Source organism: Hirundo rustica, chromosome 8 (assembly GCF_015227805.2).
Source record: "Hirundo rustica isolate bHirRus1 chromosome 8, bHirRus1.pri.v3, whole genome shotgun sequence".
NCBI lineage: Eukaryota > Metazoa > Chordata > Aves > Passeriformes > Hirundinidae > Hirundo > Hirundo rustica.
Genome location: NC_053457.1, coordinates 25,922,529 through 26,048,438, shown reverse-complemented (window position 1 = coordinate 26,048,438; position 125,910 = coordinate 25,922,529). Strand labels below are relative to the sequence as shown.

At 42.4% G+C, this 125,910-nt stretch overlaps 1 protein-coding gene across 7 annotated transcripts; it reads right to left on the bottom strand.

Moving 5' to 3' along the window:
- Positions 1-16,060: 16,060 nt before the first annotated feature.
- ADD3 (adducin 3) lies at positions 16,061-108,209 on the bottom strand. Of its 7 annotated transcripts, XM_058421441.1 has the most exons (17): positions 108,098-108,190; positions 74,927-74,971; positions 54,751-54,802; positions 40,284-40,507; positions 29,391-29,529; positions 27,836-27,987; positions 27,638-27,718; positions 26,450-26,599; positions 25,463-25,606; positions 25,276-25,374; positions 24,026-24,208; positions 23,539-23,796; positions 22,343-22,462; positions 20,974-21,063; positions 20,161-20,281; positions 19,158-19,253; positions 16,061-18,451 (listed from the first exon to the last, which is right to left on the bottom strand). In XM_058421441.1, the coding sequence occupies exons 4-17, from the start codon at positions 40,476-40,478 to the stop codon at positions 18,153-18,155; spliced, it is 2,127 nt and encodes a 708-aa protein (XP_058277424.1). In that variant the 5' UTR covers positions 40,479-40,507; positions 54,751-54,802; positions 74,927-74,971; positions 108,098-108,190; the 3' UTR covers positions 16,061-18,152. The 7 variants fall into 7 exon arrangements, with proteins under 7 accessions (XP_058277424.1, XP_039926509.1, XP_039926515.1 ...); XM_040070575.2 differs by lacking the exon at positions 54,751-54,802 and having other exon boundaries at positions 108,098-108,209; XM_040070581.2 differs by lacking the exon at positions 19,158-19,253 and having other exon boundaries at positions 108,098-108,171.
- Positions 108,210-125,910: the final 17,701 nt, after the last annotated feature.

Genomic DNA, 125,910 nt, shown 5'->3' with positions numbered 1-125,910 from the left:
CTTTGTACAAATTGGTGCTGATTCAGCCATCAATAGCAGGTACTGCTTTTCCCAGTGTGACATCCCAGGTTTGAAGCCAGAATAATCATAATTTGGATCCCTTTCCCTTCTAGCTTAGTTCCAGGACGATTTCTCTTTAAAGGCAGTTCCACAGGGAAAAGTATTCCTGAGGGAATGGTCCAAGGGCAGGCATTCCAAGGGAACTGGCTCAAGAGGAATGGAGGGTTTAGGGCACATGGGCTGTGAGGTACAAAAAAAAGGGTGGGCAGTGGAAAGCACACAGAATCAGAGAGACAACACAGAAGGAGTGATAAGGGAAGAAGTTTAGCAGTATTGCCAGCTCTGCACATCCAACAGCCATGGTCCAGCACCCTCATCCCCTGCAGCCTTCTAAATACAGCCAGTTAAGGGCATGCTCTCTTTATTTCCCTTCTCTTGCACTTTGTTCAACCTTTGAGCTCATCCTGGAGTCTCACTGCCGATTTTCTCTCTGCAAGGCGAAGGGGAAGCTGCTTCTTGGACTAAAGTGGAAGGTCTGAGTGCAGCCCCGTGGGCCCAGGGGAATGGGAGCTGGGGTGAGATGGGGCGAGCCCCTGGCTCAGCCCCACTACCCACACACGCCCCTGGCACGGCCCCTGCCTCCAGGCACGTGGCCAAGGCAGCGCTCACAACGTGGGCGATCCCTGGACCTTTTATCAGCAGCCTGTGGCTGCAGGCTGCCCTCAGTGCAGCGTGGCACAGCGAGGGGAGCGTGGCTCAGCTGTGCACAGCTTGGGTGCCCACGGTGGTGTTTCCAAATTCACACCTGTAGGAGTGGGGAAAATATCCACCCCATCATCTGGGGATCGTGTTAGATGGGAGGTAGGACTGCTGGAGTGCTTTATTTTGCAGTGCTGCGTAACATAATGTGTGGGTTAAGGTGCAAAGCTGTCAGGTGGTGTGAGGTGCCATGAGAAACCCCTGGGGCAGAGAGTGAGCATCCCTTCCCCTCTGCCAGGGGAATCATCTCATGTGAGTGTGTGGTGCCCATGCTGGGCTGAATAGAGGAAAACAGAGTTACTGCTCTGGGCACAAATGGTAAGTCCCCTCTGGTGGGTGTATTTCCACCTTGTTCTGGTGGTATCACACACAGCAGCTGTTGCCCCTCATCGCAGGTGTTATCCATTCAGTTTGTTCCAGTGGCAGCACCAGTGTAAATCACCCTCTGGACAGACTTGGCAGGGTTCAGAGAGATTTTAAAGGGTGGGGGCCCAGACAACCCTGGATATTGGCCTGCAAAAGCTCCTGGAAGCACCTGCTCTCTCTCCTCTCAGGCTAATCCAAACGTAATCCTTTTATAAAAATTCACCTGCCTTTCAAAGTCTGCTGCAGTCCTTTTGGCAGGACTAACTCATTTTCCAAGTGATAGTTGTGCTGCCTGTCTGCCATGGCCAGGCATTCCTTGCTGCAGAAGGGTGATATAAAGATATTGAAAAATTGTTTGGAGGCTGCCACGTATCTTTTTTTTCTTTCTTTTAAATGGACACAGTTGTGGTGGTGATGGGGTAGAGCTGGCCTGGAGCAGCTGTATCCTGGAGGGGGAGAAGATCTCTCATGGAACCTGGGTAACTCCTAAAACCTTGATTTTGCTGTTGGACCCAGGAAATTTTAGTGTTTCTGGCATCACTCCTTAAGGTCAGCCAAGTGCCCCAGCCCAATGGCGAGTGCAGGCATTGCCCCTCTCCTTGCCCTGCATGATTTAATTGGGGTGCAGAAATCTGCCTGCCCAGAGAGGTGCACAGAGGTCAGTGAAATCTGGTATTTCTTCTTTCACTAGTCAATAATTAATACGTGTAGCTCTCCCCTGGAGCCCTGGCTCCAGGCTGTCCTGGCAGGCCCCTGGCTGCCACCTGCTATCGCTGCCTGTTGTCCCTTGTCCCAAGGCGTGACAAGGGACCCTGATTTAAGCAGGGCCACACATCCTCCCGTGGGGCTCGTAGATGTTTGCAGCCAAGGGCTCAATATCCTCAGGGATGCTGTCAGAGCCTGACTCTCTTGGGCAGCCCCAGAGTGGGGGGATGCATCCGGCCCTCTCATGAAGCCATCATTACAATGGCCTTTCACTTCCCCGATTGCTCCCTAAATTAAAGAGATCAGAGGTGCCCCAGGAGAAAGGCCCTTGCCAGGGTTTCCAGAGCCTGCTGCAGCAGCTGTCATGCTCAGGTGGGTGCTCAGGCTCTTGAGCAATCCCCATCCTTTGCTGGGGCTCAGGAAGCTCTGTGGTTTCACCGGGTGTCTCCACCTGCCCACGCTGCCACATCACCTCTCTGTCCTTGATGCTCTCTTTTGGTGTGTGCTGGAAATAACTAAGCCACAAACTGCGGTGATGGTCCCTGTCGCCTGCCCTGCCCAACCATACTGGTTCTCTCAGATCCATTTACGATGCTGTTATTTACAGTTTCATCCTTCTAGTACCTCTAAAGCTTCTACTTAATTTCCTTTGAAATCCCTCCTTACAATCCTGTAAGGATTGATCCTCCTTGAAACCCTGTGTGGTGCCCCCTGATCTCCTGATCTCAGTGTTCATCAGGCAAACCTGAGCTAGGATCTCTGCTTTTACAATAAGCCTTTTTTTTTGTTTTAACTTCCAGCCTTCTAATTACCCTCCCCGCCTTTGTAATCGTAGGTTTTCTGTCTCAGAGGCTGGGAGATGGCACGAGCTCTTCTCGGCTCCTACTGCACTTGGCCTTTCACAGTAGTTGCCATGCAGTTCTGATATAAAAATAATGAAGAATTTTTCTTGCCCACCCTTAAGGGAAAGCACACATATGGTCTGAAATTGCCTTGTGCCGGCAGAAAAATGCACATCTCTTGGTGGGTGGATTAAATGCTGAATATTCCTGGTGGGTCTGGGTGGCTCTGTAAGGAGTGGATGGGATCTGCTAAGGCAGGTGGGAGGATGGATGTGGCAAAAGGTCCAAGAGTGTCTCCCCTGGGGAAAAGAGCCAAGTGGAGGATCTAGTTCTCTGTTCAACTGACAGCTTTACATCACTCCTAGGAATACACCCATTGATCCTTGACTCTGGGCTGGCACATCCAGAGATGGCCATTTGACATTGCTTCAGGCAGGAGGATCTCAGTGTACAATTTTGCATGCTTCGGCTTGGAGTTTTTATGTTAGGCTCAGTAATGTGACATCCAACACATCGACATCCAACACATTTCTGGGATTTGTGCTTTCTGGGCTAGGGCTGAGGAGCCATTAGGACAAGCCCAGAGGGATGCACCATGGGAAGAGCAGAGAAAGAGGATCCCACACCTCCCAATGGAGGCACGAGCCTCCTCTCACTTTTGAATGCCTTGTGTCCCTCCTCTCAGCCGGCCTTTTAACTGATGCCACAGCACAGAACCTCCTGCTCCCCCTGTGTCTTGATGCATTAGCTCAGGACAGCTTTCCTGAGGTGGTGACTGCAGTGAAACGAGGCATCTCCGGGGTTGTGCACAACCTGTGCCTGCTCAGGTGCCTCAGTTTTCCCTTTCACCCCCTCAGGCCTGGTGTCTTGGCAAACTGGCTGCAGAAGAGAAAGCCAAGAGGAAAAGAAGGGCAGAGGTTTACAGGGGGAGGTGTCCTGGGAGGTTTCCAGCCACAACTCCCCCCTCCCCCATGGAGCATGCAGAAATGATGCCCAGGGTTTTGGAGGGCCAGGGGCTCAGTTTTGGCCTCCCCAGACTGTCTCTTCTGCAATACCTCATTTCTGCTTTGTCAAAGCCTTCACAGCTCGGACTTATCAGACAGTTTCTACAAAGGGGAGACCCTCAAATTTGCACAGTAAAATTAGTTTCCTTGCATTTCATGGCTAACTTGGGCTTTGTGGTACCTGGGTCTGGTGCTAAGGTGGGGAAATCGATCAGGGCACAGCTGACGCTTGACTCCAGCAACAGCAGCAACTAAATAATAGTGACAAATTATATTATTCCCTTCAAAGGAAGAAAAGAATGCTGGTTGTTCCAAATAAAAGGCTGGATGAAGGTTTAACTTTAAAATTTTGTTAGACTTTATAAAATTGTCATGGGCTAAAGAGGTCACGCTCAGACCTGCAGTTACTGCTCACCTGCAGGGAGAAGAAAGGGTCAGTGCCCAGGGAAACTGCAGGAACCTGATGGGCAAAGGCTGCTGGGGTTGGTTTGGAGGCTGGGGGGCACAAGGATGCTGCTCTTGGCCGTGATGCCACACCACAGTGGGCAGGGGAAGGCAGCCCCTGAGTGTGAAGCCTCAGTGATGGACACCAGCTGAGCAAGGGAGAGCATGGCTTGGAGGAGACAATGCTTCCCAGGAGGAGCTCTGCCTTGGGAGGAACCTTGGGAGCATCCAGTGCCACGAGCCAGCAGCTCTGCTGCTTCAGTGTGGGAGCAATGCATCAAGAGACAACTCGTGACTCTCGCAGTGTAATTGCTGTTGCCTAATGATTTCCTTCATTTCTTACAAGCATCTCCCTCCAGTACAGCTCACTGTGCCCCTGGGGCCACTGGCAGGCAGGGTTTGACCCCAGAAGCTGATGCAGGAGGGTTTTCTGGTGTATCTCAAGGACGGAAAAAGTGCACCAGTGTTTGGATGCAGTTTTTTCTCATTTTTACTTGCTTGACATCCTAATATTCAAATACAAATAGACCAGCCTTGCTGCTACTCCAAGCACCTGGTGCCATAAGGGGAGGGCAAAACCAGAGGGGATAGGCTGGGTCATTTAGTCCAACTATTCTGAGCAGCCACGTCATATAATCCCCTTCACAAATTTCCCAGTCTCCCAGCAGCCCCCACCAGTTAATACCCATTTGTTCATGTGCCAACATTATCTGCGGTTTAAAAGCCATTTTCTCCCCCCAGTATTTCCCTACAGCTTTCTCCTCATCTTCCTTTGCCTCCTCTCATGATAACTAAGGAGAAGGATTGTGCATTCTCCCAGGCTGATCCTGCCTGGCACCCCCTGTCTTCACCCTGGCCGTGGCTGATCATTGCAGCAGCACCAGGGGCAAATCTCAGCATCCCAGCCCTGGTTTGGTGCCCACAACAATCCCACATGGATGGCTTCCAATGGACTGAGATCCCTGCATCCTGTGGCAATCATGTCACAGCAAAACCCACTGCTGCTGGTCCTGACCCTTCTTTTGTGCAGGTCCCAGCTCTGCTGAGTGGGGGTGACACCCCCAGCCCTTCTGCTCCCCTCAGCCACTGCCCTGCTCACTTTGCAATTCACTGTTCAATCCTTGCCTGCTCTGATCCCACTGATGACTCTCACAGAGCTGTCAGATACCTGTCTGAAGAAGAGATTTGATCTGTTGCACTGCCTGGCCTAGAAAACTCTCTGGTTGTAAAGACAATTATCAGTGTGACCCACTCATTGCACTTTTGACCCTGTGGCCTTCCTTGTGACTGTTGTTTCCCCCAGGACCCGGATTCCGTAGGATACCCCAAAGAGCAAATAACTTCCAGAGTCAAACCACATAAAATGCCCCAAACCAATGTGCAGGGCAGGACAGAGTGACTGTGGGTTCCTGATAGGGCCAGCCTGGCAGAATACCCTTGCTGAAATCAGCAGCTGATTGTGGGTGATGGTTTTGGCAGGAACATGATTGTTCTGTGTTACTGATGTGCTGCCCTGTCATGGATATTCTCCTTCCTGGGAACCCCCTGTGAACCCTTTGTTTAGGGCTCACAAAACTCTCTATGAACCTGGGACTGTTGGCTCCCACCCAGCTGATGGCAGTGAGCAGCACAAATCATCTGCTCTGCCTTTCAGATGGCTGAACTTGGTGGCAGATATCTTGGTCCACACAGCCAACTTAAATCCTTGGCTCTGATGAGACCCCAACTGAAACTATGCTTCCCTCTAGCTAACCCCCCTGGCTCTCACTAGCTCAGTTATTCAGGGGTTTTAGGGAAATATATTTCAGAGAGACAGAATAAAGATTTCAAAAGAGTGGCTCTCACCCCCAGCTTCCGTCCAAGCTTTATTCTCGATGTGATGATCCAGGAGGCCGAGGAGAGAGAGAGCGAACAGGAGGAGATGGGGTTTTATCTAGTTTTGGGCCAAGGAAAGATGTTGGCCCTGAGCCAATGGGGTCGGGGTATGTATGATAGGGAAAAAGGGTTGAACTACATAGCACAGGCTTCAGGGGGACTCTGAGGGGAAAAACCATTCCTCAGAGAAACACAACACCCGACGATGATCTTCGGATCACCTGCTCCAGGTGCCAGAGCACCTCCCCACAAACCTCACTTCAGTGACTCTTAAAGATGCTGTTTGCAAAGTTTGCCCTCTAAATCTACCCAGAAATTCTCTCAGCACCTGCAGGAAGTTGATTCCAGAGATCCTGGTTCAAACCTACCCCTGTTTGTTGGTATAACACTGAGAAAACACCCCAGGCCGCAGCAAAACGGCTCCCTCCCCTAGAGTGCTCACAGCACCTGGGGAGAAAAAATGATTCATTGGGGTGTCCAGGATTAGCAACAGGATTCATGGTCTACAAAACATTTGGGTGATTCAGCACTGGAAGCTGAGGGATAGAGATGTGAATGTGCTGTTGATCATGGCAGGTGAAGCAGGGTGGGGACAGAAAGTCTCACCTGGGGACAGCACAGGAGGCTGCTGATGGGGTGGCACTGACACAAGCTCGGTGCCAGGAGCTCGGGCACAAGGGCGCTGAAGAAGGAGCCACAGAAGAACAGGGCTGATTTGATGGGAAGCTGAGCTGGAGCGCTAAATCCTAGAGGGATGTACAGGATGTGCCTGCGAGAACAGCCCGCAGGGCTGCAAAGCAGCTGGAGGAACGCCCTGCAGGGCAAAAGCAAAGTCCTGTGACCGCCGGTGACCTGACCCAGCGCCGCACAGGATGGGCACCGCCAGCCACTTGGGCTGGGGACAAACCAGTGAAAACGCGCTGGATCCGGGCGTAATCCCTGCCCGCGTCCTGCCGAGCCCTGCCCCGCTCAGGCTGCACCCAGCGCGGCAGCCGGACCCGGCGGAGGGTGCAGCAAGGGCATCGCCAGCGAGGATGTGTTTTGCAGCCGCCCGTCCCAGCCGCCATGCAGATTGCAGCTGTTTCTCCCAGTCACGCCGGCCGCAATTCTCGTTGGGTCGGTGTTTAATTGCCTCTCCCTAACGACGCGCTGGGCAGGGTGTAATTTGCAGGCGCTGGTCAAACAATACAGATAAACCCGGTTTGCACACAAAGGCAGCGGAGCGGCGAAACTCCGCCGTCTGATCGCGCTCCCCTTTGGAGCCGCTGGCTCCAGACATGGGCGGGATACGGACAGACAGACGTCTCGGCCTTCGGGAGGAGGAAGGGAAACGTCCGAGAGCTGGAGCCACCCTCTCTCGCTGTGGTGAGCCGGGGTGAAACCGTGAGCACCCACAGCGTCAGCAGGGCTGGGCCGCCGTGTGCCGGCACAGGGGCTGCCCACGTGCTGTCACAGCTCAGCACATCCCTTTTCCTGGCTTTTCTTCTTCTTCTTCTTCCTGAATTTTGGGTATCGAGATGTTTTATCCCCTCTCTGCTATTTTTTAACCTTAGTGGTTAAGATACGGGAGATGGCAATTTCACTCCCCTTGGGAATGACCCAGCTGGGTATTAAAAACCCAACAGGTTTTTTTAAATTCGTAGGCAGAAAGGCTGTCCTGACACCTATGCTAGACCTCAGTGTTTCTCAGGAGATTTGGGTTCAGCAGAAGTAGTCAAAAAGGAACAGAAAGGGAAAGATTCATTCAAACGCACGTCTCACCCCGCAGCACCACGATGTTCAGAGCATCCCTGCCCTCCCCAGCTCTGCTTGTACCCCAGGCTCCAGTCAGTGGACAGAGATTGCAGGTGCTGTGACTATTAGAAGGAGAGAGTTAAAAATTAGCTGCCCTTGCAATGCAAGTGCTGAAGAAGCAAAACACACCCTTCCTTGTGCTAGCCCAGGGCACCGACCTGCATTTATGACTACATCTAATACAGCCATGTATTACATGAGCAATCCCCGATATTGATACAGAGAGAAGAGCAGTTATATAGATCATGGGTGGATTTTAGTGTTCCTTTAATATTTACCCAAAAGATGCTGGTAAAGCAGAATCACCGCTGAAGGGCTGCAAATTGGCAGCAAGGAGTGAGCTTTAAAATGCCTAGAAATTATGTATCACCATTTAAATGAATTGGGGAATCACCTTGTTTCAAACGCTCCAGTATTTTTAGGACAGTGGAGGTGTGGTCCTGTCTGGGCAGCAGTGAATCCTGTGGATCACCCACCTCATGCTTGGATTTGGAGGAGCCTGACTGCTCTGCTTCACCCTGAGGAGGGAAGCCTCGTTTGGGACAGCACCAGGCTCCCACATCCCTTCCCCGCACTTCTCAGCATCGTCCTGCCATTGCTAACATGCTGCACGTGCAATAAACCCAGCTGCCTTGTCACCAAGTTGCACATTAACGCCCACACCTACAACACGGGGTAATTTATGGGCAGCTGTGAGATAACCCTGTCCCAGCACTCGGCATCCCGGCACCTGGCACCCGCCGTGCGCCCCGGCACAGGCACTGCCACCGGCGCCGCTCGGACACGGGCCGGGAGGAAGCAAAACAGCAACACAAAAAAAGGAGCTGTTTGTTTGAAGGCCTCTGGAACAGGAGGAAATCGAGGGCGCGTCAAAATGGAAAAGCACAAAGACAGCAGGGAAATGGGGTTTATTTATAAACTTTGAGAGGATGGCTGCGAACAATAGGGTGGGTGGTTTTTATCCCACCAGGAGATGCAAGAGGAGGCTGTGTCTGTCAGCCCCTGGCACAGCAGGATGGGCTGGCTGGAGAGCCCTGGCCAAGTGCTCAGCCTGGGGGTCAGGGGGTCTCCAGAATGTGGCTCCACTGCCCGTGCAGAGCTGTATTCTTGGCAGGCAGGCATGGGATGTTTCCTGGCTTCCTCCAAAGCTCCACCACACCAAAGTCTCTATGTGGGCAATGGCAAAGGGCTGCACAGCACCCGCAGTACGTGTTTCTTCCTGGGTTGGTTGGGAGCACCCATCAGTGGGTAGGTTTGGGGTTGATCCTGTGCAGCAGCGGTCCTGAGCATGTTTTGGAGCAGGTGATGCAACAGCGAAGCTCACTGCTGCTCATGGGCTCTCTGGGAGCTGCTGGTAACTTACTGCACACCCTCACTTCTAATGACTCTGTCTGGTCTGCTGGGACAGCAGAGGTGAGCCATGGCCGGGGGCAGATCACACCCTGGTGGTGTTTCCCAGGTGTTGGGCTGGAGGCAGGGATGGGCAGAGGTTTGGCAGTGCTGTTGGAGCAGCTCCTGTTCACCACCCAAGGGGCCTTTCACCTCTCTTCCTGGGTGATGTTTCAGAGGAGCTCAGTTACACTCCCATCCTCCCTTGCCATGTTAAATGCTCTCTCTGACAGCCACAGCTGGATGAGCTGCAGTGGCACAGGGCATTAATGAGACTGGCAAGGTAACTCACAGAGACAGGAAATGGACACTGCACCAACAGGGGAGTAACGGGATGAAGGGAGCCATCAGTAACTTGACATTATCCCTGCTGCCCCAGTGCAGCACAGGGTGTCCAGCAGCCACTGGCTGGCAGAGGGGAGCGTCCTTCCCACCACCGGAGCTGGACCATGGAAACAGCCATCCCAGCCCCTGGCCACAGTGTTTCGGTTAACACAGGAGCTAAGAGGTGCTGTCATTCCTTCAGGGCTGGAGGAATTGCATTGTCTAAATCCCAAAATCCTAAAATCAATTCGTAACTGCATCTATCAAATTAAAGGCAGCTGCCAAAAATGGCACTTGCACATGTGCACTTGTGTTTCTCAAAGAGCCCGTCTGGCCTCGTGCAGCAAAAGCTATTTAATGAATTAATATGCTGGGCACAGCCTGACACTGGGGAATGCTTCCTGCTTGCCAGACCTTCTCTTCTTATGGGAGTATGCCCCTTTTAATCAGAATTTTCCAAATAGTAAAACATTTATGGGCTACAGAGTCTTAGGCATTAGGGCAGGCAGAGCTGCCTTTGTGGTTTGTCTGACAGGGGAAAAGCTTGTTGCTGACCCAGGGACCTGAAGAATTTGTCCTTTTAGAGCCTGCCTAAAACCAGGTTGGTTCTGGCTTCTTCTGCCTGCCTGTGCCCCAGAGCAGCTCAGAAAGGAGGGCAGTGTGCCCAGCACTGCTCCTGCAGCAGCCTAACTTGGGCTGTGGAGCCTGTACCAGGCAAAGGGCGACAGTGGTGGGAGGTGGGCTGAGCAGCTGCTGCTCTCACCCTCCTCTGGCCATGCCACTGCAGCTGGGGGTGCACACACAGGCTGGAGAATGGATCAGGGTGGATGGTGCAGGGTGGACAAGTCTCTGCCATCCCCATTATTCCACAAGGATAATTTGCAGCTTCGCTTTCAAGGCCCTGTTTGGGCACAGAGAGCTCTCAGTGAGGAGCATCCTCACCCAGGTAGGAGAAGTGCTTGGAGCTGCCTCTCACAGAATCTCCTCATTTCATTAGGAACAAATCAAAGCACTAAAGAGCTACAAAACACAATTTCTTGTTAAAACACCGTGGCATTTTGTGACCTTGCTGGTGCAAAGAGCCACTGAATGCACTGACCCATGGAGATGACGCTCCATGAACCCGTGCCTGCCATGGGCTCAGCACCCTCGGCACTGCACAGGGATCCTGCATTGCTTTTGTGCCCTCTGTGGGATGTCCAGGGCTCTGGAGAGACAGGTGCTGTGTGCTGTGTGGAGCAGGAGGCACTTGTACAGGTGCTGATGGAGCCCAGCACCGTGTTCCCACTCACCCAGACACCACTTTGGTTTTCTCATCATACTGATTTCTCCAAGGAAATGTGCCTTTTCTGAGTGCCCAGTAAATCACTGGCATTGACAGCCTTGATAAGATCTAAATGAGAGCAGGACTAATTGGGGGCAGCAGCCCTCCTCTGCTTTGGGGGCGGCACTGGCTATGCACTGGGAGCAAAGGCTGAATCCTGATCTTACAGGTTGATGAAATGTGTGTGGCTCCATAAAACCCAGCTGAAAAGGCACTGGCTGCACACAGTGAGTGTCAGTGAGCTGTGCCATGCAGAAGTGGGGTTCAGGGAGGCTGGAAGTGCTGTTGGGAAGCCCCCAGGAGAGCCTTTGACCGGCTCACACAAATCCTCCAATCTGAAAATAACCTCTCAGAGGAGATAATTTTCCCAGAGAGGTTTCCCCAGCCAAATTGCTCCCTGCAGCACTGTCACCGTGCTCACACCAGCACTCATGAGGGTTAAACTGGAGGGAGAGACTGAAAGTGAAAGCAAAGTGTACTTTGCTTTCGAACTTAAAATGCCCTATGTAAGAAAATCATCAGGTACAGAACAGCCTGAGTTGGAAGGGACCCACAAGGATCATCGAGCCAAATTCCCTTGCCACCCCTCATCTGCGCAAAGCTCATTTTCAGTGAAGGGACAGGACACTGTGATTTCTTGAAATATCCATCAAAGGCCCAGTAGCCCCAGTGAGCAGCGTGTGCCCCAGACATCCTGGTGCTGGCAGCATGGAACAGGTAACACTGACACAGCACCTTCACCCTCACCCTGAGAGGGCGTTTGGGGCATCTCCAGTACCATAAAGCAACTGGAAAAGCAGAAGTCAAGCCAAGGGGAGTAAGACATCCCAAAATATCTATTTATAAGAAAACTCCAATGCCCAAATATTCTCCCATCAAACAGACAGTGGCAGAGCAAATTCTGTCCAATGCACATCTTCCAGGTCATTTGTGAAGTTGGCTCCATTAAATAAATCCAGGAAGAACCAGCTGCTCCAGCTGAAGGTGAATGATCACATGTAGGTGACATGTCAGCCAGGAGATCAGGACTTAAATGGATGTGGTTACTTATTAGTTGTAAACACTGTTGAATAAATCTAAATAAACTCTGCTTATTTATACAGCATATTCCTAACGTTGGTTGGATGCTGCCAACTTGAAAATAAAACTGAAGTCAAGCAGGGTAAATGTTTTAATGCCTCTGTAGATATAATTAGCATGTGTAATATGTATATACAAATATACATAATATATGTAATTATAGGTATTGGCGTTTGAGAGAGCTGTCTAGCCAGATGGAAAGAGTATTGAAAACACTGTACCTCTGCCTGCTAGAAAGGGGAGGATGCTTATACTCACTGGGATAAGAAATTGGTGCCTCCTGCTTGGGAAAGGGAGTTATTGTCCCATGTTCCCATTCTGCTGAGTGGATTTAAAGCCAACTTCTGTCTTGTCCATCCACTTAAAGAAGGATTGGGGCTGAAAGTGTTCAACATCCGAGGGCAAAGCACTGTGTATAAACTGCAGCAGCTGCAGCGTGTTCAGGGTTTTCTGTAGGTCCTTTTTGGCACCCAGCAAAGGTACAGCTCAGGAGATGAGGTGGCTTTGGTCCTCTGGAGCAGCTCTGAGGGCCCAGCTCAGCACCTGTCTGGGTACACGTCTGCACCACATGGCCATCGGTGCAGGGACATGAAGTGTCCCCAAGCTTCAGTGCCATCGTGCCAAACACCAGCTTATGAGACAAGCTCAGGCAGGTCCCCACACTGCCATTAACACTCAGAGACCCCCAACTTGGCATGTTTATTCGGGGTCAGTTAGTTGCTCTCAACACCCTGGACACAGAAATTCAGCCATCTGCAGCAGCCTTTCCTTTTCCATCCCCATGGGGGCCTGAGAAATTCAGTCCCTGTCCTCAAACACAGCTGGTCAAAACACGGATGTTGGGGCTACACTTTCCCCACAGTTCGGGGGTTATTTGGCATCACTCACTGCATCAAGCTGAGGGCTAACCAACTTGCTCTTCTGCAGCTCTCCCTGGCATGGCAAAGTGCTCAGCCCTTCGAGAAAAGCCAGGCCATTAAGTTGAGCACCTCACTTTAGTCGATGTTTGAACTTTCTGTACCTTTGGGAGGAGAGGGGTGAGTGCTGTGCCTGGGAGGTCAGAGAGCAGCCAGCAGCTGACATGCCAAAGGTCAAATCCAGCACCAGCTGGCAATGTCAGCCAGGGCTGGGAGCGGTCAGGACCATGCCCAGGACCACGTCACCACCCCAGAGAATTTCAGTTGTGCCTTACAGAGTTCAACTACTCACCATCCTGGTAAATTTGTTTTTACAAATAACACTTGCAAACTGAAAATTTGCAAAAGCTCCAGCAGTGTCCAGAGACACACAGCTGTATCGAGCTACCATGGCAAATGTGAAAGGAAATGCACCTGGAATTCATGACATGGAAACAGGTGAGACAGAAAGGTGTGGGAACCTTTGGCACCAGTGGTCTTCCACTGGGGTCTCCTGTGATTTCTGCCCCACCATCCAGAGTCTCAAGAAGTCTCTGGCCTGTGTTGATAGAGGGAAAATATTGAACAGATATTCTGCTCAATGGAGTGAGTTAAAAAGTGCAAAAAAACTTCAACATTCTTAGCTTGTTGCAAGAGGATGGAGGGGAGGGGAAGAGTCCTTCTTCCCTGACAAAGCCTGCTCCATTGCTGGATTTTGAAATGAACCAATATAGAAAATGAGTCCGGCAGCCAGATGTCTGCTTTCATCTCCCTGCACTGGAACTGGAATAAAGCCCACAAAATCTCCACCAAAAATACCTCCTTTGAAAGCGCTTTGTTCGCGGTTTGCGACCGCGGGGAACAAAGGCAGCGAACGCGAGGGCCTGATGCCACCTAAAGGCCGCTTGCATTTTCACCTCCCAGGGGCTCTGTTCGACTTGGGAACTCTCAACCCCAATTTCAGAGTGTGGACTCTTGTTCGCCCTCCAGTTCCCATCGTCAGGCTTTGCTTTGTTGGCGTTTCAGTCGATCAAACTCAGCTGAAGCTGTCCGTGCTGGCTGCTGCTCCACGTGAAAACCGCTTGGCTGTGTTTGCGTGTACTGCTGGTACATGTAAAATGTACAGCTATCGTACCCCAACACTTCCAAAGGACAAGGCTGAAACAAAAATAAGGTTTTTTTCATACTGTATTCTGTCAATCTTTTCTCTTAGAAACCTAAATTTTGAAACTGAGATTAGAAACTGTGGCGAAGAGCTGAGTGATGTTTACATTGAGGGCTCTCCACCATTCCAAGAGCCCGTGCAAGTTTGGCCAAGCCGCAGGTCTGTGACAGCAGCTCCTGCAGGCTGTGTGACAGCCAACGCAAGTGCCCCGCATCGCAGAATGCCTGCCCGGTGCTCCCAGAGCGCTGCCGTGCCCAGGGCAATGCCCACGGCCAGGCTGGCCGCGCTCCCGCTGCCCACACGGCTCCTAACCAGTGCCTTCCAGAGCCCCGCTCCTCTCTCAGCAGCCGGGGCCTTTGGAAGAGCAAACACCGACCCACACAGCAAGCCCACGGGTGAGGGGATGAGTTTCCCTGCCAGTGTGCAGGAAGGGAGAGAGAGAGACAGCAGCGCTCACGTCAGAAGTTTCCATCAGACCCACGTGCACAGCATGGGACACCGTGGCCCTTTCTCACTGTCCTTGGTTACTTGGCAGCACACCCTGTTTGAGAAGTTTCCACAGGCTGGAATAGTGAAAACCCAACAGTTTTGCAAACTGGATACGTAGAAAATCCTCAGCTACTTGCCCCAGAGACGACAGCAATTTATACACACAACGGTGTGTAATGGACTCAACTGGCAAGGCAGGAACATACGAGTCAAAATGGCCTATTAGAGCCCTAGCCATCACATTATTCTGTCTCCTTGTAGAATCTAAAGTCTGACACACCTCATTCTGCAGATTCTGCAAAATCTGGTTTGCTATGTAACACTTACCTCCAGAACAGCTGGAAGTCTGTACAAAACAACAGGCAATTACCTGGATGTACAGCTTTATAAATCCTTTTCCTTTTTAATGTTCTTGGGTGGTAGCTTGCATGGAATTACTCACAAACACTGCTTCTCTGTATTGCTCTCTCTTGGGTTAAGCACCCTAATGACAATAATTATTTCCTATCACGTTAATGATCCATTTTGAAGCTCATCTTTCCAAGGACTCCGACTTCCTTCCCAAAACGAAAGTTTATTACGCCTGTTACAAACATCTACTTTATTTCCATGCTTTGGCTTGCAGAATCTCAGCTCCTTCGACTATCACTGTGAAAGAATAAGACTTAAGTGAAAATGAAGGGTCTGATGTGGTTTGTAGACTCTTGGGAATAAAAAGAACCTAAAGAAGAAAATTATATATGCCCTTGGCCTTACCGTGGACACTCCTCCGTGTTGATACAGTGTCTACTTTCACATTAGTGCAGCCCCAAGCAGACTGTAGATGCTTCTGGAGACAAATGATAGTCAGAAAAACACTAAAATCTTGCCCAGGATTTATTTAAAATACTAAACCAAAAATATCCTACCGCATGGGGACTGAGTTCATCAGACTGTCACCAGATTTAGAGGGCTGAATTTTGACTTTCTTGTAAACAGAAACAAAAGGCTGATTTGTGGAAGGACAAGGAAAATAAACATTGGTGCAGTCCTTAAAGACATTTCACAGAGTTGATACAGCTACAAAAACAAAACACTGCAACTTCTGCAGCCTCAGAGGCTCCGACATATACCATACGTTGGCAGGGTGTGACATGGGTATCTTCAAATAACATTGCATTAAGCTTTTTCTGTAAGAAAATCTTCGTTTTATTAATATTAATTTAAAAAATAGGTAATTTCTGCAAGCTATTTCCTTGCTCTGTACTTATTAGCACTAAAAGCACCCCAGTCCCTCATGCTGTCAGCTGTGAGGCCATGGTGCTGCAGAGCAGGAGGCAGCCCAGGGTGGGCAAGCACAGACGCCCCTGGGCTCAGAACAACTGCCTGGCAGTGCCCTGCCTTTCACCACGGGCCTGTCCTCTTTCCTCTCCAGCCCCTGTGACAGAGACAAAAACTGTTCAACAGCAAGATCACGTCATCTTCTTGCAGAGCTCTCAGGATAAGCAGAACAAGAAGTCCTCTCCAGAATAAATTCTCGAGAAGCAACGTGCATAATACGAAAGCATCTTCTCTACAAGCAAGAGATGGAAGTGCATAAACAAAAGGCCGCTATACGAAATCCATCTATTTAAAATACTGTTTATTTGTGATTTAACATTAATTAGCATTACATCTATGAGCAATTTCAGATAACATTTATATATTTTCCACAGGACACAAGAGTTGGCTGGCTCATTCTTTATGCCAAAGCAAGTAAATAGAGGCATTAGCAAAAGGTGCAAATAGTTCACGGTTGCAGTTTAAAAAATATTTATGCACATTGCATTCATTTAGATATATTTTTAAAAAAGTTATGAAAAGCGTAGTTCACAGGTTACTGTTTCTACATATGTTGTAATACAACACAAATAATGTAGAACATAAAAAACAAAGTAAGCAACTGAAAGTTTCCACTATGATTAAAAACACTGATTCCAGTATTTAGTGACAGCTAGAAAATTGTTTCCAGGATCCATTCCAACATTGCATTATCACACTTACACGGTCAAAGCTAACCAGCCCCCGAACATGCTATAATCAACATTTTTGCATGCCAAACCACTCTCCAGCCATATTTAACAATTACATACGGTATAATATTTCAACCGGTAATTTGGGAATCACATGGATCTTAAAAGATGTACTTCCTATTGTGATGACTGATTTACAGACATTTGACACAGCGAAGAAACCCCTATGTTAATTTCTATGTTTAGTTTGTATTTACAATACAGTAAAAGTACTAAAATGACAATACAAGTAAAAATGAGTAAGTGGCAGTACCCCCCTTACCCATGGCACTAGGCTCTGATTTGCTCTGGGTTCATCCAAAGGACAACACAGATTCACGAGACCCTTTTACGATTTGAATGAAACTGCAGAAAAAACCCAAAGTGTTGCACTCTGCATGAATCCATACAAATTATTAAAAACCTCTAATATGGAAATGTCACTCTGCTGATTTAATAAAAATATTCCGCAATCCATATCATATATTTAAAAAAAATAATCACCAAACTTTTACTTTCTTTGTCTCCTCCTATTTCCCTACTATTTCACTTTCCCTTTTAACATTTTTGTTTCCTTCATTTGGTTATGTTATGAGATTATTTTTCTTCATTCATTAGCAATACCATGAAAGAGAAAAAGAACAACCCACAAATAAATTTTAAACATGAATCCAGTTCAATTTTATATGCTTTTATCCTTTGATTTTGAAGTCCCTGGATTCCTGAATTATATTTAAGTATACTCTAAACCAAGCATTCTTAAATACACTCTAACTATTAAATGCTTGGTTCACATGCTTATAATACCTTTATACTGAATGGTATACAAACATTTGAACATATAAAATCTTCTTTTTGTTTTGCCAGTTAAACTAAATTATCAATGTTAAGTGTATAAAATCCCCCTTCTTGAAAAATAAGGGTTTCCCCCGCCCCAACTGATAGAATAAAAAACAAGTTTTCAAAAATTATATTTCACTAAAATGAAATATTTGGCAAAAAAGTTATTGAATAATGGAATTCTTTAGACATTTTGTATAATTCCAAATAAACTTTCTCTTACACAGTTTTTTCCCTAGTATTATGTGCCAGTGTATAATATTTCTATATGAGCTAATCTTAAAAAAGATGTAAAGGTGTGCTGTTAATACGTACCCAATCAAATAGGGGTACAGAAACACAAAATATATGGTCAAAAACCACAATACAAAAATGTATGATCTGGTTTCCAAATGAGACAGCAGTTTTAAAAAGTTGTATGATCACTCAACAGCAACTTTAATAAAGACTTTACTGTACTGAAAATTTTCAGGTCTGCAAAATACTCCAGGCAGAATTTGCTGCTGCATACTGTGATGGTGTTTGACCTCGCTATGACGGTAATTGAGCACCTGCCAGTGTAGTTCTACACGAAACTAATCAACGTTTCCAACCCTCATAGCAATTTCGGACACAGCTAAGTGAGAGATGAATTAATTTACAATTAACATGAAAGGTTTTTTTTTCGTTTGTTTGTCTCTTCGTTTGGTTTCTTTAAAGCAAAACCTCTTCCAGTTTCTACTTGTTTAGGTTAAAAGTCCAGTTACCGCACACCCCTACCACTACGCTGTTAATGGTCAACTGAAACGTTTAAAATGTGCAACGTCCCCTCACAACAGAACTGCACTTACACTTCCACCTTCTCCTTCTTTTTACTCTTTTTCAGGAAGGATGGGGTGCGGAATTTCTTCTTTTTCTTTGAAGGGGATTTGGAAGGCGACCCTTCAGGGGACAGGGCCTCTTCTATCTTTTCAGAGCCCTTAATGGTAATCTCTACGCTCTCCACAGTACTCATAGTTAACTGACTGACCCCCCTGGTGAGATCTTCCTCCACGTCGTGTGCATCTTCCTTCCCGTTCACCACCACAACTGGCATCTCCACAGATATTAGGTTGGCATTCTGGGTGTAGAAATCCTCATGATTTTCTGAAAGAGCAAAGGATGCTGCAATTATTTATGTACACTTTCATGCAAAAACCCCCAGTACTGAGACAAAGCCTGCGAGTCTGGACTGTGATCCAAGGAATGGAGCCCGAAGTGCTTGGATGTGGTTTTTTCCCCTTTATCCACAGTCTTAGTTGCTGTAAGCAGACAACACAGTCAAAATGTCATTAAGGGAAAATGGGCTGAAAAATCTAACCTTATCTCTGCCAGGTGCATGCACAGCTCAAGCGGTACAGAGTATGTACACATATAGTCTACACAGCACACACAGCCTCAAGCACAGTCAGAATTACATTTTACTGCAAGAGACTGATTTATGAAAACACAGCCATTCCATACAGAAGGCATTGGAGAACTTGCCTTTTAAAATGCCTACTTAAGACTTCTGGAAAAGTTTTAGGCAAAAGAACTCCTCTTAACATTTTCAGTAAAATGAAGTATAATATCTATTTTCTCCACCTGGTTAATATCTAAGTTTCAGCATGCTCTGAGTTGTTTTCTGTTTGTGAGAATGATGGATTGGAAAAAACTGGGAAAAATAGTTTTCTGGACAGAGTACCACCCAAACTTCACAAAAGAGAGCTCCTTTTGACTCAGTTGACTTCATGCAAGTGTAAAAGTGCAGCAGAAGAGTCGAGGACTTGGGTTATTGGAGCCCTTGGCATCGTACAGAAATTGCATGGAATACCTTCTAATCTTTCTGGGACATTTTGCGGGGATTGAGTTTGTGACTGAATTTGTGACACAGATGAACCGTCATCTGAGAATAATTCCTGTTCAGCATCTGCAGGACAAGATGTGAGTTAGTAGCCAAGCAAAAGTGAAAATCAAGCAAGAGTGTCAGTGCTGGTGTTACAAGATTTACAGATCTGCTACAGCTTTGTGTTGCTCATGCTGACAACAGCACAAAGTTACAACGCACAGTTGAAAATCTAAAGAATTACAGATTTGCTTTATCTGCTAAAAACTGGTATATATTAGTTCTTTATTAGAAAGCATTAAAGAAGGTGGCAGAGTTGCATTCCAAGTAGCATGCCCCATGGTTTTATCTCGTCACAGTCTGCTGGTACAGTAAGCTATTACACTATGTCCTGAGTGTGAGATATAGCAAAGTTGTTTTATTACATGGTATTAGTGAAGAAGAACACATACTAAGTGCTACAGTTAAAAAAATTAAAATCAACCCTGAATTAGTAATTCCCTATGGAGTAGGAGTATTGGAAGAAGATGTGAAATTGAAAGTAGATGAGACATACACACTGAGAGAACAGAAGTAAAATTAGAGAAGCCAAGGCCAAACCTCTCAGTAAACTTTTGCTCAGTTGGACACAGACTTGAACTACTTGATCTAACTTTAGGATCAGCTCTGAGGAGGAGTCGGATTAAGATGACCTTTGTGGACTCTTCCACCTTAAGTCATTCTACGATTCTGACACAAAAATTCATTATGGTTAATTGTGTTTTTGTCAACCCCATTTTTCTGCAAACCTTTCATTGCTTTAATTTCAGCACTAACTGAAGTAAAAGAACAAACCACATTTAACTAAAGAATTCTACCACCTCAAGGAATTACTAGTTCTAAGCTAGTTGCCAGCAGTATATGCTAATAACACGTACACAACTTTTACAGTTGATATTTCCAAGCTTATTATTAAAACGTAAACCCCAGCATTTCAAACCACACTGCTGACCTTCCAACCCCAGCTGCTTGCGCTCAATGGTTTTCTTGTACTCTTCCAGCTCCTTCTCGGTGAGGTGGCTGAACGGGTTGGGTGGTGCCGGCGGCGCGTGCTCATCATCAAACTGCACTGGCTGGGAAAGGGAAAGCCACAACATTTAACAGTTAAAAAATAAGAAGCAACAAGCAAAACGTGCAGGTCATCTTTTTTCTTTTGGCCAAAGTTTGGTGACAATATTTTGGCAGGGAAAACAGAATGAAAACACAGATGTACTAACTGTTGGATAGCTGGAAACTCTTAGAAGTACAGAGTTCTGTTCACCCCAGTATGTTGGATAACCTTATTAGGGATATCCATAGTGTTTGGAAGTATATTCTTTTCAAGAAAAGATTAATATGGGCAGCTAAGAAACTGGAAATCCTCTCTCCAATAAGAAGCCTGTTTCTAATGAAAGCTGTCTCCCACATGGTCACATCCCACCTTTTAAACTCAGCTATTTCTGGGACTCAGTTTTTATCTTAAGCATCACTTCCACAGACTAATGAAGGCTATTTTTGGCCCCATGCATTCCAAAGTTCTTCCTGTCTCACTTAAATGACCTTAGACAAGGATCCTACTTCATTAATGTTAATGGCAGCAAACTTAACATGGACGTCTCAACTGGAAACTAACTTTTTAACATGAATAAGATGTATCACACTCTAAGACTGGCATTAAAAGAATCAGTTGTAACATTTAGAATGAAAATGGCCCAAGCTGACTTCTGAAAGACAGGCAGCCAACTAACCTGAACCGTTGTAAATTAATTAATTATGTTGTACTCACTGAACTTGGCTTTTTATCCACGACAATCCCTGCGAGCAGCTGAGACTGAGGTCCCGCTGTCTTTAGGTCGTATCGGTTTTGCTCCCTTATCTATAGAGAGAAAATAAACCAGGTTAGAAACAGATATTTCTCTTTAACAAATCCTATGCCCATCAGCTTTGCAAAGCCACTAATGCAGGCAGCAGTGAATGGTTGGAGAATCAAGCTGTGTGCTGCTGCACCTTAAAATTAAGAACTCTTCTTCCACCTCTGAATACACAGCATATGTTTTTCGGCTCTTTCAGTACTCACAAATATCTACCCCAGCCCCTGCACTTCATATAAGCCAACATTTAGAAATAAGCTCCCAGGAACAGCCCCTGAACCTCTGCTCTCCTCCTCATACAGGACACATGTTCAGCTATTGGAGGAAACTCTGTTTACCACAAAGGTTGGTAAAGCTTTTCCTTCTGTGCACCGTTTATCGTTTTCCCTAAACTAACAGCCCTAGCTTCTAATTGTCAGAATGAAAGAGATTGACAGATCAGATATAAATACTAATACAGATCATATTAAAAAAAAAAAATCCTACAGCAGAGAATTAGGAATAAACTCGCTAGGAGCCAGTGACATGCATGAATTTAACAATCGTTGCCTGGGACATGTATTATTAATCTCTGGATGATTAGAGAGTGACTTTCCAGTTCTGAGGAAGGGAGTTACTCCTTCTAACTCCATTTCAGTCCCCAAGGACACTGATAGAGTGCTTTCCAAGAAAGAAAAAAAAATGCAATCAAATGAAAAGTGTCCTGAATATCTGTTAATATAGTTTTGTGGAGGGTGGAATATTTGGTCAGTCTGATTAATCGGTGTCTGTCATGCTGGAAGGGAAAAGCAGAGAGATATTTCTGTTTACAGAGGTCCAACAATAATCTCTCATTTTCTTTCTTTTACTGCCATCAGAAATTCCAGCTTAACAAGCACTAGGCAAATTAGAACAGAACAAGATTAGAGTCTGAGATTGAATCATGCTGCAGATGACGCACAGCAATTCTGTTGGTGTTGACACCTAATTATCTACTAAATAAAATTCTAAATAACAGGGACTACCATTCCAAATCTATAATTCCCAGAGTTAACATTCATCCTTCATCAGACTATTGCCCTCAAAATTTAAATATGTAAGTACTGCATAGGTATCTACAGATTTTATGTATATCACACATTTAAATACATGGTTTTGGTGCCAAAAATAACATATTGTGTAAGAACCTTCTTAATAAAATCAAAACATTTGAAAATGTTATTTAACCTCTCTGCTGAATCATTACTTGAACACATAATTTTATTTGGAAATGTTACAATTTTCAGTTCATTACACTTCTTTTACCTTATTTCTCTTTTCCAACACTTCACTTGGGTTTGTGTTTAGAGGAACAAATTGGTTTGGGTCTTCAATTTTGATTGGTGTTCCTCCACTAGTCTTGGAGGAGTCATCAGCTTTCATCCACTTAAAGAGGGGGGAAAGAAAAAGATAGAAGCTAAAATACCCAGTAAGATGGAAAAGTACAATTCTCTGTGTTGTCTTACTGTTAAAGAGAGATATAAAAAAAGGACTTTCTGACTTTCTTCTCAATTCCACATGACACCTAAGAAATAATCCCATCTCCTTTACAGGTTTGCGTGTTTGCCCAAGAGGATTTAATTTGCCTTGGACACGAGTCCTTTTTGTAAATACTGACATGCATTCCTGAAAAATGCAGCGCTAGCTGTGTACTAACGATGCTGATTACTGATACTAATGATTTAGAAAGGATCACACTTCCTAGTAATTGGCACATAGATCCAGAGCCCTTCTTCATGCAACCGACTTCCACCTCTGCTGAGGACACATTGACTACGGTTTTTTCCCCTTCTCAAGGAGGGTTCTGAGGGTGTATTTCCCAAACTCAAGTTTAGAAACCTGCCAGGCTGCCAGCAGGAGGAGCTGATGCTTTTACAGTTGTATTGGGAATAGCTGAAGAGCAATAACACGCTCTGTAGTCCCACGAGGGACTACAGCCCTGAAGGCTGGAAACTAAGTGTAAGCATCTTGCTGAGCTGCAGGAGGGGGAAAATCTTTATCATCATTAAAAGCCTGTAGCACGAACAGACCTTTCGAAAGCTGTTTTCAGTAGGCTCACAAATAGAAAGGGGGCAGCAAGAGATGAATTAGAGCTCGTGTCTCCCTCATGTAAAAAAAGCACAACCCACGGGTGACTTAAAACCTTACTATATTTGTGCTATATAATAGCACAAGAAGAAGTGGTAGAAAAACTGTTTTCTACTTCAGGAATAGGAAGAGATGGTTAGAACTGCCAAATCATTGTTAAATTTTACCATGAAGTGTTACTCTTACAGTCAGCCCCTCTCTCCTCAAAGAGAGCAGACCCTTAGTACCAATATCATTAAGGCTCTGAAAAGCCTACTTCAATTTGCTCAATAAACTTATTTGCTAATCCTATTCAAGATTTCCTCATATCAACTGAGCATAACTTACTTTTGAGTAGGGCAAAACCAAAGGGACTGTCCAACATATCAACCTACCGTGATCTTAGTCCTGGGACTGGTTTCCCCGTTCCAGGACTCCTCAGGCACATTAACTTTCAAGTATGTGTTTGGAGAGTTAAGCCATCTTGTCTTCTCTCTCTGTTGCCTCTGTGCAAGGAATTTCAGGGGGGAAAGTGGGACTGTATCATCTTCAAAGGAAAAGGCAGTCACAGTGGCTGGGATCTCAACATCACTCTTATGTCTGGGTTTTTCCCTGACTAATGGTTGCCTATAGGCATAGCCAGTTCTGTATCCCTGCAGAGGAGGAAAATAAGAAAAGAAAATAATTTTTTTTACTATTAAGTCTCTATACATTTGTAAGATGGTGGGACAAAATTGAAGCTCAAAGCAATATAAATTCTTATCAAGACAGAATACTGCTGTCAGAAACAGTATGACTAAAAAATTATCTGCTTTACAAAAGCTAATCCTACACTTAAAACCTTACAGGACTACATAGATACCACCAGCAATGTGCTCTCACCAGGTTGTCCAGCATCCTCATGAGTGCTTCAAATTCTTGCTCCCCAACTTTCCATTTTTGTTGTGAAGCCATATTAACTCCACCTCCTCCCATTGCTGCCACGGCGTGTGTGGAAGGCTTGAACTTCTGCAGATCCAGTAGTAGGAGATTGTCTATTCCACCTGCTCCAGCTAATGCATGGACCTGGAGACATCAAGTAGGTATTTCACTTGTGAGAAAGGGAATTTTTGCATTCAGTACAAAAAAAATTGTATTCTCTGCTTTTCTGAATTTGCAGCAGGAGGTTGCTTAAATACATGCTGTGGTTACTTCTCAGGCCAGTTTTCTACTGTCCAAAAAAATGTATTAAAATATATTGCAAGTGACTGCTACAGAAAGCATAATACCATCTGCTAATAATGGCACTTCAAAAGGAGAAATTTCAAACTGTTGTTTTCAGAGTACCTTAAAAACATCTTTCTGCATCACAAGATTAAAGACCTTTCATTTTTCTAGCTGTTTCAAAATGAAAGAGTGTCTGAACTCAAAATGAATGGTAGGGCAAGGAAGGGAAGGAGTGGGAGCCCACCATTTGAACATCCAAATGCCTCTTTGGGAGGACAGGATCACTGGGGAACAAGAACAAAGTGATGAAGTTTCTGGGGATGAGCTTAAAACTTATGAAAGGTGAGAACACTTTCAGTGGTCTCTCTTCACAGGTTATAGGTAACATCTGGGTACCTCACCAGGTAGCTAAAGTTAGACAGAATGGAAACAATTGAATTTGTGATTTAAGTTATTTTTAAATATGCCACCAATTACCATTGCTCTAAAGATCTTATTTCAATTTGGTTTCACAAATCTGTGATCACAGAGAGAAGCTTCTTTTCTTGTCACAACATTCAGCTTCACTAGAGGAGCTGGCTCTCCAGAGATCTTAAGTCACACTCCCCATGCAGTGAGTACCGGCAAATCTATTCTCTGACAGATTCCCTGCATGAGGCTCACTCTGCACAGCATGGAACAAAACCTTCTGTACCCTTTGGAGTGTAACACCACTGAGACTGTGTCAGTGTTCCTAGAATGAGTATTTGTGCCATTCCCTCAGTGATTCCCTGATTATTCCAGTCTCTCTTTGACCAGGTACACAGGATTATTGGATTCCACAACTCCAAAACTGTGTAATGTAAGAGTTTCTTCCCATCTGGGGTATAATGTGTAACTCTGCAGCACAAGTGCTTGAAATTAAACACAGGTAAATTCTCTCTCACCTGCGTTTCACAGGCCAGTTGCACATTGAAAATATAGTGGAATGCTTCTTCCAGTGTCTCTCCTAGTGCTACCACACCATGGTTTCTCAAGACTAAGACCTAGTAAATGAAGACACTAATGTTAAATGGTAGAAACTGGAGCAGAACATGAAATTTGTTTATGAAGAGCATAAATGAGGCCGAATACCTTGCAACTGGGTCCCAGAACTTTTTGAAGTTGAATTCTCTCTTCCTGTTCATCAAGAGATCCCTGGTAATTGTAATAAGCAACATCTCCAAGAATCAGAGCCTCTTGTGATATGGGAAGGATGCCACACTTCATAGAAGAAACCTGTTTCACGAAAATGAAATGCTGATAGCTAGGGAAAAATGAAACTCTTAAAAGTCACATCTCAACCACCCGAGCCTTAGCAGGGTGTACTTTGTCAGAAGACAGACAAACTCCATAGGGAGAGCTCAGAAACAACCCCCTCCACCAATCTAATCTGCAACAGGGTGACAGAGGTGCTGCTACCCAGCCTAGGGATATATTTATTGAGGAAATTTTTGTGAATTTTATTCATGTTTAATTCTCAGCTTACTTAATGGTTTATCCTTCTTTCCCACGTTTATGATTTCAAAAAGCTAGTATAAAAGAAATTATTCCTTTTTATTTTGTCTATAGGCAAGGAATGTGTATATATGTATATATATATATGCATTTCTAGATAAAATAATAAGAATTTAGTTATTTCAAGCCAATTCTTTCAGGCCTCCTTCCATTTTTATCATTATTATACAGACCATTTGAAGTCTATGCTAACTATAACATTTAAATACTGAGGTAAATCCAAACTAAATGTAACTACTAATCAAACCACTTAAAAATGGAGCTGCATAATGCAAATGAAGATGATTTATACAGCACATTATATTATCTAGGATGCTACAAATGAAGCCTGTGTAAACTATTTGCTTCACAACCTCCTCAACCCGAGTATAATAATCTCTGAGCATCAGTTTATTCTGATTCCATTCCACTGTGGTGGCCCACCACTCTCTCTATTTGACAACCTCACGCTTTTATTTATCAGTGCAGATTCGACTTCGAAACAAAAAACAAAACTGATGTGAGGAGAAACAAATCCATAAGGTGAAGCTGTTTCCTTTCGGTCTGTGCCAAAGGAAGACTTACAGCAGCCGTGGCCGGGGTGTGTATGTGTATGACACATCTGACGTCGGGGCGGGTGGAGTAGATGGCCACGTGTGGACTGAAGCCCACGCTGTCGATACTGAGAGCTGTGCTGCCCTGGTCCACCACATCTCCGAGGATGTTCACTTTGACCTGAAAAGGGCAAACAGGCAAACGATATCCAGAGAGTTTGTGACAACTTCAGTTATCTAGAAATACCCTTCCTATTTCGTACCAAATTTCCACACGCACATTCAAGGCTCAGAGCAGAAAAAAAGTAGGAGAGCAGCCATGAATCTGTGTCAATAAATCACCCTGCTGTACCAGCCCCTGACAGCTGTTGGAAGTTCAGCCATGGAAGAAGTAGGGTAACACCCTGATACAACATATATTCTACCTCAGTCTAGCTGATCTTTCCTTGCTTCTGACTTCCAAAAATGCATTTGATAAACATTTCCTATATTTTAAATACAAAGATAATTCAGAGCCTGAGAAATTTCCAGTAAGAATATTCATTGCATAAGGAATTTTCAGATTCATGGGAACATTAAAATAGTAATTCCTGGATCGACAAAAAACTACAGCAGGGTCATATGTCATGGCATTTTGGTTCTGTGTTTGCTATGTAATAGTATCAATCTCATTTTGGTAACCCTTTCACCTTGAGGCAGTTTCTCCACAGATATGCACTGACATGAAGAGCATATGGCAGGTTCTACACCAAAAGATGTGTGATTTAGCAGCTATCACTGCCTAAATATCAGCCTGTAACCTCACCCAGCTCACTTGCTGGGCCTGGGGAAGATTATTTGACTTTATCTCCTCACTTCTAAAGGTAAGAGGTGATTCTGATAACACTACTCCAACAGTCATTTCACATGCATTGCCACTCTCAGGTTATAGAAGGTTACTGCTACACTGAGGCTACTGGTGAGCTTCATCAGACAGGAAAACAAAACTTTGCTGCTCCACATTGAAGCTGGAGACAAAGAAACAGAAAGTAAAGCTAAACCCAAGAAGAAACACTGGCAACAAAGGATGCTCCTATCTAAGCAGTTAATCAGCTTTTCATCTGGTGGGTAAATATTAAAAAAAACCCCAAACGACAGCATAATTACAGAAAGCAGCCACAAAAGTATTTTAGGAAACAGGATGAGCCTTGTTGGTTATTACAGCAGGTGAATCACATACCAAATTAGAAGCTGAAGCTTCAGAGAAGGACAGCCCTCTTGGAATGATTAGAATGTGGTCATGTTCTTTGCTTACTCTTACCTGCAAAGGAGACAGGAAATGGATTACTGCTCTAATTTACATTAATCAGGGGAAAAAAATAATTTGAATGAATAGGTGAGATTCTAAATAAGTTTTTTTTTTCTCTAAAATACTTACTGAGATGTAGGTATTTGGCAAATGTGCCCACCCAAACAAGTCAGCCAATCTATATAAACTGGCTAACTTGCAACGAGTAAGTTTTTCTCCCTTAACAAACGAGGATGTATCTACCCCAGGTAGGTCATTGATGGGTGTAATCATTCCATGGCCTGAAAAACAGACAAAAATAGATGATGACCAGTTGGACAATTAAATATATATTTCCAGCTATGCTGTGATCTTCTAAATGCAGTGTATTTAAATGGTTAGCAAAGCAGTGCCAGCATTTATGAGACTGAATAAAGGTTTTCCTGAGCTGTCTCCTGAATCAATATCCCACATAGAACTGGAACTGTGCTTTAAGACATTTGTCACTAATGAAGTATTTTTACGTTACTTTGAGGATTTTTTGTTACAGAAGACAGTCCTTGTGGACCTCTGACACCAGCAAAAGTAATTTGAAGAGATATCCTAGTCTTAGCACTTCATTTCAGTCCTAATGAAGAAATTAGGATTAGTGCAAGAGTTCTCAAACCCTTAGACAGAAGGTATCTCCTTTAAACAGAGAAATCACAAAGATCAATTTTTGTCTTTGACTTGTGACTACACAAACATACCCTTATCCCTTTCATAAAAGCATGGCAGCCTTTTGACAACCCACAACCTTTATTTAGAGGGAAAGTTAAGCCCAAAAGAGGTAGAAGTTATTCTGGCTTTCAACAAAAGGAGTGTGCACTTTGAGATCTGTCCCCATTGTCTCTGGCAAACGCAGCAGAGACAACAGTGGGACGCAGAGTCCCAGAAACCAACCAGAGATGGGAACACGGGGTCATTTGGGCTCTCTGCTCTCTTCCACTCGTTTTGTTAAATAAACCCTGAAGTACCACTTTGGGACCAAACCTCCAAAGATGATGAATGCTGACAGCTGCCACTGTACTTCAGGTTTGTAAGCTCCCATACGATGTCCACCCACAGAACTTAAATAGACTCGAATGTCTCAGTGCTTCATGACTTGGAAAGAAGGACTTGGGTGTTAACTGCAAAATCCCAGTGACATCTTTACAAGCAGAGTGCAGACTAGAAGCTGTTCTTAACTGTGGAAGCTGTTTATCTGATAATTCCGTTTGCCAGGGTGTTCTCCCCACCTCAGAGTCGTTTGGGGTTTTTTTTGTAACAATTTATATGCAAGAGTAGAAAAATAAAAAAACGAAATGGTAATGTATTTCACATCTCAGTTTTATTCATATTAAACTCCTAGTAGTAAAAGGGCACAACACTTTGTTCCCTACGTCAGTTCAACTTTTAACAAATTATAAAATTTGTTAACAAATTATAAAATAACTGAGCCTGAGGATTCCAACCATTTTAGATACCATTTTACAAGTCAAAGAACTTGAGAGAAAGAAGCCTAAGAAGGCAAGTTAAGGCCACCATCTGCACTACTTCACAGCTGAAGCAAGCTCTGACAGAATTTTTATTCAAGGAAAGAGGAGATCCCAGCGTTCCTAAGTCCTGGTAATAATTAAAAAAAAAGGAAATAAAAAAGAGAACAGTTTACGTGTAATTCACTTACTGAGTGAAGACGAGGAAAAACCTGTGAAAGTGCTCGCTGTAATGTATTCAGCAATCTGCTGTAACGCAAGCAGTCCAGTGGGGTTATTGCCCTTCTTCATCTGTTCCTGAATAAGGCATTCCAGATCTTCTCTAAAAGCCTGTAGAAACATTTGAGAATCATCAAGGAAACCTGGCCTTGATAATCTTATTTCTATTATAGGTGGGGCTGGTAGTTTTGCCTCTTATTAATGTTACATGAAATTTCCCCATAGACTTTGTTTTTATCTGTTTTAACTTTGCCAGACTTAATCATCCAACCTAAACTTTGTACACTAGGTACTGGCAATTTGGGGGGCAGAAAGAAGGAGTTTGGTCACAGAAGATTTACTATTTCCCAGTACAAAACAAGATAAAATGTTTTTGGGTTTTTTTTTTAATGATTAAACCCATTTTTATCAGTAATTACAGTGTTGTCCATATTTTGGAAGAGATACTTGAAATTTGATCAGGATTTCAGGATTTTTTGCTTTCTGTACTGGATATTTTTTTAATAATGTAATCGCTCTGTAAACCCATTCAAACACGATAAAGTTATAAACAACTGGAAAACTGGAGCTCATCCATGCTCAAGTAATATCACAGACAGGCAAAAACTAGAAGGAATGCTATCTCCTCTCTATTTCTTTCCTTCCCCAAAGGGAAAAACCCTTCCTTCTTTTCCGCAATAAAGTGACTGCAAGCCCAAGAGATAAACTCTTGTAGAATATATCACAAAAGATTTTCATAGTATCAAATTTAATATACTATGCACTGTGGCCAAACCTGTTCCTTTGAGATGACAAACAGATTATTCCCTATCTACAACACACCCATGTCCTAGGACCACTGCAGCCCCGACATTCCTAGACTATGTAAATTCTGTTCCTTCAAACTTACGGGTTGCATCTTCCAGCCCTCTCATTACTTCTTGGCAGCAGCTTTTCCCCAAACTCACAGTACCCAAAGCTGCACACAACATGAGCTGAGGTGGATTGTGAACACTCCTCCTGGTCCCTTCCAAAGAGACATTTGGTGTCTTTACCGTGCAGCTGGCTCCTATTATAACTCCAGGCTATTCCCTCTAAGTAATTGCTCCTTTCAGTTTGCCTTCCTTGGCAGAGTACTTGCTCTCAATTAAAGAAAGAAAACAGTTCTCTATGACAAATGTAATTTCTTCACTGAATTTTAATTCAGCCCTTCAAAACACCCACTCTGTTGGGCAAAATCCACCAATCCCTTGGGTCTGTTCACCAACAGGTTTTGATTAGTAAAGAGAGAGAGCTACTGAACCTCACAAAGACATCACCAAGACTCTACTTGATACAGCCTCCTCAGCTAGACAGTTGAGCCTCCATGACTACTAATTACCAACTTTTCAGACATCCACGCTCTCCTTAGAATACTTTTGTCAGGATCACTCCCTACCTGAGACCTGCCAGATTTCCATATGTAAAGCCTCTAAAAACTCCCACTGACTGACTCTGAATGGGTCTGTTGCACAGATCTCTCAGTGTAAGCCAGAATATTCCCCCAAACAGCTGAACAACCTCTCACCAGCCTGAAGATGCACAGGAAAATCAGATTTTTCCCTCTTGTGGCTGCTGTTGGTAAGGTCTGTGCAGCAGGAGAAAGGAGCAGATGAGGAAAAGGAAAGAAAAAACACAGAATCGAGAGAGGAAAGGAACCTAACTGGGGAAAAGAAGTGGAGGACAGGGAGCAGTGGCCATAAAATGAAACATACTAAGTTCCAGCTCAGCATGAGGAAGAACTTTAGATCAAGGGTAGCAGAGCACTGGACCAGGCTGCCCAGTTCTCTGCATTATATTAAATTATTCCTTCAATTCAACAAGAATTATAGAAAATATCTGCAAAACCATTAATAGTAAAGTCTTATTAGTTATATTCAGATTTCTGGAGGTTTTTTTTAAACCTGTACAGGTAATGTTACTTCTATAGCAGAAAAAAAGGTAATATAATGTATTTGGGGAAATTTTTGACAGAGACATTATTCAGTTAATTTTAATTCTTTTGAGCTTAATTTTGCACCTTAATGCTAACAGTAGTATGTTACACATTTGCTGAGACTACTAGAAATGAAGATTTAGTGTTCTATCAACAGCTTTGTTAAACCAAACAAGCAGCTTTCCTTAAAAATAGTTTTAGAGATAAGAGAAGACAGGTAAGAGCAAGGAAAGTGGCAAATGTGGAGGTTTGGGATGAGGTGTAAAGCAGGTGAGAATATGGATGAAGTGCATAAAATCAAGTATGCAATTTCTCCACATGCCACTGCATAATCATGTTTTCTAGCAGCCTGTCACATGGATATCTATGAATATTTAAATACACTTAATTCACTGCTACAGATCTTTGAAACTTGGAACTGTATATCCTTAGGTGACCATCCCACATATGCTAACACAACCTTCTTCCATTTCTGGTAATCCCAGTGGGCTCCTATGAAGGGCACCACCTTTTTGTGGCCAACAATTTACCTTTAATAGGAGCCATTAAATGAATTATATTTATTAGATATTTATTTCACTGCACAAGACTGATTCCTGTAAAACCACTAGCTTGCAGGGCTCTGATTCTGGGATCTGACCAGAGCAGCAGGAACCTGCTTCTGAAAAACCTAACTAGAGCCTGGAGACCAAGTGGTTTGGTCTTGCTTTAATTCACGAGATTGTAATATATTTATATATGTGTGGCATTACACTGCCCACAGTGATGAAGCAAAAGTCATACGAGTAAGTAATACTGGAGAGAGACGCTTTCAAAGAGATGACAAACATGCTGCTCTGGCACAAGTCAGATATTTTTCAAGTGGAAAGGTCACTGGTAATTTCAGATGTAGTATTTGATGAGAAAATGCTGACAAAGGAGAAACTGTACTGTCAGATGAATGGAAAATTATGTTATTCAGCTGTATGTTCAGCATTGCTCAATCAAGAGAAAGTTTCAGCCCTGGGATTTAGTAGGCTTGCTGGGCACATGTGTATTGCTTTGTTTGTTTGTTTGAAACCACAACAACTTCAGACATGAGACACTAAGAGCAGTGACTTTTTACAGTGGGGTCCAAGTCCCAAAGTGAGCAGCACAGCACTCCAGGGCTGCCCATGATCCTGCCAACACAGCTGCGCTCAGACACCTGCCTGTGCCTGCACACAGCAAGGATGTAGCCTGGATAACCCAGCCCTCCACAGCTGGGAATCATTTCCTGTTTGCACAAGCATCCTTCTGCCTTCAGGGACCTCACCTGCCCAGCCAAGCATCTGAGTCCCCCTTTGCTTGTGCTGAAACAGCACTTCAAGCTTCAGAGTGAAGGTTTGCACAGGAAGTATCCCATGGTATGAAAACTGGGCCCATGGCAGCTACTGAAAAGGAGGTACAGTGACATTTCACACAAAATGCACAACTGGGAGGGATGCTGAGTAGAGCTTTTGTTTTACACACCCAGGTGAGTAGCCTGACCTTGGTAGAATGCAGGCTGCTGCTCTGCTTCCACCTCATCCACCTTCCCAATGCCACTCCACCACCTTGCTCTGAGACATGAATTTCCCCACAGTTCACCAGCAAAAATGAACAGGGCAGCTCAGCCTGCTCCTAAAACTGTTTCCAGAATTCTGCTCTCTCCAGAACTGCACTCAGCTTTTTTACACCACCTTAGACAGCCTTACAACGTACTGCACAGCCTGCAGAACGGACACAGCTTTTCTTGATGGAGTCATTAGTAGAATGATTAGGTCAAGGTCTTTCTAATATCATAAAATTACTTCTCCAGAACTATTTGCAATCATCTTCCAAATACGCATCATAGACTCAGGCAGTTTAGATGGAAAAATCTTTCAACTTAAATCTGCAACAGCTCTCTGAAACTCAAGAGTGAAGTTCACAAGCTCAGTTCTGACTCATTTACTCCCATTTTCTTTCAGAAGTACAGTCTAAGTGTGAGCTGACAGTGTAAATTTGGGCTTTTAAGAATCAAAGCAACACTTGCGTGTACCAGTTAACAACTAGTATTTTTCAGTCAACATGTGCAGGAAGAACTAGAATAATAATTTTACTAGAATAACCTATTTTACATAGATACACATATATAGTGCAGAATAATGATGTTTCTAAAAAACTTGGTATTAATCTCCATCTTGCTAGGCAGCTCCCTAAAAATGTAAAGTACAGAGGCTTATAAGCATTTTGACTATCTATGTTGTTTCTTTTTTGTTGACCACTGATTTCCACATGTATCCAACTCAAAAGAAGTAGAAATAAAATAACAAGCAAATAATATTGGTATACAAATCATCTACAAATACCACTGCAAACCTTTAAGAGGGGAAAGCATGTGCTCACATTAGGACTAATTACAGTAATAACCAGTAGCTAAAAAAGATATGTGAAGCCACTACCTTTCACAGCAGCACCACTGTTAGACTAAAAGCTGCCAAATAATACAAGAAACCCATTCAACCATTTTCACTTTTGCCCATTTTGATCACAGTTTCTAATATCTTAAATCCATTTTTAAAAAAGGACACAATTCAATTATCTAACTTATCTAAACATGCCCACACAGAGTCCTTAAGCCAGATCTCCACCACTGAAGAAAAGTTTCCAAACTTAACTGGTATTTTGTCCCCGAGAGTGAAGAGACGTTAATTTTGGTTCCTGTGCTGTAAACACAGCAGCCTGTGAGAGGAAGACCTTCACCGAAGCGGCCGACCCAGCTCCTAACAGGCTCTTTCAAGACTGAAGTTTAGATACAAACAGTCGGTGCCCTAAGTGGAAAAGGGTGGAGCTGGCCACAAAAAAACCGCCAGTGACTGGAGGCTGGCGGGGAGAAGATAAGAGTCACAAAAAGTGTTTGTCAATGATGCCGTGAAAGAGAACAAGGGGGATGGGGCTTCTGCGTGAAGACAAAAAGAAGCAGCCTTGGTAATGAGAAGGGGGAATTAGCTAAAGTTTACAATAATCTCTTCACTTGCACTAAAGGTTCACCCTTGGTGAACCAGCCCAGGGTACTTGGGCTGGATTTAGTGACCGGGCTGTCCCCGCACAAAGCTCCGCCTGTGCCAGTTCTTCTGGCTCCTCTAACCTGGTGCACGCTGGTTTTCCTCCAGGAGCTGCAGCAGTGCTCACTCCTGTGATAAGCAGCCTAGAGATGCCCCATGATTACAGCCAAACCTGGAGCACTGAACTCCTTTGCCAAGCCCATCTCCAGCACGCCCAGCTCCCAGAGTCAGCCACTCACACAACTGCTGCTCTGCACGGGGGTCTGGATCCCTCCCTCGTGTTCTCTTGTGGAGTAAAGCCATGCCACGCATCCAGCGAAATGGAATGTAAATGAAATGTAATGAATGCAAACAGACTGTACAATGAAATGTAAAATGCTAGAAGAAATCAAATTTCAGCTCGTCAGGGGTCTCACGCATTTCGGAGCATAATTAACTGGGTTTTTCAGTAAGTGCAGGACTTGGAAGGGGGGAGCACACAGGGTGAGGATGCACTAGGAGGAATGGCAGAGCTCTTGCAGGGTGTTCTGGGTGCTCACGTTCCTGCAGCCAAGGAGAAAAGTCACGTCCCGGCTTCCCGAGGTTTTCCAGGTATTTTTCAACATGTATCTGTTGGCATTCATGTCTAATGAAAAAACCCCATAGTTCAAACTAAGTGGAAAGAAGCAATACGGAAACAGAGGGGAGTAAAGGGTAACCCAGTTTTATAGAAAGAAAGCAGGGAAATTCTCATGATGTGCACTTGTGGAGCAGGACGTTGGTGAGAATTTGCAGGGCACCATCGCAGCTATAGAAATGATAGCTAGGCAGTGGGACTCCTTGGTCCAGTGGATGGCCTTCATTCGAGACAGCGTTACCCTGATCACAAATTCCCTCTCACTTAAAACGTTGTCACAGTGCACAAGGGATCTTAAAGGGAGATTCTGTAGTATGATGTGTCAAGTTGAGCTCTTGCCTCTGGGTGAACAAAATGCTGCACAGGTAGTATGATGAAAGCATGCAATTAAATAAGCTGTCGCAGTGGGAGGAGAGTCATGACTTCCCAGCAGGATATTGGGAAGATGTCAGAGAAGACAAAAGCCAGAGCAGGGAGCTGCAAGGAGAGAGGACTGCCCAGCAGGTCCTCAGGTGATGTAAAAGGTTGTGAGTCCTTTGTGGCCAAGGGGTGAGGCCTCTGAAGGATGTGAGAGGTTTTGAACTTCTGAAAAAAGAGCAGTAAAAGCCAGAACATATTGAGGAACTGAAAGGACTTTGATATTTTTAAGAAAATAAACTGCCCCGAAAGGGAGTGGTATTGCAAAAATATTGGATGTTCACTCAATACAAAACAAAGTAAGCTAAACAACTGCAAAAGCTGGGGAAAAAATAAATTAAATCCTCCTTCATCTCTGTCCTGATGGTTTGAAAATAACATATCCAGGAAAAAAAAATCAAGTGTGGGTGGGATTGCTTGTTTTTAAGGAGAAAAATCTGCCTGCATGCTGCATGCTAAGGCAGACCTCTGAATAGAAGAGTTGCTAAGCTGTATGGTTATCTCCCCACTTTTTTTTGGGCAAGACCAGCTAGTGTGGGAGGCAGGGCTGTGTGTGTATGTGCAAGGCAGGAAGGGAGGCACAGCAGAGAAGCACATTTTTAACCTCAGCATAACCCCTCAACATTTTGCAGTCAGGATAGTTTGACCTGAGCCTTCCTGCAATGGCAGAGTCAAGCCAGAGTGGCCCTGCAGAGACATGATGGGTTAGTAGACACTCTCGAGATCCAACATGAAATTAAAGTAAATCCTGATGGGATCCTGCCAACACAGAGCTCAACTTAAGGAAAAAAAAAACCAAAACAAGCTCTAAATAGCTGTGTTTTATATGTAAAAATAGCCAGTGCACATCCAATGGGTCTCAAGAAGCCACACAAAACTTCACTGGTAAATTAAAAACATAAACTGCACATTTAAATTTCAATAACCAGGCATTTTTATGTATACACAAAACAGCTGTTCAACTCACCGCTTCAGACACAACTTCTTCTTACATCAGTAAAAATAATGAAGTATATCACATATATAGGCACATCTTTTGTACTGGAATGCATCCTCTCTCATTTCTACCCTCACCTGTAGCTTTCCTTCCAACTCACCAACATAAAGGGATGGAAGGCACCCCTCAATGCAGTCTAAGCTCTTATCCTAACTTCCTGCTAGTTTACACTCACTGTGCTGTTAGCTGAAGCCTTTTCTGCTGTAACTGCTTCCCATGGTCTCACTGCCCTGGAAGCAGTGTGGCACTGCTGCCTGCCTGCAGAAAGATCCAACACCTCCCCTGCTCCCTGATGGCTGTGGGGATCTTCTCCCAGTCTGTATGCTCATTCAGCTCCTCAGTGCTGAACTGCCTGTTCAGTTTTCATAAATGCTATAACTGCACAACCACTACTGTCTTTTTTTTAAAGTGTTTTAAGAGTTTCTGGTTGCTATGGTGACAGCATCAGAGAAATGCTAGAAGGAAATAAAGGCCAGAAGGACTTGTATGCCATAAGTGAAACAGGGAGTTTGATGGTACAGCAAATATATTTTTGCTCTGTGAAAAACACAGTTACTCTGTATAACAAGCAACATATGACTGTTTAGCATACAGACTGTTTAGCATACAGACAAAACTGTTTTTAATTGCAGAGTTAAGTTGGAAAATATTAAAAAAAAAAACAAAAACAAAACAACCAACCCATCTTTTCAGATTCTGGAGATATTATAGGGCAAGTATCTTGGGCCCAACAAGCAGTAAAACTAGTCTACTGCATTAATGTAGTACCTTTCTTTAAAAATAACAACATGCTACCTGAATCCTCTGAAGACATTACTAATATAAAGCGAAATGGCTTTATGCTAAGATTGGCAGCAGTGCTTCTGTGTGTTATCAGGCTGCTCAGGCCCAGCTGATTTTAATTTCTTTCCACCTTTCTACCAGACACAGAACAGCAAACATGTTCAGTTTATCAGATTCTCCAGGTTATCAGATGCTCAGGGGCTACATGCAGTATTAGGCAAACACATCTGAGAACTCACTGATAATGTCAGGACATTCTCCACGGGCAATGGTCAGAAAACAACTATGATTTGTTTAAGGTTTATTATGAACAGACTCCAAGACATTAGCAAACATCAGAGGTAATGGAAATAGCTTTTCAGTAGCTTTTAAATTATTTAATTTAGGAAGGGGAAATTGCACATCAGAGAGGAGTAGTCAGATTGCACACTAGTATGGGCACCAAAGAGCACATCAGAGAGTTCCAGCAGCTTGATGTTTGAAGATGTCTGGTCAGGCCTTACAATAACATGCACTGAGTAAAATATACTGTGGCTCCTGAAAGAAATTCTCTAATTTATTTTCTGGCTACAGGATTTAGATTTTCCTACTTGGAAGTAAGATAATAAAACCAGATTAAACTAGTACCTAAGCTTCCTACTATGGGACAGTGATTAACCCTTTAGTTTTGCACCTCTGCTCACAGAAAGTGCAAGTTTGAAGCTCATCTCAAGTCCATGCTCGGGTACTCTTAAGACAGTTACTATCCTTGCTAGATACATTTTACATTTACTAATACTTGCCAGAAGAGGAATCATCACCTATTTCTTTGATCTGAATGCATTTATCAAGGCTTGGTGAAGATATGCATTTATATATCTAAGACTGGGTGAAGATTTACCAGCAAAGCAAGCTCTTCTTTAAACTGTGTCCTGCAATTCCCCTTCTAAACACCTTCAAACTATATTCTCTCTGTCAAGTGGAATGATCAAGAAAAGCAACTAAGTTCTATGAAAATTCTTAACACAACGTAATTCTTCAGTTGAAGGATACCATGGATAATGCTCATCAATTCAGTCCCAAACCTGTGTTACACAGGCTGGTAACAGCAGCAATACTTTCTGGCCATTGTGTGATGAATTTTAAATTCAGGAGAACAAGGTAAATGTTTTCAGTCCTGAGTCCCAGGAACAGTACGGCACACAGCAGCCGGAGCCTGGAAAAACTACTGCACTTTCCACCAAATAAATGATGAAGTTTGCTTGATGCACATTTGGTCATGGACACTATATAAAAAAGCTTGAATTTCTTCACATGAGAAATCACAGCAGAGTTCCTCTAAATTTTCTGTTTCAGGAAAAGAGAGGATAAAAGAAATACTTGAGGGGAAGTAGTCAGACAACTCCTTTTCGTGCCTGATCCCACATTCAGCTCCCATGTTCCCATTTCTCTCTAAGCCAAGCAGGCAGCAGGCCCCTGGCTTATTTGGACAACTGTTCCCTTGCACAACAAAAACTTGCAACTTATTGGCAGCTCTGAACAATCACTTTCCAAAAAGTGCTGGGGTCAGCTTCTCTTGCAGCAGGACACTGACAGCAGCCCAGCAGCTATCTGTCTCACAACCTTCTGTTAAAACAGCGGTTTAACTCAGGGTTTCATACCCCTCTTCACACCCCTTCCTAAAATCTGCATGCTGACACTGCATCTACTAAAAAAACCACCACAGAGGCTGCAGCAGAGGGACGTTAATTACATCTGGCAGACTTGGCAAAAGATGCCCCAAAATGTTAATGAAATAGTTACACTCATCAGATTCAATGCTGTCGTCAAAAGGACCAAAAACCCCTCACATACAAAAACAAATGATCTCTCCAACTTATTTTTATCTGTTAGGCTAAAGATTTAATCTTTCTGTGAGTCCTGGCTACTCATAATGTGAGCATTTTAACAGGAATGAGTAGATTCTGATCATATTTTACAACTGGGTATAAAACTTAAAATTATCATGATTAAAACATTATGCATTACCTCCTTAGAGTATTTTCCTTATAAAAGAGCCTGGCTGCAAACCCAAGCTTGCATAAATTGACTTGAAAAATAATAAATTCCTTAGTCAACAGGTTCACATTATACTCAAAGCAACACACAGATCCAAGAGACACTCCACGACAACACTTTAGCAAACAATCCTGTTATTCATGGATGACTATAATAGGGTGATTGCAAACAGCTGTTTGCAATCCCTTTACATATGGAAAAGCTTCAAAAAAAAATTACAGAAGCACCCCAATTTACAGAGGAACTGAAGACAGAAGGATCTGTAAAGCTGCTTAGCCCCTTCCCAGTCCCATTATCCTCAATGCTTGCACTACACACGGATACCCCTAAAGGATCACTCCACAGGCCTTACTCACTCCCTATGGATTCAAAATACTCAAGGCAACAGTATTACTTTCCAATGTATTCATCAGGTTAAACTCAAAGAATACAGGTGTTAAAATAAAAATTAAAACCAGTGTCAGCGTGGTTCAATAGATTTAATAGTTTTATACGTAGTCTATGCAAGTACTGACTTACACAACCAGCAGATGAGCGTTAATATGGCCAGGTAGGGGTATGATCACCCTCAAGGACATAAAAAGAACATAAGTTTAGCTTTTAAATAAACTTAACCCAATTATAAATGTTAATTAAAACATTCCTGATGCAAATGATAGGTTAATATTCAAACCCAGAAAGCAGAACACCACGTAATGCCCTAATTTGTTCCTATTTGACTGGTGACTCCTTCGCTCTCCTCCCTGCCCCTAAGTTTTAATTAGGAACCCTGCAGCCAGCCACATCTTTCTGCAATACTGTAATGAACCATAAGAATATAAAAGTATCAGGAGAAAAAAACCAACACAATAAAGGCTGCTTGTCCACAGACAAAACACTACACCAACAAAACGCTGGATAATCTGCTTAGTGACTTTTCTTAGAAGACGGTCCAGAGATAGTCTATCTAGCTGTGACACAGATTTCTTTTTTTATAACACCCTTTCCTTTTTATCCCCCATTAATGGCACTCACAGGGCTCTGCAGTATCTGGGTGACCCTCTTCCTCTGCTCCATCATGTTGAAGTCCTGCCTCAGGTCAGGGGACATGTTTCTCTCCCGGATATACTCCGGGTCATTCTCATTGATGCGATCGAAGTACCGCTCTTTGTGAGGCATCGTGGCCGCGGGAGGAGTCGTGATCACCACCTGGCTGGCATCAGCACTCATGCTTCAACACTGCCGAGGGAGGGCTTCCCCTGAAACAGATGGGAAACAGGGAACAGCTGTAGTTCAAAGCAGGGCAGGGCATGCAACTTCCAAGTCTGGACACAACTAATGGCGCTTTGCATCTCTACAGACCGTCTAAAACGAAAGGAGAACAAGGGAGTAACTATCACAACCAGAAAATTTAGGAAAACTTCTAGAAAAATGTTTAAAAACCACAAGTAAGTTTTCTGATAGTGCATAAACATCTCTATTAGAGGTAAAATAAAAACTAAAATGCATACAATTAAGAGTGGCACTTGAAATGACCATTGTACATTTTATGACAAACTTTCCTCTATCATTTTACACTACACTTACCATCTCCCAAGGTTTTTATACAGCTCTCCTTCTTGAGCTGTTCAAGCAAACACCCAGAAGACAAGGCCTGTTTAATATCTGCTCCTCTGTGAAAAAATTCCTCAATTACAGCATTTTCAAAGTATCTCATAACCACAGCTTAAAGTCAAGGCTTCAGGACACTCAAAGACCACTAGGGAATTTCCACAGAGCTCCAGCTGGTGCCTGCTCTTTCATGAAGCACTTGGAGACACTGAAGGAACTGCAGAGAAGGTTGTATGTTGGTTTATACAGCATTGAGGCCACGTCTGTGGCAAACAGCTGAGCTTTAGCTTTTCTCCTTCTGTGTGCAATTGTATGCAAAGATTCTCACTTAAGATCATTACATTAGGAAAAGGAAAAAACCCAAAACAACAGAAGTACTTTCATGTCTTGGTAGCAAGCTTAAAAAATTCATTAAAAAACCTGATAAGCTTTTGTAAACACAAACAGAACTGGATCAAAAGGAGAGAAGCAGACACCTGAATTTTCATACAAAGAATCAGGCTCAAAAGCATAGTCAGGAGCACCATTCCTCAAAAAACAACTGAAGAGGGACACTTTCTCAGGTTTGAGGAACAAAGAGAAGCAGGATTTGAAGGACGAGATAAGTGTATTATGAAAATACATTTTAACATGCAAATGTCTACAGTCAACAATACATTTAATATAAAAATATTTGCATGCAAAAATATTTGGTATGTAAATTCACATCTTCAGAGGAAAAAAGCCCAAGTCAAGCAGTGTTCAAGAGCGTGGTTTGACATTCTGCTATCAGTGGATCAGAGTGTCCTTGCTCTGTGGCACAGTTCACCCATCCCTCATTTGTGTCACTGCAATTACTCTTTGGGGTTTTCTGTGAACAGTGAGCCAATGTGGAGCATCTGAACTGTTTCCACTGCAATCTCACGTATTTCCCAGGTGAAACACTGGGAACCCCTGTCAAAACCAGCTTCAGAGCCCAAGCCCTCCCTTCCACCTGCAGAAAAGTCCTTTCAGTCCTTGTAACACCCTCTGCTGCTCAGCCACACCACAACCCAGGCTGGCAGGAGGGTGCAAATTGGTTTTCAGCCAGTTTCCTACACTGACTCTCAAACGGCTTTGCTGAGAGCACAAGGATGAAATCCTGGGGTATTGCAGCCCCGTAACCACGTATGAAACTCCAGACAGAAAGCACTGGCAGAGATAGGAAAGCATTAGCAGCTAAGAGCCAAGAAAACCACATCTATGACTTTCTTGTATATTACAGATTACGATGAAACTTGGGATTGAGATGAAATGCAACAGTTACTACAGGTTTAATTGGTTTTGTTCTTTCTGCCATTTTCTTTTTCCAGAGAGAGAGAGAAAGAAAACATCATCTGGGATGCAACATTATCCAGCTGCACACACAGAGCTCCCAGGAGGTACCTGGCATGCTGGATGAACATACCATATTCTGGGATGTATAATTCACATCCTGGAGACAAGCTCCATGAACTCTGATGGCTTCATTCCAGAGCCTGTGGAAACACATTGGTGTGTTTTGCATTTGCTGCTCGGGTGCAGTAGGAGTTCATTCAGCATTTGCTGACTGACAGCTGGAAAGTCTGGGATGTATGATCAGTTTGGGGATGCTGGGGAGAAAATTAGAGCCTTGCTTTAAGGAAGTGAGAGTTGGGGAAAAGTCTGGTGGAAGTATAAAAGGAGTTTATGTTTTTCTGAAGAATTAACTCTTGGGATGGTGTCTGGGGATCTGACCACTGCTCAGCTTAGAAAAAATACCCTTATAAATGTAACCATGTATTACGTCTCTGCTCCTCTGCACTGTGTGTAACTTCCCTTCCCCACTGCCCAAAACAGCGAGGTTTAAGAAGAAAAAAAGCATCAGGAGAAAACATAAGATTATGAGATCACTGGCTAAATGCCACAAGGTATGAAGAGCTTGAGACAGACATGTCAGCCTTCACTACTCTCCATCTGTGTTGGGGTACGAATCTCCATCTGAGCCAGAACAGACACCTTCCACCACCTGCAGGTAACTAAAAGCAGTCTAGAAATGCAGATAGCAAGAACCTTGCTTGAACTGGTGACCAGCTGTGACTCCTGCTCTTTTTCTCCTACCCAGGAGTTGTCTTATTCGACCATTTTTTCCCCTAAAATGCCCCTGAATCCTGTTAACCCCAAACAGGAGACTTGCTCAGCTGCTGATCGACTCAGTTGGCTGGATCAACTACATGCATGTCTGAACTTCAAAACACATTTATTGTTGTTATTATTATAGGTTTATAAGACATAATTAGTTCAAGTCCATTACTTTACAATTCATTCTTGCAGTGACAGAAAAGCCCATTCATCTGTAAAAATGGCACAACTGTGACTGGTAATACCCAAAATCCACGAAAGAGACTTTTCTAATTGCCTTGGACTTTAGTTTTTCCTCTTTCCTTTCAGCCTGATTTGTTACCTCTAGCCATTAAGACTACAACATCGAAGTCCTTGTAGTACAAAATCCCTCCATTACTGAACATAATATGAGTGTTGGGTCCAGTTCTTCTTATTAGGTCTGGTTCAATGCCCACTCTGTTGAGCCCAGGCTGACTCTCATATAACCCCTACTGTTTCCTGGAAAATTTTCAAACAAATCAACCATTCTTTTATTATTTGTTTGCATCTTCTACTGATTTTTTTTTTTTTTTTTTTTTAAGAAAGAAAAAGAATCAATACCTCCTTCTCAGCATAGAACCAGCAATAAGACAAAAGTATTTACAGAAAATCCAGATCTCAACATCTATGAATTGTGATAGAGGATCTTCTTCCCCCATCTTTTTGTTTCTGGGTGTGGGTGATACTTGTGCCTAGAGAAGAAATCAGCTTTGCTGCAAGGCTACTTTTGGCTTCCACCCCCTCCAATGCTGTTTATGAATTAAAGAAAGTGAGGTACCACCTTCATGAACAGTACTAGCTAACATTTCTTATGAATGCTCCGTGAGGTTGCAGAGACACAGGTAGAAATGAGAGACTCTTTAGCAACAAGGCACTATATCTAAACTGGTCAGAATGGACAAACATACACAAAGAAACCAAATATAAACTCAGATCTGATTATATCCTGGTGAGAACCATCCCTCTTGGTCTGCTGAGGCACACATTTTAGGCACATGCTGACATGCTTAAGAGATTCAAAGTTAAAGAGCAGTTTTCCCACACTTGCTACAGCTGCTCCAAAGTGGGGCCAAACTAAGAACAGAAAGTCAAAATGGATAAATTTTTGTTACACAGAATCCTCATCTCCGCTGAAAATACTTTTAAGGACCCGTAAAACAAAAAGGCTCACACACTGTTGCTACAACGTAACTTGTCAAACTAACGCCACTTCCCCCTCCTGGTTCATGCTGAACTGAATTCTGATACAAAAGAAAACAGGTCGTGTCCTCCCCTGCTTTGATGCCTTATATAGCTCATGGGTTTGGCTTCCGTATCCTGTTCTGTATTTTATACCTGTAACTGGGCTACAGAGAGAAAGTAGAACACACCCCCTCTGTCAGGAAACTGTATCTCTCTGCTTAGGAGTAAGTTTTATTAATGAAGGGATAAATTTTTTTCCACATTTTAGGTTGCAACATTACATCCTGAGCATTCCCATCTGACACTTTGCAAAGTCTAAGTAACCTGCCGTGCTGCTTTTGTTGCAAGAACTATTTTCAATGTCAAATCACAAAAACAGCTCAAAAATAATGAGGTCAGAGAAACAAGAAGTCCTAAAGTAAAAAAAAAAAAAAAAGTACAGGAGACCAAATGCAAAGAAAATTTATACTGAGAAAGAACCCCCCAGAAAGCACTGACTTGACATATTTATATCTTTCATAATGTACTGAATGTATATAAAAATAAATACCACCAGACAAAGTAACAGAAAAGGGAACAAATTATTAGATCACCTAGCAACAGAACATTAACCTACCTTTTATGCTGATCGTTTCTGGCTGGTTTCAGCCATCTCCATTTTCTCTATGCAGTGCAATCCATCTTACTGAGAGTTCCCAGCACTGCGACCCAGCAGTGTGTGCACAGCATCATTAACTGCTGTGACCGATTTGGGGGCTGAGCACTCGAGCCGGGCTACCCCTCATCGGAGCGGTTCCCCTCTCAGGAGCACGTTGGGCTGTTCTGCTCCTGAGGTTTCTCGCCTGCTTGTTTTTAAGGAACAGTCTGCTCTTTCTCCCCCCACCCCCCCCCTCCAATATCTCGTCTGCCAGGAGACTTGTTGGAAGCAAACTGGGCGTCTCTTGATCTCAGTTCCAGCCTCCCTACGAAACAGGTTCCAGTCTGAATCAAAGACTTGGCTTTAACAAACACTGTCAGCTACGCACGTCAGCTGGCAGCAAGGCACACACTTCAGCAATATGGGGGAATGGTGGAGAGGGATGGGAAATATGCAGGAGAACGTGGACTGAGAAGAGGGTCACCGGTGCTATTTTCTGGCACTAGAAAGTCGACTGTTCATCCTCCCTCCTATACATTCTAGTAATGACATAGAAATGAGTAATTGCAACTCTTTTAAGGAAAAAAAAAAAAAAAAAAAAAGGAATTTGCATAAGGACCTCAAAATTAAATTAATTCTGAAATTCACCGGATGAGGACATCAAATACCATATATATATCCGAGTTGACAGATTCTATTTATTTATTTATTTATTTAATTTGTGTTACAATGGATTTGGGATTTTCTTACTTTACACATTGTTCAGGTGAGCAAGATGTGTGTTCAGATGTGAGCATTTTTTAAAGTCAATTTCTGGAGCTGAAAATAACAAGATAGGTAGCATTTGTTCAAAATTTTTGAACTGACTTTACTAATATGCAGGAAGTCTTTACACTAGCACTCAAGCCAAACTACACCCCTAAATTGACACAAAATAATTTGCATTTAAAAAATAAAGTAGTCATACCTCCTCCCAACCTGCCCAGCCATTCAATCTTTCTCCCTTTATCACATCTTCAAATTCATACCAACAAACGCTTGCAAGGGTTTTTAAGTTTGTTTTAATGGATTAATTTTCAGCCGTATCAGTTACCCTGCCAGTTAACTGCATATCTGCACAAATGTTTGTTCTGAAATAAAGATAATGATGATGCAGGAATGTCTAATACCATTTCTTCCAGTAGCCATGCAGCCATAAACAATTTGTCATACTACAGCCCAAACTGGTTACTAATCAAATAGTCTAATCTAGCACTACATATTGAAGTCCCTCTGCTTTTAAACAGAGCAAGCTAATAAAATTATCATCTCTTTTCATACACCACATTTAAAGAGACTATACAGCAGCAAGATTTTTTTTTTCCTAAAAAATAAGCACTTGAGTGCATTCGAACGTTGGTTTCGTGTTGTTGTGTTAAATCTAAGGCATGATTCTTTCCCAATTATACCGCGCAATGTTAAAGTCAACGCAAACAGTCAAGCTGTGCAACTCACACTTTACTCAGTGCAAACTGGAACTGAGCCAGACTCACTTTATTGTCAGGAAGTGAGAACTAAGTGGGTCGCTGACAACCACACAGAACATGAGGATTTGAGGCCTGTAGCTTTACCTTTAACTGCAGGGGTGATGTTTTTTCTCTGTTAAGGAAGGTTCCTTATAATGCACTCAGCCTGTAGCAGGTGCAGTCTGCACCTCCACATTTGCAAGCTGGCCTGCCAACATTTTTCAGCACAAGTGGGGAAAAAACTTCTGGAGCCTCGAATGCTGGTTTGATGTATCCAATATGCTCTACCACATGGCCACAAATGCTATTTGCATGCATTGAGTCTCATAAATGAACTTGCATGCTTAACCCTGTAGACCCAAACTATAATCATTCATATTTTGCTATTCCTTCACTGCTGCATGAGTTTTTAATGTTAAAAAAGGGAGGGAGCCCTTGATAAGCAAGTTATCTAAGTTATCCTTTTTTGAGAGTCAGTATGATAAAAGACAAAACCAGTCTCAAAATCACAATCCTGAGAGTTCAGATCCAAAGTTCACCCTGTCCGCTGTGGAACCTCTTGTGCCATGGAAAAGCAGTACATAACTGGGATGTTGCCATCACTGCATTGTGTGACACCTGAGCAGCCAGCAGTGTAATGGTTTCCTTGCTCCACTCCATGAAATGTTTTTCTTGTTTTCCACAAAAACAGTTAAGATTGTGCAGACAATATGAACATTTTGAGATTATGATGTTCTGTACACAAAACATGCAAGTCAGAACAAACCCGGTCACACAAGCAAACTGGTTATAGAAAAGTAGCAGAGGAGGAATTCAGAATTTGTCGGTGAAACAATTCACACAGGTGACCATAAAAAGCACTTTTTTATTTTTAAAGACTCACCTCTGCTTATCTACATAATCACTTGTACTTAAGTACAAGTATTAAGTACAAGTACAAATATTTCAGGAGTCAGCGGACAACAGAGAGCTAAATTAAAAGATTATGTTCTGGTAGCACTTATCCGTATTAAGCTGTGAAAGTAGGCACGCACATAACCCACACACAGAGACAATGGCTGAACAATGTCCCTGTGCCACTTGAAAAACCCGGATTCTTCCACAGTATAAACTGAGAATTTCTCTGTGAATAAACAAAAATTTAACTGGAAAAGCTCATTGCAGTCACAGCCTTCCATATTTCACAACACTCTCCCTCTCCTGCAAGATCTCCAGATTCCTCTGGTGACTCTTTCCTTGGGCTGCCCCTGACCTGCACAAATGCAGGGGAAAACAATTCCACTTTACATGCAGATCTACAAAAGGTTATGGAGTAGAAGAAACAAGTCTGTTATGTAAATACATTTTTAAATCCATTGATTCACTACAACCTGGATAGGGCCATTTGGAGTAACGAGTTACTCCCAGCAACCTGCAGGAGCTCTCCTGGGTCACTGGTACAAAGTGTGTCAGTGGAGAGCAGGGAAACTTCTTATCAGCCTCCGGGCACATGAAAAGGGTTTGTGATTTATGGCAGTTTGATTATCCTGAGAAATGTCATGGCCAAAGCAGCTGCCTCCTGGGTTTTGCTGGAGGGTCAGAGGCTGTGACGGTGGGCAATCCAGATGATGGACACAAGGCAACTGCTGGATTTTACAAATATTTACACGAACAACTGATCTTGTGTACAGCAGCACGCAGCCAAACCTTGTAATAGCCCAAACCCCTGGAGTTCCTCTCTCTTCACATCAAATCACGACCTTTAGCAACAGCCACAGCTCGGTGTAGACCCCATTTAAGACCACCACTATGCACTGATCGTACAGAATTGCAGCTCAACACCCTCCATAACTCATAACTGAGCGCTGGGAAACCTGGCCAACAGCTAATCTCAGTAGGACAATTGTAACTGGAAACTTGAGGAAAAGATGAAACTGTGCCAGGTCTTCGATCATACAGTCTTCAGGACAAATTGTATCTTTATTAATATTATGCACCACACCCTGCACAACTCTCCCCAGTTCATCTTGGGATCTCTGAATCACTCTGCCGTAAATTTTATATGAAGAGCAATAACATAAGTCTCATTAATACACCAATATCAGCTTGACCATGTCAAAATTCCTTTTTTGAGAGCCTAGCCAATTTAACATTTTACTGAGTTAGATATCATTCTCACATTAAAAAGAAAACAAGAGCATTTCAAAAAGATGATTTATGATAGCTACAGTTAAAAACTCCAAATATTTAGATAAAACAACACAACTATGTGTATTGATTTCACATGTGAAGGAGAGGCTTAGTGGGAATGTTATGGTTGTCTTAAGGTTTTAACTATCATTTACAAATAGTAATTTCAGGGATTGATGAAAGTGTGAGACAAATGATGCCTGTCAAGCCCAAGCCTGACTGTGCAGCAGACATATTGCCACTGACTGGCCATGAGCAAGGGAGAAAACCTTAGGCATTGTGGGAAAAGAGCTGTCCCCTTGCTCTAGGAAATGCTTTAAAAAGGCAAGCTCAAATTGAGGTGTAGAGGGAACGCTCTGTTAATAGGACTAACAGCTTATATCAGCCATGAGATGGCATAAGGGACAAAAATCTGTAAATCACTATTCACAGATTATGCTGAGAGTGTCTTTTCTCACCCCATTCAAAAATCCAAGACTTTCTTTTTTCTCCATTACCAAAATTCTTTTTGCCTTAGTATATGGGACGTTTTTTCCCCCTCCTTGGTCCATTCACAAACAAATGTTTGTGACTGTCAAAACATAACAAGGGAAAAGTTAACAAACACACAAAATTTGATAGAGGTTAGTTGCACCCCTAATACTCAAAAAACTATCATCTTTAGAGGACTTAGTTTACACATACCTTATGCTACAATTTTTCATGTTTCCCTGGCTGCCTTGAGGCAATCCTGCCTCTCCCAGTGCACGTGTGTCAGTCCCCCACCTCTGAAAATACCATTCCGTAATTGTGCTAAGCACATCTCTCCATGAATCTTGAGTCTACAATGGTTACACAAAAGCATCAGGGTTAAAAATAATCTGGGGAGGAGAGCAGGGGAAAGTGTGGAGTAGAGCAGGGCCACAAGGGCCTGGCTAACCTACTCAAAAGTTCAAAAGGCAATTACTTTATTAGCTGCGTTCACAGCACGTTGCTTTAATCATCTTTCCCAGGGAAATCCCTAGGATTTACAGTAGTGAGAAACACTTTTTCTGTGTATAGTCACATGGTAAATGTTGTCTTCAGCTTGCGTGAAAATAATTAACGCCCCCCAACAAACTACCCAACTAGCATATGCAAAAAGTTTCATTTGCATTCGAAGTTTAACCTGTATAAATATGCATATCAATCTCAATTGACTTGGACTGAATTTGACCTCCTTCTTGTCTCTGCCACCTTTTGCTCATGGTATTATAAAAGCAAATTGAATTTAGAGAGCCAAAGGTCTTCCATACCTTCAGGAATGGAAAACTATTCCACTGACTTTCAAGTAAGCCCAGCTGATGGCAGAGGGTCACTTTGGACTTAACCACAGCACTGAACAGAGAAGCAGATGTGCCCAGAGCAGCAGCCAGCACATCTCTGGACAAGCACTGAAGATTTACTAACAAAAGCTTTGGTAAGACGCGCAGTGAGGGGTAGAGTGAGTCAGCATCAAGCCCGGTAGTAAGAGCAGTATTTTAAAAGTCAAAAGCAGAATATATAAGTATTTCATAATTAGGTTACTATTATTTTCCAGTGCAAGCAAGCAATTATCTACTGTTATCCCATAATTCTCCTCCTCCATCATTACTTGTAAGCTCTGGAAACTTGGATAAAACAAAATACACTCCACAACAAACTACTCTGCTATTACGGAGCATGGATGTGTGCTGGCATTCTACACAAAATCATGAGGACTTGCTCACATCTGTGACTGTTCCTAGAATGGAAAAGCAGCTGATGTTGAACACTTGTCCTAGAGATTTAAACCATCCTCTCTTTTGATCTCAGGTGCATGAAGCATGAATATTTCATGTCTAAAGAGGAGATGGTCCAATGTACTGGGAACAGAACTTCCCAGCAGCCAAGGCAGTACAAGCAACCATCCACCCCAGACTGCTTCAGAAGACACTCACTTTGTACTTCAGCATTGTCATGCAAGTGAAGAAAAACTTCCTGATTTCTCCTCTAACCAGGGACTTGAAGGAGCTGCAGCACCAGTAACTCAGAATTCCAGCTGCAAAACCTCTCAGTTATAACTTTGAAGGCACGTGCAGCCTTTGATCAGTCACATGCACCACTAAAGACTCTCCCTCAAATCCTTCCGCAAACAATTCTTCCAATTTTGACTTCTACTGTTTTTTTTTTTCCTTTGCAATTTCAAGAATATTCTGAAGCCGATAAATATATTAGATGGATCTGTCTCCTAGATAAAACTAAATGCTTAAGAGTAATTTTATTTGAATTTCCAAAGCTCATTAGTAAATCTGGCCTGAAAATGCTATTTGTTTGTTTGCAATTAAACCCGTGCATGTTTATACTGAATGGAAGTATCTGATGTTACCCATGGGCTGAATGTCAGAGCCTGAAATGTAAAGGAAAATTCTTCTCTAACTCTTAACATTAAGAATTAAAAGCAACAAATTTAAAAGTCTGTTAACAATTTTAAGAAAAATTACATTATGTTCTGAGCTTTGGTGATGATGTTCTTTCCTGAATATTTGAATAACTGATGGAAATCATCCTAGGTAAATAGGATTTCACCTTATACCATAAGAAAATTATTGATGATACAGAAAAATGTCTGAGGCTATGGAGATTACATCTGCTTGATGAATTAATGTAAGTAATGTGGTTTTGTTTTTGTTCCCCCCCCCCTTTTGTGTTGGGTGCTTTGTGAGGTTTTTTATAAACATCTGTATAAACCTAACACCGTTCAAAAAATTAAAGATCTTCATGCAAGAACAGGCCCAAAAAATACCACAAACCTTGATTAATAAAGTGCTGAATAATAGCTGATTAGATGCTTGCCAAGGGCTCCTTCATGACAGCTCTCACAGACGTGCTGGAATGCTGTGGAAGACAACACTGACCCAGGGCAGCCAGAGCTCTGCCTTAACCACAGTGGGGATGAGGAGGAACAACATCTTTTTTTGGAACTCATTTCTTAATCCAAAGAGGAAAAGAGGAATCTGCAGGACAAATCTGGTCTCAGGAGTTCGATCTCAAAGGTTTCTGGAAGAGTAGGAGTAGGTGCTGCTTTTAGAGTTGGGCAATACTTAGATTTAATTTTTTCCTGCAAGATGCGTTGCTCTAACTTGCTAATTTATTGCATCATTTTGGGCAGGGAGATAGCTGGATTTCTATTTTTATTTTAATTACTGACTGATGCTTCCAGTGTGCATTGAAACAAGCATATAAGATACCATTTGTGGGTTGCTGTGGGTTTATAATTCCGTTCTTTTTAATTCTCTGGCAAATTGCTAAGGAATTTTGATTTTGGCCTCCCTCATTAGTACATGCTCTCTCTCTGTGATAAATTATCAAAACTAATCGAAGTTCGTACTGCAAAGCAGTCAGTATGATGTGACGAAAGCATGCAAAGTTTTGTGTTATATGAACAGACTTTCTTGAGACTTCTGGCTTCAAACTCAGAAAAGTGGGATTCATAATGAGAAACACTCCTACCTGGCACACAACCCCCATCCCTCAGAAAGTGCAATTATTCAATTATGCTAGATGAAACTTGAAGAAAGGTTTTCATTACATCTATCCTGTGTTCATTTTCATGCCATATTCAACATGTTGTTTGTGCCTGTGTGATATTGGACTGGAAGACCAGTAGTTTCTAGAAGACTAAAATAGATGGTTTATTTTTTTTTAAGTTATTTTTAACTGTCACATTTACAAGGCACTGAATATGAAGCCTTTAATAATTATACATCTGATATATAAATAGCAAAACATGAGAAATAAGTAAACAAAGTTATCCCTTCCTGGCTGCTCCTGGCATGTTGCACAGATGGTCATGGGCATGCCTGGCTGTCCAAAAGTAAATCAGCAGCCATCCTGAGCTAACAGCACATTCCACCTTTTCATTCTGTTAGAAACTATCATCCACAACAATAAGTTCCCCAAATTGGCTGTTTCATACTTGTAGCCACAAAGAGTAATTACCAAGTGCTGCCTTGTGTAATTATGACAGCACTTTCACAAGTTCAGAAACACAATGCTTTTATGTTACTTGCTCATTTAAGATCGTAATACTGTATACACCTAAAAGGCTTTTGCCCTTTTTGCAGCAAAGTATGTTTTAGTCTTTAAAACTGAGAATTTAAATTGTCTCTTGATTCTGCAAACTTGTGATTGAGTTCAATAATTAATTGACACAACCTTTTTTTAGTCAGTGCCCTATAATCAGATGGACTGAGCAACTTGTACTTCAAGTACTGAGGATGCTGCTCAGCATCAAAATCCTACATCTTTAACCAGATATCAATTTCTGCAAAGCAAATTATGCTTTTACCTTTGTACCAAGTTTGGCTTCAAGTAACCAATAGGTTCAGAAGTTAAGTGGCAGGAATGAATACATGCACAGCATAATCAGGTAAAATCTCATTTTCATAGAGCAGCAGGTGAACAAGCAGTACCTGGACCTCTCTCTGACCTGCAGCATAAGCCCAGACACAGACTCGGTAATTTAAAATAATCTCCCATGATAATTAAGCTGAAGCTGTGAACAAGCATAATTTTGCAAAAAAATGGGAACTTGAGGAGCTTGGGAACTTGGATATCAGAGGGGAAACTTGGATAATCCTATAGAAGAGCCAATATTTTTCTTTCCAAATAAGTAGCATTTGTGCCCATGGTGGGAGTACTTCCTGAAACACGAACAAAGCAATAGGTATTTTTGGAAATTTAAATTTGTAGGATAAATTTAAAAACAGCATGAACTCTCAAAGCATACTAAAGGCTGGCCAGTGTTAAAACCAGTATCTATAAAAAGCATAAGCTCATTGTTCTGAGAGGAGACCAGCATTCAAAATTCTCCAAGTGCCAGTAAGCAATGACCTGAGTCAGATCTACCTGAGCAATAAAAGCGCTCAACAAAAATGAGAAATGTGCTAGTAAGGTTTTTTTTTTTTGTGCCCTCTTCTTCCATTTCCAATTGCACCATTACTGCTAACAGAAAGATAAGTCAATTCAAATAATGACACTCAAGTGATCCCATGTAAAAAACAAACAAACCAAAACAAAACAAACCCACCACATTTCCATTGCTATTCTTGCATCTCATTTGACCTCCTCAGTACCACCACAAAAATGACAACGGGGGGAAAAGAGGAGGAAAAATGAAAGACCAAGCCAAAAATCGAAACAAACTGCTGCACAGGCTCAGAGTATCAGTTAAGAAATATAGCTGCTCTGAAACATTTAAAGAGAATACAAAAGGGCCTCTACAATAGTATAACCTTTGCCTCTGTCTGCCAGCATCACAGTTTACACGGTTTCCATGGAAACCCTCTGCAAACATATGAATGTGCTTGTTGCATTAGATGTTGAACAGAAAATCCTTTGTGGCAACTCTGGAGGGCCATGGCCAGTGCCAACCTCCCAGTGGAATAATGCCCTTCACTATGCCTTGCCCAGAAGGCTCATGACACACTCACTCACATGGCACAGCTGCTGCCACTGCTTGTTTTTCCCCAACTGATTAAAAAAAAAAAAAAAAAGAAATGTGTGCACATCATAACTATTAAATATTTCATCCTTCATGGAGAGCCCGTTTCGCCTTCACCAATTGACAGCAAAGTCTTTGGTTCTGGACTCTCAGATGCAACGCAGGAACTCTTCAGTGAGGACTGACTGGGAGGCTTCCAGCCAGCTTCTACTCAGGGCATTGGGAATACATTTGCATATTGAGTAGATAACTACCCAGGAAAGAGATGCCACAATTCTTCATTATTATGTGCTTTGAGAAAAACACACTAAAAAATACACATAAAATCTCAGCAATAGGTACACCAGTCCGGAAGGCAAAAGTAGTTTTATCACCTTGTTGTTTCTCATCATAGAAAGACCAATGGAACTACAAATAACTCACTGGATGAGCTCCTCTTTCAGCCCTGCAGGCAGGAAAATTCTACTCAAGACTGTGAAGTGTCATCAGGAGGGGAGGTTTCTTTTTTTTTTTTTTTTTTCCTCTTGTTTTTAAGGGTATGTGTGTAAGTGAAAGCTGAGGAACTAAAAAAATTGGTTTCTGCTTTATGAAAGAGGAGTATTGTTACCGGCAAACACCTAAATGTTGCATCCCTTCTGGATTTTCTCAAAATTCATGTCCACTCTGTAGCTCTACACATTTTTACCATTGAAAATACATATATTCTCTACATATTTTATCACTGAAATATGAGTGCTTCTAATAAAAGTGTACCTTTAAGACCAGGACCATACATACCTGGAACATACCTTGTTTGTAGGCTAAAACATTGCCATACATCCTCATTCCTCTGAAAAAACAGATTTTTGGTATAGCAAATTAGACATTATAAAAGCTTCTTCTCCCAGAGGGTGGCTGGGCACTGGAACAGCTCCCCAGGGCAGCGATTACAGCACCAAGCCTGACAGAGTTCAAGAGTGCTTGGACAACGCTCTTGGGCACACGGTGTGATTCTGGGGGATGTTTCTTTACAGGGCTAAGAACTGGACTTGATTTTTGTGTGTCCCTTCCAACTCAGTCTATTCTGTGATTCTGGGACTCTAATTTCTGAGATACCAATGGCATAATCTACCTAATTTCTCACAGATGTGCACAGCTTCAGGGAGATGACCCTCAGGGAGAATAACACCCCCAAAGGCTACAATTAAGATCCAAGTCCTTGGACCCTGCATGGGATGCGAAAGCCTGCCTGGGCCATTCCAGGTACAATCGGGGAGGTCAGCACCTTTCTGCTTGTGACAGGACACTTCATCTGCCACTCAGCCATTTCCAGCCACTTTCACTGTCAGCGACAAAAATCAGCAACATAGCAGTTTCGTCTTAAAAGCTGAAGAATGAAGGAAAACAGATTTTTGTACCAGAAAGACAAAACAGACCGAACGTTTTTAACTTTGCCAGCTCTCTGTTTTTGTGTTTACTTCTTCCCCTTTCCCAGAGTCTGCCCTGAGGGGAAGCCCTCCCTGCTCCCTCATGGCCACCCTCACCTCACACCCACCACCAGCCCAGGCCCCCAGGCAGCAGCCGCCAAATTAACTCTGGGGGCAGCCAATCTCTCCTTTTAGCCTCGCCTGCACTGCACAGTAACGCGGGGGTCACTCAAAGCCCGTGTTGTTCCAATGCTCTAATAACCCATTGTTCCCCTGCGGTTGCCTCAGCGAGATAAAACGAAAGGCCGCGTTTTCCGAGGGTAAGCGAATTCCCACTGCCAGCCAAGGGCTCGGCCTCACGCCGGGGCCAGCCCATCCTGCGGCTCGGCGGGGACACGGTGGGTTTGTTTGTGTGAGCGGGGGTTCGCAGGAACATCTGCTCGGTGAAGGGACGGTGTGGGTGTCACCATCACCTCTCCCCGCGGGGCTGTGCAAAGCCGTGTTCGCTCCCTCCGCACTCCGCCGTCGCTGTAAAGATGCTGCACTGACAGTCCCACAGCTAAAATCCGGCTCCCACCTGCTGGATGATTATAATCAGCTTCCTGCCTGAGGCTGGAGAAGGATTGAAAATCTAATGGTTGTTACTGTAAGTTTCCCAGGAGAGGAGAACCCCAGCCTGGGCTCAGGGCACAGAACATCCCCAGCACAACATCCACCAGACTCCAGGCAACAGCGTGTAAACACTGCCAATGGGACAGGCACGACAGGCAGAAATTAACCCAACAATACAGGAAATTGTAAGATTGAAAAGTCACTCGTTTTATATTTTCACCACATCCTCTTGTCCAGTAATGAAGTTCACTGAACATCATTAACATTCCGCTAATGAGACATCCAACTGCCCAGAACGGCAATAACGAACGTGAGCTCTGTTTCCACCAAATCTACCAGAAAGATTTTTAAGGGTCTGCTTTCCCACTGACACAAACACATGACTCCCATTAGCCTTAATAAAGGAACAGTGCATTCAGGAGGAGACAAACTTCCCAAGGTTGCATAACCGAACCGTAGCATGCTCAAGACACAGAATAGACTGCTAAGAGAAGTTAGCAGTCCTAAAACTACAGGGACGGGCCAAATTATTCCATTACTTTCCCATTAACTTTTGCCATAGTTCAGACTTCCTTGCTTTAGGCCAGTGAAAGTACTCTGAGCTTTTTCTACAACAGAAAAATGCAAAAGTAAATTTCTTAATGGAAAAGCAAATCAGACAGTGGGTTGTTCAGATTCTATTTTTAAGCTGAAAAAAATAAAACTTCAGATATGCACTTTCTTTATCTTAATGCATTGTCCTTACATACTATTCTTGACTCCACGGTATATAAATTCTTACTTTTCTAACAATGTAAATTTGTTGACAGGATGACAGGTTAAAGTTTATCTTTCAGGCTGCTTCCCTTGCCCCAGTCACAAAAATCTAGTTATGTCAATTTATGTCCCTTTCAGTGCTCAGTGAGGCGAGGAAATGGAGTAGAGTGCCAGAATGTGGAAACAATGCAAAAAAACTAATGCCAGAACTCAGTATCTGCCTCCTAGGCTAAGCTCTGCTCGCCCTCACAAACCTTTGGGATTAATACAGCGTATCTCAAAACTGTATTTAAGAAAAACCTCCACTGCAGATGCTGAAAGCATGATTAATCTACTGAAAGTTAGAAGCTTTTTTGTTCTTCTCCCCAGTTTATATATTTTAAAATACTGGTGTACTTAGCTTTTTTTTAATTTTTCTTTCTTTGACCAGGATGCTCGTATGCTTTTGGATACTAGAAAATTGAATTTAATAGACAATTTAAAATTAGTTGGTTGTGCCTTTACCATGAGAATCTCTCTGCTGTAATTGAAGAAATTCAATACAATTGCAGTATACATTAATGAAGGCTGTCTTATGCACTCTGCTATAGCTTTCAATGAGAATAGATTTCTCTATTATCTATCACACTACAATGACTAATATGGGAGAATATCTAGTCTGCTACTACTCACACACATGATAAAAACCCATCAGCGCACACACTCACGGAAGTTGAACTACTTTGATACAGTAAATAGAGAGGAGGAACTACAGTGCAACAATTGCTGTAACTGCCTGACCAGTAATGAGCTGGTTTAGAGCCATGTGTTAAAATATATAAAAACTACCTACCTATTAAAAAAAACCAAAAAACAACTATTAAAAAAACCTCAAAAACAACTCAAAACCAAGCTCAACCACAAACCAAAATATAATTCATTAATTTTATTTCACGGACTTAAAACCTCACAGGTACATGGACCCATGGTACTGCAGCACAGCAGAATCAGCCCTGTGCCCCATGTGGCTGTGCTCACTTTAGCTACTAACAAACACTCAAAACTCTGAGCCCAATCCTACTGGCATTCTGTCTGGCATTCTCCTTGGCTTAAGCAGAAGCTCCTTGGCTTAAATCAGATCTCACTTGCTAAAAAAAACCAAAAAACCACCCCCCCCCAACCAACCAACCAACCAACCACCCCAAAAAACTCAAACAAACACAAAAACCCAAAACCAACAAAAAAACAAACCCAACAAACCCCAACCCATCCCATAATATGCAGAATGACCGAGGCTAACAGACTGATTTATGGAAACGTGATACTGACTATAGTGGGAAACTCATTCAAACACAGAAACTGTAACTCACCAGTCATGTCACAACAACGAAGATAAAAATCATGCCTGTCTCAAATGGAAGACACTAAAATTACAAGCCAACTAGCTGCAGCATCCATCCCCAACCGTTCTGTGAAACACACAACTGCAATAGCACAAAGCATCTTTATGACAGGAATAAAAGGCTCTTTAAATGCTCCTTTTATTTTTTATTGAATGAACCCACTCTTACACAAAGTTCACTCAACGATGTCTCGAGCTTTAGTACTGCCAAATCCTGTATTTCATTAGTCTAATATGGCTTGTCAGTCACATACAGAACAATCTGAAGTATTTATTAACTGCATACATTTTCTTCATGTAGCAGGTCAGGTGGTTGTTTAAGACACTGAACTTATTACTATATTGATAAATGTACTTGTCAGGAAGACAAGAATTTTTTCACTGTTACACCACAGCTGACCAAACACTCCCCTGCTCCGAGTCACTAGCAAAACCCAAAGGGAGTTAAAAACCAAAGCCACAGACTCCTCCCAGCCACATTGTTAGTTTCAGCATTTTCTGTAGTTGACACTTCTCACAGATCAGTAATCTTTACTAACATCATTCCTCCCTCCAAGGAAGCACACTGCACCACACCTCCCAATTGTTTTAGAAGTACATATATATACAAAGACCGCAGTTGAAAAAGATACCATCAGACGTGGCGAGTCCAGAGAAATCTCGTCCTAAATATTTTTCAAGTTTATTCATGAGAAAAGGGTGGAGAAAGAAACCACAGCTAAAAGATTCACAAACATGAACTCATTTACGGGTTTGCAAAGCAAATCATGCCACCAACCTGTCCTGTAACCCACAGAAAAACACAGTGCAGACAGTCTGGATCAAGATACTCACTGCTGGATGAAATTAAATTGCCCAGCTCGTATATGAGTTCCTTAAAACTGGTTGGAGTTTTTTGCCACTCTTAATCTTGCAGTCAGACAGGCACTAGATTAAAGTGAAGGCAGAGCGGAGAACAACCGGTTTCTAAACTTTAACAACTTCTTGCACACCAGGGCAATTAAGAACACTGTTCTCATATACTGTTTATTGCCTTGAAAGGATCACCAGTTGGTTACTGGCCATAAAAACTGCAGCTCTATAACTCCTTAAATATTTACCAACAAGATACACCAGAGTGCAAACCCCAGAATTCTATTCCTGATACCCAGACCTTTCTGTTCAAACACAAACTGACAAAAAGACCTTCTGGCAAAACCATTCCAGAATGCTTTTACTCTTTGGTTTTGAAGTAGAGATCTGCCTTTTCCCCCCTCCCTATAACACCACCCACTCTTCCAAACAAGCAAGTAATCCAGTGTTGCACAGGAATTTTAATTGTTCCCGTAACTTCTCCTACCTGCCAAAGAAGTACTTAGTGTGACAGATATGGAACAGGGTGCATATGATACATGTGTATTTATAATAAGATATGAACATATATATGCATATGTATAACATACAACTTAGGTAAGAGTTAACTTTTGTATAGCTATAAAAACTAGAAGCCTTTCAAGGAAGCAACCTTCGTTCTTTGAAGTAACAGCCACGATTTGAGTTACTGACTCTCTGGCTCAGATTTACAATCAAGTTACTACAGCTCAACTTCCTGCATACCATGTGAGCCAGACTTGGGCTGTGTCCCCTTGCACACTGTTAGCTACGACAGACACAAGGTCACAGCGGAAATCCCTTGCATGGAAGGCTGAAAAACGAGGCTATAAGGATGCACTCCTTTGTATTTGCCAGAAGTATAATCCCACAGCTCTCTGAAGCACTCTCTGCAAGAGTTTGGCTGATGTGGTGCTGAGACTGAAAGTCTGGCTCCTTTTAAGAGTTGTGCATTTTTTATTTATTTATTTATTAAGATCTTGGTCTGTCAACCCTTCCTCACTCTGCACAGTATTTACCACAAATAATGGTCCTGGTTTCAGTGGGACCTTTGAAATACTCATCTTACGGTACAAGGAGTTACACAACTCAAGCTGCTGGGGACCTTTTCAGCATATTTGTACAACTTCATTTATTTAGTTATTAAGACCAGGTCTTAAAACAACAAAACCTTTTTCAAGCATTTGTTTAAACAATCCATTCTAGGTATGAGACTATTTACGGTATGCAAATACTGTGTATTAGTAAAATACCTACGAGAGTTGTAATTATTTTGGTAAAAGAGCTTAGAGATCTTCCCCTGAGTAAATGCATGGCAGCATAAGCCTACTAGTAGGGGAGGTGTAACAATTCCATAAAACAAAAGCACATTTAGAAGTTTCATAAACAAGGGGAAAAATATCTGTTGTACTTCCATATTGGAAACTCACAAAATGCTAATCTTCAACAATAGGTACCATACATTTTTCCACTGATTTTACAACTAAGCCCAGCATGCTGCAGCTTCTGACAGCATTACGGTTTAGAATCTACTTTTGACAGCATTTTTTTTTATTTGTGATGGGTGGTTTGTTTTTGGATTGTTATGGGCTGGGTGAAGCCTCGAGGCAGACATGCAGCACTGTTGATAACATATGTATTTTCCAACCCCGTGATAAATTTCCCATAACTGCTGGCCTGGAACATGACTTTCAGCAACTTGACTGTTTCACATTTGGCTAAAGCAGCATCAGTCCATTTTATAAATTAGCTCCAAGAGTATACATGGAAGACAACCATTTTCATAACAGATTGCTTTCAACGCTCAACTTCAGACTCCAGAAAACAATGATTATTGCTTTCAGAAATCCAAATCTCCTCAAACAGATTTTTTTCTCAAGCTGGAGATCCAAATTAATTTTGCAAGGTGCACCTGGAATTTGAATATTGACATCAACAGTGCTGGCTGTTACAGCTCAGGAGAGGTTTTATTTTATATGCAAATCCTAATCTACACATATATTTCAGTACTCTTACATTACTCCCACTGAGAAGGTCTGCGCTGTTTTCAAAGCCTTAAAACCTTGCCTTTCACAGCTGCAAAGGAAATGACAAGAGAAGAAAAACACAGCCCAGTGCATATCAGCAATTAATTCCATCCACAGCTGCCCAGCTGTTTGTGCACGGAGGAACTGGGCCGTTTCCCCTCCGAGCTTCGGCCACTGAAAGCCGATAGGGCACTTTCAGAGATGTGGGCTGCTGGTAATGCGGCAGGAATGCACGTGAGATCACACAGAGCTGAAGGGGAAGAAATGAAATCCAGACTGAGTATCTGTGTTATGAGGATAAAGTTATCTGGGGGAGAGGGAGGCCGAGGAGGTCAGGGAGCTGCCGCTGAAGCCAGGCTCAACATGCAGGACACAACCATCACTGGCAGAGACAAGGTGGGATGAGCTCAGAAATTGTGTCAGCTCTGCCAAGATGCTTTTATGTTGGCTGATGTCAGGTAGGGAGATCTGGGGGGATTTGACAAAAGCTGTTACTTTCACTTGGGATCATGCTTTCCCAGCAAAGTTGCTAGAGAGACTTGGCTCCATCCATTCTACAGTAAGATATATTGGTGCGAAATTACTAATTATTGGTAAGTAATTTCACCTATGCTTGCAGCCCTGAAGCCCCAGAACTTAAAGCAGAATCGAGTCCTTTAGAGTCTTTCCTATGAATAAAATCCCAGGAAATTCCAGGAAAGGCACAGAGTACATAAAAGGGGGATGCTATTGGTACCATCAACAAACCTCACCCTGTTGAGCTCTGGAAATTTCATCCCACTCAAACTCACCAGTTTACATGAACTGCTCATTTTTTCCTCTAATACATTTAAAAACTCAAAACAACGTGTCTTTTTTTCCTCCATTAATCCAAGCCAGTCCCCATTTAAAAATTCCAAATTGATTCCCTCTTGCTGGGAAAAGCCACACACAGCAAAACACTTCCAATACATATTATTGCCATTTTTTTCTTCAGCTCCAACACCACCAGTAAAAAATAGCTCCTTTGATTTTTAGTGGCAGCAAGTCACCTCTTCATTGGATGGAGCACTCAATCCTCTCAAAACTGCACAGGTACTCAAAAGAATCACGCTAATAAGAAAGTATTTTCACCTGACCATTTTCAATGCCAGTACCTATGGTAAGGAATAACCATCAGAGGGCTATTCTCTTTACAAAAAAGCAATTAAGTACCAGCTGGTGCATTTTGCTGAATGAACTGAGTCTGCTAAAACTACAAGCTTGTGCCCCACTGCGTGGAAAGAAAACCAGTAAGACTCTGATATCATGTCCATACAGTAATAAAGCAAATGGTAGAAAAATATCCTTCTAGCAAGCAAGATTGATCAAATATATAAAAATTACCTTTTCAAAAAAGGATCTCTAAAGTTTAGAGCTATGCTTCTGGAAGGTTGGTATAATTTCCAAAACCACTATTCAAGCATGCAGTGTTATCATTTGGAAAACAGAAGAGCAGAGGCCTTTCACTAATTTACAGCTTCCCAAGTAAAGTAAATCCAAATCCTATGGTTGACTGGAAGATATGAATTTGTACAAATGGCTTAAAATACCATCCCTTTTTTCTCTCTTGGAACCAATGACTCAATAAAGGGTAAACAGAAGCAGCACATTTTTAAATCAGAAGCACAGCCCAATTTAGACTGCATGCAATCTCACTATATTTGCTGCATGAACAGTTCCACTGCTGCTGGAAAGCAAGAACAGCACTCATCATTCTTCCCACAATTTCATTTTTAGCCACCCAACATTAGGCAAATCCATTGGGGAATGATTTCCTACATCGTTTATTGTCTGCCACAGCAAAACCTGTTTTTCTCACATATTAGACACACGCACAGAAAGTTTCTGGAGGTGATCAGTCAATCACATCATCCTGAGCAATGCCAAGACCTCCAAGGTACGTAGGCCACCTTCCCAAGACCGTTAATTCTTTTCACATGAAGTTCAGCAATGCAAATAATTGTATTTCTTAATATCCTACTTAACCTAAATACTGGACAATAGAAGACAGAGGTATTTTTGAACGGCAGAACACAGAGAAGTCTTTAAAAATCCCAGAAAGACTAAAGGCTTTTTTAGACCTACCTCAAAATGGAAGATATCTTAGTAAAGTAGTGAATGGCAATAGAGCTGCAGATGCCTTAAAAATTTATGCAGCTTAAAAATTACTCTCCCCCCAGCCATAATAACTAGAATGGGTGTTGGTTATTGGTTTCAGATTTGTTTCTCAGGCTCAGTTTTCAGCAATATTTTGATAGAAGGCTGTGAAAATACTGATAGACGTTAGAAGTGACAACAGTAAGTTTCACTGCATCAGTAGAACTCAGCTGAGCACTACAAATAGAAATCATTCAAGTGAATCTTGCAAGTGCACATATGCCAACTGGCTAACTAAACACAACTCTTCACTGACTAGTCTCTTCTGTTTCCTACTTCTTCTCTAGAGCAAAATTCTCTCTTGTGACGCAAACCTATCCGAGATCTATGTATTCCTTAAAAGCATGAAAGCTATCCCAGAAATAAATCAGAGTTCTGCTCTTAAGGATTTATCATTTAAATTTAGGCATTATGTTTCAAGCTGGAGATAAATTTTAGTCACTAAGGCTAAAATTCAGATGCAGAGAGGGTTCCAATCCCACATACCACTTATGTCACAAACCAGACTTACAGGTGAGTAATAGTGAGGTTTAGCTCTTGGATTTGATACACAGCAAAGAATTTCACACTAAAAGAATGCAAAAGGGGTTTAGAAAGTCCCTAATTTTCACATCCGGCTGTAATACAGGCAAATTGTTTTACTTATGCTGAATATGAACACATATCACACTTGCTGGAATAATTACTGAAATATGGAAGTTGTTTGATTGTGCCTAGAAATGCTTACATCACATAATAGTTAAGGATAAACAGCACATCTGAACTTGCAAGAGAAGTTCATACTTCATGGTAAAATAATTTGTGAGTCACTTGGGATGACTTCAGTTCTTGTCTCTCTGAGATGTGAATCAGGACCAAAGTTGCTCAATGCCTAAAAGTACCCAGTTCGAAAAATTCCTAAGTCCTATAGGAACAGTTTTCATTTATCATCTATATTATGTACTGAGTACTGAAACTTAACATCTTCATGTTCAGCATTTGTATTTGTGAAACCGTTAGGTCTTAGAGTGCAACTCTTTCTGCCTAACTTTAGATAATTACATACCATTTGAATTCACTGTCTAATTAACCTCTCTCTGGCATGAAGCGGGTAATTATCTAGACTTCATTGGTTGTGCCATAGACTTACAGTGGTTCCAACAGAGGCACACAATCCTCGTGCAGGCACTGATACTGCAGAGATCTTGAGTTATGCAAGGCACGTGCTGCTCTAAAACACTGACAAGCTTCAGACAAGACAGCATAAACCTAAGAAGAGATCACTTAACTGTTTCATTAGCCCAAGGGAAAAAAAAATCCAAGTGGCAGATTTAAAAACAAGAGCCTACTCATTAAATTCTTGCAATTCATGTGCATAACGGGTAATACACTTTTCTACGCATCTCACAACCAGAGGTCTTTTTCACATTGCCCAAGTAAACAACACATACTACAGACTAATTCTCAGCAGTGAGATACAACACAGTATAAAATGAGAAACTCACAGTGCCAAGCACATCCCAGGATCTGGCAACATAAAATATGCTGTGAGAAACTGTCACCAAGGCACAAACAAGGTTTCAGAATACCAAGGGCAAGAGTTCCCAACATAACAATAACCAAGTAAAAACATATGACCAACTCCTTAAAAAATATAAAGGAATAAAATCTCAATATGTAGAGAACAGAAGAGGAGGGAAAGTGAGGGAAGGAGGAACAGAGGAAAGGTAGCATACATATTTTATTGGGTTTGCAATCAAAATACAAATTTATTTGACTACAAAAATGTTCATCCATGGAGACTACTATGAGCAAACAAGTGCAATAGGACATAGTGTTAAAAAGTTCCATAAATTATTTTTAAAGTAATGACAAGGCTTTCTCTTCCATTCTCAGTAAGTGCTTGAAGCTAACGTGCATCTTAAAGACTGTCTTTTGTATTTTACTGTTGCTGTCAAGAAAGAAAAATGAGCTAAAAAATTAACAAATGCACTGCACAACTCACACTTCTTGGCATCAACACCGTACTACAGTGTCTACATCTCAATGTTAGATTGACATGTAAACAAACAAAACACTCCTTTATATTAGGAATTCTTCAATGGTTCATGCTGAAAGCGGAGTAAAGGCAACAACAAACCCCTTGCATCCATCAGCCCACAACAAGCACCTTGGTGTATTCACAGCAATAAAGGTTTTATTGCAGTGAAATGTATTGAGTGTACTGCACTGAAATGTATTTTGTAAAAGCTGATTTAAGCTCTTCTCCTTATATGACAGATGAGCCAGGATTGAATTGGCATGATTTATGACAAACATGCAACACTAAGTTATGGTGAAGATGAGAGGATTTTTGAATGCTTTCCTAAATCATACAAGCTTATCAGTACCCACCTACAAACATATGCTTTCTTCCATATGACACAACGTGCAAAATAGCAATGGTGCAAACTTCATCTTTTATGCTTGAAAGAGAATAGCATAAACTTATCTAGAGTGTATATTCCCAAAGCCTAAGGGAGAGATTTGGTCAAAGAAAATATTTCCATGGAAGTAACCTGACCTTTCTGGTAACCTTTGGTCATTTTGTAATTCTTTGGTACAAAACTGGTATAAAGCTGACACACGCTGGAGAGGACCTTTGGGTGGTCTTGTAAATTTGTTTCACTTGAAAGCTATTTAAAGCTATTCACTTCAAAGCACCATCATTAAGCAACTTAGGCTCTAGCCATGAAAAAGCTTGAAGCTGTTTTTAGTCCAAACAATATTTTTTTCCTAAAGCCTGGTACGATGCCAAGATGACACTCTACCTTATCTATATTGTATCATCTTACCAAGAAGTGTGTGTTATCAGCAATGTAAAAAAGTCACAAACATTCAGTGTGATGTGTGCCAATCACATACAAGGACAGGAGAAAATTCAGACTTGGCAGATTTCATAGGAGTCTACTTACTGACAGTGCCACACTTACCACAAACTAAGCTTCACCTAGGATCCTGTGGTCAGAACTTGACCAAAATTAAACAAACATTCATATCTTAATAAATCTACATCAGCAGTCAAAGATTTTTATTATATGCGTGTCAACTAGTGTTCTTGAGGGAACAGAGTTGATTTCAGTCCACTGTTTCCTATAATCCAGTTATTTATTGAGGTCCATCTAATTTATCACAAAGTTACATTGTGGTATAGTATTCTGCTCCTAGCTGTTAAGTAAGTACATTTTTCAAAAAGTTATATGACTACAGAGCAAATGATAGGGTTTTTTTTGCATTTGACACCAACAGCAACTTCAACTCTGCAAGCTGAAGAGGAGGAAAACGAGACCTAAATAACTACATGTCCCACCCTAAGGTTAAAGGCCATCTATCTGAAATGCACAAGTACTTCCCTCAAATCCTGAGATCAGTTTTTGCCCACGTATTTGCCCATGTGATTACCAATTCTGTGGTCTTTGAAACAGACTAAGTTGCCTGTACAGACCTGCAAGTCTGTGGTACCCTGACTATTCCTGGAATGCTTTTAATACATTGAAATTGTGTTTGTCTATCTTCCTGCCTCTGATCTCACAGCCATTTTAAGCAACAGATCATAGTTGCCAGATCAATGTTGTCACTCGTGGTTACCACAGGCTCTCCTGGGCCAATGGTATATACTCCTGGCAATTGGCTACTTTTTTTTCTATGTTCTAAAAATCTTTTTCACCAATATTTCAATTTGAGACCAATTCTCAAAATATGACCTACAAAGTGAAGTTTCTGCCCTAAAATCCCTCAGGAAAGTCAACTTGGATAAAAATCACTTAGCTTTTGTTCTGTGCCTTATCTTTACCATGTATTTCTTCCATACTTCAGTCATCTATCAGCTCTCCAGTCTGTCTGGCAGGAGGTTCATTCCTGATGTACTTGAAATGATTCAATTTAAATGATTTATTGTCGGCTCTGGTATCTTTAGCAAATTGTTTCTCAGAATATCTTTTGGCCAGACTTATTATATTTTAAAATTTAATTTGTGAGAGTTTTTTTCCCCTTCTATTTTCTTCAGCAAAAACTTCCAACTTTTGAAAGATGGTTCCTTGTTGCTAAGAGATTCCTAAACCTTGCTATAAACCCCTCCTTGCCTCTTAAAAATAAAAAGTAGCAACAAGAAAAATTTCAAAGTCTTCAACAGATGGGCATATATTTTATCCAACTTCTAAACCATTCTTTCAAAAGCCACTTTACTACCTGCAGGCTTTAACTTCCTTATACCAAGCATTCTCATTTTTATGACTAGCAAAGGCAGAAGGCTGGTGGGGAAATTGCACAGCTCAGTCCCCCAGCTCAGACCAGTGAACCTGAATCATACAAACACATTGCCGGGAGCCAGCTCAGAACAGCTTTGCTATCCCAGATACAAATGTACTGAAAGCAACACTGATGCTTTCTGGAGTCACTGCCTTCAACAAGCTTGAGACTTGTATCCACAGCCTTTGGAAACACAAAAATTGCCTCTTTGCACACTTCATGGCAGCAGGTTGCTGCCCCAAACATCAGGGTGATACCTTCAATGTACTATAACCACTATTGGTATTCTTATGTGTTACAATGGTTCAAAACTGTTTGGGTTTTGTTTTTTTGTTTTTTTTTTAAGGAACACATACTCAAAGACTGCAAACAGAATGCAGATGGGTTTGTTTTGTTGTTTAATTGTAGTATTTGAGGGATTGAGTACTTTAGCTTATTAGAAAAATTAACTCAATCTAAAGTAACAGTCCATGTCAAGTATAAATGCTCCATTTCCATGGAGAATAAACGCATTTCATTCAGCAGTTGACTCACCAATTTGTAGCTGCACTACTGTTAGTAAAAAAAAAAAAAAAAAAAAAAAAAAAAGTTATTAAATTGAATTTTAAATTAAGAGAATTACAGGTTAGTCCAATTACTGGTATAGATAAGCTTCAAACTGAACTTCTTGACATGAAACCCTCCATATCTCTACATTAAGGTGCAGGCACTGGGCAATAGCAGGAACTGTCAACCACCGCAAAACTGTTCCTGAATGTACAGCATAAAGAAATCAAGACTTTCATGCTTTGTTAGTGATTGTTTTTACCCCATTGTCCTTCAGCCAAGACTCTCCCCAGCCCAAGATGACACAACACAAATCACAACTCCGAGCACTCCACGCTGATAACCAGCAGAGACTTGAGTGTTGGCACGTCTCAGTCAGCAACCTAAGCTCTGCAGGAGGAGAGGAATTAAGGGAGCATCAGCTCCAAAGAACTTGACTGAGTTTGTTTTAACCTGACACACAACAAAACCAAGTCTTAAATTTGCTTCCACATTTAACAGGCTCTTTTCTATGAAGAGTCATTAGCAGACAGAGAAAACCTTCATGTTACTAGCACTGAACAGTTAAGAAGTTATACAAATGCAGCTTCAGCAGATAGGAAATAAAAAACTGACTTTCTAACTATCAACATTTGCTAAGGATGTTGTAATTTCTGAATACAGTTCAGTAAGTGAAGGAGGGAAAAAATCACAAACCCACAGGCTCTTGCTAAAGTTAAACTGGCATTAAGTGGGAGAGTTTCAAGGTTTATAACTACTTTAAAAAAACAAAACCCACATATTCCTCATTCACTCTACTCAGTTGATGAATAAAGCCAAACCAGGTAAAATCCATCAATCTCCACAGTGAAGACACAATGGTGAGCCAATACACATCTAGCCATGTTTGGGTTTGTTATGCTTTACAAATATTCAACAATTTTAAGTCCTCAGAGACAGATTTATTCCTAAGCCAAGGAGCAATTAAAAAAAAAAAAAAGAAAAAAAAAAAGTACAATTTGGTAGATGTAGAGAGACACATTTAGAGCCTTCCATTAATAACTATAATGCTAACAAAATAGAATGAGTTCACCTTTTGGAAAAAAAAACATTTACTTTTAAGGTAGATCTGTTCTCTTGCAGTTATAAGCCTGATCATTTAAAATATACCAGTCTCCAATTTTGAATAGGATTTCCAGCTTTAATTCCAACATCATTCAGAAAGAGCAGAAAATCTGATCACCATGTCACAAGCAAGAGAATTACATAAGCTCCTCTTTGCAGAGCTGTTCTTCATTATTTCATAATTAACAGGATGTGCTAAAACAATCTGTACTACTAACTTTTAACAGCCTTCTTGTGTCAACTGAAAAAGGTTTTTGTGTGGTGAACACCAGAGCTCCAGTGCTTCCCTCCCATCCCTGGAAACGTACACTCCTCCTTACAATTCCTTCTGGAGGTGCCCACCAAGCTCCTCTGCTCCCTGCTGCAATCAGAGACTTCACATGAACGCTTCTTCTTCCTCCTCCTGCTTCCCATGAAACTCTTTATCACATGGACTGAGGAATTTGACAGGGAATGAGATACAGAAACTTATCTGCTGCCAGCAAACTGTTTCCATGAATGGGACCTCGGAAAGGGAAAACAGCAAAGAGCAATCCAACACTCTTCAACACGTTCCAGGCACTCATAGGGAAAAAAAAACAAAAGACAAAAGGAAAAAAAAAAAAAAGCAGCACCAACAATTCAGTATTTTAATATAACTGAAATAAAGCCTTCAAAAGCTGTGCTGTCTTGGAAAGCCTGAAAGTCTTTTTCCTAAATCCACAGCAGAGGTAACAGCTACAGAAATTCTGTACAAACTCGGGGATTAGCAGCGTGCCCAAGGAGAAAGCAAGATCTTTGCTTCAAGCACCCTATTCACATTTAAAAGGTTGCAGGAATTCGGATAAGCCTTCCTTACTGCTATGGATCATCGAAGTAACAGCAATTCTGGAAGTATCTTAGGGTGATGTCTTCCTGTTTTATTTATTAATCTTCCTCATCCTCAACTTCTAAGCTACTCCAGCTTTCCATCACAGTGAGAGAAGCAGTAAGTGCTCAAATTTAGTCTTTTTATGCCAGAGAAACTTTAGGTTTGGCTCTTTTGAGACAAGACAATCATCAATTGGTGCCGAGGTTACAGAGAACCAGCCTCTATTTTGTAACAACAACCTATGCTGAAAATCATTGTGTTTTTAAAATAATGATTAAAAACCTACAACTCCACAGCTCTTTCACGTATGTGCTAAAAGCAATGGGAGCTACACACAAAGCAAGGAGTTTTTTCAGGAGCAAGGCAACAGCTAAAGAAATGCTGAACACGATCTCCTTTTTTTTTTTTTTTTTTTTTTTTTTTTTTTTTTTTTTTTTTAAATTCTCTTTGATTACTTTAACTTACACAAATATATTCCACATTTTATTTTATTTGTTATGAGTATCTGGGCAGAGCTCCAGTGCTTTGATGAACTGGTCACAGTGAACAGCTCAGTTCAGCATGAGCACTACCACCAGCAGGGAAAGATGGAGAAGTGGAGGAGATAGAAGACCGTTGTCACATCCATACAGGACAAGGTTGAGACAGCCAAGTAAACCGGAACTGAGCTCCAGAGAGTTTCTTCATCTCAACAGGAAAGAAAAGCCCAACAAATGCAGAACTTTAAATGCAAATCGTCTTCACAATTAACATGGTCACCTTTCAAGCCGAACAAGAAAAAGCACAGACTGAAGATACAGCATGAACAAATATTACTGTCTGCTACTACAAATATTTAGTGAGATTAAATCAAAGACTCAGACTTCTATGCACTGAAACGTCTCATAGAGTAGGAATAAAAAAAGCTTTAAATTGATTCACTAGAGAACAAGGCATCAGATTAGATAATTGCATGAAATGTGCATAAACCCAAATCCGTGTTTAATTTTGTCTTTATTATCAGACTTCAAGACAACTTCTTTTTCGAATATTTACTGGAAACAGGCATTTAAGGCAGAAATACATTTGTGTCACATATTCTGTTTCATCATTCATGCAGACAGGATTATCTACAGTCACTGATGTTTGAAGAGACACATCTGGGCAATTTAAACAGCACCAATTAAAAAACTGACCAAAATCGGGAAGTTCACTGACAATGGGGCTCAGAGGGGACAATAAATCTACATTTGGCCAGAGGAACCCAGACTTCTAGGATGATTAAATATGGTTCCATCAGGGCTGGTAGCTGACCAGAAGATGGAGAACACAATCTTTCCATATTTGCATGAAATACTGTACATCCAGGAGTAAACACTTACTAAAACACTTTCCCTTGCTTGAACATAGGAAGCACGGTGCCTAAAGGGATTTTTGAGCCAATGTTCATCCCAATTCCTCCTTGATGGGCTGGAAGGGTCAGGGCTGTTTGGAGAATGGAGAGGGAATGCTGAAAGATGCACTAGGCAGGGTGGGAGGAAAGCACTCAAGAGCATGCTTAAAATAGTCCCACAAACACATTGAGCCTCTCTCAAGGATTAGAAAGCCCAGGGGCTCAAAACCATCAACACTACAGCAGCCTAGTTAGGAACATGACCTTCAGCAGAGCTGCTGCAGCCATCCTGGAAAAGCAGGGTGTGTGCAGGTGGCAGGAATGGGACACTAAAGGCTGACGCTTCAGTAGTCAACAAAAGGTTTGGTCAACTCTACACTGGTAACATGCAAAAATACTTTGGCAACTGTCCTGCTCTGCCCTACTTTGACTTCTTCCTCAGTACTATGTGCAAGGGGATTTTAAAAATCTAAATGAGTAATGCTACCTGCAGCTTAGAAGCGTGCTTCTAAGAGACAGATTAAAAAAAATCAACTTTACAAACTTGCTGAATCGTAGAGTTCTGTGAGATGTTTTCAGAAACAGCCCCAACAAGTCCTTTGAACATTTTAGTAGCTCAAGATCTGAGCCCCCCTCACACTAACCACGTGGTACAACATGAAGAGAATGCAACTTTTCCAACAGCTAAGAGACAACATTGGGTTTTATTTGACCAGGTTAAATGGTTATGGGTAATACAGCTACACTATCCATATTTCAGGGAGGGCTTGGGGTTTTATTGCTATTTTTAAAAGAAAAATCAATTCAAGTGATAGACTGGAAAACAGATTTATGTTACCCTTGCATCTTACCATAAAAAGGGCATTGTTTTACCATGTTCTCCCATCATTATAATGACATACATCAGATTGGAGTTATGGAAAAGCTCAGAACTCCCCAGGGTATATTCTTCTTCATTTTCAGCCTTGCCCTTCAGGTGAGCTTAACTCTTATTAAAAGGACTGGGGCAGTCCTCAGGCATACCCTGTCTTTAAAGATGAAGTCCCAACCACAGTTTATGGAAAAGACCTCTCAGTCCGTACCTTTGCCAAACTCCATAGCAGGTTTAAACAATTATGCAAGACAGTAGATTTCGATTCCAGGTTCTTCTTAGTCTCAAGTTCTAAAAATAATATTTTTCTTTCTGCTAGGGCACTTCCAAACAGCGATGATCCAAAGGCATTAAAGAAAAAGAAAGTTACAACTTAAAGAGCGTGACACAGATTATGAATAAAGAAAACCTTCCCATATGGAAAAAATTTTTTAAAACTTGACATTTCTTTTCAATATGTGTTAATCAGAAAGACAGTAGTGAATTCTCACTGCTTCAAACAGAAAAGAATCAAACCTCTTGGGACACGTTACACAAAAGAGCAATTGCAAAGAATGGAGAACAATTCTGTAGTTTCTTTTAAAACCATGCTCCTAACAGTGTTTTCTTAAACGGCTGGGAAAGTCAGCAGTTTGGAGCCAGCCACATGTTACTTATCAATGCTTCAAATGCAGGGTGAGTAAGAAAGGCCATGCCTGGTTCCTTTTGCAATTGGGAAAAATCTCTTTTGAAGTCTTTCTCACGGACTGACGGGGGAGAGTGTCAGGAAAAGGATTTGACAGGTTCTGCACAGTGAGGGGCAAAAAAAAGTCAAGAGTAAAATCCCTTGTCTAAAATGAGCAAAGAGATAGAAACCTCTTCTTCAGCACAGGAGACGCCAGATAAAATGTCTGAGAGTCCCTTGTATCTTTTTTCCAGCTACACATTCATTCCTTTTTATGCTTTTTGCCAGCTTCTCATCTTACCAGGAGCCTGCAGGAGAATCCAGTCCAACACTGCAGGGAATGCAGCCACGCTAGGGCTCCATGTCTAGCCGTCTCCCAAAATCCCAGGAAAACATCTTGTATTTTAAATACCCCAAGCACCACAGAAGACCTCAATTTAAAGGTGGAACCAATGATCTGAATGATCTTAAAGCACGAGTGAAAGGACCAAGAAATGACCCAGTTTCTTGAAATGAAAGGCATTATCGATAAACGCATCAGTGACAACACTGTTGGTTTTGCTCTTGGACAGCAGACAGGTTTTGCTCTCCTATATTTTCAATTCTATTCAAACAACAGACATGAGTAGTTTTGTATCACCTGCAATGTAAGCATAACTACCACCAGCAGGTCAAGAACTGAACACATTTGGTTTTTATCAGGACTTTAAGTTGCGCTGCCCTTCCTTTTAAATTCTCACGCTCTTTAAACAAAAACACACATTTTGTTTTCTATCAATCACAAAGACTTGATATAACTCATTTCAAAAAGCTGTATTAACAGTAGAAATTTGAGAAATTATTTCCATATAAACTGTAGCAAAATTCTTTTGCATGTGTGGCACAAGCAACCTACACAGCTACAAACGCAAACTTAGCATTAACAGGAGAGAAAGAACCAGAGTTCACTACACCATTACTCACAAGCAACAAGTTGATGCACTCTTAGTGGAAAAAGGCAGCTCAGCTCCTCTCAATTTGGAGTGCACAGGAATATAAAATCAGCTTTTATTACTAAAAGCCATTGTCTTTCCATTTTGATGAAGTGATAATATTTTGACTTCTTCCTTGCTTCTGCCTCATAGCGTTCCATTTGCAAGGTACGTGTAGCATCTCACAGGAGAAAGGAGAAAAACTTTCTCCAAGTAAGAAAAATCCCCCAAAAGAACTCTATCCAAGTGCTAGCAACAGGATTATTTTTAATGTGATCTTTTTAGTTACGTAACCGATGTGAAAACACAAGTTATAACACTGTCTTATTTTAATAAAAACCTGGGGAGCTATAGAGAAGAACGGTAGATTAAAAATTACTTCAGGTAAGAGATCAGGCACTCAAATCCATAAAATACTCCTCTGTAAGAGTGTTTTTCTGCCTGTTGTTATAAAAATAAAGACCACAACACAATATATGTCATCTATACCATAGTTACACTTAGAAGACATTAACAGAAGTGTCTGAAAAATGTATAAAAGAATCCTCAGTTTCAACTTGTAGAATCCAGGCTGCTGCTCAGGTTCTACCATCTTCATACCACTCCTTTTTGCATCTTTAGGAACTGTACATGGAGCAGTTAACTGCTGTAGGCAGTCTGCTAGCTGCCCTGAAGAATGTCGAAGCTGCAAATGCCACATTCACTTGTCTTTGATGATATTTATCATCAGCTGCTGCCTGTACCCCATGGCACAAAGAGGGAATATCCACCTCACTGGGGCTGGAACTTGCAGGGCACCTCAATACCCTGATGTCTATGCAGTCCTATCATATATTTAGAGCAAGTATTACGCAGCTTTGTTCAGACTCTTGTACACACACCAAAGCTGAGGTAAAACTTCATCCCACAAATGTATTTTGCACAACATTAATGAGATTATTGTGACGGGGTTTTTTTGTCTGTGGTTTTTAATAAAACCGCTTTAAAAGTTGCAGTTCATTGATTCAGTTCCCTCTTCCCCCTTACTATTGTTACATTAAAACACAGCAAGAATTCAGGCAGTAAAATGTTTTAGGTACCTTGAGTTTTCCACAGCTCTCCTCCTCTCTAGTAATACAGTTGACCTGTAAAACAGAAAAAAAGACATGATTGACCACTGGTATATGCTGTATATATTCCAACACCACTGGAATATGCTGTATACTTACAGCATCAACAAAACATTTAGCTTCTTGAGCTCTCTTTGTCAGAAATTTTCACTGAATTACACTTTATTTTGTTATCAGACAATGCATTTTATTTTGTTATAATATAATGAATTTTTCACAGAACAAAACCTCAAAGGGATGTCTCATTTAAGAGTGCCTAGCTGGAAATCTCAACACTGACCAGGTTACAACCCAGAAAATCCAGACTACCTGCTGCATTTTCAAAGCAGAGCATAACAGCCATAATCCACAATTCCTCCATAGCCCTGAGGAAGCTGAACTGCAGAGCAGCCGCTGAGCTGCGGAGCCAGGACAGGAACACAGGGCAGGAACACAACACCTCCCTTCGAAACCTGACAGCTGCCAGTGCTCAGCGCTCGTACGGAAACAACCGCCCTGCTCTGAGCCTTTCCCACCACTGAGCAGCAAAGGCTTTTCCTCTCACATTCATCTTCTAACATGAAAGTAAAATGAGTAAATAAAATAGCAATTGTGTACTTCTATCATCTTTTGTCTTCGCATGCTTCGACCGCAAGTTATCTTCAGTCAAACCTGACAAATTATTTCTGTCACCTTCCTTTTTCCCCCAGCCACTCCACCAAGAAAAAATAGTTATTTCCTGGGGGATAAGGGGCAGACTCCTTCATTTTATACATGCATACAAAATATATGCTACATTTTCTAACATCTATACATTGCAAATTAGACATTTTATGCATTGTGAACATGCTGAGCTCAGCCTACCATCAGGCAAGGCTGGTACTTCTCACCAACTTGTTACCACATTTTAATTAACCAGGTTGAAACAGACTTTTTCAACCATTTTATTCTTTCATGACTTCACTGTAGCATCCTCAAGCATTACTGCTTAGGTCTTCTCAGCATATCACGCTACAAATACTTCACCAGTTTCAACATTTCAGCAGCCTGGTTATCCCATTTCCGATCATCACTAAAAGCTGGATTATTCAAGGTGCTATATGAATTTCAGGAGTAAAGAACTGACTTCCAAAAAACCCAACGTGCACAAAAAATAATAGAAGTAGAATTATACAAAATTACTGGAAGACACCATCATCACAACATACTCGGAAGCAAAAAACCCCAAACCTTCCAAGAGAAGTAAAAATAAGATGTTATTGCATCTTGTTATCATCTCAAATTGCCTATTTTCCCTGAATTATTTACTCATATAAAGTCAATGCCTTGCTCAGCAAGTTTGCATTTAGGAATGAACAATGTATACAGAGTATTACAGGTGTAATACAGGTAAACAGCCACAAGACTATTTTACCTACTTTTAGACCTGACAGGAATACAGATTTAGGGGAGATTTACGGGACAGAATTCCCTGTCTAGGTGCTTTATGTGGGGCTTGGGCATATTTGCTCATTTTGCTGTCCTGCCAACTGCTCCCTGGCAGAGCTCACAAAGCGATGGCAGTGACTGGGGAAAGAAGAAGAAATGCACTGGCGTCAAAATGCCATGCTAGAGCGTGAGTACTCCACAGCATCAGGAATTTAAACACTCTAACGTGACTGTTTATTCTTGGCACGAGTACAGTTTATTTTTCATCTACTTCACACTGTTAGAGATAAGGGAATGCTATTTTTACGTAAGCTCCTGATATGTTATTTTAAGTGTAGCCGTCACAGGCAAAAAGAGACTCTCTTCCAGGCTAGCAGCTACCGTTTCCAGAGGGCATTGATAGACCACACTCAGACAGGAAAATTTAATAGTCTCTCCAATTTTGCCAGCTCCAATTAATAGCACTGGTTTGCAGAGCACAGAGGTGCCCATCTCTGACGGTGTTTGACACCACTGCAGTCTCCCTGGAGCTGCACAGCGCTGCTCCCTCCCAGGAGGGCCAGCGTAGCCCCAGGACAGCAGTGGGCAGCTTGCTCAGCTCTGAACCCACCTCTGGGCACTGCACAGGCTGCAGCTCCTACAGCTCTCAGTAGGAGGAGGTACTGTGGGAGAAAGCCAGAAACTGCGGCACTGCAAACATAATACGCTGCTGAGCAAATTTTTTTCCCGTCCTTTGTCAGAAGCTCTTGGTTACAATCTCTTTCTTCACATCCCTTCTCCCTGTTACCACTCAATGTACTTTCACAAGCAATTCATCCCTCCCCACTTCAAAACTCTCATTATTAAAACAACAACAAAAATATGTGACGATTATGAAACTACTCTGCCATTTAGTGCCATGACTTAATTCCCTCTGCTTAATCCACTGGGGTCTTTCACCCCATTCTATCCACCCCTGGAGTATGAGCAAGCAACCTTGACACAGGCACTGGTCAGGAAATGTCTTCACTGTACTTTGCATTGTTTAGGTCACATTTTCAGCTCTTGTTCAACAGTTAAATGCCTCCACGCCCAAAATAAAATTATATAATCTGTACAAAAGGATGCAGATCACATCAAGAATGGGAAAAAGAAAATCTAGTAAGGAGTAGCAGTCACATATTAAAGAACAAATTCAGAGTCAGCTCTCAGATCAGGGAAAACAACAATATATATTCTTGGATTAATAAATTAGGAAGAGAGATGGATTTTAACTCAAGAGATGACAGCAGTAAGACAGAAATTAGACACGAACAGCTTTGAAAAAATTTGCAATACATCTGAATAACTGCATATGTCAGAAATCAGACATACTACACAAATCCTAACAGGATATTGAAAATGCAAGTAAAAATTAAATGCTAAATGTGGGCTTCAGCCTGTAGGAAAAAAGAATTTTTGTGTTAGAAATATCATTTATCTTGAGAATTAAAGTATAAAAGCCATTTGGCTACTTGAGAGCTACCTCTCCCTCTCTTAAGAGAAGTAATGTTTTAGAGCTGCATCCAGAAACTATGAGTAATCACAATGATGGATAGTCCAGGAACTGTTGGGATATCCCAAAGAAAAATCCTCTGGAATGAAATTATAATCTTCCTTGGCTACTCATATTATAATGGCTGATCAGTGTGCATTAGGAAAATACACATCAGGTTTGAATCCAAACCTTGAGTATGAAAGCAAAGCGCTAGTAAATATTTAAGAGAAATTTGAGTTCCAAACTCAAGACCTGGCAACTAAGGTGTTTTTTTTTTTTTTTTTTGTTTTTTTTTGTTTTTTTTTTTTTTTTTTTTTTTTTTTTTTTTTTTAAGAAAAACAAAAAAAAACAAAAACCAAAGAAAACTATCAAAAGATTGTGCAACTCTAAGAGCCCTTAAGGAAACAATTGGGAATTTTTCGTAACATGGTATTTCCTTATACTGCTGACCACAGGAATGCAAACAGTTCCACCAAACAGAGATTTCTTCATTGGAAACAACTGACAATCTAACCATGTTTCCATCTTTTCCAGTCTCAGCACTCAGCATACAAAACAGATGATATAATAGAATACAGAACTGTCGTACCAGGGCCACAAGACATCTTTACTATAAATCTGAGAAACCTGAGAAACTTCACAAAACTTCACAAAAACATATTTTCTAGGGGTTAGAGAGAGAACTTCTGTCTAATTATTGGCACCTTTGACTAAACAAAACCGCGATTTTCTACTTATTTGTTGAATTTCCCCATAATATTGTTAGTACCCCTGTCAACCCGAAACAGACCCTTATCCCCAACCATAACTCAGCATTTCAGTAACAAGACTCACTCCCACAGCATTTCCTGAGAGTGAGGCAGGTGAGGCACAAAAACATGGGCTGGAACTCAACTGAGTTAGTGAAAGGAAAAGCAATGCTACTCTTTGTACCTTAGAAGACAGCCCAGGTAAATCCAATGGATAGATTCCCTCATCACTTCTCCATTTGGGATTATCTGAGCAATGCCAACTGACACCATGAATCCCTCCAAAGGAAGCTGGAAATGTTTGTGTATCTGTACAGCAATGGCACTCAGAACTCCCATTCTGCCAGAACCTGCACAAGACCAAGTATCAAAGACACCTCTGGGGAAAGGCAAGACAGGACTTACAAAGGGACTTAATTCTCCTGACAGATAATTAACAAATCACTATCACAGAGAAAGCAATTTACACTCTGTGCTGAACCTCATGCTGAGATACAGGATAAATGAACATATGCAACTGAAAAAACAGAGTATTGTCAGAATTTAGGAAGGCATTAGGAATGGGAAAAGGTGCTACATCAGCACCCTGACCAATACATGTCATTGCAAATTTGCAACTCAATTAGGGCAAGATTTTAATCAGAACTACAACTGCACTTAATTCTTTCAATTCAAGCTGAAGGAAAGCAAGAGGAACAAGTCATAAAAGGAGAACAAAACTGGAATGTGCTACAAAGAGACCAAATTGTTTTCAAAAGGAAAAACCAAAACAAACAAAGCCAATGAAAGACAAAGCTTTATGGAGTTAGTTTGCCAAACAAGTCAAGAATTTTGGATGGTAGAAAAGACAGACAAATGTCTTAACTTCAGATAGAGACATAAAAAGACTTTGCTTGTGTGGAAATGTTTACAGTCCATGGCAGAGAGATTATTACTCTTGTAGTCAAGGAAACCACTCTTACAAGATTTCAAATTTTGGAATTCCCCTTTCAAGAGGGAACAGAAAAATCCTTTATGCTCTTCTAAAAGGAGAATGAATATGGCTCTAAGGTCCCAAACAGGGCCACAAGGCTTTGACAACAAATTGGTTCCAATGGCTGCGCAGAGGAAGAGGTCACCATCATAAATGAAACATGTCAATACTGCACTTTCGTATTCTGAAATCATCAATGATAAAAATAGCCATTACATACCATAATATTTTCACATACAAAACCACTTACCAGGAGTTACTAAACCAGTAGCTAAAATTTTCAGGCTAGGCTTTATTTAAATTATTGCATCTCTTGATCTTTTATTTCAAAGGGATGCCCACTGAACACTCAAAAGCTGACCTTTCATCACAGCACACTGTTGATCTTGGAGAATTCAATTTTTCTGAAGCTACAAACATGCGAAACCTCCCCTCCTATTCAGATGATTCTGAAGCTCTGAACACAAATTATACAAAGAAACAGCTTGGTTTAATTACAGTAGTAGAACAAAACTTATTTTTCCAGTTTTTGTCTTAACCAGATAGCAAAATCATACTTCAGCTGATACATCAAAGTAGTAGAACACTACTCAAAAATTATCTTTTATTTTTATTGCTGTCAGCATCCTAAGAAAAAAAAAACATGCACCAAAACCTTCTCAATTTAACCTCCGTGGTGATGTTAGAGAGCCACCCAAACTCTGCAGAGTGTAAAGCAAGGCAGTAGTAGTTACAGCACACGACAGTTACCAGAATTAGAACATATTAATACCAAGCAGTGCAAGAAATTATTTGCTGGCTTTCATTAAAATGTACGGTTCATTTTTAATTTTTCCTAGAGTCACTGCACCAAGATGCATGTTCAGAAAGGCAAGAAACTACTAGGCAAAATTTATGTAACATTCATACTCAAGTTGAATTACCACTACAACCACTAGAAGCTTTGGTGCTGATAAGGAAGCAGAGATTGATTTTAGAAAAATATTACAAATCAAAGCTATTGAAGAGGAACTGAAAAGCTTTAATTACGACCTCTGGCTGAAATAAACATATGAAAATGAAGGTGTTAACTCACACTTACCTTATGGGTTATTGTTTATAGTAATACTAGCTATTTCATTGTACCTTTTCATCTGACAAACCCCACTAACAAAGATCCAGTGCTCAACAGTGCTGTAAAGAATTGAGTCGCTGTCTGGTATCTATCTTAATGACTCTTTCTCAGCAAGAATAAAATTAGCTGCAGGTGGGGTATTTTAAGTACTGCATTATTAAATTTGCACACACATACAAGTCTAGGCAATGGGAAATGACACTGTCAGAAATCATCTGAATGGCTTTATCCGACTGCTGGGTACAGTTTTGCAACAGACCTTCTGACTGGCCTCAGGGAAGCAGTTTCTGCACGATCTCCTCCTGCTCCCCTTGCTCCCTGCAAACGAGGTGAGGGCCCTGCTGAGACTGGCATGAGAGAAGATGCGTGTTAATACACTGTAATACACTGCACCTCTTCCAGTAACGGGTACCTCAAACCAGACAAAACACAAGTGCTAACTGCAGCTTCCAAAAGCCTCTCAAGAGGAGGCAGACAGTGCTCCTTTAGCCTTCCATATGAAAAATGAAAAAGCATAGGTTAAAGCTGCACCAAATCCATTTAAGCAAAATAATTCTCGAGCCTGCGTCCAAGGCTTGGGCAATTGTGAAGAAAAAGACACCAAGCATTTTTCAGCTTGCTACTTAATGCCTCTGAACCTACTTTTATTTCCCCCTTTCCCTTTTTTTTTTTTCTTCCTCACTCCACGTATATCCTTGTATTCAGACATCTCAGATTTTAAATCTCTCCTGAAACAAAAAATGTCTTGCATTCATTTTTAAAAAGAAAACGAAATGTGAAGGTCCAGCATGACTCCTTTCTCACCTGTTGTTAACACATGTTTCCTGCTTTCTTCTCCCTGAGACAAAATTTCTCATTTTCTACCAATTTTTCAGTGTCAACTTCAACCCATTAGCTTTTACTGCAGTCCCATTACTGTCCACCTCCTGTTCCTCTGCCCAGGAGACCCAACACAGCCTCAAAGCCCCAGGAAAGGACCGGGCACTTCAGGCAGCAAGACTTCTGCTCACCTGGGTTCCATCTCCCACGCAAGGAAGCAAAACCAGCTTCCCAACTAGCTCAGGTATGTGCATTTGAGACTCCATTCTCACTAGATTAACATGTAAAAACTACACTTAAATATTTCAGTTATAACACTGGTGTAACAGTGGCGGTCTGCCTAAACATACAAAGCAAGGCAAGATTCATATGGACTCTTTCCCTATGTTTTCTCCTATAAAGTAAAAGCAAGACCTAGTATATTCTTACTCAATGTTTGATTTCTCAGCATTTTTTTTTGCAAGCTGCCTTTGTCACTTCAGTCCTAAAAATATCCATTTGGGATGTTTTTACTAAGAAGGGATCCTTGCTAAATTGATGCTTCAATCACCTGAGCAGACACTGATTCCTTTCTATTCTTACCTTTTGCTTTACTGCTATTTAGGTTTTATTTTGGAAGCCACCAAATCCACAGCACCTCTTAACCTGTACTCGAATACAGTTTTGTCTTTCTGCTCTAAGGCTGTTGTTACAGCCTTAGAGTTACTCTCATTCTACTGCAGCAACATTACTTCTGAGCACTTCCAGTTAGGTTCCTGGCATTCTGCAGCTCTTTCTGAGACCGTCAAAACTCGCCTCATACTGTGCCTGCAAACAGAAAGAGAATAATGGAAATAAAAGTGAAGACCTGCAGCTGAAGTTTGAAGGGGCTGGAGAGGATTTTCCCCACGCTCCTTATGGTGATTAGTGTGGTAATCAACCCAGCTGCATCAAACCACCGCAAGGAATCTTTGCCTGACAACAGATGATCAGAAGATGTTCCACAACATAAACTTCAAATGAAATGTAGGATATTATTTTCTTTCAGTGTTAACTTATGGATAAAGCTGTGGCTGGATGCATGACACCAAATTATTGCTGCAAAATGTGCATAAAGATCCTGAAATACTTTTCCTCACCTCTGAAAGACCAAGCCCCTTATTTATTGGAACAAGCTGCATTTGGAAGCTGAGGTTATGATTTGTTTACAAACTGACCAACTCCACTGGTGAAAGAAAAATAAGTTTTCATCAGTATTGATCTTACTTTATTATGACATTATAAACAGAAACATTGCCTCTTTATAATCTTTTATTTAATCTTGCTCATGAAACAGTCAATTCAGCCTCCAAACCTAAGAAAGGATAAAACCCAAGTACAGTTTTATTTTTTTAAACTCTGTATCTTACTTGTTCACTTTTGACTTCTGCAAAGCTTAATTCAGCCAACCTCCACCCTAACCCCTGGGAGCATCTTGTACTTTCCAGCCATCTGGACTGTATTTACATTACCAAGAGCAAAGTCAAACTTGCTCATGAACCAAGAAAATCTCCTTACTATCTTTCTGTCTTGTCTCCATAGTTAGTTTTTAATTTCTTATTTTTTTCAAAAAATTACTGCTCTCTCTGGGGACCTCACTCAATCTCCCTCATGAGCTCTACTGATGTCATACAATTTCTTTGCTTATCATTTCCTAGGGCTGCCTTTAAAAAAAACCCAAAACACAGAGATTACTATTCTCACCCTCAGTTTTCAACCCGTCTCCACAAAAGCCCTTACAAACAGCATGAAAGTTCATGTATGATGGATTAGGAGAGAAGTAATCGCACCAAAGTGTTTATTTAGACAGTAAAAGTGACAGCTTTGCAAATAAAACGAACCACTGCCAAATTAAGATCAGAGGCAAATCCTAAAAGGAACACAGACAAACATTTACTTTTGAACTTGTACCCATTTGAATGGTATTCCTCCCATTGGCAGCGACTGCTGCATCTTGGCTCCTCCAGGACAGAGGAACACACAATTTGTTTTAAATTGTATTTTCATCAAACTATCTGTGCTGCAACTCCCCTCCCAACAGTGCTGATCCAGTGTGCTGAGGAAACCTGGACAAAAACCACAAACTGCAGAAGACAAGAAACTACTCCTAACCAGTTTTAGTTTCAACCACATGTCCTTAAACTACACCTATTTTTTTATTTTTTCTGAGCTGCAGTGTAAATCTGCCTTTTAGTATTTTATAACCCTATTTTTCAGGACACATTATCTCTTTCAATCAAACGTAGTCAACTACAGCTTATCATTAAAAGCCATTTTGCAGATTTACCCTGCTCCACTTGATATGCACCAGAAATCTGCATCAAGTTAAATGAAAGCCAGATTGGTGCCTTAGTTACAGGAAAAATTAATGAAAGCAATGAGCGATGCTTGACATTCAGCTAACTTTTTAACTAGGAATTGAAAAGCCCCAATGCTTTACAATGCCTGGCCCAAATATCTGACTAATTTAAAATATTAATTCAGTTTAATGAGCTAATTTAATACCTGCATGTGGGAAAAACACCAATGTAGAACTACAATGTAATATAAATTAGAAAACACTTACTAGGAAGAAAAATACCTTTCTAGAGGGGTGTTTGTTTAAAGAGAACTGCCTACTGTTTATTTTCAAGCTGAACCTCTGAATTTAATTCAACAAAGTGACCCTTCAGAGGCATAATGACTTTTAATGATCATGTCAAGTATCTTCTTGTCCCTTCAGCAGCTCTTCTGGAATATCAAGGAGCAGAAGTTCAATTACAGATGTATGGTAGGCTGCATACCACAGCCACAGTAAGTTCATTAGAGCAGAAAATACACAGCAAAGAGGTAACAACGAATTAAAAAATGTAATGAATATGCCCACATGAAAAAACAACTAATGAAATAACTCACCCAAACACTACCACATTCTGCTTGTTTACTTTTATAGGCGCCAGTTTCTAGAACGATTCAACATTGTCCTTTCCCAGTTTTTTCCTCCTCATCTCCAAAACTCACAAAAGACCAGCATTGTGAATAAACATGATTTGCCATTAAAAGCAGCTGAAGTGTTGTGAAGATGCAACATATCTCTGCTTTAGGGAAACACAGCAAAATAACTTATCAGAAACTAAACCCCAGGAGATCTATTATCAGTTGAGCATTACCTCTGCTGAAAAGGACTTCCCCTCTCCACTTCAAGCTGTGCAAATTTTCCTCAAAGTTTGAAATGTTTTTTCTTTTTGAAGATGTGGCTGGCCAATAAACATTTAGCCAACCCTGAACTTCCTTTTCTTGAGACACAAGCTGAACATTTCATGCACACTACTAAAAATAAGTTTTACTTCCAGCAATGACAACTCCTCATAGCTTAATCAAAGGAATACCAATCACAGCCTAATGGGCCCTGTTCTCTAGAGCATCCGAGTTGAAAAATTATCAGTAGGAGAATATTCGCTGCAAAGAAGAGAAGAATCTGCCAAGAAGTGAGGACTAATATATTTGCACTTAGTCTGCCTCAATTTGATTTTACATGTTTCTAACAGAGAGACTTGATGCTCAGTCTGCAGCTATGGTATGAAATTAGTTTCTAAGGAAACAGGGCAGAAACCAAGGGACAAAATTTCTGTGTTTCTGCTGTTTCTGTAGCAAACACAGCATCACCTGCACAACACACATGAAGCAAAATTCCTCCAAACAGATGAAGGGGTTGGATCTTTGGCATCCTGAGCCAGCCATTTAACAGGCAGCCTCACTGGTGAGGCACTCATCTGTTTGAGGGAGAGCACAGAGGTGTGAGCAGGACACACACCAGCTCATGGCCACTGCCAGCCTACTCCTCTCAACTGCAGTGCAGGAAGAGACACTAAAAATCATACAGCTGGCACTTAATATAGTCTGCTCCTTCATGCATGCAGAGGCTCTGCTGTTAGGCTTTTAGAAAATCTGACTGCCCACATCTCGTGGTTCCTCTTTCAGAGGAAAAACAAATCTTTAACTAGCGAGGCAGAAAACTTTTCTGTCCAAGAACTCCAAGTGGGTCAGGTGAAGGGTGCTGATTTTCAAGAGAGGTTTCCACACCATGAATGCCAAGCAGGTTTCCCTGCTGTGATGAGCACTGGGCTTTGGAGAGCATCCCTCCAACCTGATGGGGCTGCTCCGGATGCTCTCCCCAGCTGGTGCTGCACCCTCCGTGCGGGGATTGCACTCAGGATGCAGACAGATGCAAAGGGCAGCTATCCCAGGGAACTCCGGATGATGAGATCCTCCGGGCCAAAATAACCGGAATTCCTTGGAGAATTTAAAACTTCTGAGGTATGTGGTGCACTTTGAAATGAAACATTCCTCCTACCAACCAGCCACATAACCCACTGCTTAGCAACAGAGGTTGCACATGTGTACCTGTCTGCAAGAGGGAGAACAATTCTTGTTATCCATCATTCTCACAACACAGCAACGTAATTTCTCTCTAAGTATACACAGGGTTTGTTGTTTGTTTTTTTAAATTATCTTAAATTCACATTTCAGTATAAATCCAGGTCCCCTCTACATTCAATGAAAACTAGATTGTGAATTGAAAAGAAAATGTTTCTAAAACGTTTTCAAACAGGTGTTTGAGTACAGCTAATTCCAGCTCCGGAGGGAACTCTCCTTGGTTTGCTGTGTCAGTCTGGGCAGTGACAAATTCTTTTTGCACAGCTTTCCTTTTCAGAAGGGAAACATCAATGCACCTCAAAATCCCCATGTTAAGAGCCCATTTCTAAAACTGTTTGCCTGAAGGCCAGAGGTGACAGCCCAGCCCTGAAATCCCAAATACATTACCACAGGCTGGATATTATTTCCACTCTGCAATTCCACTGCAGAACACACATCAATACTCATCTCTATCCATAAATCAATAGAACCTATTTTAGGCACAAAAGCTTCCAAATAAATCCTTCTGACCAACCTCTCAAATTAATTATGCAAATGCTGTATCAAAGTGCACAGATAATTTTTACTTCAAATTTTTAAAATCTGCACAGACACTCTGAAAGAAAAAGAAAGCAAATGCCTAATTATACACATTGAATAATCCAGATAATTGCTTGTCACATGCATCATTCTGAATGCAAATCAGAACAATGGTTTTAGCTGTAAACACAACGTGGAAACATCAAGTAATTTTGATCTTGTCTTTGGCAAGAACACACTTCCTTAAGATTACCTTCTGTGTTCAGTGGGATTTATATAAATAAAAATATAATGAAGCATTTTTTCCCTGTTGAATCTCAACACCTTTCCTTACAAACACACTCCGTGAGTTATTCCAAGAGGGATGAACTGTATTTCTTCAAAACAGAAGGACTCTGCCTCTTATTGCCCTGCTAGAAACACTAAAAGCAAAAAATACCTTGTTCAGTGCTTTACTTTTGTTCAAGCAAAGCATGATTGTGGACATTTTGGATACAAAACCAAAGTGTGGCTGTACTCAAAAGCTCCTGTGCTGAGGAGCACACACTATCTTAAGAGAGAGGAAGAAAGCCATACCCAGAGCAAGCAACCAACCTCCTAACACCTGCTGTGGAAATGAGTCCTAGCACGCACTCCAGGTATGTTTAGGAGGTAGGATTGTCTTCATTTCAGCCTACTTCTCCCTAACACAGCAATTAAACCTTGCAGAAATCAAGTGACGTACCAAAGGGCAGGCTAAAACTGAATAGGTGAGAATGTCCAGGTTAGACATGCCAGGGAGGCAGTGGAAACCACTGCTGTCCTCTTTGCCTGGTACTAAAAAATTCTTGGACCACCGTCCACGCTATTGAGACAAATTTCAGTAAGTGTAAAACCTTATTTCATGACAGCATTATTTAGGGGAGATTAGGCTTTAATGAGACAATTCCAGTTAAGGAATTGAGGCTGGAAATTAAAAATAAGGAATTTCACTGGCAACTATGGCTAACAGTGACTGAAAAGTCAAAGTTCAGCGAGAAAGTCTGTCTGCTGTATGGTGCACCAGTCTTCACTTACACCCAGGCTTTGCTTTCTAACACCTTTTGCCACTTACAGATAAAACACAAGATACTAAATTTCATGTTGTGGTTACATTAGTTTTAAGTTACGAAGAAAATCTATGAAAGTTGCAATGTAGGAAAATCAATGCATAACTTTTTAAAGTCACCTCCCAGTAGCTGCACTGCTAACAAGATCCTCAGCTTAGGCTAAAGGCTTTCATTGCACACACCTGGATCCCTTCAACAAAAATTACTTAAAAGAAGGGAAGGGAACATGTGCTGATCAAACAGAGCACACCATTAAATGGTGATGTAAGACTGCATGAGATACATGTTGAAGGCCTGCAGAATTAATCCACACACAGGTCTAAAATAAAACAGTACTACAGAATTGTAAGATTTCCTGAGTATGTGCACCTCAGCCAACACAAGCCCTTTACCTATCTCTGCAACTCACTTTTTTCCACCGCTGAAACTGCCAAACTCAAGGAAAAAACCAGCAATTTTCATGTGCTACTTCTACAAGGCAGTCACATTGAGAACCTGTACATCAAATTCAGTTAGGAAAATGAACAAAACTAGAACACCTCCAACTTGATTTTGTTGAATGTTTTAATGATTCAAGTCTAATTGTGAGTTTTTAACTAGCTTTTCTTTTTACTCCTTTATTGTAGTATCTGCCTATCCAGACCAGGATCCAAAACATCAACAGGGGCTTGTTACCTACTTAAACAGAAATCCTATCCAGTGTAACATTTATTAAGACACCACTTAAAACACACTCTGTACTCTCCCCTCTCTGTCTTTCTGGACTTCAACTCATTCCTCATTTGCTGTTCCACTCAACAAACTCTTGTTACTTGGTCCATTTCTGTTGGCAAAATGCACAACTTTGTGTGATTGTAGGAAAACAACCATAACTACTTGACAAATATCTTAAGAATTGCAAGCTGTAATTATCAGAACATCTCACGAGCCTTCTCCTAGGTCTGCACCAGCCTATAGGCTTGCTAGTATAGGGCAGTCATGCACAAAAGTTTTCTGTTTCAATATTCCTCCTCCTCCTCCTTTTTAAAGCAAGATTACTCTCATCCTTAGAAACAGGAAGTCATTAAGTTAAAAATGTTTATACCAAATGAAAACACACATATTGCCATGACTTCTACTCAGTGACTATTGGGTGGTCTCAATCTGCATTCACTTTCTGATCAGCAAGTGCTTCCCTTGGAGAAATTATCAAAGCATGGCCTCAGAGACCAAGGACTGGAAAGGTATAAACTATCAGCAACTATAATTACAGTTCAGGATTTAAATTTTTCTTTTAGAAGACTTTAAAATATACCCCAAAACTCCCAAACATCTGTTTTCAGTAAGCATTTAAATAAATGTTTTTCCCGCACTGTATCAGAAATTGGCAAGTGCTGTGTGTTTCTTGGGATGAGGTCAGCAGTGTGCGTTAGTGCAGAGCCTTTGCTGCAGGAATTATCATGTTTCTTTGTGACAAAGTGTGGTTGAAGGGGGAAATCCACAGCCCACTGGCATGCTCCGCTGTAACCTTCAGAACCCCGTCTGCAACCGCCTGTGATCAGTGCCTCCAACACGCCAATGTCTGGTCATACCCTTCTTATTCATAAACCCCTCATGTTTCCTCTTGATAAACACACCAAAAAAAAAAAGAAAAAACTTAATTTTATTACTGTGGTAATAATACATTGATGGGTGGCCCACAAAGACTTCCCATGCACAGATCATCTGGCTACAACGCTCCCCACACTAAGAAAAATCTGTCACTTGCACTTTGAGTTCATTGTCAAACTTATTATGGTTTGCTTTTTATGGATATAAATTACATCTCAGGAAAAGCCAAACTTCAGTCCATCAGCACACTTTTTCAACTGCTTTTTCAACACCTGCCCTTATTACAGGAAAATGGACTTGCTCGCAACCTCAGTATTTTAATTATTAACTAATCGGAAGAAGTGAAGAATGCTTCTCAGAAGGGAGCTGCACAGCAGTTCCTCAGTGATCATGAGCACTTTCGGGAAACTTGAATGCTCTTCCAGCACGCCCACTTGCTTCCTGTGAACAACCAGCGTGCAGAATTATTTGGAGAGGTCTTCCAAAGTGCTGAGAACATGATTCCTGTGCATTCTGATGCTCTATGAATCACCAAGAACAGAATACGAAGCCAAGAAACATGCACATGCACATACAGCTAAATAAGAGCTGCTCAGACTAATAATACCAAAATATATCCTGAAAATAGCAGGAAAAGGCCAACAGGAAGCTATGCATTATGCCACTTCCACCTGAGACTCTCTACTTTTGTTTGGACCCAGAGATCAATATGAATGTCAGGAATTAATAAAGCTAAGCAGTAGAGATCAGCTCTCCAGAGACCAGCCACATCTGCTCAGCAGTGCCAAGCTGCCAGCTGGATAGAGTCCCAAAAGCCTTTATAAAGGGTCATCATGCACAGCAAAAGCTTGTACTTGAGTAAAAACCTTTTAGCTTAGCAACTAAAAAGGTAATAGATATCCTGTTAATTACATTAAGTAATTAAGTCATGTTTAGCTCTGTTAATTAGGGCGCCTAATTTTAAAAGGTCTAATAGCCACAATATTTAAATTTCTGGTTTGTTTGGGTAATGCAAAAAAAAAACTATTCTAAACCACTGTCATTTTTTTGGCAGATTCAAAAAAAGAAGTTATGCTGTTAACAGAAATGTTGATCAGTTGCAAACAAAGAGTCAAATTATTACTTGTTGAGTACTGCATATTCTAAGCAACTTTAGTGTATGAATAATCAGTTAAAAAATGCAAAAAGAAACACACCCTGGATCTCAGTCGAGCTCATCAAGCACACAAGGATACCGTATGCGGGTACAAATTGTCAAAATGCTCCTTCCTTGTGCACAGTTGACAGGAGCCTGTTCAGGAAGAAATAAACCCTGCAGCAGATGACATTTGCCTCCCTCCTCAGTACGTGCCTCACTGGCACACAGGGTCTGGCAGGGCAGAAAAGCTCCCATCCAGCTATTTCTGAAATAACTGCCGGCCTACATGGAAATCATTCCTTCCAAGTATCCCAGATTCTGGAGTACACTACCCTGCATGCCCAGCTAAACATGGCTTCATCTACAGCTTTTCCTACAGCTGCAGGGGGCTCAGCTTTCACGTGACAGACACAGGGGACATCCTTCAATACCCTGGCAGGCAGGTGCTGAGGAGATCTACTGTTTGGGATTCCACAGCTGAAACCCCACTGCCCACCTCCCCCTGCTCCCAGGGCATCACCCCCCAACGCTTGTTATTACACGATATCACACCTCTGATGCTCACAAGGGATTTCCAACTCTGATCTTTTGGCTCGTTTCCAGGCAGAACCCAAGAGGTGAGGCCAGGCTGGACCACGACAAGCCCCACACACAGCTTGTTTTGTAAGCAAAGAAGCCACTTCAAAGAGCACAGTTAAGATCAACCTGCTGAAATTAGTCTGAACAACTCATGCTCAGCACAGCAACTGCAGGGCTGTCTGTTTTAACGAAAGGAAATCACTGCTCTCAAACTTTACTCATAGTAGTGGCCACTACCAGAGGGTTACTACCAGTCCTACAGGGCATTGTGTCTGTGAAGGTTGGTCACTGCACAGTAATGCTCCTTCTGACCACATGCAATGCATCAGGAGCACTTCCAGCACCACAATGCCACTACAGAATGTGGGACACTCCCTATGAAGGCACCTGGAATCATCAGCCCCCACTCAATTAGCAAATTCAGCTACTAATTTTATATGCCTTTAAGCAGGGCTTATAAACCACACAACACAGTGCCCCAGCCATCTGGAAATGCAGATGTCATCTGCTCACCTTGGCAATCTGCTGCAAGGTTTTTCAGATGAAGATGTATTTCATCTTGTGGTGCTATATAAATAAACAAAGTATTATAAACAACCATTTTATCTGACCGGGGTTATGTCATATGGTTTGCTTTCTCTATGAAAGAAAACATGTACATAAAGTGCAACCAGATGTTGTTGGCAGAGAACCCATTTAATAAGGACTCATTTCTAAAAACATGATTACAGATGTGGCCTACATCCTGAACCAAATGTTTAAGGAAAAATTCTCTCTATGTGAATTTCACCCATTTTTCTATGTTTTCTCTAAGTCTCTTAACTCACAAAAAAAAAAAAAGTTTCCTAGAACTAAAAAAGTTGCACGCCTTCCCCTTTCCCAAATCCACCAAAAAAATATTGCAAGCACACCCTTGTAAAGAAACCCTGAGCATGCTGCTGAGGAAACCCTGCTTTGTAGCAGCTCACTGCTACCAGCTGTGAGAAGGCAACGATGCAGGGTACAATTAAGTCCAGACTGAGCTTCCTTGCTACAAATACTTATCTAGGACTGCACCTGACTTGTAAGTTGATTTTCAAAGTGCAAAAATAGTTACAACTCTGCTTGCAGAACTGCAGAAACTGTAGACACTCTAAGCAATTACTTGTAGTGTTTTAAGTAAAAAAAATAAAAAAATAAGTCAACTGAAGCATACCAAAGTTTTTGATGAATAATAGCATCCTTGAAATCTCTCTGTAAGGCAATTATAATATAAAGATTTAATTGGTGTACTATAGGATTGCTTGGGATATAAAAGGTTGTTTAATTCTGATAAAACCCTGAGCAACCAACAAAAAGAACAGAATCAACAGATAAGTTTTAAATTCAAAATCAGTAAAGTCTGAATAAGAATGCCATTCTTTCAAGCTTGTTGATTTATAAAATCCTATCTAGAGTCTCAAGAAAATTAGAATAAAGCTCAAACTCCTTTCAAAACAGGAGAGAAGCAGAAAGACTGACTGCATTATTCCACATCTGAACCCAAGAGATTTTCACCATATTTGATATCCAAGTATTGGATTAAAAACAGTCCTCTTAACAAACACACTCCTGAATTAGATCAGACAAGTTCATATTCATATGAATAGAGAACCCAATGCTTAAGAATAATTGTCTCTATGTAATCATTACTCTCACTCCACATCCATGATAATATAAACTAGTAAACTCCCCAAATGTTCAGTGGTTACTGAGACTATTCCCTTAGCAATGCTTTTATTGAAGGAACAAAAATATTTGAAAAACTAGGTTAGTTAAGACATCACTGAGATCCAACAGTTCAAAAGAAAGCAACCCCTTTCCCCAAATTATCTTTCGATTAGACCTTTAAAAAATAAAACTAAGTCACTCTTTCAGAGGACAGCAGCATTTAGGAGCACCTACACTTATTGGTAAAGCTCAGATATTTGATTAATCTAATTACCTTTTCCAAGCAAGGTATTAAAAAGGTCAATATGAAATGATAAAGAAGTCAAAAAATAAAAATCAAAAGAGGGGGAAGTCCTACTTTCACCTAAGAAATTCTGCGTCAAATGATGTGAACCGAGCTGAAATTTTAAAATCCTCTCACAACCAGCCAATTTCTAATCAACAGGTACATAGCTACACGCTTCTGGAGGCAGGGAGATGGGACAACTGGAATTTTACACAACTATTTCAAACCTCCCAAGCGACCTTCAACAAGAGCTTTAAACATCTGCTTCGAGAACCATTTTCAACAGGATTAAATATATATGCCTGGTTGTATAAACCCTGTCTTTAGGGGGGGACTCGGATTCATGTGAAGTGTGGTCAGACCTAAGGGCTGGTTCAGAGAGGAACCTCTGGCCAGGATGGATAAACAAACACTCAGAGCCCAGAGGTGAGCAAAGCACTTGTTTCTGCTCCACGAGGGAAAGGTTCTTCAAGAGAGAGGCTGCTGAAGTGCCCGAGCTCTGAAGCTCAGCTGTGCTCTCACCCAGGTGCTTCCAGCTGCTTTGGTTTGTGGGTGTGATGCAGGCTCTGCCCCCATGGAGTCTATCTGCGGGGTATTTTAAAACTCCCTCCAAACTTCAACTGCTTCAGCCTCACTTAAAAAGAGAGCCCTGATGTGTAGGTGCACTTAGCTACTATTTATAACAGAAGCCTTGCTAGCAAAGCGTTTTTGTTAAACATAAAAGAAACCTCCGTTTGAGCAGCCTATCTATGGATGGGGGTAGGAGAAACAAATGAGGATGTGTGTGTATTTGTTTATTTTCTCCGGAGGGAAGACAAATAGATGGAATTGCTTGAGAACCCAAAACCTTACAGGTGGTTTCTGGACACATTAATAAATCAATGGCAAAACCCTCATTCATCTACCAGTTGCCAACTACTTCACATGAAGGGTTTAACTGTTGCCAAGATGGGTGAAACAGGAACAGCTGTCACATCAGTATGGGATAAAATATCTTAAAAGGAGAAAAACAACATCCTGCAGCATTAACACAGCTTGTGTTAAAAAGTTTGAGAAAAAACCAAAACCTTAGAGTTCAAGTCTTCTCAGAGATTAAGCCAAAGTGCAGACAGAATATTTAAATATAACAGTGATCTGAATAATGAGCTGAGAATTAACAGAGAATTGTTATCTGGGTGTTACCTGCACAGAGCTGAGAGGACCCACAGATCCTGGTACCAGGAACCTGTAAGCAGGCATAATAACCTCAGTGTGCCAGTCACTGCTCTGCTGGGGCACCTTAATCAGCCAGCCAAGCCTGACTGGAGTTTGCCTTGTTTTAAGGCTTCCAGCATCCTCAGAGAGTTCTCCAAATAGCAATTCAAAGCAGGAATGTGATTAAGGGGAAAGCCTCAGCTGGCCACAAACAGTGCTGTGAATACCTCCTGCCTTTCTGCTCCCTTAAGGGCTGAGCCAAAGAAAGAGCTGCGGCTCAAGAGAAAGTCTCAGCAGCAGCGGGTCTGAGTCCAGAGCAAACTCCTCCCCATAAGATGCTACAAGGAAATCCCTGCATCTCACAACCAAGACAGTTCTACTTTCTACTTTTCTAACCACCACCCTCGATGCTGATCTATCAAATACACCAAAGAGAGCAATCTAATTAGAAAGCTGCACAATTGCACACTTTTGGTCGTTAGTGCTTGTTCAGTTTACCACAAAGAACAAACAACTACAAGATTAGATCCTCTTACAGTAAATAATGTCACTCAGACCTCTCAGGAAACTTAATTTCACACAATTGCAAGGTAAATAAATAATTTCAAGATATCAGCTGCAACCTTTTATGTTTTTCACACAGAGTTACACAACCTAGCAACCCTCAAAACCCACAGGTTCCTGTAGATGAGTAGGATTTTACAAAGCATTCATACTCCTGTCATCTCTGCTCAGAAGCAGACATTGCAAGAAATTTCTGGACGGACAAATCCTATTTTTACAAAAGCTTCAATAACTCAGGCACTTCAGGGCAGACTTTTTTCTTTCTTATGTAATGCCCATTGCTGGAATCCAGAGAAATATTTCCAAAATTTCATCCTTGAGGCAATATGTAGCTTTCTTTCTTTCTTTCATCAAGCAGAATCCTGTTGTACTAGATATGGCATAAAAAGACTAAAAATACTGTGTCCAATAAATTTGACCATAATGCACAGGGCTGATGCACTGTAAGTGCTAATCTCAAGTCACATACAGCTTTTTGCTCCATGACGAATCCCGTTTCCATGTTCCAAAGTGCTGCATGTTAGGCCAGTGTAAGGGCTTTCATTTTTACTTCTAAGCCACTAAAGGTAGAAAAGATAGAGGAACAGAAGTTAAAGTTATGCCATTGAACCCTAATAAGAGAAAGAGCGTTGGGAAAGCTTCTCCTAGATTTCTCTGAATAAAGAATTGGATAAGGTACATTGAAGAGCAGAAATAGACAGGAGGAGGAAAGAGTTTTGTATACTGGGTATGATTCAATCACTGCACCCAACGTCACCAATGCACAAAGAAGCAGCAGTTTTTGAGAACAAGAGTGGGGGAAGATATCCCAAAGCATTCCAAAATAATTAAAAGGACATTTAAACAACAGCTACAGTTTTGACTTCAGCTTTACTGTAGTATCTCTTAGTTTGTAAATATCAAAACTAATACTGTGATTTTTTCTTCCTCTTCTCTCCTAGAGAAGTGTCTGCAGAAAACTGCAGGAGTGCACACTCTCTACCCCGAAAGACCAATGTTCTGGCACAGCAGAGGCAGTGAAAAACAGATTCAGCATCATTCTCCTTCTGGCAGTGCTCAACATGAGAAAGAGAGAAAGCTACCGGCATACCCTGCGTTCTTGCTTCGCACTGTATTTCTGGCTGAGAGGCACAGTCATTTATTTATAGAATCTCACAGCAAATTTGCTCACATCCTGAAGTGCATTCAGATTATTTGATCCCTATTTTAGCACATTACAGTTAATAACATTTTATAACTGTAGTAAAACACAAAATATACCAATAATAGCTAAGGGAGTTGCAGCAAGCAAGAGGCGACAAATGAAGGTCAGGTACTCACTCTGCCAGAAAACAGCACTGCTTCTCAAAAAGCATGAGCTCAATGCTTGGAATCAGTGTTTCAGAAACCCCAGGCACAGTCAGGTCGGTTACACTGGCTTCAGTGATAGTCCTTTCAGGGAATCTGGATGTCTCCCGTTGGATTTACTGCTCTAATAGCATTTGAATCAAGTCAACTTCCTGAGTAAGCCAGAATTCAAAATAAATGCACGAAGATAGGATATAGTGATTAGAAGTATTGCCCAAATGTCTGCTGTTGGTCTCTCAGTTCCTTCAGGCACTCCAACTGCCTCAATTTTAAGCTCTACTTAAAGTAAAATGAATGAACACCAATAAAAAAGTTTGATGGAAAACCCAACATCAGCCAAATCTGGCATTGTTTGTTTCAGTTATATGGAATCATTGTGTCCGGTCCTTGAATCCTCTTTATTATACCCTCATTTCCCCTGACTGAAGAAACCTCTGTAACAGAAAACCCTCAGGAGCCGTAATTTAACAAAGACAGCATCCAAACTTGATACAACAACCGTATGAATGAAGCCAGTAATCTGGGTATGGTTAGAGCTGGAAAAAAAAAAAATTCCAATGGACAAAATGAAAACCTACATTTGATAATAAATCTTCTTTTTATGAGTAGGCTTAATACTCTTCCTCTTGGTACAAGAATGTAGTACTGTCTTCCTTGCCAAGAAACAAAAAAAGGACAGAAAACCCACACACAACAAGAACCGTAAAATAACAGAATAAACAGCAGATACACAAAGTATTTTCAAAAAGTTCTCATTAGCCAGACTTTTTAAGAACATCAGTGCTTTAAATGAGTCTTCAGAAAGGCAGCAGAAGTCAGAGACACACCATGGCTGGGGCAAAATGAGATAATTGCACAGAAATTACTAAGAAGCCCCTCCACACATTATACTGTGACAAGAAAGCAACAGGTTCCATGTGTGTAAGCACGGCAGTCCCACAGATCTCGGGCTGGAAGATGCCCACACCACCTTCTTACCACAAACATCAAACAGCTGAGAACCCCAAATCAACTGAGCTTAAATGAGGGTGGTGTTTGCACCCAAAGCTGTTCTGACAACTGTGAACAAGAGCAAAAGTGCTGCTACTCCTGTTGGGCATTCAAAAGGTGCCCACTACAACAAGCTCTCTTGAAGCCGTTTGGCTACTCACTTTTAAAATCTGGGGACTCTGTTTTGGTTCATCTGACACCGAAATGCTGCCAACAGAAGCCAAGTTCACACTGGGGCAATACTGCAACAGGCAAAGTAATTTTCAGAAGCTCTTGTTGAAGTCAGTATCAGGTTGTCCAACACGCTGACACAGCTAGAGCTGCTATTTTTAAACGCAGCCATAGTCTATTTAACTAAAGCATCTTTACTCTGACTGAGCCAGTATTACTTTGATAAGACTCCTTAAGTCTCTACACTGAAGCCTGCATATCATATGAAACAGAGAAAATGCAAACATTGGAAGACAATTCTTCGCTGCAGCTAGGAGAAGAGAAAAAAGAAGAGAGGTGCAGGAGAAAGCTGGGAGGACCTGGCACTGAAGACAATAAAGTGCTATCTGCAGGACAGCTATTCACACTGAGAACTTGTATCACTCACCCACTGGAACAATTTCAGTCAACTCCAACAGCAAGCAGCTTTCTGCTGTTAGGAACTCAGCATTACATTTCTAAAACAATTCTTCTGCCAAGTTTGTTTCTAGCAACGCTAGGTTTTCTTACACATGGTTTAACTGATGAGAACCTGGATGGAAGGAGAAGAGAGGCAATGCCATTGTCAAAGGCTCATAAGAGGCTGCCAGCTAGAATTACGCAGTTTGGGCGGCTCGCTGAGATATGCTGAGCAACTTATTTGTATACATTTTCTTCAATGGAATTCTGAACTCTTTTATATATTGAGTTATCTTGTAAACATATGCAGAAGTTCATTACTAGAACCAAGAGCAGCCCCACCCTTCCCTCTCACCAAAGAAAGAATTTGTTCTATACATATAGACAGTGTGGCCTACCTGATGTAATAAAATTCTCCTATGGCAGTATTTAGCCTCCACTTCTTGCACATAACTTATGAAATAAAGAAAAAAGTAAGAGAAGCAATGGTATACACTACCCAGTAGTGCAAACCTTTGACTTTTACTATGGAAAATTTAGTTGTGCATCTTGTGCTACGCGTGGATTCTGCCGGCTCTGGAGGTCAGGGATGGCTGCCGTGGAAAGCAACACCAAGGACCCAAGACAAGCACACCACACAGGACTGTCACCCACTGGCAGCCACACAGTGGGGTATGGGAGCCACACAGCCTAGCATGCTGAGATTATTTTAACGAAAACATTTTTGAAATTATGTCATTTTCCCAAAACATTGCATTTATCCCAGAATCTCCCTTTAAACATGGCTGTTCCCCCTCAGATTCTGAGAGCACTGGGAAGGCAAGGGGGAACCTTGAATCTGGGGGCTGCTACACTGCATCTCAAAGCTGAGAGAAACGGTTTGATCATCCTTGCTCTCCTACCAGCCAGTCCCACTGCAGAGGACTCGGCTCACCAACACCTCCCAGGTCCGGTTTTCATTGCCTCCCAGCGCTGCAGGCAGTGCCTGGCTGCAGAGCTATCACCACACAAGGATCAAGGGGCTGGAGCCCAGCACTGACAGTGCCCCCATCCTCTTATCCCCCCCTTTTCCCCGCTTCTCCCCACTGCCTCCGACACCTTGCACACACCCTAGTGCTCGCTCAACCCTCTCGTTGAGTTAATCCAACTTATTAAAGAGAGTTAATGCAGTCAGAGGGGAAAGAGGAGCTTTGCTGCTGCAATTCACAGTGAATTGCACAAGTTCAGCGGGCAGCAGGGCTTACACAAGAGAGGATGAGGCAGGACCACAGGGCCAGGAGGGAAGAGCAGGATATGCCCTTTAGCTCGGTTGTAATGTACGACCCAAATACTTCAATCGGATGGAAATCGGTCCCAGAGAGGAGTGACTGCATTAAAGCGCTGATTATATTTATTGCAACGGTGACATACAGACTTCTCATTCGACAGGGTTCTTAAACAGGATTATAGGGCTTTCATTTGGTGCTTTAAATTGGTTTTGGGGAGAGAGAGAGAGAGCAAAACACACACACACAAAAAAAAGTTTAGAGAGAAGGTGGAATAACCTTGGAGCGAGTACTCTACATTATGCCATGTCACCCGTACCTAGCACAATATGCTTGTGCCCATTCTCCAAGTTAACTAATAAACAGAAGAGGCATTAAAAAGCTAATTACTTACACTACGCATTTGCACACTGCAACCAGTAATTTTGTAGCTGTAGTTCCATCTTTCAAGTATCACTTCTATTGACAAGGAACAGTGGAAGCAGTGTATATCACAAAAGGAGTAAACAAATGACCTTTATCTGACTTTAATAAAGTAACAAACTACAGACTTTTTTTTTTTTTTTTTTTTTTTTAAACTTACTTCAAAGAGAGTTTTATAGCTAGCTACCAGCAGGGTGTGGACTGAAGCTAAAAACTTTGAAATGGGTCCCTGTGAAATCTGAAACCAAAATACAGCAGAGGTCACCTCTCTGTGAAGAACCGCCTTGTCTGTATGTATACTATAAGCAAAGCTCTGTTAGCTCAGCCTCGGTAATAATATAATTCAACTTAGCCCCTGGGAACAGCAACAACATCAGGTTTCCACTACAAAGATAAATTTACTGCACACAATATCTGTTACTATATATTTGCAGCATGTTTGATAGTAGCCAGACACTAGTGTTACATGCTCTACCTCAAGCTATTTTCTCTTGTTAAAGGCGAACGCAGGCTATAAATAAATTTTTATTCTTACTCTCACCATTAGCCAGTTCTTTTTAATCAACATTATACATAAATTAGTTTTATGCAATATACTAGCCAATATTAATAGGGAAGGAAGTGATACACCTGGAGGGGTTGTTTGTTTGTTTGTTTAATTTTTAAAATATTTCTCCCATAAAGGGGAGAATTTCAACCCTTTTCAACAAGGAAACTGATAAGTCTTCCTAGTGGAGAGACAGAATCTCTCAAGACAAGTATTGGGACAATAAGACTAATATACTTTGGTCTACCTTTTGGGTTCCTGTGCAACAGCTCACAGAGCCAAACTTGGTGACAAATGCCATATAGCACTTGAGATTCTCGGAAAAGGTTGCCCATACACACATTGCTCTGCTGATACATAAGGGGTGGGCTAGGCTGTCTCTTCTTCTAGCTCTGGGAAAGGAGCAGGAGGATGAAGCTGCTGGCACTGGAGCCGCTGGATGAGCCTGGGCTCCTGCTGACCCTGCCTGTGGAGCACAGTGCTCCTGCCTCCTGTCTCCATTCAGAGCTCTCCCTCCCTTTCACTCCAAGGTCTGCTCTGTGTGTTTACCACATCTCTCCTCAGATGGAAATCTCCACATCTACGCAAAGGTTTCCCAAAGCACTGGACTGAAATGCTGTCCACTCTTGCTGGACGATACCTCTGTGGTACAGAAGAAATAACCACACTCAACGATCTCCATCAGCCACTTTGGTCCACTGTTTGAAAGACAGTGCCTTGATTGAGGTAACTGGAGACTTTCAGACTTAAGATACTTTGAAGGACACAGGATCCCACCAGGCAATACATTAAGCCCCACTTGATTTGATTAGAAGCACTGACGTGCAATAAAACACTCATGTTAGGAATGGTAAGGAAAAAGAACACTTTCTGCTGACCAGACAGCAAAAGCTCCTATTTTGAATGGTGTAGTGCTTGAGAAGAACTAAGCAGTCTTCAAAATCCAATCCTTAGGATTTTGAAGGGAGCTGTCTTAGGACATGTTAAAATGAGGGGCACTGATCTTTAAAAAACATCTAAGTTTAAGCAAACACACACAAAGAGCATAATGTACATGCAACAACCCTTTAAAGAGGAAGCAGTATTTCAGTTTCTCCCCAAGTTCTTGGCTCACAGGAACATATCTGATGTAAAAAGGGAACCAACCCAATCTGCCCCTCTGCCACCTCAGGGCAAATTACCCAGGCACCTATAAAGAAACCTCCTGATGCTTTACAGCTTAAATGTTTTATATAGTTAAACTGAGTTGCCTTGAGTTCACATGCTTTATGTTATTTGATATGTTTTAACTAAGAAGCTACCTGGATTCATTTCAACATTTTTTTTTCTTGAACTAACCTGTTTTAGAGCACAGACTCTCTGATGCTAGCGCTACACAGATGTATTCAATCTCTCTGCATGCTGCAGAAGTATTTAAACAAAGTTTGAAACAGAGTAAAAAAATGGAGGGGGGAACCTGACTGCCAGACCACTTGCTTTGGTTTCTGCTTTTGTGTTGGGTTCATTTATTTTGAAACACCATAAATTACAATGTATTTGCAAGTTCTCCTGCCTTTTTTTATGCTCCATACTAGACCCATGCTTTTGATCAGGTTGATAAGGAACAAAACAAACACCTAAAGAAGGCTTTGCTGGTTACAGACGTACTGGCCTTTACAAAACATTGTACTAGCTATCATTACAACATGCATCACAAGTCCTTTTTTTTCTTCTTGAGATGCTCAGGATTAAATATTTGCAATAAAAAAAAAAATGAAAATTTGACTGAGAGATCTACTTTGGACAGTTTGTCTTAGAAGATGGAGTTTTTTGTTCCAAATCATGCACACACAGAGGTATCTGCCAAGCTCTCCAACTGTGTCACTCCAGTCCTTAAGCCATTTAACACAGAACATGCACATGTCCTTTGAATGCCAAGTCAGCTACGTGTCAAAGACAAACAGCTCTGCACAGCCAACCCATTCCAACCAGCACATCCGTAAGAAATCTCATTTGTATTCAGTATTATGCCCACCAATGGGAAGGGAGAAAAAAGAATAAAAAAAATTAACACATACCCACAAATGCTTTTACAACCTCAGTAGCTTTAGGAATAAGATAGTTACACAGCCTTTGGCCTGAAAACACAGTCTGCCCTAGGGGGGGAACAGCTTCTATTTAGTAGCTGAATTAAAGACCATGAACACCTCTGCCTTCTGCCCTCATGGCTGGGTCCAAAAACATTTGAGTTACCAAATGAGTTTTGCCTTTGCCTATATTTTTAGACATATTTAGGTATTTAAAGACAGTTGCAGTTGAAAGCCAGAAATTGTACAGATTAACTGTGAACACTGCAAAGACAATTATCCCTTAACCAGATAATTAGTGCAAAGCTTCATCTGCAATCAAGATCTGAAACAGGATGATGGGCTTGCTGTGGGTACTATCACAATTTAAACACAATAACAGAAATATATATTGAACTAGGTATTCTTTTATTATTGCAGTAATGCTGCATAAGGAGAGCTACAATATGCTAATATAGCACAGGAATGCCAGGTATTATTTCTACATACAGGTTCTTACACCCTAAATCTCAGCACCTTCAAAGAACTGTAGTCAATAGAGCTGAAAACAATCATTTGAAAACACTTGATCTGACCCTCCACAGGGTACACCTCCAAACACAGTTTGTATGTTCCAAGAATAAAATGTTAGGTTAGGTGTTGGTGGTTTAGGATACACAGAATATATGGTATGTTGCCTGGTGTGTAGCAATAATTTAAATAATACTGAAAGGCAGCTTGCTTAATTTGTGTTTTACTACTGTTTTAGCATTGACCAGGAGCCTGGAGAAATTGTTATACAATTCATTAACACTCCTAAAAGTGGTTGTGTATCTGAGTCAGGAAAAAACAAAGGTACTTGTGAGGTCAATACTGTCAAGTTATTGTATTCAGATCTACACAGGGCTGGATGCACTGCCTAGTATTGTCCACTGTTTCCGTCCCAAAATTCTATTTTCAATTTCACCAAATTTTTCGTATGTTAAGCTGAAGGTTGCCTCTGCTAAGTGTCTGCTAGATCTGAAGCATCTGAGCCAACACTCTTCTGTCTTTCTGACATCAGGGCTCCTAAGCGTACTTTCCAATGCTGTAATTTAATTTTTAAATTGCGAATATTTTCTTTGGAAAGCACTACCAGCTTTCAAATACTTGACTTTGTGGCCTTAGTGATGCTCTTTATAAATACAGAGGGTTTTTGTATATACATCCATAAAGACTAAAACATCATATGGGTTGTTAAGACAGTACTGGGATACTGGATTATATGAAATGACTTGCATTAATACCAGCAATCTCTCTGAACCCAGCCAGTTTATAACTTACAGTGCTCTAGAAACTATTTATTTGAATCACACAGACAACTTCAGAACCAAACTGCTCCCACAGCATTCTGCTACGACTTCTAAAGCTGTCAAAAAAAAAAAAAAAAATAAAAAAGGCTGGTCTACATTTGCGGGGGAGGATATAATATATATATATATTTAAAATTATATTTTTCCTTCCTTGCTTTGACTGTATTGAACAGTTAAGCAAGCTTTACCTATCAAGTAAGCTTTCATATTTTGCACTCTATCTGCCATCAGGACACATGCAGGTTGGGTGGTAAGCACCCTCCTTGCAGGACTGACATTTACTGTGCACTTGCAAACAGAATATGCAGGTCCACCTGGCCTCTAAGCTGCAGTTAGTGTAATAGCAACGGATGATACGTAGACGGATACTTGTTTTCTACAAGAAAAAAAGTCAAATAAAAGCAAAACAACCGAACTCCCATATCATTTAGCACTTGAATATATGTATTAATATTAAAAAAAAAAAAAAAAAAGGCAAAAAAAAAAGGCAAAAAAAAAAAAAAAAAAAAAAAAAAAAAAAAAAAAAAAAAAAAAAGCTTGAGATCAGTTATTACAGGTATGGATGAAGACAACAAGCAGAGACTTTCAAAGCAATTCAATGACTCCTGGTTTGGTGAGCACAGCACAGCTCAGCTCTTGGCTGAAGCACTGCCAGTAACACCAGGTACTCGTTCAGGGCAGCACAGCCACAACAGGAACAGCAGCAAAGTGCTGTCAGCTCCGAGCTGCTCAGGACTGCCACGTACTTCAGCTGGAGAAAGAGCTTCAGGGGATTCCAGCTGCACAAGGGAGAAGGGATTTACCAGCCATTAGCTGCTGTGTGTGGGTCAAGAAGAGCTACAAAGCAAGCCCCAGCTCTCACACCAGCCCGTGATTGAGGGATCTTCACCTCAGCCTGCTGACTCACATGAAAACTGCCTCCTGCTTTGATGGCACTTGGATTTTAGCAGTTAGACAATACAAGGCAAGAAAAGTTTCTTCCTAGCCAAGACCACAACAGTTTAAGAGAGGAGAACAATGAATGAGGCTATTAGAATATTTCCCTAATTAGCACTTTGTAACAGCTGATTGCATCCTTGTCCAGCAGAATTGACATTGCTACCATAAGACACAAGCTATGTTTAATATGCTCCCAGAGTCTTTCTTAAATAAACAGATACCTAAAGCATATTCACCAGACTGTCAAGATCCAGGGGGGAATAAAACACCAGGAGCCACCACCCTCCCACTGAGGTCTGATGCTCTCAAGCCTTCTCCCACTACCCAAATTCTCAATGAATCTCTAGAAAATCTCAACTTTTTAGTAGCCAACATTTTCCAGTTTACTCTACAGTTCTGAACTGCCATCCCTCTGCCACCAGTCCAGATTAAGAGCATGCCATAACTGAACAGACTTTCTTATCTAACCAATTAAAATTTGTGTCTCTTAACTAATAACCTGGGTCGTAATTATTTGAAAAAAAAGCCATGTACTTGCTAGGATATCTTTAAATGAAATCCCTCAAAATCCCATTTGTGATGATGTACAATGACACGTGTTGTCTTGAATACAGAAAAGAAACAAAAGTTGTTTTCCCACATGTCAAGTGACTCAGAGTTAGAACAGAACCAGAGTAGACTCTGTGGGCAAACAGAACTAATATTAACACACAATGAGTAAGTTACTGCTTGTTCCCTAAGGGTCAAGTAGCTTTTATTCATCTTCATCTGCTAAAAAACACTACACAAAAGACAACAAAACCCCAAGAATCCTACCAGAAGCCACACCACCATCTACCACCATCTCCCATATGGCAACTGGCATTTCAAAACATAGCTTGAAGAAAAGCCTGTGATGTAATGGGAAGCAATGCTATTAAAAAATATAAGATTGCATTCTTCTAAGCCAATACCAAAACAATGACTGACTCAGTTTTTGAAACAGCAGCACTATGAAAATGCAAAATTGATTTACAAGGGAAATAATAGCCAGAGGTTACTATGGCTGCTAGAGTTACAGGACATTTTTTTAAAGAAACTAGAATTCGTATCCAGCTTAAAAAAAGCTAGCAAAAAGGCAATTTTATGCACCATCTCAAAGTGAAACAAGTTATTCCCCTAAATGAAAATTGTTTTTTTAAAGCATTATCATTCCAGCAACATCCACAGTGCAGCAAGGACAGCGCTGCAGTTTTAACTGGCAATGATGACTTTAACAAGGGAAAAACCAGCAGCCTTTTGCCTTCTTTCAGTTCAGTTCTTGATCCGTAAAACATTCCCCTTACAAAGAGAAACAAACTAATGCTGGCCTTTCTTAAAACAGTCGTCATTTCTCATCTCTTTCGTGTCAATTTCTCACGATTTTCACAGCAAACAGAGACTTATGCCAGGTCATTTGGCCTGTAACAAGTGGAGCTGAACAAAAGCAGGCGGCCCCTGCGTGCAATGTCACCTCTAACATCACATGCAACAGGGATCGCTCCAGCACAGTTACACCGAGCCCAGCTGGGTTCAGCCAGCCCTGTCCAACAGCTCATTTCATAACCAGCAAAGGCTCACCACAAGGGATGCAGAACACCTTGCTGGCCAAGGCAGTGAAACTGCCCCATTCCCCCATCGCCCCAGTCCAACCACCCTACAAACACTGCAAAGCCTGGGGCGTCAGAGGCATCACCTGGACCTTCTCTTTGGGTTAGATGATTGTGGTGTACCTGACAGCTTAAATGCACCACCCTAAAATCACCTTTCCCTTAAATAATGCCAGCTGCCTCAATCCTCAGGCAAGAGTCAAGGATAATGACTGATTTAACCAAGAGACCATTAAATCCCCAGATATCCTAAAGCATAGCAGCGCTCCATCTATTGGTCAGGAATTAAGGACGTGCTTAATCATCATCATCATTGTGCACTAACCTCTATCATTAAACACTCAACCCCTAAGCAGCCCACCCCTTCCTGCAGGGGACTTCACATTCCTCCAGCAAAAAATTAAATTCAAGTAATGATACCTTCTGAGAAATAATGCAACTAACACTAAAAGCATTAACATGACAACACCTAAAGTTAAAACTGGTGTACTCTATTAGTCACACAATTACCATTTTGTTTCATTGAGAAATACATGCACTTCTTACTCAAATCAGCACTGAGGAGCTTGTCTGATAACAGCCAAAGAGCTCACGCTGTTCCCTGGGCTGACATTTTCTTTCTCTGCAAGTACTGGATGCCACCAAGGAGGTTTGTACAATTTGTTCACACAGTTTCCAGCCAGCAAGGCCACCGAAGTGACCGGGTGTGCAGCCCTGAGAACTCCCTGGTGCAAGGCACACCCTGGCAGGGAGGCAGGAGGGAGTCCTTCACAGCAGAAGTGCTGTCAAAGCAGACACGAGCAGAACCTGCCCCGTCTTGCACTGCTCCCCCAAAAGCCACCACCGTCCCTTCCCAGCAGATCACACGGAGCCATACCTGTGCCACACCTGTGCTTCACTCCAGTCAGCAGCAACCGGACCAGAAGGGAAGCGAGACAGCCTGAAGCTGCCCCAGGCACACCAAAGCGCTCTTTGAAAGGCTGAGGTTACATTTGTCAGCTTCATTCCTCTGGTACCAAAGCTCATTTAAGCAGCAACTTCTCCCACACAATTCAGCAATTTCATACATTCATGCTTTTATAACCCTTGGCCATTCATTTTTTCGTGCAGATATTTATTGCCATTGATTTTATCTATTTGTTGTTTTTTGGTTTTTGGGTTTTTTTTTTTTTTTTTTTTTTTTTTTTTTTTTTTTTTAAACTTAACTCCTCCACATAGTGGAACCATGCAGATGAGGCACATGCCTACACATTTTTCCTCCACTTGGTATCACATCACTACCCTCCAGACACGAGTCCAGGACATGTGAATGAAAACCAGCAGATTCAGGCTCAACCTGCCTGTAACATAACGATGCTGAGAAGACAGAGACAACCCACCTCCACGGCCGGCTCGGTGCTTTTGAGGCATGCTCTACCCTCCTTACAGAGCCACTCCAGGGCTTCCCTGCCAAAATCCCATCGTTCAGCCATGCAGACACCGCCTGCCCTGAAGCCTGCAGCGAACAGTGCCTGCTAACTCCGCTCTGAATTCCTAAACAACCTTTCCAACGCGAGACGAAAACCGACCGACACCGAGGAACAAACTCCCGAAAGGCCCATCGTAAACCCTCATTTCTGCAGCCTAAAGTTCAAGGCAGCGATCCCGAATTTCCTCCCCGCCAAGACAAGCGCATAATGGGGATAATTCCAAGCCGCGGACGGAGCAGGGGGCTGGGACGGCCACGGCGAGCCCGCGGCAGCGAGCGGCGCTGGGCTGATGCTGGTCACGCCGGTGGGTCCGCGCTGCCGTGACCGGAATGCCTGAGCCCGCACCGGGAAGCGCAACCCCGCGCTCTCCGCACCGCCAGCCACCCTAAAACCCCTCGATAACGCAGATTTTCAGAAGTTTTCCGAGACGCGCAGGGAGTCCCGAGCCTTGCGGCGGAGCAAGGACGGTCCGCAGTTACGACGATTACTCCCCGGGTTTTATTTGATTAGCGGAGTTTCGGAGCGGAGGCGCATTATTTAAAGCGCCGTCCTCCTCCTCAGCCCGGCGCCGAGGCAGAACGACGGCACTGCAGCATCTCCCCCGGCGGAGAGCTGGCGCAGACCCGCGGGCGAGTTCCCCCTCGGCTCCGCGGTGCCCCCGCACCGCCCCATCCCGCCGCCGGCCGCGGCCCCGCGCTCCCCCCGCGGCCCCGGGCCGGCCGCGCCAAGGCGGGGAGCGCTCGGGGCCTCCGGCCGCCGCCGCCCCCCGCTTCCCCGCCCGCGGCTCGGCGGCGGCCGCGGCCCCGCGTTCGGCGGGAAGGGCGATCCCCCGCTCCCCCGCCGGTGCCCGCAGCCCGGGCGGCGTTACCTCAGCGGGCCCGCGCCTTTGTGCTGCAGTCCATCCCCGCGGCCGGCGGCGGGAGCGCCAGCACCACCGCGGGAGCGGGCGGGGAAAGGGGCGGCGCACTATGTGGCAGGAAGGGACACCTGGGCTCCTCCTCCCGCGCCTGCCCGCCCGCCCGGGATCACTATCTGGCAGCGCGCGGGGGCTCGCCCGCCGCCCTTGCCCGGCCGCCCCTCGGCCAAGTCGGAATTTCGGCCGCCTTCCCTCTCGCCCTCCCGCGGCTTCCAACTTGGCCGAGGGGCGGCGGCACCGCCAGCGTCCTCCGCCCCGCCTGCCGCCCATTGTTGTCCCGCGCCGCGGCTGTACCTGCAGTGCGGGGCCGGGGCATCGACCCCCGAGGGGCCGCGACGCTGGAGGGACTCGGCGGTGGCCGGAGCACGGCTGAGGCGGCGGGGGGGCACCGGGAGGTGGGTGCGGGAAAAAGGAATAGGGAACCCGCGCCCCCAAACAAACAACGACAACAAATCCTGGGGTTGGAAGTGGAATACTGAGAAATTTTAACAGTTGTTGGGGCTGAGAGGCGGCAGACGGCGTCTCCAGATGGCTCGTGCTGCGCAGGAGAAAGCTCTTTTGCCGAGAGCAGCCCTGCCTAAAAAAAGCTGCACAAAATGCTAAAGTCATCTTGGCAAACACTGTCCTTTCTTTCTCTCTCTCTTTTTTTTTTTTTTTTTTTTTTTTCTTCTTCTTCTCCCTGTTTTTTTTGTTTTCTTGGCTTTCTGTAGTCGTTCTGCTTTGCGGCTGAAATCATCCCTGTCTTGATTCCCCACCCAAAGTCACCCGGTTTCTCGGTTTCAGGGCTGGTTTTGTTAGACCTCAGTGGCTCTGACCAGACGTTTGAAGACACAGAAGTCACATAAAAAGGAGAACTATCACTTCAAGAATGATAGTTCTCCTTTTCATGAAAAGCAAACAAACACACCCCCCAAACAAAACAAAAAAAGGAGAGTCTCTGCATTTTAATTATGTTTTTAATTATTTCTAAGACACAGAAGTCCTCAAGTCCAACCAGTCCTCATGATTCGGACTAGGAGTGAATTTCAAACAGGATCAAGTAGAAACTTTGTAAAATATGCTTGAAAGTCTTAGAAGGTCCCTTTGAAATCAGCACTGCTGCTTACAGGTGGAAAATTACACACATTAACTCCATGTAGGTTCAGGGACAAAACCTTTTCATTCTGGGTACTGCTCACTTTTATAGAGCCCCTCGAGGACTGTGGTCATGGGGAAAGCAGCAAGGCTGGAGCAGGGTAGGAAGAAGACCCTGCATGCCAGGACCCTCTTCTGAGGCTGCTGTCACCACATCAGTGTAGGATCTGCAAGACCACCACAGAAAAGTGAGCAAGGCCCTTGGGAGCTAGAGAGGTCCTTGGAGAAAAAAGTGCCTGGGGAACCAAACTGCCCAGCCATAGGGTACTTGATCTGAATAGGGAGAGGGTGTAGAACATGTTTTAACTTTGCAAATGGGTACACAGCACTGAGATGGCTCCACCTGACCACACCAGTGCCACAGGAACCTGCAGGCACCAGTCACTAATAAGGGGTTGGGATGGCACAGCATCTGTTATTTAATACAGGACTTTTAACTGTCTGGTGGCTGTTGGAAATCTGAACTTACCTTGGGCACAGGAAGAATATATAACTACATGTGGAGTGTACTATGAAGGTTGAAGCAATTGGCTTTCCCCAGCTTGCCTGTTAATTCAGTTTTACACTCATGGGATTAGTAGGGCTGTTCCATCCATGTCCATGCCCTCATTTTTATTTCCTTTTGGAAAAAAATTACAGCTGCATTATGTTTTAATGAACTTTGAAACTGAAAAGGCCAAGAAATTACAATCTTTAGGTGTGGTTTTGAAAGTGAGGGTGATATTGGAATGAAATTGGTGTATTGGGACTTCCCTTGAACTCTGACTTCTGGCCCAGACAACTGCTTAGCTAGAGAGGGTGCTGGCACATAAGTGATTGAATGGGAACTGGCCACACACAGATTTCAGCTGAAAACAAGAAAAGAGTTGTTAACCATTAGAGCTATCAAACACTGCCTTCTCCAAGGGGGGTATTTGGAATGGAAAAATCTCACTCCTTTTGAGTTGTAGTTTATTAAAGTCATTATAAAATGCATTGTCTGCAGCAGCAGGGGACAGACTCGATGTCTCAGGAGGTTGATTTGAGTGCTAAGGTGCTGCGTGACATTGATCACACACCCTGATATTTGAATTTCAGAGGCAGCAGTTGCTTATCCCAGCAGATGCCTTTTAGGCTTATTGTAGGGTGAGTTTTCTTCTCCTGGGCATGTAGATGAGTTTTACTTTAGTCTTGGAAGGATTATGAAGCTGACAAGCACTGATGATTCAGGCTATATGTGGATTACAGGCATGATCAAGAAGAAACTTTCCTGCATGGAAGAGACTTCTCCCTTTAGTTCTGGAGCTTTTGTTGTCTCCTTCAAAACAACTGCCAGGTACCCTGTAGAGTCAGTGGCCTGGGCCATTCTAGTTGGGCAGATCTCTGTGCTGCAGCTCCTGCAGGTGATGCAGCAGATGGAGACCTCTGCCTGTGGGCTCCTGCGATACCTGGGGGCTGCTGTGCAGACATCCTTCTGTGGAGTGGCACAGGTGACATCTAGAGCAGAGAGGCGAGATGATAGGCAGGACTGTTCTTTTGGGGTTGGACTGTATCTCAGCATTAAAGCCCCCCTTAACAAGTGAAACCAAACACATAGTAAGCTGTAACAACATTTTTTTGGCGAGTGACTCCTCAGACATACATCTGGCTTTGTTACTCTCTCCGGACCTCACCATGTTTCTCTCTGTTGGCCATGTCAAGGAAACCCTCTCTGTGTGCATTTCTCACTAAATACGTTGAAAAAATCCACCCAAGAAGTAAAGCGTTTCCTTTTCGGGAACTCAGTGTGGCAGAAATGCTTTGCCACTCTTTGCCACTTTACACCGTACGGCAGCCTTTTCATCCTCCAGAAAGCCACGTGTCTAATCAGTGGACCTAGCTGAGCTACTCATTAGAAACTTGGCCAAACCACAAACATTTGTTTCCTTGCTTTATGCCAAACTCGGAGAAAGGAGGAGGGAGTGGCATGGAGCTCATGTTAATGAGTTCTTCATTCCCCACAGAGAGATAATCAGAGCACTGCTCAGAGATTCATCAACTTTTTTTTTTTTTTTTTTTTTTTTTTTTTTTTTTTTTTTTTTTTTTTTAGCACTTTAATGACCTACATGTTTGGGGTTTTTTTTTGAGAAGTTACTTCAGCTAAGAGCTAGATAATTCCTCATGCAGCTGTGGTTTAGGAAGCGACTCAGGAGACACACACATGCCAAATTACTTTAGCTCTAGTTAAAAAAAAAAAAACAACAACATATATACCACAAGGTTTCCTGGGTGCCTCCCTATTCAATCAAGGGCATTATGTCCTCAATCCATCTCTTCTGGGTCACGTGTGGGGGGTTGGTTTCTTTTGCAATCTTTGCAGCTTCGTGAGCTGTACAGCAAGATGCCAAAGGCTGGTGCTACTGCATGTTCCCCAGAGACAAAGGACTGCCCAGCTCCCTGACCCCGGTCACTGCCTCGGGAGCGATTACAGGCATTTCCAGGGACCAGCGCAGATCCCACACAGCTCAGCGGGCTGCGTGAGGAACAAAGTCACTAAACGCTGAGAGCTGGAACGTTTTCCATGTTGCTGCAGGGTGAACCCCTAACCAAGGGATTCTTCAGTGCCTGCTGAGGGATCTCTGGCCCTGCACGTGTGGTGGGAACTCACTGCAACCATCTATACATTACAGAGAAGGCCAATGGCAACAAAAAGCTTTCAGGGGCTTGGCAGAGCCTACTCAGAAATTATCCAGAGCTTGGTATTTGCAGCTTTCCTCCTGTAAGGAACTGCTTATGGTGGCAGTCAGTAACGGCAGATGTTCAGGAGTCCCTTTGGTTTAAAGCAAAGAGCTGCTGGCCTTTTGTTGTCACTCAAGAGGGCCATCGGGTGGAAAATGTTGTAAAATCTCTTCCCATGCCTCCCCTGCTCCCCAGTGACCAGATTTCCTCTGGTCTTCTGGAGAGAGCTGTGAGAATATATACATTAAAGACAGGGATGTAGTCAAATACTGCAGGATGACCGGGGTTATGAGAGTATTATAAAGAGATACGATTTACGTTTTCCTGAATCAAACCCCAAGTGTTTCCTGTCAGACCTCGGTACAATGGGATACAAATGTACAGTCCATTACGTTCACATTTCCTTCAAACTGCTGTCCCTTTCCTTGAACACAGAGTACAGGAAAGGATGCTTTCTGCCCCCACTCATGTTTCGCAACTGACTTTATCTCATTCAAGAAGGGCATTGAGACATTTAGCGTGCACTGCCTCCAGTAGGTTGCCTCCCTTCTAATGCTTTAGGATGAGAGAGGTTGTAAACATGGAGGAATGCCTTTGATATCAAAGAGGGCTTCACTGGAGTAACATCAGCATGAATGAATGCAAAATGAGGTCCATGGGGAATAAAATGCTAAGCTCAGGGAGAAAAAAAATCAAGATTCACAGCATTAGTCCAGAAGAATAGTAACTCATACCATATAAGAACCCCATAGTTCTCATTTCCTCCTTATCCCTTCAGGACAGGAAAGAACATCCTGCTCTTCTAATATGAACAAAATAAAAGTTATTTTTGGATGGAAAAACTCATGTTCAGAGCAGATTTTTAAAAAGACATCCCTAATCTGTGATTCTGATGATGCACTTGGAGCACAGCACGTCCTTTGCATCAAGAAAGCCACATTTATTGGCTCAGCACCATCTACGCTCAGGCAAAAGGTTTATGCTGGTTGAACAACAAGGTAGGGGTTCTTTGTCAGCACTTTAACGGTGACTTGAACCTCAAGTGCCATCTCTGACACGGGTGTGCTGTCACCAGACACACACCAGCTGGGAAGCTGGGGGAGAGGAACGTGGAAGTGTGGGAGCCTAAGGTCATGGGCTGGCAGATGTGCAGATTGACTCAGTAAGTCTGAAAAAAGTTCTCTGAAACTATCCTGGAGTTTCACTTTCTTCTTCATTACCCCAAGCCAAATTGAATATAAGACAAAGGTAGTCATCTCCCATCCTCAGTGGTGAGGTACCTTCGCATGATGTGCTTTTTGTTCTGTCTCAGGGCCCACAGAGGAGCATGTGGTATAGTTTCCTGGACAAGTGCTTTGAAGTTTAGAGCATCAAGTCAAACTCAGAGCTGCTTGAGCCAACTGTTGCTTGTCATATTTGATGCATTGCTTGAAAGGACATCACGGCAATGAAATCAGCCTCAGATTTGTTAATATGCATAAACAATATTAATTCATGAATAATGTTTTATTTTGGATTTTGATAAGTAATAGTCACTCCCAAAGCTTCTCAGGAGGCAAGTAAGATAGAAGAATGTGTATTAGTGCAGTATCTAACAATAAGGATAAACAAATTGTAGAGGAGTTAGTAATTTACCAAATCAAGATTAGCAAACAGCTAATGTACTATAAAAAGAGTTCCACTTTCCCTTTAAAAACCATTCATAGAGTATAAGATTTTAGCTCCTCTCAGTGTCAAGGGCCCCAAATACCTAAGCAGACTCTTGGGAATGACCTCATCTGTAGTTTCTGAGTGTATTCCCAGGGATGCGTAATGCTAGGAATGGCCGGCTCGAAAGCTGGGGGCAGGAGCTCGCTGTCCCAGCCCAGCAGGGCTCCCCAAATTGCAGCACAGGCCAGCAGTGCCTACAGAGAGCTCCTGGCACCCCCCTGCAGCATGCAAAACTGTGCTCAGGGCAATGTCCTTCTGTCACTGCAGCCACTGAGAGCAGGCTGAAAAAAAAAATCCAGAGATATTCCTATGAAGTCAGTGGATTATTAACATACTTAAAGCACTGATTTCCCTGGCGGGACAAATTGTGTTCAGTGGTTTTCATACGAAAGGATGTGAGATTCCTGCTGCTGACTGTCTCCATTTGTTCTCAGACAGGAAGTGGAGAAGGGCAGTGGGACTGATGATCAGGTCTGTGCAAACAGACACTGGAAACTCAAAACAAATCAGTCACGGAAGTTTGTGGATAAAGAGAAGAGAAAAACCTTTGCTTCTCTTTGCCCAGCAAATCCTAGTAATTCTTCAGAATGTGTACCAGCCAGCTCCAAGTCTGTCTCTTACCCTGTGGTGATTTAGCCTAAATTGTAAAGTCTGTGGTTTTAACTGGGATATCTGAACTCTCTGGGACTCCACAGGGGAAAGATAAATGAATCTACACAGCAGACTTCAGTGTCACAGCCATTTTGCTGAGGGAGATAAGGAAATTGTGGAGGAGTAAAAGCACAAGTTCCCTTTAAGAAGAATAATATGCAATTCTACATACCATCACTTGCATACCAGAAAATAATACACAGATCCACTATCAAATTAGAGTTCTGAATGTGTGTGTTATACAGCAGAAGAAGCGGCTCAAACTACTGTGCAGAAAACAGACCTTGGATTGTCTAAAGATTGATGGTGAAAAGCTATCAAACATCCAGAGTTTCCTAGACTTCACCAGAGTGAGAGATACATCAGTACAAATTGAGTCTCTGGCCTCCTGGAGCTCTGCAAATCATCAAGAAGGACATTAATGTCATTAGCAAAACCAACAAACGTGCCTATACTTATTACTTGTTTGTAATAAGATTTGGCTAGTGTATAATTAGCAGGCTGCAGAAGTCTTTTACGACTTCTGAGAACAGCCTCTGCCATGCTGAGGCTCACCAGAAAATTCCCATTCTTTCTGCGGAGTTATAACTTCCCCGTCGGTTTCTACCTCACCAGATGGACAGATGTGAGCATATGCAACATGTCATATGAATCCATGTGAAATATATATATATATATATACACATATATATACACACGCACATGCACATGCATTAGTTTGGTTTGATTATTTATTCTCCAAGGATAATCTTTGACCAGGAAAGCTTGTTTCCCAAGAGGCAATAACACTCTTCCGCCAAGCAGGACAATGAGTAATCTCGTGTATTTGTGGTACACAGACACAAATGAACACATCGTGAACACATCTCACTGTGAGTGGTTGATCGAGCTGCTTCTCTGCCCTTCTGCTGGGTTGCTTTTTTCTCAGGGCTTAAGCGTGGCTGTGGTGAGTTCTTTAGACATGCGTCTAACTAGAGACATGCACGGGCCAAGGGAGGCTGGAATGGGACAAGTCACTGAGTAGCTGCTGAGCTGGTGCCCTGATTTGGATCCCAGTGTCAATTGGCATTGAACAAGACTGCAATTCATGCCACCACTCTGTAGAAAGCTGGGGCAACTTAAGCCTTTGGTTTAGGCTCGTACGATGCTGGATGGGAAAATGGCACACAAATGTTCAGCTGACACTAAAGCAGATGAGAACAGCGGTGTTGGAGTTGGCCCTCTGTCAAGCCAAACTGCAGCTACAGATCCGGCATCCTGCCTGGCTTTCAGATAGGAAACCAGCTCCAGACCTCGCAGCTCTGCTGCGTTTTTCTACAACTGGGGGCTTTTCAAAGCTGTTGAAGGTATACATGGGAACCGGCTGTGTCACTTCCTTTTCCAACACCAGAGGTGTAAAGAGGCCAGCACACAGCCAAGAAATGGGGCCGTGAGTCAGCTGGGATTTTCTGAGCATCTGACTGATAGAGCCCCTTCCTCAGATCGAGCACTCCAGCTGCTGGGGCTGCCTGCTGCGGCTAGGGGCCAGCTCTGGTTCCTTCAGTGTTCTCTGTGCTCTGCTCTGAAGCTCAGCTCAATGACAAAAGTGCTTTGGGGAGCTGGTGTGGAGGGACCTGTTTTGTGATACACCCTCTGTCCCTTGCACCGGTGTTGTGCCCCCCACGCTTTGGGAAAACTGCTCTTGGTTTGCAAAATGTGTGACTCAGATGTTGCCTCTCTGCCTTGCAAATGGGTGCTGGGGACAGCAGCGTGCTGGGCCTGTGGGAGTGATTCCTGTCCATCTCATGGATGAACAATGCAGTCCCTTCACTTGTGATATTGTTATCAATGATTCAAAATGGGACAGCAGAAATACTTTCCATGCTGTGTAACGAGCTTCCTAGCAGAGATCCAGCTGCAGATATGATACTCATGCTCTGGTGCTTTCAAGGATTATCAGTGTAATGTTGGATGCTAATGGAAAGATAGCGCTGAGTGCTATCCCAAAACAACTGCTGTAATAAAATAAGACTGTAATTCTGTTGCTGCTACAAACTTGGTGTATGAACATGGGCAGATCTTCAGGAGAAAACATCAAATTTGCATGCCCACATCCAAGTTTTCCGATGTCCCGACAGATGGTCTTTCAAATCCAATTACAGCAGGTATGGCTGTAATTCATAACCTTTCTTCTACCTGGGTGTTCATTACCCAGCCCTTGACTAAAGTGTCCTGAGCCACTGATTTGTCTAACTGGAGCCAACACTGCTTCTGTTTCGAAGCCTGCTAGCAGGCAGGCAACACCAGCCAGCTTTACTTACAGAGTCCCTCTGGTTTCTGGGGAGCTTTCATTTCTCTCAAAGTCTAACTGGTGATTCAAGACTAATGAACTGCTGTGAATACACTGCTTTATCAGAGGAAATAGTTGGAGGCTGAAGTCTTGGTCCCTAACAAGTTTTTGCGAAGATATTAACATGTCTTGCCAAGACCTAGTAATTCCCTCGCAGCCAATGCAACATTCCTCAGAGGCCATAAGGCACGACTCGAAAGGGGAATCATGTGGCTGGGCCCAAGCTGAATTAGCTACTCCAGAGAAATGCCCTGAGCGTGTGACTTTTTTGCAGACACTGATCTAAAGTAACAAACCCACCCGATTTTGGTGAATCCATTCAAGACATCTATTTCCAAGGCGTCTTATGCAAGAAAGTAAGAATAAATTTTCAAAAAGGAAATGAAGGACTGTACATACAATGCTATAGCCATAAGAAAACAAATAGACTTGATGATCGGGGTAAAAAAAAGGAATTGGGGAAGAGGACGTTGCACAGCTATGCCTATATTTTATTTGCTTGTTCTCCTGTGAGGAAAGTGTCAGGAGAAGAAAAACAGAAAAATGCTACACATATCGCCCCTGTAACTGATTATGCAAAATACTATCCTTCTGGGAGCTGCTTACAATAAGTTAAACCTGACTTTCAGAAGATGAACAGCAGGTTTTCAATTATGGCATTTGAGACCTCTGGAGTGGGGATTATGAGAAGACAGCCAGATAAGTCAGATGGCCCTTTTGAGACGTGCTTTTTATTCAGTGACAGACGAGCCCTCACACTGGTACTCTTGCAAGCACTCAAGGTATGCACAGTAAAGGGCAGCACAAAGATCTTCAAACAGGCTCCAGGAGCAGTGGAGCATGGTTTGGGCTGGGGGAGGATCGGTGCCTTGGATCCTGGGGTGTCACCATCGCTGTGCCTCTGCTCAAATGCCATGCAGCTAATTAGTTGTGGGAGCAGCCTTGGTGCCTGCTGGTTGGGTTACCTCTGGGCCACATGCTATTGCTGGGCTATTTCTCCAGCCTGAAGGGCAGTGGGAATTTTACCAGCAGGTTCAGTGAAAATAGGCCAGCAGGCAGTGCTTTGCATCTCCTGCACTAAGAATCTTTACTTGGTTCACCACTCATTGTTCTGACAGTTGTCTCATTTATTCGCTTTTTACATCAAAATCCATTCCTCTAAAGCTTATGTTTAGCCTTAAGCTTCAGCATGTGCTAATAGCATTAATCATTCTGGAAATAGCTCTGTCTGCTCTGCTATCAGTAGCTATCTTGGTGGCACCCTGTCCCTGCTCCACATTGCTTCCCTGCTCTCTGGGGGTGGCTCTTGAGCAAGTGCACAGCAGGGAAGGGGGGCAGGAGGCAGAAGGAAGCAGAGGAGGATGCCCTTGAGCTGTGCATCCATATTTTAGAGGCTGTGCCAAGGTGCATTTAGCTGCAGTGCTTTTCAGCCGTGGTTCTTTCTGGGGGGTCTGAGCTTCCCCTGTGCATCCCATCTGTCCTGGAGGAGGCATCACACAACGGGTTCGGAGTGAGAAACACGGTCTAGAAAGCTTCCAGGGAGGTTCCTATTGTCACAGGCTTTAGGGGCAGATGGGACTTGCAGATCAGAGAGCCAGGTCTTGGAAGTGCTCTGGGGTCCTGCAGTTCAACTAAATGTTGATGTTGCTGTGTGAGCTGTCCATATGGTTTGCCTTTTTACTAGCCTGACTTCTGTGTATGCTTCCCTTCAGAAATAGGAAGGATATTCTTCAAAACCTTCTCCTGAATATATTAAGAAATAACACCACGTGTGGAATCACCAGCAGAGAAATTAAACTAAGACTAAAAATAGGGTTTCTTTTTGCTTTCTTATTAAAAAAATAAAAGCTCGTGCCCAGACCTCGGATTCTCATTTTTCTTCATCTAATGATAAGACAGACAGTCTCCAAATAAAAACATCCTCTGGGGCAATGCCATGTTCTCTTCACAATAGTCTAAACCAGTTTTTCCCTTCTTTCTGATTGTATAATATCTCACAGCTAGCTATGGCAATTGTGGAAAAATGCCAGTAACAGTAGTAAGGGTGCAAGTAACACATTGCTAGCTTTTTTGAATATAATTTAGCTGCTGAAAACCAAATGATGGCTACAAGCATATGACCAGTCACCTGCCTGCTTCCTGGCCCACGGCTTAAGAACTTCAAAATAGTACAAAAATATCTCACAGTTAATTAAAAACCTGACTTTTAGGAAGGTCAATAGAAATGGCTCTGCCAAGGAATGCACACAAAAATGAGTTCCAGCACAATTGGCAAATCACTTCCCATGTCTTAGATTCTCATTTTTATATAATACAAAGTACTTGCAGACTTGAGTTTTCCACAATCCACAGCAGGTGCCAGAAGAACAAATTCCCACACAGGGCATTTGTTCAGGTAGAGTACTGCCGTACTGCACATGATGGAGTAGTCATTGAATAGGAATGAGGTCATTTTTAGCTATTGATAATTTATGGAGACGTAAAATATATGGGGTATGAGTGGAAGTGGATCAGAATAATGCTATGGTAATTGTCCAAGAAATGTCAAGCTTTTATTCACAAATCAATTGAAAAGTCAACAAGTTCATCTGAGATCATTGTGTATCTGAGTTTCTTCGCAGTACTTGAATTTTAGAACCCTAGTATCCTATAGCAATGTCAAAATATTGTATGTGTAGTTGAAATTAACGTAATTACCTGACTTCTTCAGCACTGATAATTTATTTTGACTCTGTGGTCCTTGGGGTAATATTCTTCCTTCAATTCAGTGTATACTGTCAGCATTAACAGTGAATCATAGACAGGAGAGAATAATCAGCTTGCAGCTTCATCTCTTTTCCAGCTAACCTTTTGCCATGAAGCATTTTTGAAAGGCTGGAAATGAACATAAAATTGAAAGCTGACTGAGATATTTCATGGTTTTCACTGCAGCAGCAACAATATCCATGCCACTAAACAAATTTTCTGAGAAAATTATTTTTTGCTGTCAACACTGTTGGGAAAAAGACAAAGCTCCCATTCAAATTACAGGAGTACTGCATACTGCCGAAGCTCAACAAATTTAAGAAGGGAGGATTTCGTGATTTTATTTTTTTTTTAACTCCCTCCAAAAATGTGGCTCATTTCTTGCATCACGAGCTAAGACATCCTGTTCAGCCACATTGTTTTTTACTCAAACACTTTCCTTTACCTGTTCCTTGACATTAACCCATGGCTCCTCCTCTGCATCCTCTCCTGCATATCTGTGCTCCCTTTTCCTCTCTGCCGTTGTGCTTTTTAAGTTAACATCACTTTTAAAAGTTCCCTTTTTTAATCAGCCCAGGCCTGCTGGCATGAGCTGTCATCGGTATTCATTTCTCTAGGCTCTTGCCTTGTGTTGCATTGCCTTGGCAACAAGATTTAGCAGCAAGGCAACAGCCTTGAACTTGTCAGAGTCTGTTGCAACGCGCCGAGCGTGTATTACTCTCCAGCACCTCAGGTTGCTATAACAACTACTAACAATAAAACTCATCTCCTGGCTTTTAAATACAGGAACTTCTACAGTCTGTTTCCTGGCAGGACTGCAGCAATATTATGTGATTCCTGGCGGTGCTTGTTTTGCCTTCTCCTTCCTTTTTGCACATGATAGCAGCCTCCAGGAGCGAGCAGGGGAAGGAGCTCGGAATGGGAGCTGCCAGTGCCGAGAGTGGGGCTGGGGGAACAAAATGCAGAGTGATCCCAGGGACAATGCAGGGCACAGAGCCCCAGCAGCAAACTCCAAATGCTCCAGACTGGTGATGTTCTGCACCAGGCCTTTGGCAGTGGCATTTAGGTTTTTTCCCCTGTTCCAGCAAAATACGCCTTGTGTGGCTGGTAATGGCATCCTGGGGGGGAGACTGCAGCCAAGTGCAGAGGCACTTTTGGTCTCTCTCAGCACAAAGTGTTTTTTCCCATCCTTGCAAGCGCTCGGCTGGCAGTACTGATGAGAATATAGGAGCAGTGTAGTGTGGAGAGATGGGCAAGCGACCAATGACTGTCATAAGATCATACAATATCTCAAGCTGAAAAGGACCCATGAGGATCACTGAGTCCAATTCCCTGCTCCTCACAGTACTACCTACAAATAAACCAGAAGACTGAGAGCATCCTCTAGATGCTCCTTGAACTCTGGCGGAGTTGCTGTAATGACCACTTCCCTAGGGAGTCTGTTCCAGAGAACAAAACTCTCTCAGTGAAGAACCTTTTCCTAATGTCCAGTCTGGACTTCCCCTGACACTGCTTCAGTCTATATTCTCCTGTCCTGCTGCTGAGAGAGATCAGCACCTGCCCATCTCCTGCCTGCTGTGAAGAAGCTGTAGCCTGCAATGAAGGCACCCTCCAGTCTCCTCTTCTCCGGGATGGACAAATCGAGATATCTCAGCCACTCCTCTCAGTCTTGCCCTCAAGGCCTTTCGTCATCTTAGCTGAACTCCTCTGAGCACACTCTAATAGTTTGATGTCCTTCTTATATTGAGGAGCCCCAAATGCACAGAGTACCCTGCAACAGTGCAGAGCAGAGTGGGTCAATCTCCTCCCTCGACAAGCTGGTGTTGCTGTGCCTGATGCACCTCAGGACCCTTTTGACTGACAGGCACTGTTGACTCATATCTAATTTGCCATGGACCCAAAACCCCAGATCTCTTTCTGTGAGGCTGCTGCTCAGCCTCTCCTTGCCAGGCATGTACATCCAACCAGGTCTGCTCAATCCCAGGTGACTGAGCTACGTGTGCCCTGATCAGCATGGGTTATCAGGATACAAAAGTTACTAATTAAGTCTGAATCACTGGTGCTAGGTATTTAAAGACCCCTTTTAGCAGAGGCAAGACTTTTAGTGCCAGAGGAGCCCTTTATGAGGTAGATTTTCTGTCAGTGAAAATGCAGGGTGGGGATGCAAATGGAGCCAATGCAGAATCAGGAACCGTGGAAATTTCTCAGCAGCTCACGCAGTGCCCTGTCACACCTCCTTCCTGTGGCTTCATTCATGAGGACAGAGCAAAGCACTCATCCTTTTCCTGTATGTCACATCCATGAGTATCTCCTGCAGACTCAACATCATTCTCACTTTTCCATAACATGGCTCATATTTCTTCAAAGGGACAGGGTTCATAACCCACGATGCGGACAATGGGAAGGTTTGTAGGAGGAGAACTCAGGATACAGCTCATTTCAAGCGTGGTGAGGGATGCAAACAGGAACAGAAAAGAAGTAGCAGATCTTTCCTCCTTTATGGGTGAAGCTCAGGTTCTGCAGCCAGGAAGCACTGCCTGTGATACAGCAATTGGTGGGATGTGGGAGGAGGCAAAGCTCTGTCTGAGCAAAGGTCTGTTGGTTTAAACAGATTTTATAATGTAAAAATGTTGCTTTTCATTTTCCGCCGTTGCTGCCAGCTGAAGGACAGTGGTTGCAGGTGACAGGAGCTGCTGGAGATCTGGTCACACTGCTTTCCAAAGGCTGAAATCCCTCAGGGTCCCCAAGAGCAGAGCACAGCCTGGACCCGCAGGTCTTTTAGAAATGACCACAAGCAGGACCCCTGTGGGTAATGTTGATGATAAAAGAATCTGTGCAGGGCACAAAAGTGGCAGGCAAGGAGCATCCCTGGGTTATGCATGATCTTTCTACAGAGATCCTTTTCGCTACTTCATTTGCTTTCTTGGGCTCCTGATTTCTCCTGTACAGAATTTTGAGTAAACATTCCCTGTGCAGAGTTGCTAAGAGTCAAGCAGCCAGCCTGACAGAGACACCCCAGCCCCCAGACTTCTCTGGAGTGCCTCATATTCCATGTTTCATTTGGGAGGGAAAAAAAAAAATCAGCCCAGGTTTTCTCACTCCTTATCTAGAGTTTTGGTTTAACAGAAAAACCAGCTAATCAAATATAATGAGGCTTTATTTTAAGGAAAACAGCTATTTTGAAAAGCCCAGTTCTGCAGTTAGATCTCAGGACAGCAGTGTCTAAAGAACTGAAATGTCATGGGTGGCGTCTCAGATGGTCCCAAATCTCTCAGAGATATTGGCTACAGATCACTGTCCCTTGGGCGTGAGAGTTAAGGAATGCAGCCAGACACCAAAGTAATGGTGAGCTAAGCCTCACATTTTGGTGTAATGTGCAGGGCATGTGCCAGAATCCAGGTTTGTGCCCAAGTGCTGATTGCAGCTTGGGAATGCCTCATGGCAATTGCAGGTTTGCTCCCATAAGACCAGGCACAGAACTTGGGCTACATTTTTAAGGTTTAAAGTTTCTACACTGGACACATGTGGAATGTTTAATCCTAACTTTTCTCTGCTTTGTACTGTTATCTGAGACAGACAGTAACCCAATACTTTGTGTCTGGACTCCTGTACTCACTGGAATAAACATCTGTTTCTTGTACTGCGATTCATTTAATATATTATACAGCTTGGGACACCAAATTATTTCATCACCTTCAGGCTCAAGGGATTTTTCAGCAGGTGAGTGGGCCTTGCTCACAAAGGCAGTGACTTTGGGTGGAAACTGGGGCTTGTAAAAGGTGGCCCTTTAATATATTTGTTATATACTATTACCCTGCAAATATTAATTAGAAACAAAATCCACTGGCAATCTCAGATGCTAAACTGGGGTTAACACAGGGAGAAGTGCCACTGTCCCAAGCCATGGCAGGAACTCACAGGAGGGCTCTCATTTGCCTCTCAAGCAGACAGGACCTAGCAGACACCTAGGTCCATTAGTTTTATTACTGGAGCAGATAAGGAAACCTTGTGTAATAAAAATATTTCCCAGGTGTCAGGCCAAAACACAAGCAGGTCACTCTGCTATGTTAATGTTTGTGCGAGTGAAGATTTGAGGAAGAATGGCATCAGAGGAACTGGATAAAGTCTCTGTTGTGCGATAAGCACGATTTTAAAATTTACATATGGAATATATCCATAAATATATGCAATTGATCAGGATATACTTCCTAAGCAGAATGGAGTTTTATACAGGCTGAGCAAATGATCTAAAGCACTTAACACCAGTGCTGCACCAGTGACCACTGTGGTCTCTTTGCATGATCTAGCTTTTCCCATCTCTCTTCCTGCTAGAATGGACAAGGGAAAACTAAAGGAGTCCTGGAAATAGCCAGAAGGCTCAAATCTGGGCCATTTGCAAGGAGGGAGGTGCAGGTGATGGGGGATGTGTGTGCACTGTTTGGCGTTGAAATGGAGCCAGGCACAGAACGCAGCAAACATTTCATTTCCACCCGTGTCGTTAAAGGTTTACAGGCAAAGCCTGAACATCTGGTATTTAACTTAAAAGAGCAGACGTGGAAGTACTCAGATATCTACCTGGCCTACTGCTGCCTCCCTTTCCTTTCCAAACGCAGCTGCTGGGAACCACCCAACCATGATCAACTTCCAGTGCTGGCCAGATAAATTGTCCTCCCAAGAAAAACGAAGATAAGATCTCTAGCTAGGCTTGTTTCTTCTCTCCCTGCTATCTTTTCCCCCAAACACAACATTTGTTGTTGCAGTTTCTAGTTTCACTGTTTCCAAACACATGAAATTTATTTTAAACATGATCCAAGAAGACTCATGCCACATGTTTGAAACCTTCATTTAACTCAGAGCTGAGAGCTGAAAATACAAACAAATTTTTTGCAGTTCTCAGGGCCCTTCCCTGTCTTGGCACATTACAGCACTGCTGTCATATACTACCAAAACATTAATTGTTGTTAGGTAATTTTCTAGGGTGGAAATAGGAAGGAAACTAGACTTACAACACTTGCTGTCCCCCACACGGACACAGGTGTGCCCCTGGGCTGGGAGGATGTGACCCTACCCAGCCAGCACTGAGATGTGAGCACGGCCAGACTCACTTGGGCTCTTGTGAGTAAAACAACTTTCACGTGACAGTTTGCAGGACAGCCCCTGGAAACACAAACACAGGAGGCTGGGTTATTGTCCAGGCAATCCCAGCACTCGCACACGGATGGGAGGGACTGTTCAGCCATGTGTGCAACCTTGAAAAAATGTGTTTTGGACCCGTGTTGGCAGGCAGGAAGTGACCCCACACTTCACATCCTACCCCCTGCGTGTCTCCCGCTGTGCTCCTCAGTTTGGAAACAGTGCTGAGGCTGTGGCACTGTGGGGCCACGGCAGTGGAAGAGCCCAGTGGTGCTGGTGGCACTGGCCTCTGTGTCAGGGAAGCGGGGCTGGGAGCACCCTTTCATCTGTTCAGTGGCCAGATGTCCCAAGCCACTGGCAGACACCACTGGCATCCCCTGTCCTTGGTGAGAGCTGTGTAGATGCTCAGCCCCCTGCTACAAATCCCCGGGTTCTACTGTTCTCTCCTGTTGTAATGCATTAAGAAATACCACACTCTCCCACAACAATCTGCATTACTTTGAGGGGGGAAAAAAATGTCCTGGTCACAGACTGGTTTTTGGGTCCTCTTCTGACACCACAATCCCACCAAGGTGCCAAACAGCATCTGCCATTTAACTGTGGGATGATCGAGATGGGCAGGGGTCATTTTTGGAGATTAAATTGCAAAGCAGGAGTCTAAATTTCACAGGTGCCCAAAATAAGAAGGTGAAGGAAATGAAAGTCACAACCACAATAAAGGTATAATGGGTGTAGGAGGGTTGATAAGATAAAGCAAGTTCTTTTATGGCTTATTTCCTCGCCTTGATCACTTGATACAGACCAAGATTACAACAGTTAATGGCTCTGTCATTTGGTGAGGTTGGTCTCTGGGAATTTTGGTTGCTACTCCTCAGCTCTTTCTCCCTCACCCCTCTCTTTTGTTATCTGAGGCAAAAGCAGCATTATAAGGACATAAAAGATAGCCCAATCGGGAAAATTTAATCCAAAGCAAGGTAGATTGAAGTGCTTCCATAAAAGATCTTTGCATCAGAATTTTTACCATTTTATTTAAGGTCAAACAAACACTTAGAAAAGACAGTTTCATCTCTTAAACATTTCAGAACATATATCATAGACAGCTCTGCCTGATACATTAATTATTAAAGATTTTACATTATCTACGTTGGCAAGTTCATTAGGACCACTTGAAAGCTTCCCAGAGACTCAAAATGCCCAGGAAACAAGCAACAAACATTTTGGCTTAACCGGAAAGCTCACTCTGCTTTCTCTTATTTAACTTATTAGTCATATATTATTCAAATGAAATAAATAGCGCTGCCTCCTCTGCTCAGGCAGGCAAAGCCTTTAGCAGCAATCCACTGGCTCATTCAGCCTGGGCATGCAC

What these genes read in the sequence shown, in the direction of transcription:
- ADD3 (XM_040070575.2), bottom strand. Translation starts at nt 40,478, where the DNA reads ATGAGTGCTGATGCCAGCCAGGTGGTGATCACGACTCCTCCCGCGGCC. An exon ending in AAGCTTCAGCTTCTAATTTG is followed by an intron (nt 26,600 to 27,637) that starts GTATGTGATTCA and finishes TGCCCTTTTCAG; the next exon opens with GTCAAAGTGAACATCCTCGG. An exon ending in CAAGCAGCTGGGGTTGGAAG is followed by an intron (nt 19,254 to 20,160) that starts GTCAGCAGTGTG and finishes CTTGTCCTGCAG; the next exon opens with ATGCTGAACAGGAATTATTC.